General features: G+C 44.8%; 1 protein-coding gene and 2 long non-coding RNA genes across 8 annotated transcripts; 1 reads left to right on the top strand and 2 right to left on the bottom strand.

Annotated features, from left to right (window-relative positions):
- The first annotated feature begins 59,936 nt into the window (after positions 1–59,936).
- LOC110353712 (uncharacterized) lies at positions 59,937–62,554 on the top strand. Its single transcript, XR_002404522.4, has 2 exons — positions 59,937–61,238; positions 61,666–62,554. It is a non-coding gene; the product is annotated as an uncharacterized lncRNA (long non-coding RNA).
- On the bottom strand, positions 62,378–133,805 carry FBXW11 (F-box and WD repeat domain containing 11). 6 transcript variants are annotated; one of them, XM_038186356.2, is made up of 15 exons: positions 133,651–133,803; positions 125,940–126,019; positions 117,737–117,838; positions 99,976–100,038; positions 98,644–98,869; positions 87,272–87,458; positions 86,654–86,744; positions 75,318–75,455; positions 74,558–74,676; positions 73,307–73,556; positions 72,018–72,136; positions 71,258–71,368; positions 70,105–70,183; positions 68,373–68,561; positions 62,378–64,877 (listed from the first exon to the last, which is right to left on the bottom strand). In XM_038186356.2, the coding sequence occupies exons 3-14, from the start codon at positions 117,785–117,787 to the stop codon at positions 68,400–68,402; spliced, it is 1,596 nt and encodes a 531-aa protein (XP_038042284.1). In that variant the 5' UTR covers positions 117,788–117,838; positions 125,940–126,019; positions 133,651–133,803; the 3' UTR covers positions 62,378–64,877; positions 68,373–68,399. The 6 variants fall into 6 exon arrangements, with proteins under 6 accessions (XP_038042284.1, XP_038042287.1, XP_038042286.1 ...); XM_038186359.2 differs by lacking the exon at positions 117,737–117,838 and adding an exon at positions 127,896–128,083 and having other exon boundaries at positions 133,651–133,769; XM_038186358.2 differs by lacking the exon at positions 117,737–117,838.
- Positions 133,806–136,430: 2,625 nt separating this feature from the next.
- Positions 136,431–141,714, bottom strand: LOC140003652 (uncharacterized). Its single transcript, XR_011812656.1, has 2 exons — positions 141,342–141,714; positions 136,431–137,608 (listed from the first exon to the last, which is right to left on the bottom strand). It is a non-coding gene; the product is annotated as an uncharacterized lncRNA (long non-coding RNA).
- Between the last annotated feature and the right edge of the window lie 2,465 nt (positions 141,715–144,179).

Genomic DNA, 144,179 nt, shown 5'->3' with positions numbered 1-144,179 from the left:
AATGCCTCAGGTATGTACAATCCCAAACAAAAGTCTCTGGGGAATTTCAGCCTCAGGAAACATATTCTCCTGAGCAAAATGTGGTTTCCTGGAGTCAGTAGTTCTATTGCAGAATACTGGATGTTAACTTTGTTAATAAGAAAACATTTTTCAAATGAAAAATGACTTGTTAAACCACTTTTATGTCACTTTTTCAGTAACACATTAAAGTAAACAAACCTAAGATGTTAAATAAAATAAAAAACCCACTACACCTGCAGAGTTTTACCAGCTCACATTACAAAGTCCCCTCTGAAGTGGTTGGTGAGCTATTTCCATTACAAACAGCAAGTGTTCTTGAAAGTAATTCAAAGAGTCAAATTAGGCAGATTACATCAGAGTTTATTTCCCTGCAGCATAAGGACTTTTGAAACACCTGCCTGACATATTTCAACCACTGCAGAGAAACACAGCACTGACTGGTTTCAGGAACTGCCAGAGCTTTGAAAGAAAGATTATTTTGTGTTTATTTTCTAACAAAACAATTTTGTTTGCTATTTGCGCTTTTGTTTTTAAACACAAAACACCACCACTACAGAGTGCCAAAAGCTGAACTAATTAAAATTGTAATGAAGTATTGTACACGTCCTATTAAACGTTTCATGCCTGCTTTTAGTCCCAGCATTTTCCTGCAGATTCTGTCGTCTGGAACATGCTTTTGCTAATTGGCTACACTGCCAACAAAACTCCAGCCACAAGCACAAGAAATTATAAACAGCGGAGTAGGACAGCCCAGCAGAACAGAGATAAAATTTCCTGTTAGCATTGGGGAAAAGAAGTGCATGTGGACAAATAGCTCCAGTGTTACCAAACCATTGCTGCAGATGCATTTAAATCTCATATACTCTGAGAAAATCTGAAAGTTTCAGAGATTGCAGCAATCGCCTTCTCACTTCAGTTCTTGGAAAAACACTGGAACAAATCATTACACAAACACTAAGCAAGAGACAGATGACTAACAGCCAACATGGGTTTCTCAAGAGCAAATCATGTCAAAGCAATCTACCTCCGAGAGCAGACTGACAAATTTTGTAGACTGGGGAAAAGCGGTAGATGCAGTCCAGGCCCTAAATTAACAAAAATGGCAGACAGGGCAACGAGACCAGGAGGAGGAGGAGTAACTTGATTTAGCAACGTTTTGATGCTGTCTTTCTGAGCATTTCTTAGTCTAGATGTATGTGCAAAGCTGGGTGGAAAGCTGTGCTAACCGAGTTGGTATCACTGATCCTGCACTGCTCGGCTTCAGTCTGCCCTTGCTACGGTTTATTTAGTATTTTCCTGAATAACTCAAATGATGAAATAGGTTTCTTAAGCACGCAGCCAACACCAAGCCAGCCAGGGCTACAAACGGAGAGTGGATCAGAAACCAAAGCACGAAAACAAACTGTACAAGTGGTTTGGGAAAAATGGGATTCAGTGGAAAACGCAAGATTTAATCTTACTGAAGAATAATCAAATTACACAAATCAGAGGCTTGGAATATCTCACATCTGATACCAAATATACAGAAAATGATGGAATTACCATCATGGGCTCTGGGCATCAGATAGCAACTTTGTGGTGCAGAAAAATATGTATATATAAACAAAAGAATAGCCTGTGAGACACAAACTGCTTGTAGCATCAGAGGGATCTCAGCTCAGAAGCTATAACCTGTTTTCAAAGCTTCTCTGAAAACACAAAATCACCCTAACTACACAAGTGAGCAACTGAACTGAGGCCTCTGACAAAATATCCAAAAAAGCCTGGAAATTTTGAAGTTGTTTAGAACAGAAAAGATTAAAAGATGCTGTATTAATCTTCTAGTAGATATGCGATGGAAAAAAAAAAAAAGTAACCTACTTTCTGTTTTCACTGAGTATTTAAGTAGCATGCAGAACACAGAAATATAGCAGAATCACCTCAATAAAGGCAGAAATTTGGCTGATACTTGTGAAAACCAGCTTCATTAAGACAAATTGCTGACTCACAAAAAGTGTTGCAGTTACATTTTGGATTCTCAAAATGATAGCATAAAGCTACTAAGAATCATAAGGAAGATGTAAAAATTAGGAAAAACTTTCCAACTGCAGAGACAATTATGCACAGAATTAGATTGACTTCAGTTCTAGCATTGCCAGACAGTTTTTATGATTAAACGAATCAGCCATCGTGACTGCATTCTTCCTAATGAAGCACCTAGAGAACTGTTATTTATAATCTCTGTAGATCCTCCATTACCTGAGCATACAGAAGTGAACAGCAGCAAAACGTGCTGCACAGATCACTAGGTGACTTTCCAAAGCAGGGAGCTGGAGAAGTTAACTGTTGATTTCTCAGCTCAAACAAGGCTAATCTCTAAGTCTCAGAACATAAACCATGATTTCTGCAATATATTTACAGACCCTACATATTGTGGGTGTATATATACTGTATATTGTCCCAGAAATTGTGATCATCGCTCAGAAACATGACTCAGTCTCCTAAGGAGATCTGTTGTGTTTATTTGCGGCTTTGTCACTACTGTGCTGCCCAAGAACAGAATAAAATATATATATATATATATATATAGTAAGTCCCTGTTCCCTTCTTAGTTCCCCTCTTTTTTGCAGAACCAGGGACTTGAAAAAAATGTTCATCCTGCTCCTGTAGGCTGAGAAACTCACACAATGCCATGGCCTATGAGCACAAGCTTTTCGGTTTTAAGTCTTAATTCTGAATGGTGACATGCAATGATGCCAAAAGCTGAGTTCTGTCTGTATGGCATTCCGTTGGATGGGATTTCAGTCAAGGAAAGCCAAAACTTTACACAGGTGCAAAACACCCATTTGCTCTGGCAGTCTGCACTGCTCCATCCAGCCTCGTTGCTAAACGTTTCAGCAACGTTTATGGCAGGCTGCAGAAGAGGAGATGGGCATAGTGCAGGGCCTCATCCTTTGTCTCTGCCTTTGAGAAGGGTAAGATGAATTATTGGGGTTGAAAACATCCCACTGAGTAAGCTTTTGCTAGGACTTTGACAGGACCCACAATTGCAACTGTCTAGAGAGCACCTATATACAGCAAACATGAACGCAAGGACCTTTTGCATCATTTCACATTAAAGATCTGCTTTAAGTGAACAACATGGCATCTGAAATTGAGCCAAAAAATATTTCCTAGCAGATTTCTCACTCTTACTTGACTCTCTGATATTTGGAAAGATAAATCCCGACTGAAACTCAGCATTGGGTTTTGAAGTTTTAACTTCTTTCTTTATTATGGACAGAATCTCCTTCTATCAGCAGTAAGTTAACATAATGTATTTCCAGCATTCTTTTAAAAAATCTCTGATTAAAAAACATTGAGCCCATTTGTCCCATTAGTAACCCCAGAAGTCTCTAAAGATGACTGCACCTTCAAGAAGCACGCATCAATCTCAGCTACTCTTTCTGCCTTTTTAGAAGCAGTGTTTCATCCCCCCCCCTGCAACACAATATTCTCTGAGGAACACAGCTGCCCAGTTGCACCCATGTGGCACAAGAGTAATTAGTTAATATTAACAGCACTGCTGAAGCTTTCTAAGGAAAGATGGATGCAAAGTTTGTAAGAGATAAGCGTCTTTTATGAAACCTGATACAGCATTATTGAGCACCGCATACCCAGATTGCTTTTGAAATTGTTGAGCTAGAAATTAGTTTAACACTTCAAAAAGAGAGGTTTTCCACCTCTTATTTCTGCCACCAGCAGGTGTGCAGCACTGCAAATTCTCTGCACTAGCATTTTTGATGAGCAGCTTTTAGCTGAAGATCAGAGGCTGACCATCAGCTCGCAGCTACAACCTCGAACTCGTTTCTTCTGTAAGAAAAAGGTATGAGGTGAAGAAATGCCTGTGACTACATAAGAAAAAGTGATGCACCGGTTCTCTTTACACCAGAAGAAGCAACAAATAATTACAAGACAGAAGCAGCAGGTTAAATTTCTAGTAATACCCAGAAGCCAAGAGGCATGGTAGCATCCTTTGGAGCACACGCACACAAGGAAAAGCAGCGCTGGGCTGCAGTGTGCTGCTGCCATTTCACACCTGTTGAATTTTACAGAGCCCTCATGGGAGGAGGAGGAGAAGGCCAGTTTGATCTGTTCTTACCTTTTTATCTCCTAAATCTTAAGAGCTGAGTAAGAGACTGCTGTCAGCAAAGTTGAAAGTTTTTCTTATTATGTAATGGATCCCAGCAATGCCTAAATGTTTGCTTTAATTCTTCCACAGGTACGAGCTGAGGATCGTTACTTTGAAAAGGAGCCTTGCAGTTGTACTGTGTAGGCATGGCAGCTCATGCATAATGAGGATGTCACGGTAAAAATGTCATTTTTTATGTTGCACAAGCTTTAAAACTGTAAAACCAGCACCCTGTAAGTCAAACCCTAGTTTTATGGAGCTAAGAAAAATAGTTTATAAATCCAATAAAGCAGCTCTTGGGAGTTAAGTAAATTGGTGTGTCAGAGCAGGACTGTGTAATGCTCTCTGAACGGGGACCCAAGAAACTGCAATTGTGCAAGAGAAGCAGCTTGACAGAGGGAAGATGCTGCATTTTTCAGTCTAATTACAGATCTTGTGCCCTTGGCACAATCAACACATTTTCCCTCCATACAAACTGGAGTAGTAGGCAGTTGCAGGAACACCAAGTCCAAGCCTGAGGAAAAACTGAATCAGTATGGTCAAGTAGGAGTTATGGCCACAACAATCTGATCTCACTTTTCCTCCCACAACAAATTAACTGTTGTGAAGTATTGGAAGAATAGGCTATTCTTCAAGCAGCGTATTTACTTTACACTCAAAACGTTACTTCTCTCTTGCAAGAGAAATCAAGGATGAAAAATACTTTCTGACACTTGCGGACTTGCTACTACACAGAATTGCTACTCAGCGAGCAGGCAGGTGGGCTTCTGCTCAGCTACTGAGTGATGGCATGGTAGGTGGTGTTTTACACAATTTTCATCACCTGCATGACAAAAGCACAGGACTTGTACAGACAATCGCTTTCTCAAGGATCTAATAAGTTGCAACTGCAATGACTGTAGCCAAGAAATTACTGGCATAAGAATATGTGCCTAGTAGAAGCTGAACCACACAATCGGGCCCCAGTGTTTGTGACAAAGTTTAGGAAGCTTTCAGTCAAGCAAAGAGCCCTCCGAAAGAAAGGAAAGCAATGTTGTCCTGAAAACTACTGCTCACCAATTTTGCTCTTTTTTCGAGGAGAACTGAAGATAGAAATAAGATTGAAAAGACAACTTTACATACTACAAAAGAAACGGTGAAAAATCAAATAGCATTTCATACTTAAGAAAAAAAGATTACAAATTCAAGACCACAGAAAGCTTCCAAAGAGATTTCCATTGCCGGACACATACACAGTTTGCATTCATCTTGATGGGATACCTCCATTTTTAAAGCAGTCCAGAATTAGAGTGATAAGTTTCAGAACAGCACTGCCATCCCACAAGTTGACATTCCTATATATTTAGAAAGCTTGTTTCATTTGAGCATCTGCTGTATACCAGTATATCCCGAAGCCTTATGAACCCACCCTGATCAGCACATCCAGCAAGATGATCTCTGAAGGCTTCTGACTTTGAGCTGCTCAGGACACTAGTTGGTAGAGTCCCTTGGGAGGCGGTTCTGAAGGGCAGAGGGGTCCAGGAAGGCTGGGCGCTCTTCAAGAGTGAAATCTTAATGGCGCAGGAACGGTCTGTCCCCACGTGCCCAAAGACGAGCTGGCAGGGAAGAAGACCAGCCTGGCTCAACAGAGAATTGTGGCTTGAGCTTAGGAGAAAAAAAGAGGGTTTATAATCTTTGGAAAAGTGGGCAGGCCACTAGGGAGGACTATAAGGATGTTGTGAGGCTGTGCAGGGACAAAATTAGGAAGGCCAAAGCTCATCTGGAGCCCAATCTGGCTACTGCCGTTAAAGATAACAAAAAACGTTTTTATAAATACATCAACACAAAAAGGAGGACTAAGGAGAATCTCCATCCTTTACTGGATGCGGGGGGAAACTTAGTTACAAGAGATGAGGAAAAGGCGGAAGTGCTCAATGCCTTCTTCGCCTCAGTCTTTAGTGTCAATACCGGTTGTTCTCTGGATACCCAGTACCCTGAGCTGGTGGAAGGGGATGGGGAGCAGGATGTGGCCCTCACTATCCACGAAGAACTGGTTGGTGACCTGGTACGGCACTTGGATGTGCACAAATCAATGGGGCCGGACGGGATCCACCCAAGGGTACTGAGAGAACTGGCAGAGGAGCTGGCCAAGCCCCTATCCATCATTTATCAGCAGTCCTGGCTATCGGGGGAGGTCCCAGTTGACTGGCGGCTAGCAAACGTGACACCCATCTACAAGAAGGGCCAGAGGGCAGACCCAGGAAACTACAGGCCTGTCAGTTTGACCTCAGTACCAGGGAAGCTCATGGAGCAGATCCTCTTGAGAGTCATCATGCGGCACTTGAAGGGCAAGCAGGCGATCAGGCCCAGTCAGCATGGGTTTATGGAAGGCAGATCCTGCTTGACGAACCTGATCTCCTTCTATGACAAAGTGACGCGCTGGGTGGACGAGGGAAAGGCTGTGGATGTGGTCTACCTTGACTTCAGCAAGGCTTTTGACACCGTCTCCCACAGCATTCTCCTCATGAAACTGGCTGCCCTAGGCTTGGACGGGCGCATGCTTTGTTGGGTTGGAAACTGGCTGGATAGCTGGGCCCAAAGAGTTGTGGTAAATGGAGTCAAGTCCAGTTGGAGGCCAGTCACTAGTAGCGTTCCACAGGGCTCTGTGCTGGGGCTGGTCCTCTTTAATATCTTCATCAATGATCTGGACGAGGGCATTGAGTGCACCCTCAGTAAGTTTGCAGATGACACCAAGCTATGCGCGTGTGTTGATCTGCTCGAGGGCAGGAAGGCTCTGCAGGAGGATCTGGATAGGCTGCACCGATGGGCTGAGGTCAACTGTATGAAGTTCAACAAGGCCAAGTGCCGGGTCCTGCACCTGGGGTGCAACAACCCCAAGCAGCGCTACAGGCTGGGAGAGGAGTGGTTGGAGAGCTGCCAGGCAGAGAAGGACCTGGGAGTGATGGTGGACAGTCGGCTGAATATGAGCCAGCAGTGTGCTCAGGTGGCCAAGAAGGCCAACGGCATCCTGGCTTGTATCAGAAACAGTGTGACCAGCAGGGCTAGGGAGGTGATCGTCCCTCTGTACTCGGCTCTGGTGAGGCCGCACCTCGAGTACTGTGTTCAGTTTTGGGCCCCTCGCTACAAGAAGGACATCGAGGTGCTTGAGCAGGTCCAGAGAAGGGCGACAAAGCTGGTGAGGGGCCTGGAGAACAAGTCCTACGAGGAGCGGCTGAGGGAGCTGGGCTTGTTCAGCCTGGAGAAGAGGAGGCTCAGGGTGACCTTATTGCTCTCTACAGATACCTTAAAGGAGGCTGTAGCGAGGTGGGGGTTGGTCTGTTCTCCCACGTGCCTGGTGACAGGACGAGGGGGAATGGGCTAAAGTTGCGCCAGGGGGGTTTTAGGTTGGATATTAGGAAGAACTTTTTTACCGAAAGGGTTGTTAGACACTGGAACAGGCTGCCCAGGGAAGTGTTTGAGTCACCATCCCTGGAAGTCTTAAAAAGACGTTTAGATGTAGAGCTTAGGGATATGGTGCAGTGGGGATTGTTAGCGTTAGGTTAGAGGTTGGACTCGATGATCTTGAGGTCTCTTCCAACCTAGAAATTCTGTGATTTTGTGATTCACACCAAGCATCATTCAGCTGTGAATGCACACAAAGACTATTTCTGCCCACAGCTACAGCACATGTGGCTGGATGTTTCAACAGATAAATACATATACACAGGCATTTTGCTGTTCTCATCATTGACTCAAGTCTCATCCCTTTCCTGCTTCTTGCAGTGATGACTTCTACCTCTGGTGCCGTGAGACTAGAGCCACCATCAGTATCCTTACACACTGCAATAATTATGCTTACATAAGAACTTCCATTCATTCACAAGGCTCTTAAGTTGCTGCACAAGGTCCATAAGGCACAGATATTATTTCCACATAGCTAACAGTGCACAGTAGCCTCACCCGGATGGTCCAGAATCCACTTGAAACTGCACACACTGGAGGCTGAACACTTGTATTAACGATAGCTTCTAGATGTGTAACTTCAGCCAGGACTGTCACACTTGGCATTACATACACACATGGTGATAGAAATTATGTTCTGAAGGTCTTTGCAGTCTCTAATGCACATAGAGAAGAAGTGAGACATGAAGAGTTTAAGCAATTTAACCAAGGTTGTGTGAAAAATGCAGTTAATTCTGCAGGTTCCAAGCATGAGCTCAATACCTTAATTATAAGGGTAGCCAATGCATTAAAAAAGAAAGTAGACCCGAAATTGGTGTCATTTAACAGCTGTTCAACTTTACTGAAAAAATAAATCCCCTACCTAGAGAGAAGCTCTGTATGGACATCACCATTTTTACAGACATTTTGTCCCAAGCCCATCACTGACACGTCCCCATGGGGCTGGAATTGCATCAGCACCGAAGACGTGTCCGTGTGCATGCCCCTTGGTGCACAGCACGAGTGCAGCCAGCTAGCTGTAATGCTGCAGAGCTCCTTTGGTCCCCACTGAGTACATCATTAACATCCTGAAGTACTTCACAGATGTTATTAAATGTTGTCAGCCACTTTACAGATAATATAAATATTGTCAAGTGTTTGGCCTACATTACAGCATCGGTCAATGCTCGGCAAACATTGTCAGCCTCACGAGAAATATGGCAATGTGCGTTAGCAGCTTCATGGAGCTGAGTGCGGCTGCCTCAAAGTCATTATTCAGAGAGTGTAACTAGGCTGCTTCTTATGCTAAAGAAGTAGTATTGTCTCATTTCTTGTTTCAGACTTTTTTTCAGATCCCAACACTCAAATACTCTAATTCAGGTTTATCCCCCCCTTCTGGGAGCATAATCCAAAACAATTTAACAAATTATAAGCTGAATGAAGATACTAAAATCCTCAGCAATTATGTCACAATGGAAACGTGAATGCTGAAATTGCTTCTCCACACTCTGAAGGAGTCCCCTTGGGAAATCAGTGTATAATGTCCAACCTGAACTCATCTTCGACTTCCGCAGTGCCTTTTTGCTAGCATAATTTTTAGCATTACGTTCTTGAGAGAGGACAACTGCACTTAAATGCACTAAAACTCAAAATGTGGCCCTGCTTTAAACTGTAATAAAGGAACACTACTTACGGTTAAGTAATTGCCTTAAAAGAATATTGCAAAGTCCTCTACCAATAAAACTTACAGAAGCCAGTTTCCCAAAAGGAAGGTGAGCAACTGATACTCCTAGAAAGATTCAAGTGCAGAAGCAGGACTTCATTTGGAAGCCCATCACAAGAGTACAGATATTATTTACATTTCTATGGTATTCCAGACCAAACATACTTAGATGACTGTAGAAATAAGAGTGAAAGATCATTCCTGTGCTTAAGAGCCTACAAACTAAAGAAAAGCCCACTGACCAGCTGGGAAAGGCAACCAAGGGCTACAACATACAGGGACCACTGCTCCACACAGTTACTCTGAAGTTGACCCTCCTGCCATACTCTTTCCAGGAAGTATTCTTGAAGAAAGCCTCGTTTTTTAAGCCTCTTACCCAGTACATCAGATTTTCGGTTATATATTTGAACCTCAGTCAGGAAAGGTATAGAATTGCCTCAATATTCTGTTGAATTGAGAACAAAAGCTGTACTACGAGGTCTGATGGCTGTAATAGATACGTGTTGGAAGCGCAATTCCACATACACAACCAAGTACCTCTCCAGGTCGTTTGCCACACAGACACAGCATTCCTCTGGAACCTTGGTCTCGAGCGATCCCAACAGCTTAACACAAGCTGTCTGCTCGCAGGAGCTACTTGAGCCACGCTGCGAGGGCACCTATCTCTGGAGCAGAACAACGCAGCTGGTTAGTAGCACGTCAACACCCGTTCAGGGGAGGAAGTCAGGGAAAATACCACATCCATTGAAATTTTATTTGAAAGAATGCACACGTGGTTTAGGAACAGAGCGAGACAGAGACAACATTTCAAGAGAAATGCTATGCAAACAACTTCCCCTTCGGTATATACCACCACTCCCATTTTTGAGGGACTGAGTTCAGAGACGTAACGGGGCCAAGCTTGTTAGCTGCTGGATGGAGCCCTTCAACAGGAGAGCATTCAAGACAGAAGTCTAATCCAAGTTAGCTCAAAAGCCTTTGAAGTGGGAATGGAGTTCATAGTCCTCTGGTAATTCCTTCCTTGATAGGATGGAGCAAAGGGTTAGGGTTTTTTTGTATGTCTTTTTTTAATGGAAAATGACCAACATTGGAAGAGGGAGAATTGCACCACCTCTGAGTGCAGTTGTTACTAGCCTGAAGAGGGAGTGAAGGTCACTCACAGAAATGCACGCTCTTTTGATCAAACTGCATTCATCTAGAATTAATTCTACTTAGAGTTAAGTACACACAAAGCTGTGAAAAGCAAAAAGTCTTGCCTTGGGCCTGCATCACAGAGACAGAAAGTGATTTCATTATTGTCACAGCTCTTGCCAGTAACACAGAAAAATGTATCAAGCTGGCACCAGCTTTTTCAAAAGAATTTCCTGGGCAGTGCAACTAAAATCCCCTGGCAATAATAACGTTAAGACAACAAATGATATAACTAACACACCTGTCTGATTCCCCAGCAACTCTCCATCTTATTACTTCACAAATGCTTTAATCAGAAACTTACTCTTTGAGAAAAAATTAAAAAAAAATTCAATCCAGTAATTAACATCAAATATGCAGCAAAAACAAGAGCTCACCTTTACCTCTAAAATAACCACTCCCACACATATAAGATCATCTGATATGTCAGGGGCCCAAAGACACAAGTTACATTTTCATTATTGGAGCAGTTTCCAGCACAGAGGAGCCTGAGCATCTGTGTTCTGCAGCATGACACCATACACACCTGCACCTGCTTCCTCCAACTATTTTTGTTTTCCCCCATTGTTAGTGAAACCGGCTGTGATTTCACTCAAATTTACTCAGTAAGTTGAACAACAAATCACCCAGCACTGTCCAACAGCCAGCTTCAGCCTCCTTACTCCACACCAAATGCAGGGGAGCAGGGAGGGCCCCATTCCTGCTATGACCAGGTAAGGAGCACTGAACTGGGTGTTTCACTTCTGTGCTTCACCACCTTCACCCTTTGTCTCTTTTTCCAATTCAACTGTAGGAATTTCAAAGACTCTTCTCCTCCGGTCCAGGCTAATGGAAAGAGTCCCAGAAGCTTGATGTGGTTTTTAGGAGCCACCATACAAAATACTCCTGTGATTGTTTTTTTTTTTTTCACTTCCAGACTGTAACCCGGCAAAGCTCAATTGAAAATATGAAGGAATCCAACCAAGTCTCAATAAAAAACTCTGCTTCAGTACAGGATACTCTTCTCTGAAATACTTTGGATAGGTGAACAATGACAGATAAACAATAAATACACATCTGTGGTAAAAGTCAGGATATGTGAAGATAGCCTGAAGTTCCCATCACCAGTACCTATATAACTGGATATCCTGGACATGAGATGAGAGTTTTTGAGGACTCTTTTGAAGTATCACATGGCAATTTCTGAAGCGTGGGTCTGCTTTTGATACAGGCAGTGTTTGCAGGCAGCACCCCTCTTTCACAAGTTATCAATGTAATTTCTCTCAGGTGGCATATACCAGCTTGGACTTCTCCCTGGGATTGACCTGCATTTAAAGAAGAGTTGTAATTGCTTCCTTCACCTTACGGTCTGCCAGAAAGGAAATACGAGGCACGAACAGAAAGCATCAGCATGTTTCACTGCAGGACTACGCCAGCTCTCAGTTACAGTCAGGAGTAACCAACAGGGATGAAGATAAAAGAAAACAAAGCTAGGATGCAAAAAGAGCAAAAATAAATCTGTGACTGGGCCTCAAAGGCTCCAGCAAGGTTTCCAGCTGTCCCGTGTAGCACTCAGTTTTGGTATGGGCACACGGTGCTCACAGGTCCATGGAGACTGCTCACTGAACCCACAGGGGAAGGTGAATAGAAAGAGGACCAAAGTAGCATCCATCATCCCCCTGAATATGTGATGTCTTAATGGAAAGAGAATATAGTCCTGTGCCCCCACCTAGTACATTCTCTTCTCATCCCACTCGTGTCAGCTCATGAACATAAACACCAACATGATTTTAGCCCCCAAGTATTTTCTCCAGCATCTAGAATCCTCCTCTGACATTTAACAGCTGTTCAGGGAGCAACACGGCATCCAGCCACGATGCACTGGCTGTGTATCACTTCACGGGGGGCAGCACAAGCAAAACAGCTCCAGCCAGCACGGTAAGCAGAAACAACAGCTGAGCTGCCTTCCAGGCAGGAGAGTTCAGCCTTGCTCAAGGTGTTTGGAGCCAGCAGAACAAAACTGCATATAAATGCACCTCCTGAACCACCTTGTACATGCAAGCTTGGTGGCTGATACCTCTCCATTTGATGTGCTTCTAAAAAAAATAATCTTTCTCCTAGATGTTCTCAGTACCTGGAGACACGTGGACTAGTGCATTTGTACCAAAACCTTGCCACAGAACCCAACGCAAGATGCCCCACTTGAGCCAGCTAACGATTACGCCTGCCACTTCAATAGATTTGGGTGACATTGGAGTGCATTCCAACAACTCAACTCAGAATGCCCCGTAAACTTTAACTCAGCCTGACAGAAAACCGTGCAAAAAGAACATTCCTTAGCTGTATTCCACATGCAAATAACGAAAGGAAAAAGATTGAGAGGCCAGTTTTAAGGCTTCCCCACAGTCTGGTCCCTTCTGAGATAAGGGCTTGCTGAAATCAGGTCTCAATCGATTTGCCCAAAGACAAACAGTAAATCAATATCATTTGATTGTTTCTAATGTAAGTTAATTACTCAGAGTTTTCACATCAAATTAAACATTCTTTGGTTATCCAAATATATGCATGGAGGCATTATTTTATGAACTTTCCTTTTCTAAAGGAAATGTAAATATATATATATACACACACAAAAACATCAAGGCTACGGACCCAAGCACTCAAAACTCAGGAAATGCCAGAATTAAGTTTGCATGGGCAAAAGAAAATATTTTTCTCTTAATTTCATTCCCAGAAATGGTGAAACCATTTTTTGTTGAAGCTTTCCAAACAATTCATCTGAGGCAGACATTCAGCATGGAAAGTTTCAGCCCAAACAGTTAAAATTTGGCAAAGTTATATGCCACTGAAAACAGGGTCTTATAATGGGAAATGTGAGGCAAGCTTAATTATAGGCAGCACTACCAGCTTCACTTATAATATATGTAGGACTAAAATTTCATCCTGGCTTTGCTAGGTCTGTTTTTCTAGGAATACTGTACAGAAGTATTTAAACCTTCTTGTATGTGACTAAATTTCAGACTGTCTTCATAGGTCTGGGGTCTTTGACAAACTTGGCCAGAAGAACACAGCTATTTACATCAGGCATCAGAAAGAGAAGTCATTACTCACAACAAAAATCCCAGCTGCGTGACACAAAGTGGAGGAAGCCACAAGTTTTCACAGGGTCTCAACATCCACAAAAGTTTCCATGTGTTTAAAAATGGACAAGTTTGTAGTTTGTGTATTTCAACCAAATCTACAGCTGGTCAGAAGGTGATGCGTTTTTTGTTCTGTGAGAAGTTAACTACAAAAAAATGAATTAAATTTCAGCATATTGGCTGAAATGAGCAGATTTGCTTGATGATTACTACCTAGAAATGAACTGAATTCAAGATGGACTGTTTGATATGCTGCTGTCTAGGGAGCTGGCTGGCATCATCATTACAGTGCTCTGCATTCTTGCTGTCCCAGCTTCCCCCACACACTTTTGTAGCATACATACTGCATTCGCCTCCTATCTTTGATGCAATAGATAAATTTCAACATTATTTTTCAACACTGGAGTAATTGCATTCTTTCCAGAAAACTTTTCACTCCCAATGAATTTTCATATTTTATTTGGTGCTTCTTCACTTTGCCCCTTTTGAGGTAAACCCCCCAAAACTACATTTTATATTCTGCTCAGCCAAACATACAGTGACTTTATTCACTTCAGTAATAAACAGAATATGGACAGAATGACATAAAGGAAACCAGCGAGGCGAGGCATCTATGGCAGAAAAAATAGAGGTGATCTGTAAAGTACTTAACCAACTTTCCTAAAGACTTCATGTTTTTAACTTATAAATCAAGGTTTGTTCCGTGTTGGCTTTGCCAATTATGCTGCATTGCAGTGAGCATCTTTAGGAACCCAAGGTGACACAATGGCTTCTTGATGGAGTGCATTTACACAGAATTTCCTACATCAATCTTGCAGCACAAATGGAGGTGATGTAATAAAGCTGGGAAACAACTACCAACTGTTAAAAAAAAAAAAAAAAAACACCTAAGGTTGCTTTCAAGAGCTAAGCATCACAGGTGGGTTTTTTGTTGTTTTTAAACCAGTGCAGAGGTTTTAAGCTGTGTATGCAACATCCTTATGAAAACAGCTGAGGAAAAACTTTATTTATGGCAGCCAATTTCACATTGTGCCTAAATATAGCTGTGCCCACTGGAGAGAGCCACTGTGATTAGTAGCATGTAAACATTTCCTGCAGTTTGCAATGCAACCATAAAAACTTGTTTCTGACTTGTACTTGACATTGACAGACTCAGCTTCAGCAGCATATGCTTAGGAGAAAAAAAGGGCGCGAATTTTCATAGTGAAGCAAATCCTCCACTTTATATGATAAATTACAGAACACTTTTGTGTTTCTCCAGGTTATTTGCATCACTGTGGGCCAATATGACAGAAACGCAAGCAATTTCTCAAAGAAAAGCCGAGCTTTCAGTGCCACTCTGATATATTGTTATACTGATAAGAGCTACATCCAATTTATCTCTCAGCTCAGAGTATTTCAACTCATATGTATGTATGTTAAATAAGTTGCTTTTACTACTTTTCTAGCTTGCATATTGATATACAAGGTCCATACATATGGATCTTCTCTCAGTTGACACACACATCCATTAGCATCTTTCCTGAAAATCTAGGCCATAAATCCAACTAATCTTGTTTTTATTAAAGAGCCCCAGCACATTTGTTGCTCAAGGCACTGCCCTGAAAAATTTAAATGGTGATCATTTCTCTCCAGCTATAGACCCCGGGGAAAATTTTGAAAGGAATGAGACTCAGCTCAGCTTTGACATGACTACATCTGGTGAAGCTGCAAACAAAGGAGAGAAGAAGCTGCAGAAATGAACTATGCACTCTTAACAGCATCACGGATTCCAACAGCTGCGGCACCAGCAACAGAACAGCCACCCTGAAAACGCAAGATATGAAAGAATAATCTATGGGCATGCTGATGCACAAAGTGCTGTCTTGTTGGAGGATGAGGCACCATGTTCTCCTTCAAAAGCCTGCAGTCAGTTGTGCATTCAAACCGTTCATTCAGACGCTACAGTAATAAAAACCAATTTCTCTTCTTGATGCTAGCCATATAATAGATAGCTGGCAGGTCTTCTCTATAGTAGCACACAATAACAAACCATCTGAAGACAAAACATTTAACTAGATTTTACAGCTGGGTGACAGAACCCCATTTCACTTCTGAAACCATCCTATTTTAGAGTACTCCCACTAACTGCCTTACAAATGAACTACCAGTAGCTTCACGTCCACTCTACACGAACCCAGCCTGATGAGAATGCCTCCACCCTCTAAACTACATTCATGAAGTTTTTACAGTACTAAGTCTAGCTCTCAGTTGTGTGACAACACCCAGATTTCCTCAGATATCTCTTGTATCAACCACATAGTGGGAGTACAAAGTCCTTATTCAAGTCAATAAAACAAATTTGCAGAGCAGAGATTTAACAAAAATGAGGTTTTCTTACAGTCACGTTTTCAAGTAAGGTGCAACATCACATGGCAGAAAAGGGTTTGTGGAACAGCAGAAGGGCACACTGTAAGTTACACAGTAATCCTGAACTACTAAACAGGCACTACTGTGGCATCTACAGTAAACCATGCTAAGGTCTAGAAGATAGAGTCATAGAAGAAACTGTCAAAAGGTGAGTTTTTTCCATTAGAAACAAACCGGGATGCCTACCAGCGTTGTGAGGCATTAGGGGTATTACAGCAATGGCCCCTCTAAGCAGAACTCTTGCCTCCATTGTCCATCCCCATTAGGGCAGAGCAGCTTTTGCCCTCCGGTCCCTGAACTGCACAGGCTTGTGCTGCAGCATGGCTTCAGGGGAGCTCTGGAAATGGCAAGCAATTTGGGAACGCTGACCCACAGCTCGCATCTGCCAGCAATTACATGTATACTCACTTGCTGAAACACAAAAGAATCCTGCTTATTTGTATTAAGCTGTAAATGCAACACAGCATTGGCTCTCAAATACAGAGCTAAGCCTGTAGCTCAACACTGGACATGATCACAAAAGATAGATGTCCCAGCAATAACCTTATTTCCAAATTCAGACCTGGCTGCATACAAGTCATTACTGTTTGCTATTTCTTAAGATTTATTAGTTCAGTAAGAGAGATCCACTCTCAAAACCTAGTAACACACCTTTTCATAACCATATTCTTATACTCATAACACCTGGGAATTCTTCCAAGCCTAACAAACATAGTCCCCAGAAAAAAGCAACCAACCACTAAAGCACAAAGGGAGAGTAGAGCGCTAATTAAGTAACAAAACAAATACTTCCTATAAGGTCCATCTGCCACTGCCATCAGCTTTAATAGGATGGTGTTTCAAGGAGGACTCTAAATACCTTGCAACTCTGGAAAAAGCTGAGGTAATTGCCAGGACCAGCAGACCACCAGGGCAAACAGAAGCACGGCACAGTACTGCAGTGGTATTTTCATCTGGGATCAGCTGCAGTTGCATCTACTTTAGCAGCAGACCACAACAGCCATGTATCCTCTAACTCCCTTGGAAGAAACTTCTGTCTTACCTTCCAAATGACCCTCTTGCTAAAACTGCTCTGTCAGCAAAACCGAGCCAGAGGGAGCAAAGCTCTTGAAGGTTAGCAAATACTAGAGAATTGATCAATGTAACAGGCAACTTTATGTTGGTAAACGGGCGAATAGATGAAACCAGCATGACAGAAAGAAAAAAAGGTTAACATGTACATACTCATTTATATTACAGTCTATAGAAATGCATACTACGAGTACTGTACATTATTAATATATTATTACTCATTAAGAATACAGCAAACAGCTATCTAGTATATATTCCATGTGCCTTGTGACCTTCATCACCAGGTCCTGCCCTCTTCCAAATTACCTTCCTCAATATCTAGCTCCTGGAGCCTGGTGTGACCTCACGGAAGCTGTTATTCAAGGCATTAACAGTCACACTGATTGAACTACAGTGCACATTTAGCCCTCGCTCTCCAAAGGTATTATGTAAAGCTCAGGAAGTCAACAGAGAGACTTCCACTGAGCCTGTATCATTCCCGAGGCTGTCGAGGACTTGGCAATCCTACTGCAAGAATGCAACAGCCTCACATCAGCCAGCTCAGCAGTGCTGCCCTGAAACACAGCCGGTATGCCACAGGCACAAGGCTGGTGGTTACAGAAACAGCATTTGAATGGTTTTAAGAAACATGGAAAACACCACACTTAGGGAGACCGTAGATTCCTTTGGTAAATATTTTTCAGATGTCCTCCCATACTGGGAGGCATTTGATTATAGGTTTGTTTTCTTAGGGAAACAAGGCTTATACAACCACAAAGGCTGCGTGCCCTACCCAGCAACCTTTGTCATTCATTACTACATCTCTATCAAATTTATCTGAAACTGGAAGTCCTGCAAAAGTCATGAGAACACATGGTGGGATAGACAAGAAAGATTACTTTCATGACTGAGAAGGATAAACTCAACACTGCTCGTAGGTCTCTCATATACCAAAGATCCCAACTATGGAAACAAATCCTCCAGAACACAGTTTTGCTAATCCCGCTCCACGTGGAACAAATTGAGTTGCAAACAAGGACGGCAGAGGCAGGCTCATCGTTTGCACTCTGCTTCCCTTTGGTGAAAGGCAGCTGCACAGCTGCAGCCACAGAGCGTGGCCAGCTGTTTGTGGCAGCCAACTGGTGCAAGCAGTAGGACAGGATATTGAAAGCAACTGCAGAAGTCAGCACTAAAGAAGTGCAGTCTCCAATGTTAGATGATGTATTTGCACCCAGACAAGCTACCATGAATGATCCCATTACTGACTCCTAACTGGAAGAGAGCTTTCCCCAGTAAAGGTCACCAGCAAAACAACATTTGTCATATGTCCCCCTTCAGTTCCCCAGGAAGCATCCCACACCAGTAACTGAGCGAGGATGGCTGGAGAACACCTCCCTGCTTCCCTCTCTGTGCAGCAGGCAAGGAACCATAAACACCATCCATGCGATGCGTGGAGCTGGTATGTGACAATGCGGTGAATTGGAAGCACATGTGCTAAGAGAGAAGTGTAATGTAATTGGCATGCTCGAGGCGTGATTAAAGCAAGACATTGACTGGGAGATTAAATTACAAGGGTGTCTAATTCAGACAAGGGACGAAGGCAGCAAAGCAGGCATAGCTGGCAACATGGGGAAGAGAAACATTACATCAGAAAAGATGAAAGAAAATTGCTGGTTTCATTGACACCCTAGAACCCACTTGGATTAAATAAAATTGGGAAAAAAAATGAAGAGGTGGTATTTGACAGTGGCTGAAACACCTGAAGTCCAGACAGTGCATTGCTTTATATGTCAAGTATGTCAGCAAAGCAAAGAAGCTGAAGAAAAGGGAAAAGAAAAAAAAAAAAAAGGCCTTAAATCTGCTAATTCCTTAAGCAGAAGTCTGGAGAGCATTCCAGGCATCCTTCTCGAACAGGAAGTGAAACACAGCCAGCAATAAAGGCATTTGTGAACATGCAAGCACCAGGAGGCAGGGTGAACACGTAGGATTGCTCTATGGCCAATACTGCATTAACATCAGCACAAGGAAACAGCACCTGCTATAAAGTCAAAATGGGAAAGCACTTCTCTGAGAGAAACAGAAACAAGAAGGTAAGGTATATCCCTTCTATAACCAGCATACTGCCTGAACATCTACTCCTATGCTTCCCACCCAATCTTTCTGCACTTTGTTTCTGAACCACTTCTGAGTTAGTAAATAGCCCCATCTTCACTTCTCCGGACACTGGTTTGTGTATTACTCTTTGACTGAACATGGATTTCATGTACATCCTTCCTCCTGTTTTGGCACCTTGTGTTTCAACTGCATGTTCTTCAGAGTTGGCAAAACAGGATTCTTATTCTCTGCATAGCACATTTATTGAAACTGAAAAACTACAATTTCTTTAGAGGATTAAAAAAAAAAAAAAGGTAAAATGAAAACACTCTGGGATGAAATCATCAGATTCAAGACCTGAAGAAGTCAAAAAAATAAAATACCAAGTCAGAAAGTTTCAAAATCATATTCCAAAATCTATGTTCTCGTCATCTCCCTAGGAGATGAAAATGTGGTAAGAGAAGCAAATTCTTCGATTACTAACTTCCAGCTGAACATACTTAGTTACATAGCAAAGTAAGAAGCATCAGTTGTCAAAAGAGCATCAAGGGACTGAGCCCAAGACCTTGAAGGGGCATCCTAAAGGCAGCAATTCCACTAGCACTCTGAATGCTCCCCCAAAACAGTTATTTAAAAACTAATAGATTCTTGCTGCATTAGGGAAGTTACCTAGCTGATCATGAACTCAGCTGAGGTGTTGCCTGTGATGAACATGACTTGAGACCATAGTCACAGTGTAACTTCAAGACTGATCTTAAGGACCAGCAGAATCGCTCAATAAAGATAACAAAACCCCTGCAGTAAACGAGAAGTGTTAGATACTCTACACAGAATATCTATACCAACACAGAGGATAACCCACTCACACACACAGTTAGCCACTAAATATTTAGTGCCCATCAAGTTTTTGTAAATTTTAAGATTAGTAAATTAGCTGCATGTAAACTGTACTGCCAGAAAGATAAGTTTTAAAACTTTTTAATAAGTATTGAGACACCAAGACACCATTAAATTAAAAAATAATAATAATAATAGTAAACCTTGGTTTCCAATAAGAAAAGAGAAAGCTATTTTACAAAGCAAATTAACTCACATATAAAAATCAACTGTGTCACTTACTCTTCTTCAAAACTTAATGGTCTACTCAACTCTGTGTTTACATACATTAGTTGTGTTATAACCAATACTAGATGTAGAATTCACCAAATCTAGAAGTCATGTTCTATGAACCTGAACTGACAAAAAGCAATGAAATCCCCAAACTGACCCATGCTTTAACAAAAGCTATTAGTAGAAAAAGAAAAATTAGGAAAAAAAAATAATTATTCAACACATTGCATGGTCCAAAAAACTACTCTGTTATAATGAGTACTGCTCTTACCTAGCATAGCAGCTTGCTACAGGAGGCTAATGACAAGCAAAAGCCATGAATGAGCATTTATTCACGTTAGCTTTTAATTCAGTCACTGGGCAAGTGTAACAGCCCTTGGTTAAAGAAAGCATATAAAATTTTACCTGGAGCAAGGACTAAAGCTGAGTTCTGCACCTCAAGGTTTCTCCAAATCTTAACCCCACACGTAGCTCACTCAAAACCTTGTTTCTGATCCACCTGCAGTGTGATTTGAACTACGCACAGTCCTCTCAGACCCTGCAACCTCAGGCCAAAGAAGAAAAGCAAACCAGCCACATGGGAACATTAAAGATTATAGACACTGACTGTATAATGTCATGAAGACAGAAACACTTCTCAGAACCTCGCCAGACACCCTCACAGCAAATAACGATGCTACAGCCAAAAAATTTAAACAGAATTCACTATGTAAGTATTTAATCAAAACAGAATCTACATCAACTTTAGACAGATGTTATGACTCATGAACTGAGTCATGACACTATTTGTTGCAATACTAGTTTGCAATCAATAGGCACCAACAGATCACGTGGATTTACAACCTTCAGTACGTATGGAGAGCTCTCATTTCTGATGTTATACAAGGTTAAAGCAGATGTAATCAAAAAGAATTTCCAGGCTAAGATCCAGTCTAGAAAATAAAAACGTACATCCCAAATCTCTTAGGTCTACACAGAACACATGATTTTTTAAATTTTTTATTATTATTATTATTATTTATTTATTTAGCTGAGAGGGACAAAAGACTTCTATGCTTACCAAGACCGGTGCTGCAAGTTTTGTGCTACAGTCAGACAGAGAAAAAGAACATGTTCCTAAATGTGTACAATCACATCACATCCCTTTTACTGTATGTAATCTCTCCCAGTTACCTGCCTTGAATTATTTGGTCTCTAAAAGTAGACCATCTTATGTATTTTCAATGAAAAACCCAAAGCATCAGAATCTCTGAACTTTAAGACACACTTGTAAACAAACAAAGCACTTTGGTTACATTGAAGTTTATTTATTTAGATCACATTTATCCTCCAGCAAGAGCTATATTAATAAGTAAAGCTTTTAACTTCATATCCTTATTTAATGCCCAACAAAACTGTTTATTACTCCATATAGTTTTCTGCTATGACAATTATATCTTTACTGCTACCATGAACTACAGACAATCTCTGTGGTTCTTGCTGCCAGAAAACACTATTCTGACATAGCCTTAGACCAGCCATACATAATAACACCACAAATCAATGATTCTTCTACACCACTGCATGTCAGGCTCTTACTGTTTACTAATGTCCTGTTCTAACACTATCATAAGATCACTTCATTGTTAAATTACTTCCCCAAGCACTTTATGTGTCTTCAGCCAGAAATACCACAGTTGAAATCTGTTCTGCCATGAATGTTGGTTTCTTTGATCAGACCGGTGAGACAGATCTCTTTACCATTATGCTTCAGTGGCACCAGCTCCCAGTCCAACAGTTCTTCACCACCCTAAGCCATTGTTTCAAAAGCACAAGGAGATGAATAAACTTGCTTTCAGAAATTCAGATCTAGGCAAGAATCCCTCAAGAATAAATACAGTGGTGACACTGCAAGGGCTATAAGAGGGAAACACGAGTAAGTAAGAATATACAAACTCTTTGTTAACACTTGACTTCTGCATATTATCAAATAAAAATTAGAGCCCACTACCACCTGAACAGTTTTCTCAAAAAAAAAAAAAAAAAAAGAAATAGAACTGGGGAGTACAAGGTGTTTGGAAAACACAAACGGCAAGTAAATGAAAAGGGGATAAACCTCAAAAGTCTTGTTACGTTTTCATGTCATTTTACTCTATAAACAAATGTAGACAAGCACTTTTTCTCCCCACCACACACAATTTATTATTATAATTTTTTTTAATAAAATAAGAAGTATTTTAGGTAGCTGTCTTCCAACCTGTTCAACTTTCTATCTGGGAACTTCAAATCTTGGCAACAGCCAAGGAAACAGTTCTCTCATCACTCCCTTCAGCACCCTACCTCACAAAGAGAAACTTTTGGGACCTTGAAATGTCAGTCCCTTCACAAGACTGGTCTTTGGAAGCATCTGTGTTTCCCATAAATAAGGCCCCAGGGGCTAACTTTTCAACCAAGGATCTGAAAAAAAATGTTACACCAGAAGCCACAGAAAATACTCCTATAGCACGGGACTTGAGCAGACCATCATCAGCATCATCAAATCATCATCAGTATGCCAGCTTTTTAGAGCATTCTATTCCCTCTTTGACAGTTGATAATATAAACATCCAAAACTTGTCACCCCACAATGTTCCCAGTGTTATTGGAGCATGTGTAAGGTGATGCACGTGTCACGTGTAAGACATGCACATAGCAATCATGCACAAAGCCATTCTCTGCTGCTTATAAATGACAACTTACCATTCCAATGCTCAAATGTGTCACTCAGAGTAACTTCAGCAATTCTCCTGCAACTTATGTTGTCTAAAAAGAAAAAGAAAAAAAACACATGCAGGGTTAGGAAGAATCAAAAGTTGCTTGCCATAAGTAAAAACAGAAATTATTACCCATATCCCCCAAAGCCTAGCAAGGTTCTCTATAAATCTCCCATAGGAAATAACTAAGTAAAGCTTAACCCTGTAGAAAATGAGCACAACAATTTGATACCACAAAGCCCATGGCACCACTTACAAGCCACTTCCTCCATGCAGCTGTGCTGCCTTGGGCAAGTTTCCCTCACCCTGAGGCAGACAGGCTGGACGTGAGGATGGTTAAATGAACAGCATTCAGGTGCAAGGCCAAGTTCTGTAACACGCTGCGCATACATATTGAGCTTGATGCTTAAGTCTTAAAATATCCCATCTTTCACAAACAACTCCAAGCCAATACAAAAATTGAATTAAGTTTTTTGTTTTGTGTGTGGTTGTTCATTTTTAAAACATCACAGAATCATTAAAGTTGGAAAAGACCTTCAAGATCATCTGGTCTAACCATCTGCCTACCACCATTATCATCCACTAAACCATGTCCCTAAGTATCATGTCCAACTTTTCTGTCCAGGTTACTCAATCCTCCACTCAGAGCATCCTTCAAATGACTTCAGTCTCTGAAGCAGCACAGCAGATGCTGTCAGACTAACAGCCCATTACTGAACATGGCAATGAACCTCATCATCTCAGCACAGCTCTCAGTCTGCAGTCTCTGGATAGTTTCAGGATGCACATTGGGAAACCTGCTTGCCTTTTCTGTCACTCTGGGACTGTGGTAAGTGAATTTGTCCACTCTTGGGAAGAGCAAGCAAAATCTGACAAAGTCACTGAGGACTTGTTCATAGTATAAATGATGAATTGTTATTGATACTGCTTACTCTAATCAGCTATTCTTAAAGATTGCTCTGCATGCATAGAAGTCTGTCACACTGCTGCTCCAAAAAGCACCTGAGCTCTTAACATACGCATTTTTACAGATCCCAGAAGAAAGTCTTGTGAGTTCTTCTACTTTGTGCATGCCAACCTTTAAAGACTGAATCTCTAATGAAGACAAGGGGGAGGGGAAAAATAAATAAATATATATACACATATAGCCACAAAATAAGCCATACAAAAACCAATGCTTAATGCTTAAAAACACCTAAATAGCCTAATTAACCTACTTTAAAAATCCTTAGCTAGTCACACAACTCCAGACAAACCCTGGCTGCAACCAACCTAGCATGCTGCTTCTTCCCTCCCACAGCGAACACTTTATTACACCCAAACAGCAATATCCTCAGTTGGCAATTAACATATACACTCTGAAATTATACTTGCTTACACTGATGACATGACCTAATTAGCACAGAAGCCACAGGCTAACATACTGTTGTCAACTGAGTTTGAACAGTTTAAGAAATTTATAGCTTCAGGCTTTCTGTAACCACACTTTCAGGGGTGGTCATGCTGACCAATTATTATTCCACTGAAAAAGCACCAGTCTTCAAAAGTAAATGCAAAGCCTGTATTAATAATCCCTGTCAGCTAGGACTTAACTCCTTATTTCCTCCCATCTCCTAAAAAAATGCTCACATATTTTGGGATAACTGTTGACAGCCCCTCCCCATCATTGCTGATAAGTCAGCAAAACAACGATCCAGTGTCAAGGTTTTTGGATGCTGAGAACATTCTCCCCTGTACTCTTGCACTACTACGAGAAGCAAGTGCAGGTCACCCACAGCTACCCCAGCCTCCTGGCCATATGCTGAAGGTGTTTGGTGTTTCTTTTTGTTTTAGGACTAACCAAACAAGTAAGGGAACAATACACTTCAGATGGAGTTGATTATGACAGGCCTAGCATTTCAGACCAAACATCTACCTAGGCTCGTATCCTGACCAAGACAGCAACCAGCAATAGTTGCTCAGACAATGAAAATAACAAAGAGGAAAGGGAAAGCTTCTTCTAATACACCCTCACATCTTTTGTTAATCTCTAGAGGGAATTCAAAGAAAAGGAAACAAAAGAAAACAAATAAAAGGGAATTCTAAGGAAATCAAAGAAAAAAGCTACCTAGGGCTGTTGGGAGCTCTCGCAGTGAATGCTTTCTAATATGTTCCTGTTGCCTGGAAAAGTCATATAATGGGGTATCTTCTTTACCAGATTAGAGAAATACAGGGAAAACAAGAGTTTTACCACAACTGCAGCAGGATAACTTTCCAGAATCGGGGTGAGTCAGCATCTGAGATAAAACCCCCTTTCACCAGCCCAAGCCTGGGACAACAGGCCACACAAGGTGCTTATTTTGGACAACCACACAGGAAGCCATATGGAGTCAAAGACTTCCATTTTCTTTCATAAATTGATCCATATAGGACATAAGGCTAAACAAAAATTTCTATGCTAAGATCAGGCTCACCAGAGCCCACAGTCAACTTTTGGGACAGCCCCACGGACTCCACAGTGCAGAAGAGTAAGAATTCATCCTTACACTGTCTTCCTCTCTGGTTAAATTTATAGCCTATTAATATTGACTGGCAGACATCTGAATTTTCCTTCCAAAGGCCAATAGATCGGACTTTCCTGGCCACATTAATTTTCTTGACCAATGCTAGACACTTTTGTCACACCTGAAGGGACCACACACACCCTCAGCTCGCTGGCAGGGTACATGCGGCAGGAGCGGCTGTGCTGCCACTCCAAAGGACCTGAGGAACAGGCAGATGTAACTCTGACCTAGTTCAACAAAGGGAAACATCAGGCAGGCAACATGGCCACAACCTGAAATATGAAGACTTACATTTGAGGGAAATGTTTTTTCCCCATGAGCTGGATCTCACACCTGACCCAGCTGCCCTGCAGCACCCTGGCCTCAAGATGGAGACAACTCTGGGGACAACCCTAGCCACCTGCTCCAGCTGGCCCTGCCCGTGCCACCTCCCGACATCCCATCTCACCTCAACAGCTCCGTGACTGCCCATCCTGTGAAGGAGGGAGCTGTGGGATCCGTGTGAAGCTGGCAGGATTAAGCAGGTCGGCCATTTAGTGACCTGCCTCACCACGCCCGGTGGCCCTTCCCCTCTGTCCTGTTGCCACACAATGGCTCGCCCCGGGCGCTGGAAGCTCACTCAGCACTGAGGTACTGTGAGGGGAGCTCAGCAGCACAGGTCACCTGAGCAGCTCTCACCTGGCTAATTTTCAGTCCAAATTGATAATTAGGCAAACCTGGCTGGGAGCAAACAATTAAGTGACTGCAGAGGAAGGTTCCCCTCAGGAGAGGGCGGGCTTCCCTCAAAATCAGGTGTCTCCCAAAGGTAAAGGGAGGTAAAGTAATAAAAATAATACAATGCCCTCACACAAGCCATGCAGTTGCACATCAGAGTGACAAAAATGGCCTGAAATCCTCCCTGTTAGGGCTGCTTACTTCCCAGCCAGTGGAACCTGATGTGTGAAGCAATTGTGCTACACCTGCTTCGCTGACAGGAGGGTCTCTGCAGCAGCACAGAACCCAAAGCCAGTCCAGTGCAGCCTCCTGGTGATGGCTTCTACCATCAGGCAGTTTAAAAATAGCTGTTATCCCACCTGTTGACATTTAAACTTCTCTCCTAGCTTCCTCCTTAGTTTGACAGACAACCTCACCAGCACTCCCAGACTCACCGAAACTCTCACTAGAACAAAGTAAAGGTTGTGGTTTGGCACTAGATGCTCTCTGATGATACACAACTCTTAGCTGTCCCCAAAACTCATGGTTGCATAACTGATCTTCCCTCTTGCCTACACACTTCTGTTTTCCTCAAGCCACTGTCCCTCTACAGCTGCAGATTGTTTTCTCTCTCACCCTCCCTCCTGGCTTTGCAGCTGACAGAAACATTCTCCCTCTGTTGTTCAGAGAAGGGCAAAGATATTTTGTGACCCGTAAGACTAGTTTCTTCCTTTTGCCCCCTTCTTCTATCTCGCAGTTCCTCTCAGTTCCTCATGGAATGGACTGAGCATTGCCTGCTCTCCCCAGCACCCATATTTTGCTGGAAGAAATGCAGGAAAGGTATCCAACCCAAATAGTCTTTTCCCCTCAGGCAGGCAAGAACAGAGCGTGATGACTGATGTGTTTCATCTTAACGCAAATCCAGCCCCAGCAGATTTATGATGAAACTGTAAAAGCTGGCAATGCTGGAAGGAATTACTATCATAGAAGATCTTGCAGTCAGAGGAGTTTTGGACTTGGAGAGATAAGGACTAAGAACCTCATGGGAAGACAAATTCATCCCAGTCGCACTTTTGCTTTTGCTGCTGTGAACCAAGAGTAATTTTCAGTGCAGTACCTGAAACATGAAGTACATCTGGTTTACCATCATGTAACATGAGACCGAACTTTGAATTTTTATGAACACAGAGAAACAGCTGCAGAAGTTAAAATTCACATTAATCCCCTCAGTAAAGTATTTGGCCCAAAAAGGAGTATATAAACTCACAAGCTTTGTGCATCGTTTCTCATATATGCTATTCAGGTCTGTTGCTTCTCAAGACACACAGCGCAATAGCCCATTCAGCCACGTATGTAACATTAGACTTAACAAAAGGATACAATTTGCAAGTTACTTCAGACATTTACATCAATCACACCTGAAATAGCAGGTGGCCCTTCAAGGCACCTGCAGTTTATTTGTCATCAAGATAGCCTAGGAGGTCCAAAATGACAAATCAGGGTAGCATTGAATCACATTGGAAAGAAAAATAGGCCTTATCTGTGAAAGAGTCCTGCATTTTCAGTTGTAACTTTCATGGTCATACTTTTCAGGCTGTCAGGGAGCCCTGAAAACAGGCTGCAAGCTGTCAGAGGCCCGAAGACAGCCTTCAGAGCAAGAGCTGCTAGGATAACCTTCGCTGAAGCTATGGATGGGCTGAGGGGATGATGCAAACTGCTGAAAGTACCCTCCTTAGTGTTAAGACACTAAACACTGCCAGAAAAGCAGTTGCTGCTTGGCTCAACAAAAAAGTATTTTGTAAATGGGAGACTGGGCCCAGAAGTACAGAAACACGTCTGATTTCACTTTGAAAGAAGAGGGTGCAGAGAATTTGATTTGTAGCCTGCATCAGGCTTTAAGTTACTACATGATAAAGGCTGTTACTATATTTTCAGGGTCCAGTGGCAGCAATCTTTAACTACACTGTGCAACACTTCATTATTTAAATAAGACCATGGGGTTCAGCAGGTCTGTTTGTGTGAAGTACTATTCAGATACAGAGCTGCAGTTTGGCTTCAGTGCTAATTGCTTCTCCTATTTCTTCATATAACGAGAGCTCCTAAATGGTTTTCCAAAGAAGCCAGCGAGAACATTGTGTGTCTGTTCCTTTTTCATCTATGAGAAAGATGAAAGATTTCATCACTGCCCTTTATGATCATTATCAAAGTCAGTACTTTAGCCCTGACACTGGCATAGTCAGATTTACTGTTTAATGTATTTTGGGCTACTTTCAGCTTTGTCTGAGTTGATAATTTGCATAGCTGCTTTGTTCTGGCCTCTCCTTCCCAGATAAATACTGTGAGAACTGGTCACTGAGTGTTTTACTGAATACTTGGTTCAAAGAATTGGATGTTTTAGTGTTGGAAAAAAATCAAAATAGCAGCTCCAGAGGGCAAATTTACTAGGTCAGAGCTTTGAGAAGTGTTAGGTAGACCTCATGACACAAATATAGTTTTAGGCAATTGTGAACAAGCTTAATCTGGGCAATTGAGTTTGACATGAATGTGAATGAACATGACTGAAAATCACTTAGAGGCCTTAGAACAAGAAGATGAGTCAAATCTGCCTCTTGAAATAGTTTTTTCATATATTTTATTGGCAATACTATAAACTTCTAGTTAATGGAGTACCAGCTGCAAAATGTCCAGATCATAGCTACAATTTGGTGAAACACACAGAAGTTTAAGTTGTTACCCAAACAACCTGTGACTCTGATATGTTTGCCAACATATTCAGGCCCACAGGCATTCCTGTAAAGCACGCAGTACTGTCACTTCTGGAGCTGGTTACCAACGCAAGGCTGGCTGTGCTACATGATTCTTCAGGGTTTGAAATGAGACCAATGAGACTAGCACAGCACGTTTCAGCAAGAGTGAATCAAGATCCATGTAAAGGGACATTTTTCAAGGCACACGAAAGGAGGTGGGTACCACACTCCTATTGAAAGGCCAAGAGTGTTTAAGTAATGAACTCCTCCTTTGCACTTTGGAGGAGTAGAAAAGAACACTAAACTCCCCTAGTAATGCATTACCTGAAAATAATAAAGTTACTTTAAATGAATACCAGTGTACTTTCAACGTCGTTGATAAGAGCTTTCCATCCTGGACATTCATTTGAAAATATTCACAGCTGCATACAAAAGCCTTTTAAGTCTCATCTTTACAGTCAGAGAGAAAAAGCGCACGCCGCTAGCTCTACTCAAAGGGCATTCCTGATGGACAGTTATCCGAACACGTTCCAGCTCTTTGTGAAGTTGTCTCCTGCAAAACTTGCTAAAATGTTTCTGCAGTCATGAGACCAGGCTGCAGGAAGCTAATCCTTGTCATCACCTTTGTGACTCACCTTGCAGTTTCAATTGGACGAGTTACTCCTCACATCTCCTCTTCAGAAAAATAAACCGCTGTGTTGAGTTGTTAGCGCGGAATGGCTGCCACGTTCCAGTCTGGGCAGATGTATTACAGCGGTGAGTCATCAAATTGAATGTACAGGCATGATGGCTAACGTTTGCAAAGAAGCCTACGCCTTACTTAGTTTGCTGGAGTTAAATATCTAAACCATTAACATTCTGCTAAAAGCCCTCAGCAATGCACCTACTACCTGTGATGAGCTTCAGGAAATATCTGTAACTATGTTATGTGCTGCAGAAACTTCAGTTACTGAGCAATAATGCTAACTGCCACACAATTTGCAATGCAAATGTGTTTAGGAACAGGGGAAGAATCATCGTCGATATAAAATTTTGGATTGATTTCATACCAAACAATGACAATGTTCAGACTAAATGTGAAGAAATAGAAGTTTTATTCTTCTCATGTTACGGTCCTTAAAAACTGCTTTCTCGAGTACTCTGATCCATAAAACCATCTGGAACAGAACTGACAACTTCTGTTAGTAGTGGCTTTGTTTGTTTGGTTGTTTTCTTACAAACCAAAAACTCCAGGGAAAAAAGTTATTACTTTGAACCATATCCACACAAGCTGTCTCATTGATTTCCAGGCAGATATTTATACAATACGTGTATAACCAAAGTATGTAACCTAAGCAGTGGTAGAGCTGAGATGCAAATTGTCTTCCAATTGCAGACCAAATTATCCAAATGAAAACCAAATTATCTCCTATTGTATTTTCCATATTTTGTCTTCACTCTTCAGCATTCTTATCAATTATTTCTCAGTCATGGTCCCTAAATAACCTAATGAGCAAGAAGACGAACATATTACATCAAAAGATACTGATGTAATGACCAAACGAGATAAACATATAAAAAAAAAAAAAAGAGAGCAGGTGACAAAATAAAAAAAAAATGAACTCTCTCAGTGTAAAATTATTTTGGTGTCAGAATTGAAAATCACATCAGAGGCAAAGAGAAATCCTTATAATAGAGGTCAATTTTCAGTTAAATTACTTACTTGTTCAGCAACCGCAGTTAGATGGCTTCATATTTGCTGTGTCTGTTCAGATTTCTGAAAATGTAATTCATCTTGTCCGGCCCCTCCTGTATCCCTTTAAGAACATATTTCTCCAGTGATTTCAGATCTGCAAAGCTATTTCAAATATTTCCTGCAAATAAATAAATATTTCCTGTAAGTAAACAGTTAACCTATTGCACCCAAAGTCAGACATCATGAATTTTCTTCACATTTCCCAGTACATAGGGCTCTATCTGTAACACGCTTCACATCAAGAGCATCACATGCTCATAGTGCTTGTTTGTTGAAAAAGGTGTTTTCTGAGAGGTACTCTGAAGTACAGACTTTAGCCCTTCATGTTAGGCATCAAGCATTCATAAGCTACTGCTCCATCGGACATACCAAATGGCATCTTACTACCAAATACACCTTTTGTCCATGTAAAACATGAAAAATATCAAGTAAATATAAAATAATTTAGCATTGGTAAATATGAGCAACATATGCCTTGCTCTGCTACAACCCTGATGACTAGGTAAGGTAACATAAATGCAAGTCAGAATTTTTGTTTGTTTTTAACCCTGGAGAGTAAGATCCCAAACCCACAGAGACTACTTTTAATTGGTGAGAAGGGGGTGGTTGTTATTACCGCCACATTTGAGATTATAACACACTTTGACTTTAAAACTGAATAATATTTCAGTTTATCTAATCCCAAAAGACTCTCTGTGGAAGATGCCAAGTCTTTTCTTTCTTTTTTTTTTTTCTATTTATTTTTGGCAGGGAAACTAAGAATTTAATTATATTTCATCAGAGTAAGATCTATCCTTATACTCTGAAGTTGCATGATTTCATTAAGTCACAGATTTCCTAAATCCATGTAACCCACAAACAGCTCCATCAGCTCTCTAGTTACAAATTATCTTCACTGACACCAAAATCTATCCCGAACTGGATGAAGACTGTTTCCTGGAACTGTTTTGCTATTTTCTGTGCCATCTTTTCAAGTAGCAATGATATCCACGCTTCAGCTCTCCCAGACCCCTGAGTGAAACAAAATGTTTGAATTACTGTCTCTAGCCCCTGCTCACTGTTTTACTAGCAGAACAGCCAACTGCTTTGGTGACTTTGGAAAAGACTGTACCATAGGATCCCTGCAGCTGTGCTGCCTCACCAGGAGAACAGAAGTAGAAAAAAGGGCACAGTCAGCTTCACTGCTGATCTCACCATACACAAACCTGGATATGCACCTTGGAGTACACGTTTTGTGAGAAAGATCACAAAATAATAAAAGCATTAGGGTTGAAAAAAAAACTCTAAGATCATCTGGTCCAACTATCCCCCTACCACCAATATCACCCACTAAACCGTGTCCCTAACATGAAGTGACATTGTATCTACTGCTGCATAGATCAAGATGGACAGGAAGATTTATGAAAGAACAAATGACAGATCACTTGGCTACGAAGGTTTCCATTACCCTGCAGGCCAGAAAAGCAGTCTTCAAGATCCTTCACATAATGGATGGACATACAATCGACATACAGAAGATAAAAATAATTGGCCTATTTTGTCATTATGGTGCCAAGAGCTTTTTACTTGTTTGTTGCTATATGAATAATTAACTGGTTTCATTTACTTTGCATTCTAGGAAAGGAAATATAATTTCCTTAAATGTAAAAGAGGGTGAGATAGAGAACTGAAAGTCACCAAGTGCCTTCTGGTGGAAGTGAACTTTGGCAGAAGGACACACTAAGGATTCAGAGGAAGAAGCGGAACCCATCCTGTAATGCTTTGTCAGTGGTGTCAGTTCCCTCTACCCCATAAAGCAAAGCTACCCACTGTAGTGGAAGATGGCAGAGAGCATTTGCAGCAGCAACTGGCAGGAAGCATGGTAGCCTTGTGAGCAGATAAGCAGCTGATTACACCATTAACCTCCTCCCAGACCTTCTTTGTATCCAAGTCAGGAACCACAAACAAGGTACAATCCCATGCTGCTTATTGAATACTAAAGAGTTTTGATTTCCTGTGTTACAGTTATACCTGCCCAAACATAGGTTTCCAGATTTAAAAATTTGAAACAGGGTTTGGGGGCAGCAAATTAACACCAAGATGGGATAAGAAGCAAATTCAGAACAACCAAAAGACCAAGCTAGATGCTAATTTAAATGGACAAGATTCTGGGCTAAGTTTATATGACTTGTTTCTGTTTCCAGTTGACCATATCTCTCTTAGGCAGTCTTTCCAAATTTGTATCTGGAAGGGGAGTCTTGAAGAGAATATGAACAAAAGTAGAAAAAAATGTAAAAAAAAAAAAAAAATGACTAATACCAAAATCTGGATGAAATTCTCAAACAGTTGACTGAGGTAGGAAGGAGAACAAAGGAATAAGGATGTTGTAAGAACACCAAGAAAAAGGTGGGTTGTGAGGGCATGAAGGAGGTTTATGGGGAAACGGGATGGATTGGCTGTTTTTAGAGTGGGACTGGGAAGGAGCAGGCACAATGGGCTATATTTTCAGCCTGTTTAAATCGGCACTGATGCTGTGACTCAACAAAGCAGTACAATTTACATCAGCTGACAATCCATCCTGATAGATACAAATTTTGGGACAGAGCATATTCACTTCAAGGTCATAAACCTTCCCCACCCTGAGAAAACAAGCAGCGTAATCAGGTTCCTGATCCTGCTGTAGCCAAGAGGAGAAGGTGCCAAACACCTGAATATCCCATATGTGAAGCACTTTATTTGGGGAGGGGGGGATAACAACAAAAACAATTTTACTGCCAAATAAAAGTGTCCCTGATGCTTTCCTATAGAGAAACAATGACATCCAGTGGTGAGTTACATTAATCACAGGGGGCTTCATATTAGCCCAGTCTCAGGAAGGCACATCTCATACCTGTTACAGGAAAAGGATCCGTTGCTGTACCCCTCTTACCCATGAGCAGTGCTATTCCAGACATTGGAGGCTTTTTAAAACTTTTATTAGTGCTTTCTTTTCAGATAAGTAAAGCACCTCTGCATTTTTCTGCCAGTTGCAGTTCTGAAGCCCTGCTCTAGGTCCTCAAAGTATAAAGTGTGTAAACAGTTCGTAAGAGAAACCTCTCCAGGCATTGGCAATATTATTTTCATGACCAACTGAAGGCTCACAGCAGCTTAGGCAAAACAGATGTTTGCAGTGGCAGCAGAGCTGACTACTGCCTGGCACCATCCTTCCCGTGCCCGAGGTGAGTACCCACGTCCTGCCTCACCTAGATTACAGGCTGCCAAGCAGCTCCAGCCTGGGAAGGCAGAGGGGGAAAAGTACTTAAGGATACAACTTCTCTGTCCTGGTTTTGGCTGGGCAAAAATTTAAGTGCATCATGAGCTTTCTGAAGAGAACAAGAAGAGGGACTTAGGTAAAGTAAAAGAAGACAAACTTAGCAGCAAGATATTTTACCCAGAAATGTTCTTGGAATAAACTGTCACGCTGCTGCTGGTCTGAAAGGTCTGGATAAAGAGCCACTCTCCAGAACTGAGAGCATTTCTTTCCTAAGTTTGTCCAGAATCCAATCCTTCTAAGCTTTATTTCTTTTTTTACTATCTAGGCATCTCAAGGGCTGACATATCTGCTGCCACAAAGCATCATTAAGAGGAGGAGGCACCAATAAACCTGTTGTATTACTCAGAGGCACAGTGAAAGACCACCAGAACTTTTTGTGCATAAGGTCTCGGGATGGAAATAATTAATCTGGCAGAAGTTTCAAAAGGAGCTGGAGACTGGATTCCTAACAGGATTTTGTCAAGTAGGTACTTTCAAAAATCCCATCGGACACCCAATTTCATCGTTAAGTGCCTGAACGCAGTCCAAAGTCTGCCCCTCCTGTTTCTAGGAAAGCTGTACAAAAACCTGTGGTAGATCAGGTACCAACGAAAAGCTTAACATGCACCACCAGGACTGAAGCCTTGTTGAGTGAACAGCTTTACAAGCATATGATTAGGACTGATTCTCCACTCTAATTTACTTATAACCTTCATAAGCAAGTCACACAGAGGAGACAAGGAGGCATACAGAGGAAATAAAACTTCACAAGTCTCAAAATCAGCCCTATTTCTGATAAACTGTGCAGTTTGTATCCATTGCTTGCCTACAGCCTTTAGAGATCAGGACTAAGTTAAATGGTTCACAGTGAAATATTTTCCCTGTTTCATTTTCACTAACTAACCCCTTGCTCTCATATTAGGGAGCAATGTTAATTTGAGGAGTGGATTAGTTTTCACGGTATCTTTCTTAAACACCTCACTCACATACTCTCTAGCCCTTTCTCCTTCCAAGCTAAACAATTCTCACTTTTGCACTCTATCCTCAGACGTAAACCCCACCCAGCCTTCTAACCATCTCATGACATGCTTTTGGTGGACTTCCAAACCAAAGAGGTTTCCAAACTGAACCTCCAAAATGTTTGAGGTTTCCCCATCTCTGTATAGTACTTTCCAAGAGCACACTCCCATTGATTCTGGAGGCAGCCTTGAATCAAAACTAACCATAATGCAGTCAGGAACAAGTCTGGCTACTTTTTAATGAGGAAATGTGCTCTTGGGAAGTATCGTGCAGTGATGGGCAAACCTCAAACACATTGGAGGTTCTGCTCATAAACCTCTTTGATCTAGAAGTCTCACCCAATGGCAAAAAAATGATGATCATGCATGCACAGAAGCATGCCAGCCATGACACGAGAGAGCTATTATCATGGTGGGCAGGCAGCGTAGCGTAGTCCCCACTACACACCCAGGCTGCTGACTGGAGAGCAGTCCTAAGTTTTAGCAAGAAAAAGAATTTCATTACCGACAATAAAAGAAAAAATAACCCAGAAGTATGCAATTCAAGTTAACAATCGCCCCTCCCCATCCTATAAACTCCCACTGCAGTCATATCTAATAGAGCCAGTTCTAATGTTGCTCTCAAGTCTGCAGCTGCAGAGAACCCTGGCCAAGCCAGGTTCAGATAATAACGTAGCCTTAATTGCTCATTGTTCCACAGTGACAGACAAATCAAGCTCTGCTGCGATGCACCACCCTTTTTTCATTAATCTAAACTAAAAGAATTGAACTCTGGAAGAGCAAAGTTTGCTTTTTGTGCATGTCATAGTTCTCCCGTTGGGACAAGCTCATCTACAACACAGTCATTAAAGTCTCAGCTTCAAGGCCAGCTTTTTAGTTCAAGCTGCAGATCCTCATGCCTTCTACATCAAAGATCTGTGGTATTAGATATGTAACCAATGCTGGAGAAACAAAGACCTGAAACTAAGAGATAGAAAACAAAACAAAGAAACAAGTGCTCTATGGGTATGTCCTGTCCTTCTGTCTGCCCCTTCCCAAAGTCCTGCATGTTAGTACAAATGATTTTCACTCATGAAGAATGCCTTTTATCATGCTACTAACAGAACAGAGAGTCTTTCTGTTCTACAAATGTGAAACTTTAGGATATTACCCATCTCTAAGTCATTTGTTTGTTATACCAGACAACCGCATAGTACACCAAGCTCTGCTGACCTGTTTTCCCCTGTCTGCTTGTCCCCTTTCTTTACATCCCTGTCCCCAGACAAATGTAAGTGAAACAGATGCATCTACCTGACAGTTTCAAAGCACTGTCAAAACAGGCTTTTAACAGGCAATTAAAAATTGACCCTTGTTTCTTAAGAAGTTCAAGGAAACAAAGCATCACTGTTTCATTGTTGCGGACTCCGCACTACCATATTAGAAGAGAATGGTGAGAGTTCAAGATAGGGTCAAGTCCTGCACCCTCTGGAAAGGAGGGGATGGAGTCAGCCCTAAACCTGTTAGAACAATCGTGAGTAAGTGTGAGCAACCGCTGCTATTGTGATATCCAACTGAGTAATATCTTATTTCTAATTTTAACATTCAAGAGGAACTTTTTGTTTGGCCTGGCTTGGCCGGAGAGCCATTGGCAGTAGCCTGCGGCTCGAACGCTAACACGTCAGGAATTCAGGCTGGCATCCCGCACCTCGGCGCACCGGCGCGGATGTGTTGTTTCTCAGTGAACTCTCACTTCCCGTCTGCCTCCGTGTCGGCCCGTACGAAGTCCACTGACCGGGAGACTTGCAGGTCATGTGGCTCAGTTCCTGTGCTATGGAGGCTCCTGAAAACGTTTGGTTGTATTTCTCCGTGGCTCCTACTCAGGTGAAACAGAGGTCACAAGCAAGCAGAACACTTCTCAAGCATTAGCATTTTTGTCTGATACCCTGCGTAACAAGGAAAGCTGTGCAAATAGGCTGGAGAAAATAAGAAGTGAACCAAAATGAACCTTTCACTGTAAGGTCTGAAAAGATCCCATTAACACTTTACTATCAATAATACGTAACTTCACATTTTTTCATCTCTGATATTGAGCCAGAGTGGGCACAGTGACAAAACAGAAGGAAGCTTGTGCTTACTTTTGTCACTGTACGTTACAGATTTATCTTGGTTAACTAAAAAGGGTAGCCTTAACTCAGCATCCACAGTAGCCCTGAGGGTATAGCTCTTAGTTGTTTAAGACTGAAAGGGCTGATGACAAGAGGAAGTTCTATCCTCTGTTTCAAACCTTTGAGTAACTAGGAAGCTTTCCAAAGGCAGCAACCCCTTATCTGCCCCAGTTTAAAGTTCACAGCAGTTCTATGAGAGAACTCAGATAAACTTCTCTAAACTTGACCCAACCTTTCAATCCACTGACGTTCAGACAAGATAACCCCAAGCACATTAGTGAGATGAGCCTGAATCAGCCCTGAAATTAGAGATGTATAAGACTGACCTAATTTCTCCATTCTTATCCCTTCTCCCTGCCTCCTGCCCAACTGTTAATCAAGTTGTTTAGTCTAATGTTTCCCAGCACTTTAATGTGTTTGGTTTAAATAAAATGCAGGGTTTTTTCTTTTTTTTTTTTTTCTTTTTTCTTTCTTTTTTTTTTTTTTTTAAAGTCTTGAGATGTTCCAGTCCTCTTTTTCTAGTTGACCCAAAATTATCTTTTCTCTCACTTTCAGATTCCATCTCATGTTGCATTGTACGGTTCCTCTTCCCTTTTAAGCTTTTTGTATATTTGAGCTCCTTCACGCTTCCTTGTGCCATCACTTAGCCAAATTCTCAATACTTGCTTTCTTATTAATTATTCCCTCTCCCCCACCTTTTTTTTTTTTTTTTTAATCTTCCTCATCTGATTATTTTTAAGGCTATTTAATCTTCACTGACTCATTCACATCTTCCACCCAACTGGAATACACGCAACTGAATATGATACCTCAAATCTCACAACGGCAGTGCCATCTCAGCATAAAGCATAATTATCTATTTAATATTTGATTTTCTGTCTGCCCATTAATCACAGGTCATGTCCAATAATACTGCTTCCCAAATTTCTCTCTGTCTGATTAAGTACTTGCATTTTCCTTTAGACATATTAGCTACATTTTTCTAAACTGAATCATGTTTGTTTTCTTCTTATTATGGTACTAATCTCTTGAGGCTTCTTTTGTACAAGTGGATGGAAAGAGCTTTTTTTTTTTCCTTTATTATTGCACAAGAGAGTTTTATGTCTTTGGATGTGTCATAATAAAATGGTTTTGGTAGCAGCAAACCTAATTCCTGTTGTTATTAAACCATAACACACTTCAGGACAACTTAGTCATTGTGGAATAACACTGTCTTGTGAACACCACATATACCTAGCAGGAAGTGCTGAAGTAAGATGAAGTGGGCTAGAGATAGACAGAGGGGAAAGATTTACAGTCTGAGTAAGAAATTAAATTCAGCCACACTTAATGAGTTAGTTTTTAAAAAATCACTAACAGCTAAATTTTTATGTTACCCAAAAATGTTTGTAGTCCCCTCCATTCATATAACTGAAGGACAGCAAAAGCATTGTAGGAAAATCTTGCTTCTTAATTGTCTATGTATTTTTTCTCAACAGGAAATCAGCAGATGTCCTAAAAAAAAAACCTATTAGGGTACTTTATAAAGACTCTTTACTCACTGCTTGGTTTATATGTAATCAGTATACTTTCTGTATAAAGATTGGTTTTGAAGGATTCACAGCCAGTCATGGACCATTTTGGAAAAGCATTTTCTTCACATTCAAAGCTGTCCTGTCTTCCCAGCCACTCTGTCCTTGTGCCATTTAAAATAACTGCTTTCCACATCAGAGCTGGTAGGAATGGGAATGGTACATTTCTCTCTGGGACAGTAGGACAGCTCTCATGCACATAGCCAGTCTTGGGTATTTCCAGTCTCCCCAGTTGTCTGGGAGTTAAAATTTTGTCCATTTGAATATACATACATATATATATACACACATATGCATATGAACATCAAGTTAGCTTTGACTACCTTCTTGAAATACTTCTAGGTCTCTGTAATGGCTGGTCTACTGTACATTCCCAACCAGACTTGCCAAAAAACCTTCTCTGACCTAGACAGTTTGAATTTCATGTGTGATTAGAGTGTAAACTGGTCAGCAAGGAGCCTAAATTGGCAGGCTCACAGCACAGAAGAGAGAGCTCCCTACAGCTTATTCACAGGACTGAAAGGTTATACTGCTCAAGTCTGTTGCAAGTCCTGTATCATCTGACAAAGCTGAAAGATAAGACATGGCTGAATGACAATTCACATGTGAAAAAGCATTGTGGTGGTGAGTTAGCCCAGAAACATTCTCTCTCTTTCATTCAAGAGCCCTGGACAGATGCTTGACTCACATAAAAACAGCACAATTCAGCTCAGAAGCTGACAACATATCACTTTATACCTCTTAGCATGTTAATACCCATGAATTTACATGATCTTGAGGGAGCCGCATGTATTTATGCGCCAACTAGACGTAGCTATACACAGAACATGCTTTAAAGAGCCTTATTTTGGGAGGTACCCTTCAGAAAAATGCTGAACTTTGGGAATGCTCTGCTGTTCTTCCTGCTTTGGGCAAAGAATAACTCGGGAGATAGTCGGAGAAGAAACGAGCTGTCACAGTGAGAGTGGGGAGCTCAGTGCCACCAGGGTCTGCCTGGCAAAATCTGGGCAAATCCTCCCAACACAGACAGCTGAGAGGTATGGTAGTAGCAGGGGAGAGAAGCAAGTAGCAGTAGGAGTGGGAAGAATTAACTTGTCCCAGAGAAGTGAAGTCGATCAGGAGCAAACACATAAGTCAACAAATGGAGGGAGGGAACAAAGAAGAGACAAAAATACTTGCTTAACAGTTTATAGCAACAAGTCCTAGGAGAACTCTGAGTTTGCATCCCTTAGAAACAAAGCCATCAATAATGCAATCCTGGAAAAGCATCCCCACTCCAAGTCTTAAACAGTATGGATCCAGGAAATATTAAATCCATCTGCTGTGGAGAAAATGTTTTATCAACAACAAAAAACACAGTTGATTTATTCTCTAGACGCTGGGCCCAGACTCAGTCACTAAGCTGTGCTATCTAATGTGGTTAGACAACTTCTAGGGAACTAACCTCTTGTTGCCATTACTCACAGTATTTGCTTTTCCCCTATTGCCTTACTCATCTGATTCCTCCCTTCTTATTATGACTCTGGTTGAGTTGATAGGTCATAATTTATACTACAGGCTGAGGCTTTCATGCTTTTGTTGGTAACTTGAGCCTGGGAAGTGAGTTATTCTTGCCTTTGCCTTGTTTCTGTCTCATTCCTTCTCCATCTGGGAGTTTACCTAGACCTAGAACATACAAACTCTATAGTACTAGTCATGAGGAGAAAGGCCGATTGGCATTCCCTCCAGTTTTACTTACATTGTACATCTTTGGGTGTCTTTGGATGATTCTTTGTCTGAATACCAGGTATTTAATAGAAGTGATACAGCACCTACAGCCCCATAGTGCTTTCCAAACTATAGATTTATCCTCTTAAGTCATTCTAACTAATATTAAAACAGCATCATTATAGAAGAACACACAGTAGGCAATAACACATAGAATAACACTGGTTACTGAACTGCATGAAGATGTTCATGTCACTTACTTGTAGACAAAAGGTGGTAGTTTCACATGGTGGGGGGAATTCTTCCCCACCACCCCCACCCCATCTCATTTCAATAAGCCTCACATTCTTCGTGTTCAAAAAAAAAGTTTCCACAGAGAGAGACACCAGGGAAGCCCTACCTCAGCTGAGGATTTTCTTACTATTTCAGTTTTCCCGCACAGGCATAATTTAGTACATTCTCTGCATCTTCCACCATTGGGATTTCAGTGTGTTCATTACCTGTGGCAGTGTCAGAGCTGGTGGTTTCTTGCCTAGGTAACATCAAAAGAAAAGTATAAGGATTCAGTAAGGTAACAGTATGGGCTAATCAGATGGTCACTTGAGGCCCATTAAATTTCTTCTCAGGAACAGTTAAAATGTTTGGCTCACCTGCCAACTTTTCAATAACCAAAGTCTTCAAACAAACAAACAAACAAACAAAAGAAAAAAAGAAAAATAAAACCACCCTCTCCCTCCAGAGGAGGGAAACACATGAGAGAACGTGACATAGCCCCAGCAATATGGACAAATACAAAGCTCACCCATTAAAATACACTTTACCTGTTTCAAAAATGCCCTCGTGATCTTTCGAATTGTAGCAGTAATTCTTAATGTGCTGTTTGACAGCTGCCATGGCCTTGCCAAGGGTGGTTCCATGTCGGTGGTGAGTGAAGTGATTATTGTATCTGCAGTCAGCTAGACACTGCAGTGTGGAAATCTGGGAGATGAAAGGCACCATATAAATATACAATATTATTACTGCTGTTACTATTATTTCACTGGCCTTTTGCCTCACTTTCTGGTTGAGCAAGAGAATATGAGTATTCCTGAATGTCCCCAACCCTACATTTAGTCAAGCCTCGTCTTTAGCACTGTAGACCTGCAGATATAATTTTTTCCCATCATTTCAGTTCTCAGAGCCACAGACCATGTTTCTTTACTTGGTATTAACTTCAAAGTATTTTTCCTTTTAAAATACAAGTCAATGTTATTTGTTAAATGACTGTTTTGAACTTGAATCCAATATTTTTAGTTTAAAAAAAAAAAAAAAGTTTTGTTTTGTTTTTTAACTGGAAGGAATCCAAACTATCCACGGCTTTTATAACCCAACTTCCTTATGAGTCAGGACATTTATTGCCAGAAAAATATTATTTTAACTTTATTAGTGCTATATAGTAGTGACATCTAGTGGCTTTCATTAGTGTCATGATGAGCAAGGGAGAGACGACTAGCAAGACTTCGGGAACAGATTCAGTGCAGGTTATTATGCCATTGTTGAGAGTCAAAGGGATTTGGATGAGCTCTTCTAAGATATCAACAGAGTTTGCTAAATTAGAAAAATCTAATCATGTAATGAAATTAAACTCTAAGATCCAAGCTGAAATATTGCATTGTTTGCACCAGAGCTGCTTCCTTCACCATGAACTAAAGAAACAATGTTCTCTAAATTCTAAACCTAAGATCGGTACAAAGCAATTTACTGGCCATGGAACCTAAATATCATGGGCAAAGCCCAGTTCCTTCTGAAAGAAGCAGGAGCTGTACCACAATTTTCCATAAAGCAAGATCATGTCTTAAACATTATTTTTTCACAGCTGAAACTCCTTCTCAGGCCTTCAGCCAGGACACACTTGCATGCAGACTTAATTTTATGCTCAGAAATACCAAAATATACCAAAAGAGGTTAAGATTTGGCCTTTTAGTCACAGAATTGAGTCAGTGCAGTGGCAGAGGCACAGTAACATTGGCATGAGAGTTTGGTAGAAATGTAACACTTCCATTGCTGGCATGGAAGTTTATCATTAGCTTGATAGCTTCAGATTATGTTTTGTTAATTGTGGAATATCATTAATATTACAACCAGCTTCTTTCTTCCTCAGAGGAAGCTTGCCCACAAAATTCAGTTGGGCACAAAATTTGCTAGATTTTCTTTGAAGAGAAAACGTATTATACTTGTAAAGTTTGAAGAACAATGTTCAACTGGTTTTATGGCCTTAGGTTATTAAACTTTACTCTGATTTCAAACTCTACCATGGATCTTCTATTTCTTCCTGTCCCTTCAGCTCAGAAAGTTTTTATCATTTAGTCAAACTTTCCATGTAGAAGGCCCATTCAATAACAACAACAAAAAAACTATAACCAAGGAAAAGCTATTAATAATTGCTTTGTTTAGTTGTGGACTTTATCTATGTACAGGAAAGCAGATGAAATATTGAAAACCTTATTTTTTATAAGCATAATACCCTGTGCTGGCTGCAGCTTAGATAAACCACAGGATCATCATTCCATAAGGGACAGAACTCTTGTGCTAGCTTTGCTGAGAAAGCCTGTGTTATGCAACGGTTGCGTTAAGGCTCTGCAGGTGTGTGCCTGGGCGTGTATGTGTATGCATGTGTTTTATTATGAAAGGATTTACTTTTCCATGTGCAGCAGAGACAGCACCCCAGAGGAAGTCATAGCTGGGAAGTATCTAATATAATATTTGCATTGAGTCTGCAGTTTGCATCAGTGCCAGCGTTGTTGCTCTGCTCTCCCTCCTCAGGATTATTAGGGGGGTTGTAACATTAAATATAATGACCGCCTTTGAAGCGTAGACTTAAGAACTGAGACGGTTTTTCCATGTTGGCAGTTAAGTTGCAGCCTTCTTCCATGGATGCCAGGCCAAGGAAACAAACGGTCAGCTCCACATCTGCCTGAAGCACCTCCATGGAAACCCTCTGCTTCCACCGTGGATGAAGCCTCCATCCCAGATTTCACTTGTTGATTGGCCACACATCCATCGTGCTCGTAGAGTCAAGGTCAGACTGAGGGGTGTCCTACGGTGCTCCTCAGCAACCCCCCATCAGGACAACCCCAGGGCCACGGCTGCAGGAACCGGAGTGCCGCTGCCCACAAGGCAGCATTCCCCACATGCTGGAAAGTGGTGAGTCAGAGCAGCGGCTTGAGGGAGACTTCAAATACTTCATCAGGTCTGGCAGAAATATTTATACACCTGCATTTTCAAATATGCTCTACTTTCTCACTTTATAAATACAGGGGATCCAGTTGAACACTTGGCCTAACAGAGCCAACATGCCCTTTTTATTTGATGAGCCAGCTGTTTTTCTGGCCTGTTCGTATAAACATATTTGTGTGTTGATTTTGCAGTTCATTGGGAAAAAGAAACAGATGACAGGTCATATGTGCGTTTTTGTTATGTATATAACTACCACCTAGAAAATTCCCTTCAGTCCATTTACTTGTTTACTCTGCATGAAGGGAAGCAGCACATAAAACACTTCAGAGAAGGCATGGAAGGTGGAACATTAATGCTTTTTCTATGAACAGCCAAAGTCAGTCAGTTCACACAGGTGAGATGTTGGAGGAGGTCCATTTACAGATCAGCATGGGCTGCAATATCATGGGATACCAGTCCACACCTAGGACAACTGCTCTAGCCTGGACAGTAAGCTCATGCTCACAGATTCATTCCTTTGGTTTTGGCTTCCACATCTGCATTTCCATGTGTGGACTGGTGCTGGCATTGAAGGTTCACATTGGGATTTTCAAGGATCTGAGATAGTCCCTTGTGGCAGGAGGACACAACAGCTGGCTGCTTTCTAGGTTGCTTCAACTGTCTCCTTCTACGTGGGTAAATGAGACAAAAACCTACCCACCTATCTCTGGCATTGCACATAGGTGGACAAAATACACAGGCTTGTGTGCCTCCCTGCATGGAGGCTCATCGGGAGCTAATGCAATATGACAATCTCAACCAGCTCATGAAATTATAACAGGATGTCAAGGAATTTATTGCCAAGTCTGAAAAAGAAAAAACATTTCAATATCCTATTATGGTCTCTCCCCAGTCCTACAACCTGCTGAGAACTAGGCTTTAAAATGCTGTACTAGTCAATCCCTGTGAACTTTGACTTCTATTTGGAGGCATTGTTGCTTTTTATTATTTTTATTTTTATTCAGCTATAAATAAGTTGAATTATGGGCCTTTTTGAGGGGGATGTGCATCTGGAACATTACATGGAAAACCTCAGGTTAATGCTCTGACAGTTTGTCTAGGCAGTAAAAGGTAATTGCATGTAACACCACAAAAGTTGTGCAATCCCCCACATAAGGAACTTCGCTTCACACAAATCATTGGAATTAGACAAGGGATAGGATATGCTCCCTGGAAGTGCCAGATTTCATCTTGCCAGTTTTATTCTCTAACCTTACCTTAAGAATGCATTTATAATTTAATGTTTTGCTCTATTTCTGCATGTCTTTGGAGCCAAACTGGAGAAGCTAAAGCACTATAAAATGGTTTGTCCAGGTAAACATTCACATTTCACCAGCCGCTTAAAATAGTCACAATATATTTTCACAGCTATCTTCCCCAACCATTTCACCAGGAACTCCATGCTTTGTGCAGCAGATTAAATTTTAAAGATCTTATTTTCTGTGCATGATTTTATTATCTGATTTCACAGCCAAGCCAAAAGGGAGAAGACAAGTTAACAAAGAAAGCCCATTTCCCCAAAAGAAAGGCTTCTATTCTTGATAACATCAGATGTAACAACAGCAATGGATGTGTATAAACAAACATGATAAAGCACTGGAGAAGACCAGCCAAAACAATATTGGTAAGTTATCGTATTTCATTTTAAGTAAAAATAATGCTTTCTGCTTCCTTTGGAATTTTACAAAACATTTTGTTTCCACGCAAGATTTTGAAATAAACATTTCAAAGCTCCCAATGGGACATGCTGCAAGGACAGGACACCTATCTAACATACCTAAATTTTACCTAAATAAATCATTACAAGTAAGTAAAGGGTTTCTCACTAGGGATGAGGGACACATGACCTGTCTACATAAATGCTAGGAATTCCTTACAAGCATGATAAGCAAATAGGGACTCTTTCGTTCTCTTTGTCAGAAAGACAACCCCAGTTGGACTGGCACCAAAAATACGCGAGGAGAACAACCTACTTAATCAACAGTTGAGCCAGGTGGCTGAATATATGTGAGAGAAATGATTTCCAAATTGTGTGCCAAGCTCATGTTCTCTGCCGTGGGGCCCCATTTTATGCTGGGAAAGAGTTAGGACTCTGAACCGCAGTGTCATGGGATGCTTTGGGCAGAGAATCGACTGCTGTTGGCTGGAGGTGCTGAGAGACAGTGCTGATCTTGCTGTAGCTCTGAAAATAGATCTGCACCTGTTATTAGCGTCAGCATTGCCATCAAAATCCCATCCAAGGGTGTAAATAACTTACAAATAAGAGAGATTTTGAAAATAGACTCCACTCTTCTTCCCTATCAAGGAAACAACCCAGACAAGCAGTCCAAATCTTTCTGACTACTTAAAAGTCAAGACAGAGCCTTACAAGCGCTAGAAAGAAGGAAGCCTAAAACAAACCCCCGCACAATTAAGAACTGTGCAATGAAAGTGTGCAACAAAATACCCCAGATTTGATTTGAAATGTGATCAAAGGTCAAAGTATTGACTTGAACATACCTGAAGAAATACCAGGCCAACTAAATGAACTTGCATGTGCCGGCTTCTCTGCTCCTCTATTTCCTTGCTCTACCTTGCACGTTGGTTCCAGGCTTGCCAAAGCAAAGTGTCTCTTACTGTCTTCCTATTGTACCTGCTGCCGAGGATCGCTGTTGCAGTTGCATGGGACTTTTATTCTGTGAATGACAACGTAAGATGGTAATAGAAAATATCATAACTAAAAGTTTCAACACCAGCTAATCATTTTTAAGATATTTATTCCGGGGTATGACTTGTATGCTTGAAACTTGGTAGCTGGATTGCAAAGTGGTTCTGCAACACCTCCAAATTCATCTTCACGCAGTTTCAAAACCTCATACCACGTTTTTCCAAAATCTTTTCCTATTAGTTTAAAATGGGGACAAAAAAAAGTCTACTACGGGAGGCAGAGGATCTTTACCCTCAGAGAAAGTTGGAGGATATACATTTGGAAGAGGTTCTTTTTGGAGGTGCTCACAAACTAGTTATAAGCAATAGATTCAGTGATGCCGCTTAGACAGCTGTGTAATAAACAGGTATGCAAATAAGTAATAAAAATTGATTATAAAGGGAATATAAACCCAAAGAGAGCAATAGCAACTTCAGTTGTAAATGTCTTTCCTAGTTTTACTTAGCCATAGGCTTGAGGTCACTGCACCACATGCTTTAAATCGTTTTTTGTATTGTATGTACAAGAACCACTTCAGTTCACACTAATCTCCACCTTGTACCCAAATTTTCCTGTTTGACAAGCCAGTTTGCTTTCTCCAAGATCATCCAAAGTAGAGCATGCACCAGCCTGCAAGTGACCTGGACAAGCAGAGGGTCTCAGCTGAGAAGAGTTCTCATGCTGTCACCCCAGGTAACAACACACATTTCCTAATGGTAGGAGTTTATTATTGGGAATCTGGCTGAATTTGTGCTGACCTCTCCTCAAATTGGAAAGTTAAGGCTGCTGATTTGGCACAGGTGACAGTGACGGAGATTACCTCAGAATAAGCTAAAATAAGCCTGAGGGCCGTGTCCCCAGTTACCTTCAAGTGATGGCCCTGCTGGTCATATGAATGCTGACGCTCTTCTCACACCACACCGCAGCGCTGGCTGAGCAAAAAGGACACACGTCCAGTCCACTAAGTTCTTCCACACACAAAAAAATTGATTTTCCTTAAAAAGGAATATCATCTGGAAGACTGCTCTATCACTGCAGTAACTGAGAAGGAGCATGGCCCAGCATATTTGGATTGTGTCACATGGGACAAGTTAAAAACTCAGCAATGGGCTCTGGAATTGCCAAAATGTCATAGAGGTAGTGGAAGAAGTAAAAGTCTTGCCAGCTCTTGCATGAATGTGTGTTGGCTCTAACATTCATGCTGGACGTCTTTATGTGGCAACTTGAATTTCCTTATTTCATTGCTCTTGTTTCAGTTATCCGGTCATGGAGTGAAAAAGTAAAACAAAACAAAAGCACCCAATGCACATGATTAATCACTCACTCTGCATAACTCACAGTAAATAGCCAAAGGCTAGTCACGGCAAATAATTCACCAGCACTCTGCAAGCTGAAATACATTTGTATGGAGCGTTCAGCCAGTTCCGACTAGCAGCCTCTTAGAAATGGGCGCTTGCAGGAAACTCACCAACAGAAAAAAATATATATATTATTTATTACTGGCATCTTTGTCTGTTCTCCTATTTGCCTAATATGGCAGAAGGTGGTGAGGGTGAAGCAGAATGTACAAATAAATCACAATATGCTCACCAGAAAACCGATTGGGTACAAGGGACACATTCAACCTGCAAAGATGCTCAAGTTTATTGACTTGTGGGATTCAGACCTCTGAGCAACTACAAGTGGGGCACAATTTTCAAAAGCTTTCCTTAAAGCCAGCCCTTGTACACTGCTCGGATTTTGAAAAGCATGTGAGAGCAAACACAGAACTGTTTTGAAAATCCAGCTATCCAACTTGGTCCCTAAATGAGGGCTGAACTGTTGGAAATCACCATTCAAAGCTAAAATCCTGGCTTCGGCCTTGCTATTGTCTCACAGTGGTCATCAGATGCAGGAGAAAAATGAAACCTTGAGGGCGAAAGATCTTATCCAAGATCATCAGTAGAAAGGTCCTGTTTTCTAAATGGGCTTCCCTCCCAGTATACCCCAAGTGGCACATGGCCTGAAACACAGATGGATCAGCACCAGCACATATACAGCTGTAAATAGATCATATATAATGGTGTTTCATTTTGTATTCCCAGCTTGCCAACAGATATTAGGCCATGTGTCTGGTCGTGAGAGAGAGAACTTAAGCCCTGCAATAATAGCTACAAAATTTTCCTTTGTATACACGGCTGTGGAAGAAGGGCCCCTAAGCAAGATCAAGGACCTGTTGTGGCTGAATGAAATGATTCATGTAAAGCCATGAACAAGCAGATGAGTATCTGAGCTGAACCAGAACCAACATCTCCAAGAGAGGGGAGGCTACCCACAGCCCATACTCACTCTTGCTGCTCAGAAACTCTGCCCCTGCTCCAGCTCTTCCTCATGATTGACAAGCTTACCTCACCCTCCGATTGCCATCTGAATTTCTGTTATGACAGAGTTTACATCTAACAAAGCCAGGCTTTCTCTTGTGAAAAGTTACCAGAGAACACACAGAACCCCAAAACACTATTGCTGACACAAGTCAGATTTCAGGTTAACAGCAGAGAATAAACAAAAAAGACGCAGAAAAGATAAAAGGATAAGGACACTGCTCCAAGTCTGCTCTGCTGCCTCAAGCACTCTTCAAGAAAATGAGCTGCTTTAAGGTTTATTACCAAATACAACCTCTGCATTTTCTTTGCCTCTTGCATCCATGCAAAGAAACTACGCACCCCAAAAGAACCACAACAAACAAGCAAACCAAACAGTTCAGGCAAGTTTTTGTTGTACTTGCTCGATGGTGTTTGCCATGGTGACAAAATGTCACTGAGCAGCCCAGGGCACTTCGTTCACACATTTACATCCTGAGGTTGTGTTGAACGGGACCCCATCACATCTAAAGTACAACATCTCTAGTGCAAAATGCTTGGAGTCTTTCTATTTTTCCCAGGAATTACACGAAGTATGAATAAGCAGGAGAAGCAGTATAGAAGAGGCAAGCCCAGTACAAGAAAGAAGTTCATATTTAAGGACTCAAAACTGCAAATAGCCATATTTTGGGACTGCATCCATCCTAGCAAATACACTGAGAGCAACATTCAAATGGGCATCTAGTCTATTTTTTTGCCCAGTAATGGGACCCAGAGATTTTCTGCTACAGAAATAATTCCCCTGCTCCCTCTGTCCTGGAACACCTGTCCGCTCACCAACATCTTCCAAAGTAAGCTCATGCAAAAACATGGAAAAACTGATCGAGCACATTATGAGGAGGGAATGTGAGCAAGCACATGCTTGCACATAACATAACATTAGCTCAGGCACCTGGTAACCCCGTGCCTGTGACAGTCCATTGCAGCAAACCAGACCCTGTAAATATGGCTTTGAAGGAAAGGTGAATTCATTCTCCAGCACCGCTATTTGCCTTGCTGGTCATGCAGGGCTAATTTTGGTATTCTTTCATTGCTGCTCTTGCCCTGAATATATGATTTTTTTCTCAACTCTGTTCCAATTTTCTTTCCTAACCCTGTCAAGACAACCAGCGCAGGCATTTATGGCCTTTCCGTTCTCTGAAATGTGATCTTTAGCAAAGCAAAGTTTGACCTCTCTTGCCTTTCAGGCCAGTATAGCTCTCTCTTAAGACATCACTAGCAGTGGGCACACAGTAGCTTTTTCACAGAGCAGTGAGGATGCTGCTGAATGAAAAGAAAACATTTTTGCAAGGCGAACAATGCAGCCCTCACCCCCCAAACCTGAGCCTTTACCGCATTTCCAGATGGATTGCTCGGTGTGACCCAAAATGAGAGCTGGGAGGAAGTGAGGACCAGCACATCTCCAGCAAGCAAGGGACTCAAACTGCAGCTCAGGGTCTCTCACACAGCCTTTTTTTTTTTTTCTCCTCCCCCAAAAGAAATAAACACACAGGTACCTCAGTACCAGCATTTGCCCTGGCACTCTGCTTAACCACATGCTTGCCTAGAAAATCCCACAGGAACACAACTACTTCCATACTGATCCTTTTCCAAGCCCTGCTCATAATTGAGCTCTCTAGCATAAGATCATCATCTCCTAAGGTCCTTTCCCAGTCTCTCCTACTCCAGCAACAATCCCCACAGCTTTGGTAAATATGAAATAGCACAGCTAAACTAGCTACTTGGCAGCTGCCTGCTGCTGTCCCTTGCTCCTTGAGCTGGTTCGTATTTCCACCAAGTCTTTCCCATACTCAGGAAGATGCTGAGCAGCACACTGCCCTGTCTTCTCCAGTTCTCTCCCAGACCCAGACAATTTGTTCTTCCTCAGCTTTACTAGAAAATTTAAAAGATTTTGTTGTGTGTTGAGGATGGGATCAGGAAGCACATGTGTGTCAGCATCTCCTTCCTCACAGTGCCTGCCTAGACTCTCCTGACCACTTCTCATTTGTGCTTGGGCATTTTATTGGTGAATTTGTGAAGTTTTGTTGGTTTTTGACACCAGCAGTATGAAGAAACAAACCTAAATGAATACAACATGGGGGTACACATAGAGTGCATCAGCTTTGTTGTAAATGCAGAACTGAAATAGCCAAGAACTCCAATAACTCTAAGATGGCCGTGTCCAAAGGAAAGCCTTGCTGTACACAAGGCTCACATAGAGGTAAAAGCAGTACACTGATCTGGCCACGGACTTCCCACAAGATGTAAACTGCCTTTTCTCCTCTGTGCTACAGCTCCTTAGCAATGGACAGGGACAGTACCTCCTCTCTTGCATCCTTTTTTTGGCCTCACCTGTTTAGAAAAACGTGGTCTTTCAGGTGAGCTTATACAGCATTTGTTCCATTTTTCTAGATACCACAAACCAATTCTTCCTCGGGTAAAAGATTTGAGTCCACAGCTTTGCTCAGACAGATCAGAAAACTCAAGCTAAAAGTCTGGAATGAACTCACCGACTGAAGCTATGTAAACCAGCATGTCAAGACAGCAGGAAGTCTTGGGAGGGTGGTAAAATTATTTTTTCCCCAAGCAAAACATTTTTATTAATTTGATAACCACCAGCATTTCAATTTGACATCAACTAGGATTCCAATCTAGATAATGGGAAATGGCAGCTTTCTGTTAAAAGCTGAGGGACCTTTTTTTATTATTATTTTTTACATATAACAACGTTCAAATAGTTTGGAAGTATTTGCTCCATCTCTGATGGAGAGTTTCACCTATAAGCAGCATACACTGGTATGTGTTTTTAAAAATATTTCCATATGCTAAAGGAATGCAAATGGTTGCCAAAGAAAGTGGCTGTTACAGCAGCAGGCTAGAGCTGTTTTTAAAGGAAAAACTGCTGCAGAAACGAGGTATCCACAGAGGTGCACTAAAGCAACACTAACTGCAGTGACCTTGAGATGACCTAGACCTCCTCATATTACAAAAATGAAAAGGGAGTTAGAAAATCTGAGGCCAATTAGACGCTTTTTTTTCCTGGAGACATGATGAAATTTCCTGAAACAAAAACTTTAGCAAATTCTATAAAATACTTCTAGCTTTGGTGGAAAAATAAATTATTGCCTTTTTATCTCCTCATTCCTGAGGCACAGAACTGGCCCACTTCTGTTTGTGCAGATGGATTGGAGGGAAAACACCCAGAGAAGGGCCAAGTGGTGAGATTCTTGGCACGAGCAACTAAGTGTGAAGTTATTCTCAGGGCTGCCTATTTGTTATTGCAGCAGGAATCATTAAGATTATATGGAAAGATATTGTCTGGGAAAAAGTGTGAAGTAAGGATTATGTGTCCTGAAACGCAATTAGCGAGCAAAGCATTGTCTGTCCTGGACAGGACCTCTCTGGAGCAGCAACGGGGAGGCAGCAGCACGCAGGTGGCTCCCAGGACACGCAGATTTACTCCTCAAGCACATCCACGGAGCAGGCCTAGAAGCAGGAGCCATCGCTGCTCTGAAGAAGGTTGTCTCTTCACTGCCCTCCAGTGCTTTGTATTCGTTTGTACCCATATCAGTGGATGCTCACTGATAAAATGCAGTTTCCAGGGAGTTCAAGGCCCAGTGTTTTGTGGGAAGAAACTACTGTTAGATGTTCTCGGGGAAAGGCACAACTCTGCCTGCCCTGCGCAGGCTGCTGCCTGCAGTGCCTGGACACCAAGGCAATGGCCACATGGCTGGGAAGAGACCTCCCTTCGAGCAGAGGCATGCTTTGGGCTCACAGCTGAAGTCAGTTCAACTGCTCAGAGGGCATCTCCTCCCCAGGGAGGCGGATTGGCAGGGCCAGGAGTGCTGGTTCAACTCCACGCAGCCCAGAGCACAAACTCTGCATCAGCAGAGTTCAAGGACAACACTGTCAGATCTGTCACCACTCCCCAGCACCAGCATCCCTGCTAACACCACCAAGGCTGGAGCAGCCTTCTCCACCCTTTTCCCTTGGTACGCACAACAGCTCATTCTCTGAGGAAAAAGTAGCCCTCAACAGCACGGTGTGGGTCTTGCACCTTGCTGACCAGAGGGGCCGCAAAAAGGGACAGGAACACTCCTTGCATGGGTTTCATGACAACAAGCACCAGTTTGGGAATTAGGGAGTACAAATGGGCCTTGGCAGATCTCACCTAGACCACACAGCAAGGCCATGCCCATCTACACCTGCACCAGTCTGCACAGCTGAGGGTCCACATGCAAAAACAGTCATTTTGTGCCCCACCCAAATGGGAAGTAGAGGTTTGGGGTAACAGCACCCTGGCCACTTCCCGACATCTCTCTTCCTCAGTCAGTGCGATCTCGTTCAAGAGGGAAACATTTGTGTTTCAGTCCAAATGCTGGTGGTTTGGACTTTTCCTCTCACAGCTTGAGTCTCGTGGCATTTGCTGTAAACTGTGACAGGGGCTTGCATGCTAGCCAGGAGCATGTGTGGAAATAAACGGATACCTACAAGCACTGGGACGGGACCAGCAGAATGTCTTTGCGTATCACTTGCCAAACCAGTTTGGGGGATTTGGAGTCAATGGTGCGTAGGGCTAATACTCCAAATGTCTTTTCTCAATCAATTCCCCCATGCCACCTCTAAGGAGCCACTGAACCACAAGCATACTGCAGAGGGAACAGTGCAGACATGCAAAACTAATTAGACACATCATGTTTGGACCTGCAAGATCATTGGGTTCATCTGCTGGTGAGAAGCTTCATCGTGCTGATACCAGAAACCCCACAAACAGGAACCTGCATTCCTCTGACAGGAGAGGACTTCCTTGCCAGAAGGGCTGCTTCAGGTTCAGAGCAGCAACTATTGGTAGGAAAAATGATGCAGGTATAGAGGGTGGTCAAACTCCAAACCTTTCCAGATGCAGCTGCAACTGAATACTATTCCCACAGTGCTGGAGGTGCTCAGATGATGCAGTATTAGCTAATTATTAAAGACGACAAAAAGCAGCCCTTTTTAACGCCTAATCAGGTCCATCCAAACACGTTGTGCAGAGATGCATAAAATCCATTGAAAGTTCTGTGGGATCACTCTTTGGCTCAATTGTAATTTTGACTTGTTAAATTACTATTTAGAATTTTATTTTTTTTTAATGGAAATGTTCTAAGGACTAAGTAGCAGTAGGACTTCCATAGCAGTGCTCTTTCCTGGTTTGTATGCCATTAACAACTAACTTGCATCCAGTTTCAGTAACAAAGAGCATAGCACAAACAGTTGTAAAGGATCCAGAGAAAAGCTGGAGCTTGGAAAAATCAATGAATGCTCCAAGGCCACCCCACTGCAAAGCAGTGGCTGCAGGAACACGAGGTCCAACGCTACCCAGGGCCGCAATAAAACCTGCCACTGACACAAAGCACAGCAGTTCCTTCAGCAGGCAGGGCCTGGATCACAAGAAAACCCCATCAGGCTGCGACAGAGTAACCAAAATGCACCTTTAGCCTTCCCAAGGGATGAGTCAGTGGGGTTTTAAACTTCACTGATGATTTCAGCCTGTTTTAACAGCGCTCGGAGCCACACAGCTTGTGTCTGGCACGTGGAGGGCTGCGCTGCTGCAGGCTGGGCCTAGCCCAGCCCTTTTCGAGGAAGCACTGTTGGAGGTGGGGAGAAGAGGATCTTCACCAGGCTTATTCTTTGTGTTACACCTGCAGTAGTGACCGCAACACCCCCCTGCTCCTGGTGCTGGGCATCCCGCTGCTCTCGGGGCAGTGCCTGGGAGACCCGCGGCCTGCACGGCCATGCCCTACCCACCCCGCCACCAGTGAGGCCGTGTGGCTTCACTCAGGCTGGAAGCTTTCGGCTGTCAGAAACCCATAGTCCAGACCGCTACAGACCTTAAAAATAAGGACGAGCGCCTTGATCTTGATCCAATGGGATGTTGTGGTTGGTGCTGTAAAAATACAGATGCTGAGGGCATGAATCTGGACTCACTCTCCTGGAGAAGTGCTGAGAACTCAGTCCCGTAACGTGCTTTCTGCATCAACCAGAGCTCCCAGCCTCTCTCAGGACTAGGCTGGAAGGTGCACGAAGGCACTGGCTCCACTGATTCCAGGATTTCCTTCCAGATGAAGGATTTAAATTCCGAAATCTCTTTTCAGCTTTTTTTTTTTTAAATACACGATGATTTCACCAACTGTATTAGAGAAACATTTCCCAGAAGTGCCTGCAAATCCTTAGCAACTGATTAATTACAAAGATATTAAAAAACAATTAGAGGAAAAAAAATAAAAATAAAAAATAAAAAAATAAGACTATTTTGAATTCTTATTATTTTGTGACCTTTTTCCTCCTATTACTCTTCACCTGCAGGAAACAAGTGAGCATGGCTGGTGGCACAGGAAGGCCCAGGCAGCAACCACTGGAGCATCTTCCAGTGGATGCAGGTAAAACGGGACCCAGACCAACATCATGTGGCACACACGAAGCCTTACCTAGAGAAGGCAAAAAAAAAACATCCCAGCAAATCCCAGGGGCAGCTTGATAGGGAGTAACTGCTGCAAGGGTTCACTCTGCTAAGAGCTAGAGACAGAGAACAAGCCGTGTGGCTGCTTGCCACAGCACTCCCCAAAGAAATTGCGTAACAACACTAACAGCCATGTGGGACTTCTAAAACAGTCTGTTCTGTCATTTAAAAAAGCACAAGTGTTCACAGCAGCTTCTTTCCCACTTCTTTTGAGCATCAGCTTGCTTATTTGAAAGACAAACAAGTACACATGCCCGTGAAACCCTAAGGAGACTCAATTACTCTAGCCCTTTTTTTTTTTTTAAATCATGAACACATCCTTCAAAAACATTCCCATTTGCAATTTTTAATAAACCAGCACAAAGGACTGTTCAGATTCCCAAACTGCAGCAGCCACATCTTCTTACCACTGCAAGCCCAGGGAAGGCAGCTGCCAGTCACAGCTGGGACCTGCAAATCTCCTGCTACTGTTCAAAACAGAGCTGCTCAGAGCCCACCAAAACCTTGAGACCGAGGAGTCCCCACTGGAGACCTCGCCTGGGACTGACTACCACATTACAACCACAGCTGAGAAAAATCCAGGGCACTGGCTGAGAGCATTTTTATAGCAGCACCTCAAGTGCCACAGCTAAGTGCTTGCTTTCCTAGAGAAGTTTATCAAATTCAAACAAAGAATCCAAGGCAAAAGAGCACAAATAACAGAAAGAAGGTAAATCTCATGTCAGGAGGAGAGAGAACCCTGAAAAACAAGTGACATAGAATAGCAGAGTGGTAAACAAACCAATGCAGCCCTGCAAAGACAAAGACAATACTTCATGGGCCTGAACTTCTTCCAGTCTCTCTCCTCCAAAACACTCGTGTTACTGCCCCCAGCACAGGTTAAAGCACCAAGAGCCAACAAGTCTGTTCCTGCTGACAGCTCCCACAAGGACACTGCCCACCACACCGTGTGCTCGGGGCAGCCCCAGCAGCCGGCCTGGCTGCCCAGGGCTTTGTCCGTGGCAGATCAGCAGCACACAGCACGGGGCTGGGGCACGCTGCAGCCAGGCACAACGCTCCTCCTCCTTGTACGGCAAATTTGGTTCTAAGCAAGACTTCGGCGTTACCCCCAGCTCAGGGATAATCCTGTATCCCCAGCACTGAATTCCCACCCTGCTGCACCCCCAGCTCTGCAAAGCAGAGGCATGGGATAACCCTGCTGCTGCTCAGCCACTCCTGCTGGGACGTGCCACTGGCTCTGGCAGAGGCTCTGCATCAGGTCAGAGGCTTTGCTGGAGGGATGCATCAGCTCCCGAGCAGCCTTTGCTACCAGCACGGCTCTGTGGGCACCCTGTCATCTCCTCCAACCAAAACTGCAAACACCACCTCTTCACCCATCGCCCTCCCAGCCCATCTGGCAAAGATGAAGCCCCAGGTCTCCAGCCCGGCTGCTCCCCAACGTGGAAGTCTGTCTGAGTGGAAGACATACAGAAAAAAAGTGAACTTCTTTTCTGAGTATGTGTTTGGAAATTAAAAAATAAAACCTTCAAAAGATTGCTTCAAAGGAAAAAAGGAGGAAAAGAAAATAGAAGATTTTAGACTGTGGAAAAAAAGTAGTCAAGAGATACAAACGCATCTCACTTTATTTGCACTGGGCCGTGCCAAGCAAAAGATGAAAATGCAATTCTTTAAATTGTTCAGACGAGGAAAGCTGTTTCTACTTCAGACTGAGACCTGTCTGCAGATTAAAAATAAAAAATAAAAAAAGGGCCACCCAGTCGGGGCTGACTTACCACACTCTAGCAGGAGGCTTGGGTGCAGCTTTTGGCGCTTGGCAGCGGGGCGGCCTCGTGTGTGCTCCCAGAGGAAGGGGAGCCGCTCACTTCAGTCATCCCTGCACCGACACGTTTTGCACGAGCGTGCTGGAGCTGAGCAGCGTCCGCCTGTGCGGCGGATCCATAAACACATGGTGGGAACATTTCGCAGCTTGTTCTCCGCGTCCAGAGGTGAAACATCTCCCAGGAGCAGGAGCTCGCTCCCGTCCATCTTCTTCCTCCTGCTGGCACGCGCACTCACTGCTATTTGTGGAGCCTTTCCAGCAAGTACCTAGAATAAACCTCCAAAAATATACATCCCTCGCGCTTCTCCAGAAGGGAAGATTGCTGTTTCCTATCCTCCTGGAGGCTTTTGCCTTGTGGAAGTAGCTGCTGGCATTGCAGCTGCCTCCTGTGGGCAGGGTAAAGGCAGAGCCACCAGCACCCACCTCTTCTGCCCAGGTGAGGTGGTGGGTGCCAAGCACGGGGATCCGCCACTCTGTGCCATGGCCACTATAGTGGCAGAGCCACACTGCTGTCCTCAGCAGGCCATGGAAGAGTTTGGCCAGGTAATTTTGCTGTTTGAAGAGGTGAGAGGGATGTGGGAAGGAGGTAGCACTTGGCTGGTAGCAAAGGCATGGCGTAGGCACAGGCAGCAACAAAAGGGACAGGCACTTGGAAAAGAGGCAGGAAACATCCCACTTGCTGTGCAGACAGGAAAAAGGGCAGGGTAAGAGGCTCCTGGATGCAATTAACAGCCCCATGCAGCTGCTGGAAGCACCCACATTTGGGAACCAGCTAAAATCATCACCAAACGTGGGTCTGGACTGCAGGTCCCAGCTCCCTGTAGCCTCCCAAGCCCTCAGTGCACATCATTTGTGCCAGTGCTCAGCTCCAGCCTTCCCCTTGCCACCCCAAAGCCGCTTCAGCTCCACCTTAGTGGCCACATCCACGTCCTGCCTGTCGTGAAGGGGTTGGGGTGAAGCAAAGCCTCATCCCCAGCAGCTCTGGGGTGGCCGTGGGCTGCCCCCTCCCTCCCCAGCACCACCCCTTGCCATAGCACCTCAGCAATGGTTCCCGTCTGATGCCCAAAACAATTCTGAAAGCTTCCCTTAAATTACACAACAGGAACAGCTCTAAGATTCCCCTCTAGGAGCTGGGCCATGTTGAACCGCAGTTTTTGGAGGTCAAACAACCAGCCCTCGCTGCGCTCCCTGCTGGGATTTCAGCACCGCAGCCTCCTGCTCTTCGCAAGGTTTGGTGTTACTCATTTTTAATCTCTCATCTGCCGCTTGCTGAAGAATGGCACATCCAACGCTTCTCACGGGGGTGTAAGCTCATTTCCGAGCCTGCAGCCAGGGGAAGAGCCTCCTGCATGAACCCAGCAGCTCCCCAGGAGGGAGTTTCCCAGCCCCTTCCCTCAGACAAACTCACCTGTGTCCCTCCCGGGCCCTGAGCTGCCGGTGGATATTTGCACAGGAGACCAAGAGGTGCTGTGAAACCCGAAAAGCCTTCAGGTCAGCCTCCAGCTTGAAACATGTCTCACCTGAGCAGCAAGGAGGATGCGAGCACCCAACACTCAGCTCCTGCTCTCCCTTCCCTAAACCCAGGGCCAGTCGGGGTGACCCCCTGCATCCCCCTGCCACCTCTCCCGGGCTCTGCCTGGACACACACAAACCCCTGGGCTCTGAAAACTGCAGCTCCTCAACCCAGAGGGCTTAAAGCAGCGAAACTCTGAATGTGAGAACTCAAAAATAGGAATAAGTGAGAAAAGTTCCCCTCTGCACACTAAAGGAAATCTGCTCTAAGCTGACCCAAATCATTTTGCTCTTACTTCCAGCCTGGGGAGCAAGCAGGCTCATCCCTGCTCCCCCAAACTGCAGAGGGATAAGATCTGGTGATTCTTTTGACCTAGGAAGGTTTTGTAATGCTTCCCGCACACGTCTGCACGCTTAGCTGTACAACTTTGGGAAGAAATGCCAAAAAAAAACAAAAAAACAAAAAAAACCATTCCAGGTGCTTCCTTAATTCAGTCCATGAGATGCTAGATCCTTCCAAAAGGGTTATTTGTAAGAGGGCAAGCACTTCCAGGGTCACCTCGCTGCTGATAATTGGCACTGAGACAATGTGAAATATCTTGAGAAGGGAGAAGAGAGACCCCCCAGAGATGGTGGGCCACGCTGAACACCGCCAGGCTGTGAGCAGGGCTCCAGGCAGTTTGTGGGACAGCAAGGTGCAGAGCTTGGCGGTTAACCTGGAGGCAATCCTTAGCTTTGGTTAGCAAAACTTCCTTACAATAGCCGAGGACAAGGTCATACCTGTGGTAAGCAGGCAGCGTAAGGAGCTGTTCATCCACGCATATCCCAAAGGATCCGTTCCGGAGGCACGTGCTGTTTACCCTCCAGCTTACACGCCAGGAACTGGAGAGGCTTCAGGACAGGCCTGTTACAGCCACCCCAACCCCTTTTCCTTCCCTGAGCCTGGCCAAAAGCTCCCAGCTCCAGGCTAGCAGAGGTTTGGTGCCTGCCCAGCGTTTGCTGCAGGACGGCGCTGGGCAGCCTCCACCCCTGAGCCAGCAAACAGTGAGCACCTGAAACTCGTTAGCTGTAATTGCTGCCATCCCACATAGGGGATGACCCACAGCAGGAGAGCTGGCACAATCAGGCTGTGCAGAAATACGACCACAGTCATGCAGGACAGGAAAGCAAGGTGTTCCTCTGCATCCAAGTGCTCTCCGCACACGCTGTTCCCTTCCAGTTATTCTATCCGTGCAAGTTTTCCCCCTGGGTAACCACCACCCTCCTTCCCCAAGTCCAGGCGGCGCTGCTCACGCTCCCCACTTGGATCTTCTGCATCTCACAGCTGCTCAGAAAAAAAAAAAAAAAAAAAAAAAAAAGCTTCTGGAAATGGTGAGAAGCAGAGGTAAATGAAGAGCAGACATCTGTGAAGGGAAAAAAAAAAAAAAAACACACTGCAGCAGAGAGTCAGCAAAGTCAAGCAGAAAACTCAGGCCTGGAGTGCTCAGCTCTGTACCTGCCAAGGAGAAAGCTCTGGGCTGGCCAGTTTATAGTATCAGGCCCAAACATCTCCTGCTCAGCCCCAAAACACATCTCGCTGCTCGCTCTCCCACCACGTTCTTGAAGCAGGCTTTCCACTGATTAATTTGACTGAAGTGCATTTGTACCCAATGGAGCACATCAACGTGGCTCTGACCTTGAAAGCCAGCCCAGGCTGAGCTGGATCTCAAACAGGAACCTTTTCTGCAGGCAGTGAGGTTGTCGTGGAGCTGCTATCTCACAGAGACAGCAAAGGAAAAGCCCAGGGCGACCTTCCTGCAGGCACCGACCGCAACAGCAGCCACAAGCGGCCACCTCATGGCAGCGGGGGGTTACCAGAACAGGGGATCTGCTGACAGCTCTTGCCATAAAGCCACAACAGCACAGCCCGCTGAAGCCTTTCTTCAGATGGGACTTTTAAAAGACTCAGACAAGTTATTTGTTGTTACCTGTCAGGCACTCGCCTCTCCAATCCTCTTCACAAAAGCTCACCGTTTGCTGAACCAAGCAAACCCACTGCTGCTCAGGAGAAACTAAGCACAAATTAGGACACAGCTGGCTCACTTACAGGGTAAGCACACAGCTGCCCCCACAAACACAGGGCACTGAAGGACGTTACATACCCCCATTACCTCACTTCTAAGCACAAACCTCTCCATCACCTGGTTGCAGCCAGCAGCAGCCCGGGGTCCCTCATCCCCTGGGAGCATCGGGTCACAGCAGCGAAAGCATCTGCTGGTGTAACGCGATCAGACGAGCAGGGTAAAACCCAATTCTCCTGCATATTTAACAGCCACGGCTCCCTCAGACCTTGAAATCTGAGAGCACTCAACAGCCTCTTCTTAACCGTGCCCAGATGGCCCCCGGTTTGCCCCACTCACCTGGTGCTCGCGGGCTGGTTGGCAGCAGCACAGCTGCATCACGCCCAGCAGCGCACCCCACCCAGCCTTGGGCAAGAGGGAAAAGTCAAAAGGGGGCCCCAAAAACTCTGGGAGGATGTGTGAGCACCCAGCAGAGGAGCCTCAACTTCTCTACAAAGGTCTCCAGTGGGAATTAATGGAGACTGTTAAGAATATTAAGAATACAACTTGAAGGAAAAATAAAAATCTGAAGCCCACCCAGGTGAGACGGATTTTAAGTTTGATCTCAGAATTTCTACTCCAGATTTTCACATGGCTCTTATGGATAACGATATTCAGAAAGACAGTCACAAGGGCTTTAAATAGTTCAATGAGGCTTCACTTTTTACAATGCCCTTCTAGCAGAAAAATACATGAAGATTTCTCTTGCTTTCCTCTCAATGAAGTGCAGCTACTCTGAACAAAAATGAAATTTCTTTGAAATTATCCAGTGTCAGATTAGGCCTAGAAGAATAAAAGTAATCTACAGAGAGGAATTTTGAGTATATTTTTGAATATTTAATATTTTGAGAATTTGCTAATGCTTAGCCAGAACTTGCTTCATATTCTTAGCAGTGTTTATAGCAACCTTTAAAAACATTTCAGGTGAACACATCCAACCTAGACCTTAACAAAACCACTTCCCACAGCAGATCACTGGTGAGCCCCACGGGAGGCACACGAAGTCAACCCAGTTGCCAAGGATGCCCAAAGCAAGATCCCAGGCAGAGCCCTCATGCTAAGAGGACGAGGCAGCACCACAAGATCTGCACGATAAATCATTCTGGTCGGCCTGCTCGGAACTGAACTGTCAGAACTCATTAACCAAGCAGCAGCAGTGATGATTTCTCAAATTCTTTAAAACCAAGGCTTGCTCACAAATAAAACTGACAGAACACCAGGGGACAGAAGTAATACCAAAAATGTGTCGCCTTTTTGTTACTGATGTGATGCCACAGAACACACCCAACCATTTTTGTATTGTGGTTGTCTAACAGAAGACCTTTGAAGGACTTACGCACCCTCACTGTACAGTAGCAAAAGAAAACCCAAGAAAAGCAGTTTTTCTTAAGGCACAGCTAGCATCAGAAGACCCTTTATGTGCACAGGGCTCAGGGCACAAATTGCTTTAGCAGCCCAGGAAATGGGTAATACTTTAAAAAGTCTATCTGCATCCTTGATAAAATAATTCTTGCGGTGTTTCTGCTGATGCACGGACCAGAAGTGCTGCAGAGCACAGCAGAGAAGTTTCTCCGAGATGGGTGAACTAGCTCAGTGCAGTTTTCACCATGTCCATACGTTAACTAATGCATGATACCAACATTTAGTTAGATGACGTTACTGATCCATTTATTTGACAAATTAAGTTCAAACTTTTTTTTATTAAGCACATTCCACGGTACAAAGCTTTAGATCATGAACGATATCTGTACAATTTAACAGTTTCAATAAGCTGTTCATACACCAACTTTCCAAACAGATAATTGGCAAACATAATTACAAGTTAGAATTAGACTATCCCAGTGCTTTGAAACATTAATATAGCAGTAATGTACAGTTGCTCATTTATGTTAGCAAAACAAAGTCCAGAGTGCAGCCAGGATCACTACCATTAATCCCAGGAGTCAAGTTCCTTGGGTGCCAATCACAAAAGTCCACTGCTATGTTACACAAAGCACAAAGAAGTTTAGACCGCATGTTCAAATACCATTATCTCCCAAGGAAAAACAGGAATTTAAGTCTTACACATGCATTTAAAAAAGGACTCCATTTTTCAGAAACAAATACCTTTTTCTTCAGGGCTGCGACAGATTTTCTTTTTAAACAGTTTAATATTAAAGCTATTAGATGAGAAGGGTAAAGTAAGACACTTTCACAAACTACTGTCAAGCTTACCAAAAAGTGATCTTATGGACGCTTAGGAGCGCGTTTTTAACCTTCTGTACTTCATCACATTCGGTCATCTTGATGAAATAAATATCGTTGTAGTAACACGTAAATGGGAGTTAAGTTTAACTTAAACACTGATCCCAACACCTCTCTCAATGTGAAGGGTGAAGAGGAAAAAACCTTGAGTTGCACTTCTGTAACGTTTCAGTAATGTCTTGATGGATGCTTTCTCTGAACTTGTCTGACACAGAAATGCTGCACCTAACCATAGCTGTTCTGCTGGTAAGCTCAGGATCGATCCCTCGGCAATCTGACATCCCTCAGCCTTTCTGATTGTAAAAGGGAAAAATTCAAACCCAAGAAAGTGCTGCCAGAGGACAAAAATACACGACATACAATGATCAAAGGAATGACAATACATTTCTGTGCCAACACACATCTTCCCCAGGAAAACAGGTGTATTTCACGCTGAGTTTGACTGAAGCATTAAAGAAAAGCCACCAACAGGCGTAGTCACACATGGCTAATGGAGATAAAATATTCAAATGCGCATTTGTCCATGTCTTACTCTGACATAAGAAAAATGCAGTAGCGTTTATACGACCACATAAATTAGAGGGGAGACTATGACAATGTGAGAAACTACCGAGGTTTCCAAATCAAAGCATGCTAACAAAGAGAAACCATGACCAGGACATTGCAATATGGTTACAGCTGATAGCCACAGGTAAGAGAACTAGCATGGTAATCAGAACATTGACCTGAAGGGACCTCCACTCCACCGTAAGGAAGTGTCACAAATCAAACATAAATAAATTTAACTTTGGCCCATGGCACCTTCTCCATTGAGCAGACCAACTAATGCTAAAGAAGGACATCAGCAGGCCGTCGTGAGACCCTACTGGTGTTAAAAGAAAGACATCCGTAAATACTGCGGCACAAAATTAAGATACAGAACATAAATTAAACATTTTTTAATTTTTAAAAAGTTTAGAAATTACATTTTAAAATATGTAGTTCCCATTAAAAAAAAAAAAATCCTAATGAATACTGAAAACCTCCTTTTGCAGAGAAAATTTCTAGGTAACTCATATTAACCCCTACAGTGCCAGTAGTTAGAACATCCTGCTGCCAAGTGCTACCACATTTTGTATTAGTGTGTAGTGTCAGGAAATCCTGACTCCTAGCACCTGGAGGTTACACGGTTATGTACATTATATCTACATGCTTATACAGTATTTGAAATGAGGCAAGCACACATGGAAAGGTTTTACTATACCAAACATTAGGAAGCATAGGACGGCTGTAGTACAGAGCACAGTTAAAAGGAAACGACAGTGCTATACAACTAGTTTAGATAACCTAGCCTGAATTACAGGTAATTTTTAATTTAAAAGAAATTATTGGTGCAGAAACAAGTAAACTGTAATCCAAAAATATTACTGAGCAATTCAGAAATATTTCTAAGAGTCCAACGTACACTCCTATCAAACAAAACAGGCTCTGAATCTGTCATGAGATTAAAGTCTAAAGGACAATGGTGACTTTGAAAGCAAAGCTCTGTACATTCTGGGTATGTGTTTGGCACCCAAATTTCATTGGAGAATGTTTTTTTTCTTTAAAGTCAGACAAAAGTGCAAAGCAATATAAATTAGGCCAAGTCCTTTCTTGACTTCTGATTTATTTCTGAAAAACAAGCCATCTGAGTTCAGGTTCTACGGACAATTTACACGTGAAGCTTTGGATTTCTCATTGCAGGGAAGGATAGGCTTCTGAAATTCATCTACTCCAAGTCAGTGAATTTGTAGTAAATTCAAAGACGACCACTGAGCAGGAAAGATTAAGAAATTTAGATATAGATTTGTGCTGCTTTGCATCTACACAGCATCTAGAACCAATTCTGACTTTAGATGTCGATCAACATCTTCAGGCATGTAGTAGCCAAAATCCAGTAGTTCAAGACTGTGAAACCCTGAAAAAGACAAAAGACAAGCTGAACTGGCAGAACACAAGCGTCCAAAAGCAACATTTGGAGACATCTGGAGAAGGTTAGGCACATACCACCACTCGTACACCAGGCTGAAACTGCAGGAACAAAACACCTGCAGGGAGCACACCACTTACCGTGACGCGTTCAGGGGGCCTTTACATAGCTCATTGTGCTACAAATACATCCCTCAACAACAGACACCTCCTGGGACACTGCCCTCCTAACTGAATTCAGAGCACATTCTGCAAAGAGCAGGATTCTCAACAGCCCACGTCCTTGAGCAGGAGGTCCCTTCAGGTTGGCACTGTTCCTACAGGTGGGCCAGCCGCTAACCGTGCTCAGTGCCCCCTCCTCACTGAAACAGCGGCCTCCAGCAGCTGGGCTGCCTTCTCCATGCTGCAGGGGAGCACGGTTTGCACCGATACAGAGTTCAGCTCTTCCCATACACGGGATTTTAAGACAACAAAGTCAAGTAGTTTTACGTTTTGCTTACGTTGTCGAGTCACGTGATTCTTACAAGCCTGGAGACCGAATTCGTAGCTAATTAAATCCGAACTTAATTCTACTTGCTACTTTCCCAAAATCACTTTTGTGGACTACGGCAAGTAACCCTGCTCTGGTACAGAAATTCCCATGAAAAGTTAAAACATCTTTAGGCACTTCCCCCTTGACTTCCCTTCCCCCTAGCCCACGGCCTAGTGCTTAATATAAGAATATTAGACTATCATATGGTAACAATTTTTATCATGTTACAATAAACAACAGGAATTCAACAGAAAGCAATAAAACTCTTGCAGCCAACTGCCAGGACTGTCAAAAATGATCCGCTTTGAAGAGGCATAACATTGCAAGCCTTGTTAAAAAAAAAAAAAAAGCAAGGGCACAGGGCTGTTTCAAAATTCAGAAGACTATAATGTTTGAAAGTATATAAAACTGTTTCATTAAATGTCATAATGAAATATTAGCTGTTTGACCATAATTGTATGTAGATTTATGTTTTGTGGATTCTGAATTCAGACAAACCTGTCATAAAGTGACATCACAGCATCTCTCCTGTATAGGAAACAATTATTAAGGGACCATCGTTACCAACACCGACAGTTCCCAGAATATGGAGGCCTGCCTGTTTCCAGTTCTGCATCCTGGGACAAGTCAGACATAAGCTGTTCAAAACTGTCAAGTGTGCAGAATTTGAAGGGAAGAGCACACTGCCAAGGGTTCTTCATATTTCATCGACAAATCTCCATGACAGTGGATCTTATGGGCCACATATGGCAAGAAAGAAAGAAAACCAGCATATTGCTGTTCAAACAAATTGAAATACGTTTTATTCAACTCCTCATTTCTTTTGAGCTTAAGACACACCATGTATAGCTTTTCCATGAATCAAAGCTAATAAGAGAAACCTGCCAAATGCACTGTGCTTCCTGTACAAAAGAATTCGCCAATCTCCACCTTACAAGCAAACAGAAGAAGGTACTAGGGAATGAACTGGAAGATGGATCAAGTTTGTGCCCAAAACTATTGTCACCTTCTCACACGGACTATTCTATATGCATGAGAATGTGTGCAAAAATATTCTGAAAGAAAAGCCTTTCCACAGAGAGGGAAAAACAACTTCAACAAGCCCTGGAGTTTGCACACAGAAGTTCATCTAGGTAGTGACCCAGGTGGCGCAGAAGGCAATGGCAGCATCCCTGTCTTAGATTAAGACAAAGTCCCTCTGGACATGACCATCAGTGACAGCATCAAGCTTTCCACAAGTGTGCCACCCTGGACTGAACACAGTTCTGAAGTGGAAGTGACAGATACGCAGCGCTGGAGGACCTGCCTGTTTGGGTGGTTTCAGGATTTATCTCCCAGGAAAATGCATCTTTTAGCCACTTCCCCATCTGACACAAACAGTAAGTTTAGCACAGTACCTTCTGCAGATTTCTGTTGGCCTTCCACTGCACACAGAATAAAGAAATTTTTATTCTTTTTATAAAGAATAGTGAGTTTTTATTAGATTACCCTTGCAGCAGTGCTCTTGATGTCAAAATTTCTTTGGAGCTCTTAAATGAACTGTTCAGTATGTTTTATTCAATACTGTAATAACTTCTGACACTAAAAACTATGCTCAGATTTTGAGTGTTTCACTTAGAAAGGGAGCATACGGACATACACATGAAATACTGTAGGGAATACAACTGATTCCCTAACACTTGAGCAGGGCAGAATTCAAGTTTGTATGGGAAACGAGAGCTGATTTAACTGTTCTTCACTCAAGATATAAGAGAGATGGATATTCACATTTCCTTTGGTTTTAAGGGGAATGAAGCAGCCAACACTTTCATGAGGAATCCTTACAGGTGAAAGGAAAGTAACTTTTAAGAACCTGCATCCCAAAGAAGCCTGAAGTCTTCACAAGGCAAGGTACTTCCTAGCCCAAAGATCCTACAGAAGGAATGGAAAAATCTGAGGAACTCATTGCCACAGCAGGAATAAACACAGATAGATAATGAAAATCCATGCTAACACGAAGAAAGGGAAAGCTTTTCCCACAATGTTTAAGCCAACTACTAATTACGTACTTTAAATAAAATAAATCCTTCCTGTTGAGGCAACATTACTCCTAATTCCTTTCGCTGTGGTGTATCCACTTCCTTGGAAGCATCCAGGATCAGCACAGGCAAAGACAGGGCACTGGAGAAAGGGGCAACTGCTCTGCTTTAGTAAGGCAATTTGTGTGCTTCCAAGCCCCAGCATTCACAGCTATTTATAGCACAAAGTGCAGTTGTTGGCAGCAATGTAGATGACATAAGGAAAAGAATCCACTGTTCTAACAAACAGATCTACAGCAGAGCTTTTACCCACCGTGCTTGGAGAACTAAAGCATGCTGAATTGCAGAAAAACGGAAACAAAATAGGCTAAGTCCATGGGCATCGTTTTTGACAGCTTTGAGTTGCCACGTTGCCTAGCGCGTCCTTTTTAGTTCTGAAAGCTTTCCCTGTCACGTGTGGATATCACAGAACTGCTCATTTCTGATAAGCACTTGTCCAAAGATCATACACATTTCAATTTGCTAGAGACACATCACAATGCTTGTTACAAAGATTTCACCAGGGAAGAGGATGCTTCAAAAACACTAAATGACCCTGATTTCACTGGGTACTCGGAATGCCTGTGCAGTATACCAAGTTTCCCTCTATCTCCAAGAACACTGTGAATGCATAACAGCTTTCCATATTTTACCTTATGCGCACAGCTATCAACAGGAGAGATTATAGAAGGCATGGGGCTAAGATACCGTGACGTGACAAGTTCTATAAGCTGAAGCACAGCCACAGGCTAGATAACACAAGTGGCATAAGGGCATAATAAAGGCATAATTTATTTTCTTAAGGAAAACAGCAGCTTGTTGTTTTGAGTAGGCCAACATACAGATGGCGTGATAATTTTACGAATGTGTTGTATGTGAAAAGACAAAGACTTACCTTCTGAGGGTAGTAAAGTGCAGACTGTTATCTGGAGATGTAAGTGTATGTTCTAGATGGAGAGCGAGTCTCATTCTGGGCACTGGGTGGCACGTTTAAGAAATCCCAAATCAGAATCGTATCGTCATGAGAACTACTAATGATCTGAAATTCATCAAACTGGAGTCTAAAGACACGTCCTGAATGTTCCTGTGAGTAACATGAAATCAGTTAGCAGCCAAGAAGAGGATAACATTTCATTACACTTGTACTCGCACATGTATCTGGACACAAAATGGGGTATTAAAATTCTTGTGCACTGGTTAAGAAGCCCTTAAGTTATAATTGCACTTGAGTTTAGGAAAAGCAGATTTCATACTTAAGCTTTTTTTCAGCAAAACACACAGCTTTCAAATCAAATGCTTGTAAAAACCCTGCATCTCCCCTGGAGGGGCCAACTGTAGATGCTGAGGTTATTAAAGACAAAAGCAGCCTATCAATCAAGAAGCAGCAATTCACAAGGTTGGCTGGCACTGACACTCTACCAGGGCTCCTTCTCTTCCATCACACCTTGCATTCAACACTGCTGCTAACCCAATTTCTGCATAGCCCTACCACACCACATCACAGCTTCATCTAGGACACGTTGCTGAAAGGATCATTATGGCTCACTTACTAGTAAAGACAGACCGTGTCCAACTGCTGCCGTATAAAAATGAGGTGGAGGAGTACATGCTCCATCAGCTCTTTCAAAAAAGCTCAAAATGACACTAAGAGGCCCAGAAAAGGTTCTCCTCTTTGACCTGCGTACCCATTTTTAAATCAATTTAAAAGGATTACACGACCTTTAGTAGAGAACTAAGCGGAGCTGTCAAATTCATCTCCAAACTATAATCTGAGCTGCAGCATGCTCACTGAAGGGAAAGAACCAACTTGTTACTGAAAAACTAAACATACTGCATTCACAGGGAATACAAGAATGGTTAAATCTCCTCTCCATGCAAAGACTACTGAAATGAAGAAAAATTAGAAGCATTTCTAGCAACGTAAGCTCTTCTGCAGGTGTTGGAAAGGCCAAGCACAAGCTAAATATGCCAGTCACTGTCACGTCTAGACAATAACTTTGGGTCATTACTAGCCTGGACAAATGTCAAACTGACTCCTGAAGTAAAATTTCCTGCACATTTCAGTGAAAAGAACAATGAAGTCACTACCCCAATACCTATATTTAAGTCTATCATAAATCAAAACCTTTATTAAAAGGAAACACAGTTTAAGCAACAGCCTTAACTCTGGTAGTCCCCTGATGTGATTACAGTTCCTGTGGCAAGCCTTTCAACTCATCCCCCTTTCTCTTAACACATCTCTTCCTTCCAAACTGTTTCGGAAAGGCTCACAGAATTCCTCCCCCCACCCTCTCCCTTAATAAGGGGAAATTCAAAGCCAGCATTACAATGACATTAGGGAACCACACCAATAACTAGAATGATCTGACACACTGTCAGGATGATTTATTTTTGGAGTATTTGAGAAAGGAAAACTAGAAAACCTTAACTTTTTCATTTAAGCTTTGATCCAAGTAATTCAGAATATCGTGATAAATATATTTTTCTTTATTCTTAGCATAAGAAACAGACTAGGCTTTACAGAGAACATCCTGAGTTTCTCACCTATCCCACTACAAGGGAATAACACACCTCTCACTCTCAAATAAGAGATTTCAGATAACTCCAAATGAATTAATTTTACATACCACTAATGTACGCAAGCATAATGTACTTGCTGGGGCACGAGGGTCAAGAGCAGCTTGCAAGTCCCAAACTTTAATTTTGCTATAAAGTAAAATAAGAAGGTTATAATCGTGTTTTCAAGTATAAACATAGAAAAAAACATCTAAAAGCATCTTAATATAAGAACTCTTAATATAAGAACTAACATCTTAATATAAGAACTGCAGATTTTCCCTTCAGATAATTTATCAACATCAAGCAAGATGTTCTCATTTATGAAATATTACTGCTGAATCTCACAAAACACAAGTAGGTTTGTACTTTTTAGCAGCAAATACAACGATGCCTTTGTGATGGACCAAGTGGGTTGTTTACATTAAAGACAAATTAACTATTTTTATATACACAACCCATTGTGGAACTGCAGAGCAAGTCAAAAGCCCACAGCACTACTGATGAATTGCAAAGATCCAACAGGAATTAGGCTGAGACTGCCAATCCCAGTGGTACAACAAACACAAATAAAAGGCTAGAGACAAACAGTTCAAGAATTGTTTTTAACAGCTGTACTGTTCACTTGAAGTACAAATCGGACAGAGAAAGAACTGGAGAATTTGGACACAGATGTAAGTTGGCCTGAATCTAATCAGCAGTGAAAACACTTCTGTCTTGCAAGAAGTGTTCATGGTGGGGACTCCTACCTTCAACTTACCAGAAAGAGCAACTGAAGAGTTCTGAGAGCCCTACAAGGTATGTTTACTCCTTCAATAAAGATTTTGTCTTAAAATAAACTAACAGAAAGAAGAAAAAAAAGAACACCTAAAGTACTCTGAGTGCATGGACCTGGCAAGGAGCAATTCCTGAGAGAAGAGACAAAAGAATGCATACTTTTTTAGACTGGTGGTCACTTCGGCCAAATAAAAGTTTGTTTTCTGTGAAAAGTCAAACTTGAGTGATAAAACAATTTTGGTGTGCACTGAAGAGTGCCAGAAAAGCAGTTTGTCTACTTAAAACTGCAGCCTGCTGTGCTGAAATGCTTGAGGTGAAGCCACTCAGTTAAATATTGATCCATCACTCAAGTCAGAAGAGAACCCTTATTTTGCACACAAGACCCGGAGGCTTTCAGAAGATGCTTTGTTAAAGCAAAACCTTTTGAAATTGCTTTCAAAAACGTACCCATCATAGGCTCCACTAACAATTCTCTTGTTGTCGAACCTGATGCATCGAACCAGTTCTTCGTGGCCTTCTAACACTCTTAAACAGGCACCACATTCAATGTCCCATAGCCTTAAGAAAACAGAAGAAAAAGTGAGTGCTTCAGGTTCAGTATCGCTCCTTAGGACTTACATGCAGCAATTTAAGCATGCTATCAAATGGTTTTCTGGGGAAAATATCACAATTTGCTAAAAAAAAAAAAAAAAAAAAAAAAAAAGCTGGTAGAACTAACCTATTCATTCAAAATGGGGAAGGGGACAACGTGACAGTTGGACCAGATGACCTTGGAGGTCTTCTCCAACCTTAATGGTTCTATTATTATAAGTGTTGCATACTTGCTAAATAATTTTAGGAAATCATAACACTTTTTTCTATTCTGCATAAATCAGTGGTTACTAGAGGTTCCGAAAGTAACTAAGAGAACCAGTGACCAATATCTTGCTTATCTCTCCAATCAGGAAACAAGGTGATGAACTACAAGAATAGACAGTTTTGCTTACCTTTGTCTGAACCTCACAGTCCCACTATTTCGTGAGGATGTGATACGTTTACTCTCTCACTGAATTAAGTATCAGTTACACATCATCTGCCCTAATGGCCAGCCCTACCACAGATGCTTTTGCACGGGCAGGGTGGCAGCAAAGGTGGTGGTGGTGAGGAATCCTGTTATCACGTACAAATATGCTCTGTTACACATGGAGAACAGCTTGTTGGCACCTACCTAATGGTATTGTCAGAAGATCCACTGACAACTAGTCGATCCCTGTACTGCAGGCATGCAATGCCACGCTTGTGCCCATTTAGAGTACGAACAAACTCACACGTACTTGTGCTCCAGACCTGTGAAATGTGAGACAAACATTCCTCTGAGAATTATGCTCAAAGAAAGGCTTTTTGCTTTCAACAGAAGCCGTTACGAACTCAGAAGTTTGAGGCTGACCTTTGATGGACAGCAGAATGAAAACTTGCTTATGGGGTGTTAAAGGAAGACTGGCACTATGGGGCCTAGAAACAACAAGAGCCAGCAGCACTGCTGTCCTACTGCACATCGAGTCAATGAGAAAGATTGGGGGGTGTTAGGGGAAACAGAGGGAGGGTGATAAACAAAACATTCTGAAATGGTAGATATTGCTCCAACAATTTCAAGAACTTGATGACACTTGAATCACTTGGTGAGTTAGCAATCATTTCTACAAGTGGAAGTTACCCCATCCATACACAAAAATAACCCCTATTTTTTACCTAAGAAATATCTAGCAATCTACATCTAAGAGAAGACCAAGGCTGTAGCCTGTAGAAGTTTGGTGGTTGCTTCTTCTTTAAGATTAAATTATTTGACCAACTTTGCCCGTTGCTGGTGAAATGTAATTGAAGTTCTAATCTAAAGTATCCATGTAAATAAAGTGGCTCATTTTCCAAGAGAGTGCAGCAGGATCTTTGGCAGATATTTGGGCATGAAACTGCCAAGAGCTTTTTGGCACAATCTAGGGTAGCTCTGGTTCTAGAGAGGGAATGGGGAAACGCCTTGATTATATTAATATACTTCGGGTAACTCAAATCTTCTGGTATGTAAGAGTCTTCAAATACAGCACTTTAATTCTTCAAACATGGCAAAGTCTGGTTTAGCTGCTGGGAAGGTGTGGTGTGGAAAGGCAACTGCTGATAAATTTCAAGTCTGCAACAGGACTGCCAATTGAAATAAAAAATACTGTTTGGAAAAAGGCACAAAATGTGCCACATTTAACAAACAAACCGATCTAAAGACTGGAGTTCAAACAGTGAGCAGGCTTTACTTTCTTGCAATTGTACAACAGAAGCCACAAAAATGTTACGAGCCTAGTTATGTGCATACAGACATTAGCAGCTAGTACAAGGAAGCAGCTAGCTGAACAGTAAAGAAAAAGGCACAGAACTTTATGAAAACCTCAGCTATTCGGGTTTAGATTGCAACACTCAAGCTTTTCTGGCTTGGTAGACATTCAGACCTAGATGAGAGCTCTGCCAACTTACTTTAATGGTCCTGTCACCTGACGCTGACACAATGTACTTGTCGTCGAAGTCTACCACGTTAACAGCAGCACGATGGCCAACTAAGACACGGCGCAGGGTGATGTCAGTAGGCGATGCCATATCCCAGACAGCAATGGATCTGTCCTTCGAGCACGTCACCATTAAGCCGTTACTGAACCTCAAATGAAGCACTGCTTCATTGTGATGAATCAGCGTGTTCAGAACTTCACCTGTATTTACATCCCAAACTCTGCAAAAGAAAAGAATTTTATCCCAAATGGAGGAAGGTGATTGCGTGCAGTATGTAGTGCAAACACACAAAGCTCTGCAACCATCTCTAACATGGAGCTCTCTGGCTCTTTGGAAGGGCAGGAAGACAGGAACTGGGGAAGTATCTGAGTTCACTTCTTAAGAGTCACAAGCGATAATTAACAGCACTGAGCAGTTAAGCCAGAAAAAGCCTAAGCTGGGACCACTGGTAAGAGGAAGGGCTGCATAACAATGAACACAACTCTACAACTCCTTCTCGGATGATTAGAACCTATACAATGTATAAATTGATTAAAGAACAGAACAAATACTACCCAATGTGTTTTTTTTTTCAGTTTTACTCCATTCATTCAGTTAGCACATACCAGTAGCAACTGGAAGGTAGCACCCTCCAGGACTACCTACTAGCTTACATCAAGCAAAAATCACTACTAATTTTACAGTAACTGAAGGCTGCTACCATCAGTTCTTAAGTTTTATAGATCGCCACTGGTAACACTGATACAAGACACCAAGAAAGACACAATGTTCTTCCAATGAAATATACCTGAGCATATGTATATTGGACATCATCTGACCAGTGAGTTCATTGCAAGAATTTAAACCCATCAAAATCACTGTCAGATGAGCACTCCATATACACCAAGTCTCCTTCCATGAAGTCATAACTAAGCTATGTCAGGTGACATGAGAAACCCTAAAGGAGGAATCACCACATAGTTGGCCCATCAGCCATTCCACTTCACATTGAGTCCTACAGGTCACAGTCTTTCAAAATGCATAACACTAAAAAGCATGAGACAAATTTGGAAAAAAAGTGCTGAACGTGATGCTTTGCAAAGTGCAGATTACTTATTTTGGGGATAATTGTATCACATTTGTATTAGGGATTCTTACATTTGGAGATTATTTCAACTGTTTCCAGTCCTAATACTCAATTTTTATTTATTTATATTTTTTTTCCAAAAACTTAACACTCACCTGACTGTAGAATCTGAAGATCCAGTTACAATGACTCTTTCATCATACTGCAGACAAAGAACTGAGCCAGTATGTCCTGTTAATACTTTCAAACATTCCAAGCTTGTTTTGTCCCAAATCTGTTAAAGATAAGTATAAATGACTTATCAAGATCAAGAACATGGATTCAGGAAATTTAAGCACTACTGCTGCTGAAAAGGGAGGAACAAAACCAGAGAGTGCCTGTCCAAACAGAGGGTCTGTCCTGTCCTCCCTTTTAACTTGAAGTCTCTTTGATGCAAGTTTTTGACAGAACAGTGAGATAAACAATGATAATGAAAAGATAAAAGCCTGTTTTGCAAAAAGAAATGCCATGGCACTCAGGGAATATTAGCATGAAAGCAGCCTATTTGCATGAAAGCTAAGTATTAGCAAGGAAGAAAGACATGGCTAAGGACAGTAAGTAGTACACCGCCTTCATTTGAGTACGTGAACTCTGATTTCACATCCTGAACAAGCGTTTCTCTGCATGCGCTGACTCTGAACAAGCATTTCTTTGTAGCCAGCAGCGTTGATTTCCTGAGTGGCAGTCTGCAAAGTTCCTAGAGCAAAACGCAGGTGAAGACTTTGCAGGGCTACAGAGGACATCCCATCTCATAAACCCTGCACAGGTAAACACTGCCCGAAGAAGATAAAGAGAAATCAAGGAAATGCCAACAGCTGTCCCTCCAAAGCAGATTTACCCATCGATATCTATGGTAAAGACTGGAAAAGTGTTTACCTTAATGGAGTTATCTCGTAGGCCACTGATTATCTTTTCATCATCGTACTGTAAACAGTAGACACCTTTGCTGTTTTCGGAGCGGCACTGAATCCTTTGCAGATTATGTCGCCCACATCGCCAGTTCGATTCTATAGTCTGACAAGATGGAAGACAAGCAGGAGTTAGGCACGAGGCTGTGTGCTTCAGCACGATCACTCCAAAATGCCCAGCAATCCTTCCCACTGTTATGAAGTCCACCCTTACATTTTAAGCCTAAAAACTTAAATGTTTCCTTCCCCCCACCCATAAAAATACACAAAACGATGAGTTAGGACTTTATTTTCTCATGACAAGAGCTGCTTGGAATTCAGTTTCCCCCTGTATTGACACCACCATCTGACAGCAGCACCAAAGACCAAACTGGGAACTTGTATGACACCATGCTCAGCATCACCTGAGGAACACAGAGCCCCATATGAACATTGTCAGCAGAGTTCTTGTACTGTCCCATCCCTTCCCCTACCCAGCCATTTCACCTGGTAGCTGTTTTTATGCATCCTAGGGATTTTAAGACATGAAAGCTCCCACTAAGCGACTTAAAGCCTGAAAAAAAATAAAACTAACAAGGGCTATAAAAATTAAACCATCTGAAGAATAACTAAAGTTTTTGTTTGTTTTTTAAATCCCCCCAACTTGAAATCTAAGTGTACTTCTCAACATTTTCATTCTGAAATACATTTTTAAGGTAAGAGACCTGACACCTTCAGAGGAGGCAAACTATTTCATAGCAGAACCAGAATATTTCCACCTTTTCTTCTGCTGTACTACTTGTGTGAAGACCAATGTTGGTTTCAAACAAATGTGGGATTTTAAGAAATATGGGATTTTGGTTAGAAAGTCTGAAACAAGCACTGTAAGAGAACCAACGCACAGAACTCTGGGACAACACCTGCAGTACGCAGCGTGGCTGGGATGCCTCCCACCTTCCAGTACAGGCACCAGAACACACCACGGATTTGACTGTTTCCCTGGTGCCACCCCAGTACTGCACAGAAACCCAGGGTGAAGCTGCTCAACTGTCAGTTTGTTTGGAAAAGCATGTTTACAATCAAATCCTAACTAGAAAAGCAATACCGGGCACCTCTGCTGTTCCATGCAGTTCTTTCTCTCCTCTCCAAGATTGGAAAACAACTAAAAAGATAATTAAAGGCAAAAGCACAGTGCAAGTGTGACCTCCCAGTTCTAGGAAAACATGCCTGTTTGAGGGGAAAACAGCTTATCACTGTTTTCCATGTGTTTGCTCCTTCAATTATCTCCCTTTGTGCAACTTGGAGACAATTATACACAATCATAACACAAACCTGATGTGCCAAGGGAATTTGCCTACATTATAAGAACTAAGAGACTTCTGGAAGAGCACGCTGACAAGTTATTCATCCCTTCTCATTCTTCTCCAATTTGATGGGGAAACTAATTAAGATAGAAAGTCATTTCTCTGTTTGGGATCAGCTTTTAGTGGCCAGCTGGTCATCAGACCGAACTGGGCTTAAGCTCCTCAGACCTGGCACTGCACTGGCTCAGCCCCAGACTTCTGCTCTGAAGGCAGCAGACTGCCGGTTGCGCTGCTCGCTCGGCGTGGGATGAAGGGTCCAAGGAGGAAGGCCTTGAGTTTTATCTGCAGATTTGTCATCTGTGCTCGGAGGGCAGAGCTGCAGCTCATTAATTCCTTTGCTGTTACAGAGCTGACAGCCTACCCTTGGAAACAGCAGCGAATTTAAGACAGCAACAGCACAAACCAATATAATTAGAGACCTGAAGGCGAGGTATTTACAAATGCAATGCTAACACCGAAGACACTGGAGACAGAGCATCACAGATGCAAGTCAGCCAATTTAAACAGCTTCAGAAACCATCTATGTTCCGACACTCAGTTCTGAGAAGTCGTCTAAGGGAGAGTTTCCCTAAAGCCCCGTTCTTGGAAGGGCTGCAATTCGCACTTTTACATACCAGGCGCTGGATTACTCCAGCTGCCGAGCGCCCAAACACCATCCGAGCGCCTTCACGCCTCAGGGTCCTGTGACAGCGATTACCCATAGCTACAGAATACATTAAGAACGCCACAAATCAGTATTCTTTTTTTTTTTATTTAGAGGTTTTTAAAGAGAACAGCAGTCGGTAGAAGTATGCTGACCAAACATTTCAGGACACTAGCTGGCTTAGCTCTTAGGAGCGCACTATAGGAAGCTCCATAATCAGCTTACCCTAAGAAAATGCTGGCCTCGAATAAAAGAAACTGAGGGATTATTTACATGTATGTGAAGGTACTGTAAAGCAGTAAGTCATATGCAGGTGCACATTTTAATTCTGCGAGTAGATGTCATTTCATTTGGACATTATATAGTGTGGCTACTGTGGGAAAATACTTGATGTTTTTTGAGAACTTGTAAAATCCCCTTACACTGCGTAAATTTTCAATGTGCTGGGAAAGTAGCCACAATACACAGAGAATATACAGCAGCATTTAAATTGGCAATAGAGTGAAAACAGATGTGTACGTATAGAGAAATAACATTATTTTAGATGACTAAATACGGCTGAGTGGGTGGGCAACCTGGAGGACCCTCTAAAAAGGAACATGTTTAATACAATACTGGCAACCACATAAAAGCTGCTTGCTATAGGAAATTTCTGGTTGTTACTGAATAGCACAGTTAGTAAAAGTTTTCATCTGCAACCTCCTTCCAGGAGATATCTTAATACGCTCTGCACACAGCGAGTAGGTACGCGTGCGTGGACGAGGGAGAGGAGGAACGCGCTGCTTTTATGGGCTGCTATAAGCGGCGCGGAGTCGATGTAAGAGGCAGTTTATTTGCGCACTTCGGGTACCAAACTGAGCACTAACAGAAGCTGCATTTCCTACAGATCCTAAAAGCCTCCAAGTTCACAGCCTCTAGCTGTGGGTTTCCCAGCTAGAAGGAGGATGGGGCAGAGCACAGCCCCAGAAGCTGCTCTCGCTTCAGACACTCAGCAGAGTAGCCGACAGGCGCTGTACACCCACACCAAAATGTGGACATACAAGGGATAAAGAACAAACACGAAGCCAAAGCATCTGCCCCAGCAGGGGAGCTGTTTGGCAGCTGGATAAAAAAAAGGCATTTAGAGAAAACCACACAGAGTAGCCCAAGATGCGGAGGCATCGCCAACCCCGGGCTATGCCAAGGTAAATTCGCTGGTACGAGGATGCACAGTAAGAGATGCAATCCATCTGAACTAACAGTTAGAATATTTCCTGTACCATGGGTGTTAAGAATAATCTACTAAGAGCAGGGTTTTTTTCCCATTTTACAGCGTACACTGTGTTCAGTTCCTTGGGTTTTTATCCTTGTGAATGTTACTGCAGAGTGGGCTCATCCTTATCCCAAAACACAAGGAGGCTGTTCCCTCAGAACACAGCTTTCAAGATACAAGGGACAGAAAAAGGAACCCACACATTTGTACTATAAACAGATTCTCCTCAGGCATGAGGCATTTACAAGTGCAGTTAGTCCCAAACTCTTGTTTTTCACAGCATTTAAGGGATGATCTCGTATCACCAGGGCGAAGAGGCCTTACTATTTCATTCCTTATGAAGTTAAGGGGGTTTGGCAGGCAAAGAAAAGGAAGGATTGGCCGTGGCACCAGGCTCCTTGCATCTTTGAGGTGTTTCTCCTTCTGGATCCTCTGAAGATGCTACAGCCATTAGGAAAGAAAAAGCACAAAACTTCTGAAGAAGAGTACTGATTCCCCAAGATCCCAGGGAGAATCTAGCCTTCACTGTTGGGTTTCCAAGCTGCTGTGAGACAGGGAAGGCCAAAGAACTTCTCTGCCTCTGTAACAGCCATAAGAAGAGGGACTACGTGATGCAGACTCCCAAGAAGGCTTAAGCTGGTCTTCCAGAGCAGTCTGCAGGGCAGTGGCTGTCCTGTCCTTACCCCAACAGCCTAAGCATGAGGTTTCTGACCGCAGCGGGATGACTGCCTCACAGTAACAAAGCGTGTCAATAGCAAAGCCTCCTTCCACAACAGTTTGTGGAGGGATAAAAACCCTGCGAGTAAACACCATCACCATCTTCCTTGTATGTGTAATCGCTTCCAAAAAACCCTGGTAAGGAGCAAAGCGCCAGTGGTGGGCACGGAGCTGCAGAGACAGATAAAAAAAAAACCTCAAGCAGGCCAGGAGCTGGATCAGCACCATGTACTGCACATGGGCACCAATGACATCCCCCTGTCAAAGCAACAAGGCAGCCAAAGTGCTCGCCCCGTACCCATCCCCTTCACAGAGCTCCTCCTGAGATGCACAGAGCCGAGGCGATGAACCAGGTGATGTGGTCAGAGAGCTCCATGGAGCTGCCACCTCAGCAGAGGAGCTGAAGAGCCTGGCTGCAGGCACAGCACAGTTAATTACACAGACACGAAGACATCAATGCCCACTGGCACCTGAGCCAGTAAAACTTTCTTTGGAAGCGAGCAGCAGGGCATAAAATGTATGTACTAACATCTTGAACATGAACTGGCACGGCTGTTAGAAGAGACAAGGCCAAGAGCTGCAAACCCTTCCCTGCTGCATCCTGTGACTTGCTGCCCTACTTCACCATTATGTTTATTGTTGCCCTATTCTTTCTCTTACCCTTGTCAGTAAGAAAGCTGAAATAACGTGACTCACGATGCACTACGAGACTGAGAAGAACAGCACCAGAAGTGACTAATTTGCATTTCATTCTCGTAATGCTTTGAAGTGTTGAAGGCAGCAGCCATAAAACTGGGAGCGGCACGACACTCGGTCTCTCCGATGAGAACCGTTTAGTGCCTAAGTTGAAAATTTATATACTACTGATGCTAAAAATGCAGACACTACTGCTCACTCAAAGAATTTCCTCTATGACCACCAACTCTTCATATTTTAGAGATTATCCCCAATCAAAGCTAAATGTAAGTCTGAAAGAATGCAGAGAATTGCATGGAAGGAACTGTTGCCGTGCTACATGGGAAGATGCAATAAACAGTGACAGAATAAACAAAGCAAGAAAGCAAACCTGAACAAAGACTCTTTAGGAAACAATGGTAGCCAGGTTTGGGTATTTACCTGAAAAGCCAAGAACGAGCCATCTTCATGAAGAATCGCAGAAGCAAGACTAACAATTAGAGAAGCAGGGCTTGATTAACGCATACCGTACTCAAGTATTTGTATTATTGTTAATTAAAGTTCGGGGTACATGTGTTTAGTACAAGCAAAACCCATTTTCACCAAAAAAAAAAAAAAAAAAAAAAAAGAAAAAAAAAGGAAAAACTTCCAGTAACTGAAAAGTGGGTTTCTGGCTTGATTTATAGAAATCACAGGATACTCAGGCTATATTGTTACACTGCGAAGAACAGTCTGAAATTAAAGCAATCCAAAAAGCTAGGAGTGTACTACCGACAGCCAGTCCAAGTCCAATATTACACAGGCTTTCAAATCAGTTTGGGGTAAAACATCACTTTTAGTATGAACTCCAAGACCAGAAGAAGAGCCATAAACAGTGTCGTCCAAAAATCTAAATAACTCTAGAGAAAAAAGGAATGGGAAGCTTTTCCTAGCAAGTCTTACAATTAAAGCATGATTTTCTGGCAGAATTAAAGATCCAAAAATTAAGTTCCCATCGTTTACAGCTGCTCAGATTAAGATCCAAATGTGAACAATACAAATTGATGAAGTGCTGCCTCTCTCTGCGTGCGACTGATCCAACGTGTATAAAGCTGCCTGTAGGTCCACCAAGTAAAACTACTCCTGAGCCTACTGCAGCTTTGCAGAACCCTTTTTAAAGCCCCATTCAAAAAAGACCAGATGAAATTTATGATCCTGAGTGAGAGAAATCTGAACAGTGGAATATGCTCATTTCCTACAGAGGAAGACCTGCAGAAACTGCATAAAGGCCACTCACACAGAAGGGCCATAGGAAATCACCCCGGGAAAAAGCTGACAGCATAATTTAGAGTGTGCTCTGAGAGGCAAAATGGTGCTACACACCAGACAGCTGAGACAGATCAGGTGGAAAAAAAACAGGCAAACTGATGTTTCAGGCTTAAAGAAGAGTTCAGCATTGGGACTGTCTTAATGCCCAGGCTGGCACCAGTACTGATTTGGTGGGAGCAGCAGGAGGGGCTGCAGAGGCAGGGAACAAGAAGCTGAAGACGTGCAGTTGTGTCCCCTCCCGGTGCCCTGCCCCACGCATCCATTACCGGAGGCTGTCGAGAGATGGGATGCAGCATGACAGCACCTCTGATCTGATCAGTACAGATGTTTTGTTCCTCAGGGAGCGAATAAACACCTGACCCTTGCATTTGGAAACATCTTAAGATGTGACTTTGGAAGTAGCTGTGGAGCAGACTTCAGGGGCTGGCTGAAAAATGTCCAGGTGTATATTGCTGACCAGATTCCCCCCACAATCACGTTAAGATTTCTCCAGAACTGTAATTAACGTAATACTTAACAAACCTCTTTCCTCAGGAGTACACCAGAGCACTGACAGAGACCTCTCGGCGTTAGCATCGAGGTGACAGCTTCGTTCCCTTTCCAATTTTTCCTCAAGATTTTAAAATTTCAGTTCTAGTTCTCAAACCTCAACTTTCTCAAAATGCAGAAGAACACACGCTGTTTATTTCACTGCCTGAAACCAAGCGTCCCTGAAGCCTTCAGCAAAACCCCATTTTAACCTTCTCTGCATTAGGTGGACCCAAGCCCCCATGGAAGCGAGGCGAGGCACTTGCCATGCACTTGAAGATAAGGGCAACATTTATGAAATAGTCTCTGCTCATCCCAAGAAATAGATACTTGTGCTCATTCTGCAGGGAAAACTGAGTAGTTGGCCATACTTCACAAATAATATGGAAAAAATCCAGGGACTTGGGGTTCTGGAAGCAGCAGTATTGAGCTTCCCATGCTGGCACACTGCCGATTAACACAATCCACTTCAAGCTGCTGACCTTCGCCGCCGCGCTTCGGGACTGCCCCCAGCCGCAGGACACCCCGCAGCAAAAAATTCTCTCTATAAACAAGTCTCACAAACAGATTTTTTTTTTTTTTTTTTTTTTATATAAGCCCCAAATCAGGCTTTCCATTAAGAAAAAGAAAGACTCCCAAAGGAGGCTGGCAATTCAACATCTAACTTGGAGACATTTAAAATTACTGGACCACCTCTCGTGAAATGAAACCTAATTAAATATTTGGCTTCGCAGTGGAGGTGGAGAGTAGCTACTTCTTTCCAAGAACTCGTTTTCAGATCTCCAAGTGTCCTCTTATTTTCAAATCCAATGATTTCAGAAGTGACATTATGTTCCTAAACGCGCTTGGCACAAAATAAACAGCTACTGGCACTAACACACGTTCAGAGAGGCCGGGGAACCTCCCTGTGCCAAATCAGAGCCTGGGCTACCTTGCAGTTCACACCACTTTGTGGTTGCATGGACTTTTGACCCAAAATGCAAATAGAACCCCAGGGAAAGAAATAAATAGCAAATTTGATCATTCCTCAATTTTCCTTCCAATTGTTAATTCGGTTTTTGGATTACTTCGCAAATTCTGTCAATCAATGAAAGAATAGAAGACGTTCCCCTTCGAGCTCACCTCTACCCACACAACCCCATTCAGCACCAGCTGCTGAAAAGGAGGAACTCAGCGTGAGAAGCAGTCCAGCAGCACTTGATTAATCTTTGCCCTCCACGGGACACATCCTGAATGACAAGATTTTCAGGTACATCAAATAGGCTTTACTGTATTGAGAAAATAAAATCAACTCCTTCAGATACAAGATGAGTTTCTTATAGAAACACTAACATAATCATATAAAATGCTAAGATGGTAGCCTTGGTAGAGGGATAGAGTGTCTGCATCCTTGGCTCATCACTAGCTCCCTAAACTCTGACCCTCGGACAGAAACAGGAAGATCCTACTCCAGATCCAGGCAAATATTTGAAGAAAAAACATTTTGCTATTCAGAGATAGAAAATTCTTCATCACTGCTAAGATGAAAGTTTCATTTAAGAGCTTCTGCACACTGCTTTGAAAGACGAAGGAAGGGGGAAAGGGATGAAACTGGGGGAAACTATAATTTCAGGCTTAAAAAAGCAGAGGAAAAGTTAGGAAGTGCTCCAACTCCTACAGTTCAGTTTTGTTGCTATTGTTACCCACCATCTACTTTCTTAAACAATGTTAAAAGCTTCTTTTTGACAGTCCTTTAGGGAAGCAATTTGTGAAAAGCGCTTTAAAGGGTGATTTATAAGAAAAATTCTAATATTCTTTTGGAAGCAGATGAATTATTGGACCCTTGGCTATTAGCAAAAACACCAACCTCACTCCGGGTTGGAAACCTGTGTAACAGCAGTATTTCACAAAGACTGAAAGCAGCATTTAAGCAGGGAAAACGTTGACATGGCACAACATCCTCGTCCTCCTGCCTTCCCCCTCCAGCTGAGCCATTCTGAAGAACCAGGAGTGGGAAATAGGCTGCCTGCATGAACTGAACAGTGATGATCCTGGAAGAAGCCATTGGTTTTCAAGGAGAGGCTTCACCCCTCTACAAGACCGGACAAAGCTGCATTTGTTTCAGAGGTAAGAGCAGACAGCTCCAGGCTCCTTTCAGCCTTACTTTTCTACAGAAGTATCCACGGGTCACCTACAGCCTTGAGGCTAGTTGACAAAGCCTGGAATTCTACCCAAAAGGACTGGCAAGCAGCAAAGACCAAAGGTTGTTCTTGGATTTACAGGCACAAGCATGGGATGGGAGGTTCAGAACAACAGGAGGCTTCCCTCACACAGCTCTTGTTTTGCTTCTCTCTACTTGCCTCACTCAGCTGGAGATGCAAGAGTTGTCCATGTGTCCCGCTGCCCCTTAACCACGTTATGGGTAAAAGCATCAGCTAGAACCTGCAGAAGCCATTTGGAAAGCAGCTGGATGGGATGGTGGCTTGGAATGGGCGCAAATGATGGCAGGAGCCTGGAGTTTCCTCTTCGTACACGGCAGGAAGGAAAGGACAGCTGTTCCCACGCTCATTACTCACGTTTCTATTTTTAAGTACTCGTGGCTTGCCATCCTTTACGTACACCACGCTACAGCTCCAACTCCCTTTCAAAGCCTGACATGAGAGAACCCCTTACTCAGCATGTCCTATGTTTGCCGCATCATCCACGTGAGCGTTATATAATGGAAAATAAAAACGTAGGAGTTGAAACCCAAAGCTAGGGTTCAGAGAGTAGCGTAAGTTTGCGTTTCCTGATTTCCAAACACTGATGCGTTCTCTGCCTGTTTTGAATACATCAACACTCTTCAGGCAGTGCAGTGAAAAGTCCTCTTAATTTGAGGGTCTATTTTAACAAAATTCATTTTTTTCAAGAAACACATCCACTAGTACAGTAGATATTTAGTGGTAAACCCTTTCTCCACTCCCAGATTTTGACATATTTTACTCTTAATATCAGTACTAGTAATGGCAATGAGTGATGCACGAGGATTTGTGTGTTGTTTTTTTTTCCTCCCCTGTTTATTTCTTACTGGCAAGAACTGTCCATTTCAGGAGTATCGTTTCTGTACACCTTTTGTGGGTCTGCAGCCACTAAAGAATCAAAGTATTAAACAGACGACTGAAGGTCACAAGTCCTCGTAACATAACATCTCTAAGTTACACTCCATCTCCAATAACAGGAAGATTTCCTGTACATATGTTCCACTTGTATCTAAACAAATGAGTTTCAGAACAATAATTTTAAAAATCTGGGATAGAATAACGTTGAACTCCTCCAACGATTTGTGATCTCAAAGCTCATCTTTTCACGCTGTGTTTCTTTACCAAACAATGCCAAAATTTTGCAGAACACAAGAGAATATCATGTTAAGAGTTACCCTTAATCCCATGGTCTTATCACCACCACAATATAATTGTCATTCCTTATACAAAAAAGACACCTCCCCTCAAATAACAAAATGTGTATCATTCAGCTTGCAAGCAAATGCCAAGTTTTGTCTTACTATGCCTAGGTTACTTAATACTTAAATACTTCTGTATCACTAGATGTTTATAAATTGCGTAGCAATATTCAAAAATTGGATTGCATTTTGCAGCAGCTACACAGTACAGATAGGTGAAGATTAATTTTGCTTATGGAGTCCCAAGCAACACAAATTCATATTTGCCATAGAAGAAGCATGGAATTGCTCAGGAAAGGGCCTTAAATATCACCCGGTTCCAACCCCTCACCATGGGCACGGATGCCACCCCCTAGATCAGGTTGCCCATAGCCTCATCCAGCCTGGCCTTGAGCACCTCCTGTGATGGGGCATCCAGCTTTGGGCAGCCTGTGCCAGAGCCTCACTGCCCTCTGAGTGAGAAATCTCCTCCTAACATCTCATCTAAATCTCCCCTCTGAATTTAAAACTGTTTCCCCTTGTCCTGTTGCGAGCAAAAAGTTGCTCCCCAAAAGCAGAATGATTCCATTAGTTCACATCTGCCTTAACCATCAAAACATGTGTTTCCCCACTAATGAGTCTCAGATCAAAATTTTGTGTCTGTCACATGGTTGAAAGAAATACATTGCAGTCTGTGGTACAACCTAAGAGTTCTGCAGTGTGTACACAGCACCCTGAGCAAGATTTCAATTTTCTGCTGGTAGGCAGGATACCAAGATGATCCTGATCTATCAGGACGTTTTAGAAGAGCGAGCCCAACTTTGTTACCCTTCAGTGAGATAAACAACTTTTTGTTTTTAAATCAAAAGATCAGTCACTTCTACAATCTCCCTACCACTGGAACCCCTACTGAGTTTATTATTGTAGGGCTCGTTTTTCTCATCGTATCACTAGAGCCAGGAAAAAAGACTCCCATAAACTGCAGAAAAATGTATTTGTCTCAGTGACAGCTTTAGAAATAACACGTTACTAGACCAGCTACAGTTTAAGCAACTGGTGTTTACAGTGTTAACAGTGATCACTTATTGAGAACAACCACTATATTAAAACATTCAGAAATATATGGAATTGTCTTGGAGTAGTAAAGTTTCCTAAAACTGGCATTTTATTAAAATCCAAAGCCCCAAAGGAATTCCAAACTATTTAGATCCCAAAAGGTCAGTGTTAATACTGAAAGCTTTGAAGTGACACATTAATGTCTGTACTGCAGTGATGAGATGATGAGGGAATTTTTCACATTTTCTGAAGAGCCAGAGCTCACACAGCGGTAGCGATATGAATGCACATGATTTGCTTCATTACTCTAACATGCAACATCTTTGAGACATTAACTGTATGAAACATTATTTCTGCTGCAGATATTACATATCAGAAAACATACCTCTATATCCTGTATTATCTTTGGGTATAAGGACCTGTAAAATGAATTTGGGGGGCCATCTGTTGGTCTGTTTTTAAACAGGTACTGATCCCTAGAAAGAACCAGAAACATTTTTCAATTTACCACAAAGAAGCCAAACTGTAAAGGAATTCAAAATCCACACGTAACAAAAACTTATGACACATTCTCACAGAATATTTGTAATCATTTTTAGTATTGAAATTACAGCCCCTGTGACTTCACAGTCTGACAGCTGTATGTGAAAAGAAACAGGTGTTTTCCTCAGGGTTTCCCGAATTAGGGTTCTCTGCTTTGTAAGGCTTTTAAGCCAGTAGGGTGTCCTCCTCTTGCACAGCTCCTTACTCCATGCCTTGCATTTTCTTAGGCACACCACTAGAGAGCACAGAAAAACAGGTTTCTAAAGCAAAACACCTCCTATCTTCAGAAACTTGTAAAGGGTAAGGACTGCATATAAACTTGTGAACTAACTCGTAAAGGATAAGGACTGCAGAGATCCTCAATTACTATACACTTACTTTTTGGCGGAGCTCATGATTAGGTAAATTCATCAAGGAGAACACTGTAAAAGGTGAATTCAGTTATTGTCCAGGTACTTACCAACCCCTTCGTTCTGACAGTCCCTTCCATAGCGGATCTGTGCGTACCATTCTTTCAATCAATTTTTTCCATAGCATTCCCTCAGAGATGACTCTCTGCCATTCCTTACATACCAGCTCTGCTGCACAGAGTGATCTGGCATCAAGATAGGAAAGGATGTTTTCTGCTATGTGATCTAAGCCTTGCTCTACAAAGAAATAAAGGCAATCAAAACGTCAATCACTTCACAGTAAACTACTACACACGTTTTGCAGTACATTCAGAGAAAGCTAACACAGCTTTATTTCAGGCACTGGAGCAACACAGTTATTCAATTACCAGACACAGAAGCACCAGTTATGAATCAACCCCAAAAGGTACACCAAAATACCCAGCTCTTCAGTCCTTTCCTGGTACAGTCTGCCTACTGGATTGGTCCCATCTTCACTGAACAAGAACGAGCACAAACCACAGTTCAGCACAGCACAGCAGCAGCAAGCATTCGCCCGCCTGGAGCACAGAACTGTGGATGTTTTGAGCATGTAACGTGTTGGGCTTCGTGATCCAAGCGGCAGATACTCCTCAAGATCCTTTAACTCGGTGCTGCTACATGGTAAACTGTTGACTCTTTCCACTCCCTTACACATAACACCAGATAATTCAGCTCAGCAGAAGATGGGACTCTACAGGACCAAATGCAGACATCTCCAGGAGAAGCATTAGCAGACTAAGAAAAAGACATTTTCTTGCACTTTTAAATACAACAGGGTCCTTGTGTTTGAATTCTTTTATAATCTACACGACAAGTGCACTCCTCAATTTTGTTCAGATCTTGGTATGCCACAGACACCATGCCCTGTACCCTGGTTAAGGAGAAGTCAATGACAACGAATTAGACAGTAATTCCTTCACTGTACATGGTTATACTGATTCTTGGCTTACTGTCACTGGACTCCATGCTTAGAGAAATTATTACTGAATGACTTAGAACATTAGCTGACTTATGCTCCTCTATAGCTAGAGAAAAATCCAAGGATAATTGTTTGTGAAACAACTTGGAGTAAGTCACACGGTAACATTCAATGCAGCATTTATTTTTCATCCAGTCACTGTGATTGCTTCCAGTGTAAGAATCCACTAAGAAACCTTAGGCTCATCACCAGGAGTCAAGGAACTCTGAAATAATGACGGGTGATGGCTCCACTTCTGTATAGTCCAAAATAAACTCAGTGTACCTTCAAAGATTTCCAGTGTGTATAAAATAGCCAGATATTATCTTAGCTTTAAATCTTCACCTGCTGCTCTCCCAGCCTCGGGGCACACCACATTTTTGGGCAAAGGAGCGAGGCACAAGCTTGCTTGCTTCAGATTTCACCATGCAGGCTGCACTGGGTCAAAGGAGGAGTTTGGCCACATGCACAACTGAACTCCAAAGTGAAACACGGCCGCTCCAACGCACGCCCTCCGGCCATACGTGGGTGGCACAGAACCATAACCTACCTGTGGGTTTCTCCTGCCCTAATGGCACAGGCAGCACAATGCAGGGCCATGGGCAGGTAGCGATAGTTGCCCCAGCAGCCCCCAGCAAGCTGGGCAAACGCTGGCATGAAGGCTGAAGATCCCAACTACCAGAAGCAGCTTCTTAACCCCAAGGACCCTTTTACACCATAGTGGGGATAGACTGCCATACAAAATGTGCTCTGCTCCCCAGCAGTAGTAGAGCTGCACCAGAACTGGGTCCTGCCCATCCATTCAGGTCCACGTAAGGCAACAGGCTGAAGTGTACCATGTCATGAATGTTACCTGGTATTTGCTAAAAAGCTGTAGGGACTTACGCTGGTGGAAGGAAAAGCACCTTAATAAAGATGATGAATCCATAAGCTGCCACCTCAGATCTGTCAAGGCCCAGAACAAGTGGCACGCTGCATGCAGCTGCTTGTGGTCTCTGCTAGTCCTTACCCACCCCATTGAGTGTGTTAGATTTAAAAAGTCTAATTGTAGTTGAATAAAACACATAAATAGAAATCACTTACATAAAGTATTCACGCCAATTATAAACTAGCAAACTTTTCTTGTCCATATCCCAGCTACGGCCTCACTGGCCCCCAAAAAACCACCAGCAGGTCTGTAACATTGCCCAGAAACCTGCAGTTTTGCTTTCCTCAGAACTCCAACCAGAAATCTATCAGAATAACTTCATTTTCACAAACAACTTATGCCAGTTGGCCAACCTTAAAAAAAAAACAACAGGTATTTGAAGCAGGAGATGACCTTTTTAATTTTCCACTCTACCTCATGATGCCCTACTTTAGACTTCAAATACTCATAAAAAAATCAAAGAAACTACTGTTGGCTTTTGTAAAGAATTAACACAGCCTGTTCATACAGTCCTCTACTACTCTGGATGTAAGCACAGCCTTTGTAAACCTGCGCAGCAACAGAAAGAGACCAGCACATGTGGCTTTAGAGCACTTGGTCGGGTCTTCTAGATAACTCAGCTACAAAAAGGCTTTAAGAATGACACAGGCTCCTACGAAATGAACTGGGTTTGTACAAGTTTTTCAATGACAGTCCTAATAACAGATTCAGCTAGATAACATATAGCAACGTCCAAGCAACCAGCACGTTTCAAACCCAGTGAAGCAGCAAACCCACTCCTACCAGTCAGACAGCTCGCAGCAGCTGGGAGCTCCACCACCTCCTCCTGCAGGTTGAGGAAACCACCAGAGCACTCACATACATTGTACGTGTGCTCTTCGGTCTGCCCCAGCCCAGGCTTGCCAGTAAACATCAACGTGAAGACTCGAAACACCCTTTTCTTGGAATATATTTCAGTTACTGTGATGGGACTACACTGTGAAGGTTTTTCAGGGCAATAAAATCACTTCATCTCGAGGCCGTTTTCCAGGGTTAAAAACATGGATCACTGGCTGTTGTGCAGATGAGCCACCTCACTGTGCGAAGTGGCTGGATAAAAATCAAGCAAGCCTGCTTAGTAAGCAGCTCCCCGAGGCTGAAGGTTACGGGTATGAGTGATGAGCAGGGCACACGCGTGCTTTAACAGAAGCCTATCCAGCGGTTACTTTACACAAATACACAGTTGTCACGTTCAGGAGCACAGGATCAGCCTGTGCAGAGGCAACAACTGCCTGGTACGGCTCTAATCCCACAACAGTTAGCTACTTACTCTCCCCAGACCCAGCGCAGGACACTCTGAAAAGGAAGAAGCCAGTTTTCTACGTGAAGCATCGTAGGTCCCAAAGCTAACAGTGCAGAGGACACAGCAATTAAGCACCGTAACAGCAAAATCCATCAGTAGAGCAGGACGCTGAGGTTTGTGTGCAAATTAAGAGTTTAGGGCTCCCATTTCACCGCACTTTTACTTTCAGTAGCCCTTGTAAAACACCCATGTGTACAGCTCCCTCCTCAGGCTACCAGCTGGTGCTTCCACTGCCCCCGCAGCAGGGTGCAGGGCTAAAGGTGTCAGTGATTTGCTCACACAAGGATCTGCCGGCAGTCATCAGCTACTGAGACACCGAGAAATGCTAAGAAATTATAGAAATTAGCCAGTTCAGTTTATCCAGTTTCAGACTACCACGTTTCAAGCTTAGTAAGTAAATTTGAAGGTGAGTGATCGCTAGGTTCAGAAGATGTTACAAGTACAGAAGTTGGCTACAGCCACATCAGCAGATCCAGTTATTTTAACACTGACATCAACACTTTCTGTAAAGCACAGGAGAAAGATGAGAGCGCTGGCTTTCAGCTCCCAGATGCCCCAGATACAGGGATGCTGGCCTCTCTCTTCCACGCCAAAGGCATTTCTAAGCAGCTGCAGCACGGCAGAGCAGAGCCATGCAAGGTTAGCCTTTTCAGATGACCTTAATTCTCTTTGTTAGAAGGAAAAAAAAAAAATCACTCCAGCTATGCCTGGAGTCCCAACAAGCCATTAGCACATGACACACTGATGACAGGCAACGGTCCATCATCTGCACCTTTAAGGCATGAAATTCTTTACTCAGGCACCTGAAAGACTGCAGGTGGATGAACCAAAACCACGCAAAGTCGACCAAATAAACTAGCCGGACAGCCAAGGGACAGGCTGGCCCTAGCATGTGCACTTTGCTCAAACCAGGGCTATTTATCTCTGGGCATCACAAAGGTGGGAGAGCAGGATCCGTGCCGAACACACCCCTAGCTACTGGATGCTTTTCCAATCCTGAAGTAATCCAAAGTGTAATTTCACCTGACTGGCATAACTTAATAAAAAAAAAACTACATGTGCATATGAATATTCTTTGGGGAATTTAATGGTAATTTGCTAAAAACATCTAAGCAAACCATACCTCCAGACTTCTTCCAATCATATACTTAAGAAGAAAGTTATAGGACAAAGCATCCAGCTAGCAATCTCTGAAGTGAAAAGATCACAAAGACGCCAGATGCAAAGACACAATTCCCAAGGGAGACAATGACAGATCAATGTGAGATGTTCAGGGGATGCCCACACGCAGTAACGGTACCATAAAGGTTTATCAGTTACTGCCACCTCCTGGCAACAAGCTAAATAATTACCCCTCCAAACCAGGAAGAGCTCCGAGGAGCTGTAAAGGTACCTACCAGTCACCAACCCAGTAACAAAGCTGGACTGCAAAGCATCCTCTGAGCTCCACAGATGCATGCTTTCCCTGGCTCCTACTCTAACACACCTTGGTCACCTTTCAGAAAACAACGACCAGGTCTAGATCTGCTCGGGAGTGGAAGTGAGATGCCCATCAGTTAGCAAGGCAGTTTCACTTGTTTCTCAACAGCAGGCAAGTGTTCTAGAATCAAGCATAAATACTGCAGGAGTTGCACCTGCAGCATACAGCACGTTCCCGTGTTAGAAATCCACATTTCCCATTTGCAATCCCTTTGTGTGAGAATTCATGTCATTTAGGCAGTTTCAGAAGAGTTTGATTTAGATTGTTATTCTGAAATGACAAGAGGATCTGGATCACAGACAGGACAGCAGACAGCACACACCATGGCTTGCTTTCCACCCTAACACCTTTTAGTGCAAGGCAAATACAAGCTTGCAGCCCATGACTTTGTGATTCCCTGTTTAGAAATAAATGCGATGCTTGAGTAATACAGAGTGTGTGTATTCATCAGCTTATCGAGTCCAGTTGCTTTCAGTTTTCTTCTCCTTGTGAAATGTCGTTTTCTCAAAAAGATGGTTCTCCAGATTAAAGGCAGTTGTGCAGAGCTGATTACAAAAAGTGACAGATGACAAAGCAGAAGTCTTGTACAATCGTTCAGTCTTCAAACAGCTGCGTTTGGAAGGGCAGTAATGGTCCTTCACAAAACAGTTGCAAAAACTTAGATCCAAACCCACCCAAGTTGCAAGTCCAAAAATGCAATCAAACGAAGCAGACAGGAGCATCCTCATCGAGTAGTGAAAAACGATTTTTACCACGCTACTTTCAGTCGCGGAGCTCTCTAGCAGTCAGTAAAATCAGGCACTATGACGGCAAGCTGGAGAAGCTGCCCAGCAGGGCAAATGACCAACAGTTTCTCCAAAACCCGAGTCTTTCTTAGAGGGACCAAACGCTGTCGTTTATTTGCTGTCCACAGACATCACGAAGCACAGGAGAAGAGCTGGTGAACCTGTGAGGAGGTGCAGGCAGCGAGGCACAGGAGGTGCCAGCAGGCAGGCACGCCCAGGCCCCTCTTCCAACATCATGGAGCGCTGCAGCAGCGGGCACTCGGCTGTCCTGGGTGAATTTACGCAATGCACAACCCATAAGAACGAGGCCAAGACCTTCTCAAAATTCAATTTAATAAAGAATGTTTCACTGCAACAAACAAGCATTTAGAGACAGGGCTGGAACGTGGTTTCTGAGGAGAGTAAGTTGCCAAATAAACCTAAAATACATGGGAAGTCTTCTTTCCTGAGACGACTTTTGTTTTCTACAGGTTAGGAACGCTGTCGAGACGATTCAGGCCTGGCTGCCCCTCAGCAAACAGATGCTGTATGGAACGGAACAGAGAGGCCTTGAGTCTGGAGAGCCTAAAAGCGAGGGCCACGTGCTTGGCCCGTTTGGGCTCACTTTACAAACCCAAAACTTTGCACTGTTGCGTGTGGTGCAAGCCTAGTACCGGGTACTCATTTTCCATTGAGCTAAACTGAGGTTTTTATTAGAAGCTAGCAGCTGCCACAGCTTCTAACAGTGATAATGTATCTACAGACCCGTACCGACCCGTGGCTGTGCACTCTGCGCACACACACACACACACACACACACAGACATAACCTGCATTATGAAGCCCATATTTCACCGAGTTTTAAGGATCAACAGCAAATTACTGGGTAGAAACCCTCTGTTAACAGATTCATAATTTTTACAATTGTGTATGACACTGCTAAGAGTTAAAATAGGTTCGAAATGTCAGAAACAGGCACTTTCTGCTGTTAAAATACAGCAGTGTTCTCCTCCATGGATACGCAGAGCCTTGAAAGCTGCACACTGAGCACAAACACACCAGTGCTGCACCACCAAGCCCACCCTTACAAGTTTTAGTACTTGGAAAGACGGACAGATGTACATTGCTCACATCAAAACCACATCAACTGAAATACTTATCCCGAGGAACTGCAGGAACTGGTTCAATGCGCTGCTGCTTCGATGGGCCTATTGTGATTACTTCAGACAAGATTCAGGCTTCAGTTTAAGACACATTACAGTCTGAAGTGGCTACAATAACTATTTTACATTAAAACCAAGTATTCACCGACTTTTAAAAAAACATTTCTGAAACAGGTACCAAAACCTATAAATTTTCATTAACAAAATGCACCCAGCATTTATTGGTACCCTTATCAAACAAAGGCAAACATTCCTCCCAACTCTTCTGCCTCTTCCAGAGCTTTTGCAGTTTTATAGAAAATGGTGAAAAATTACAGCTGTTGCTGATTATAGGTACCAGATGAAGGTTTGGTTGAATTTCAATAATAAATTAAAACAATTAAAATCCACGGGGATTTCAAAGCTCAATGTGTAAATATCACTTTGTATGAAAATGAAACCCAAATGTGGGATGTCAACTCTATAAAACTGACTAACATCAGATCCTAAGCAGTCACTTAGATCATACAACTGCACAGATTTTTATTATTTTAGAGACATTTCAGAAGAGCCCTGGCAGGGTTTGCCTTGCCTGATACAACGTGCGGTTCTCCTAGAGCTGTAACACACACAGCGTGTGAGAGGGGCTCGTTCCTAATCGTGGGTGACAAGGTTGTGCTCGAGGGTCAACTTGTTTAAGGAAAGGGCACAATTTGGATGAGTCCATGCAAGGAATATTAACATCTTAAATATAATTAAAAGACTCGGGAGCACGGTGGTTATTCTTGCAATTACACTGCCCGTTACGCCCCGCTGCGGGGAGCGGTGGTGGCAGACCCAGAGGATCAACAAATGCAGACTTCTGAGTGACCTGGAGCCCATAAAGGCAGATCAACAGTATCTGCAGGGGCTGATGCTTGTGATTAGCAGCAAAGGAAGGAGCCCAACCACAGCCCAGCTTGTAAGGAGCGAGCCTGCAGACTAAACATTGTGCCACAGCTTGCAGCAAAGCGTACCCAAATTATCACTTTTTCCACTGAAGCAAAGGGAAGCCAGATACCACAGACATTTTCCATTTATCTTGTGTTCTCACAGGTGTAAAAGTCAGCGGGGACAGTAGCATGCAAGAACTCTTTCAGTTTAAAACAGGAATTTGATTTCTTTAAGACAAGTGGAGCTACCTTTTAAAAGGTAGTACCTCATTTATGTTTGATGTGATGCTAGCCTAACACGGGACTGCCTTCATTTCAACCACACCAGATTAAGTTCTTGGGTAACTTTATACAGAGGCACCACGTGTTCAAACCCAGTTTTCCTCGTGCCTGATGTTAAGCAAAGAATTATCTGTCTCCCTGCTTCTGCTTTCGCCAAAACTCACACGCCCTGCTGCACCTCAAGAAGTAATGAATGGAGACCAGCAATGCAGAGCTTGCATTTAGATACCAAGGACAAAAGTGCATAGTTATTCTCTGCAAACACATTTCAGGCATGAAAATCTGGTGCCTGCACACACAGCAGCTCCCTGCTCAGCAATTGGAGCACAGAAGTTATGAAACCTTTGCTCCTGTCAGGCATTCGGGGCAAGTGGATTTTCTACCACGTGTAACTTTGAGAAACAGCAGCCATCAAGTGTCGCGAGGAAATCCCGGGGGCTTTGTGATCTCCTGGGTGCAGTTCAGTAAGTTTAAAAAGTTATTTTTCCGGAGTGTCATAGGTAGTGCTAAGCATAAGCAAAATGAAACATGGAACATTTGATGGGGGAAAGCTTTGAAAAAATAAAGTTGTCTCCATGGGATAACAAAAAACCCAACCATCTCCCTCCAGAACTGCTGAAAGAGCTGTCCCCAGAAAAAGGAGAGGTTCAAAGATCAAAAATATTCCTTTGCTTGTAAGAAAGCAGGAATCTGTAGTCAAGAACTGAGTTTAGAATCACAACAATCAAAGTCACTTTAAGCCCAATAGGAGATTTATCGTTGAAAAAATTAAGTCACTTGCTTCTCCAAAAGTACCCACCCAACGTATACCCAGACATGGCTGAAAGGTGAAAAAGCATACAAATTGAGCAGGAAAACAGGTTAAGAAGTTTTTTGTTTTGTTTTGTTTTTGCCAGTTATTCATCGTTAGGTCATCTTCAATCGAGAGAGCATTGCTGCTGGACACCAGGTCTACCCTTGAGTACACGTGTCCCAGCTGTGGAGGACACCATAAAAGCCACTTGGGGCACACACACATACAGTAGAATCCAACACACCTTATACAAATCTGTACAGTTCTATTGTATACGTGTTTTCGTATATTTTTTCACTTTCCTAAAGCAGAACCTCTTCAACGTTACGCGAAGCACAACCTGCAAAATTGACTCGTAATTATTGCTCAGCTGCAGCAGGTGTCCAGCTGAGTTCAGACAGGTTTTTGCAACGAGCTGCTGTGTGCACTGAATATGCTGCTGAATATTATGGAAAATATTCATTGTCTTAATCCAGAAATGGATGCAACTACATTTCAGCTGGCTAAAGGGCAATTAATGAAGTTCTATAATCAACGTTTTCAGAAAAAGGCGTCTGTTTAAGCAGGAAAGGTGGCTTCTGTAATCCATGTCGTAACCAAGCAACTTAAAATTTTTATGTTTTGATACTCGGGTAAGAGACATTTGAACCTGTTACAAGATTTCCCTCCAAATTTCCATATCATTTCTTTCCATGTACAGACCGGTATTTAATACGTAAGTCAACCAACTACCAAAATAGCTCGTTGCTTAAAACAAAAGTGACTGGGTGGTTGTAACATCACCCAAAGAAGGGCACAGCAGGCCATCCCCACAGCCAGGAAAACCTTCCAGTAACCAGGAAGAGTAGCAGCTTTAAAACATTACCCTTAAAAAAAGGTTGATTATAGGAAATGAGAACAGTTCCCAGTATTTACATCTTCAAAATAATTAAAGTTGTAAACAAATATGTAGTTGTTATATATATAAATGCAGTAAAAATAACTGTCACCTTATGAAGCTCCCAAAGATTTCTTAGGAATACAAATCTAATACAAAAGAAGTGAGCAACTCCACGATACCTACTCTGCGGTGTAAAATAAAGGCAAACAAAACAACATTACAGCTGAAGCTCATACTTGCACATGGTGACCATGATGGTACATTTCACTTTATTTTAAGTTACATCTCAGATATTCCCCTAAAGAAATCAACATTCAATATGAAGAGAGAAGCAAGCTGGAAGAAGCATCCATGCTACCTATATCTACATCTCTCCCTTCAAAATGAGGAACACGGTTTTATGTGTGTGGCTGGATAAGCTAAATCTTCTATGAAATAACTTCTGTGAGATAGAGATGTGGGGGATAAGGCTGCTTCCTTCCTTTCGTAGCCTCTATTCCTACAGTAAAGCTTTTTTTTTTTTTAAAATAAAACAGTGACATGGAATCTCACATGTGCTCTGTGTCCTAACCTCTATTCCTCGTTCCCCTACTTCACCCCTCCAACTCCTACTTCACCCCTCCAACTCCTGTGAATTTCATTTCAATCATACTTGACAGATAAGCCAAAATCCCATCACCACCTACAAAAGCTGAACTCCTCAATTTTCTGTTTTATATAGCAGCACTACAGAGGACAGAAGCCCACAGCATCCAAGCTAAGACAACCGCAATATTAAAAACCAACACTGCAGCATTCTGTCACCAGACACCAGAAAAGACCACACACAAGACTACCAAAGCACACCAGTGGCTAGAAAAAAGCTTCAAAGTTCGCATGGGACCAGCCTCTGAAAGGACCTTGCCTGTCCCTGTGCTCAAATTACCACCTTCCAGTCCTTTTCCATTTCTATCACCACCTCATCCACTCTGCTCACTGCTGTGGCCCAGCATTCCTGGGATAACACCCACAGACCACTGACTGCAGGAGTGAATCTGTGCTATTCTACTGCATGTGGCAAACAGAACATTTTGTCCACTTATTTGATGCTTACTTCCCACTCTGAGAACAACGTCAACACGTTTACCTTCCAAAGAGTGATTTTGAGTTATTTTCCCTATCAGAAGAAATCCAAGGATGCAGCAATCAATTCCTTTTAGAAGATAATGGAAAATACACACCTTTCCAGGAGATTAAAAGCTGAAGATGCTACATGTCTAGTTATTACTGCTCCATATTTCTTCAAGAACTGAACGTTTTAAGCATAAGAACATATTTCATATTCAAATTATTGATAAAGGTTTACACTGATCTGTGGCAGAAGAGGTTCTAAGCAACTGAAGAAAGGAAAGGACTACACATTAAAAGTCCACAATTGTTTTTGCTCGAGTTGTTAGCAAGATCAGACACACTAGATTCATTTATCTGAGCAGGCAGGTTTTCATTCCAGATTTGGGAAACTCAGGACAAAACTGCAATGATATAAAGACTTCTCAAATGAAAACCACTTCTGTAGTATTTCGCACACCTAGGTGGGTCACATGAAAGCAAGCTAGACCAGAGCTTCCATGCATGCACACTCTACAACAGTTCAGATCCAATTTAAACACAAATGGTTCTTCAGGATATGCAACTCAAACTCCTTTTACATGGAACAACACTGGCATCCAGTGGCCAATTCAATTAATCACAGAAGTGAATGACTTCAGCTGCCCTCCTGCACTTCTTTTGACTAGGAGTCATCACATTCTTTAGAGGAGACAGTCTAAGTCTGGAGAACATTCAGAGAAGTTTGCAAACGCCCCAAGTATTAGAGAAGTGTATATACAAATGCACTCCTTGTGAAACGAATGTTAATTTACCTGGTAACGCAGTGATGAAGTCCCGTTGTAACATGGGCTTCAAGTAAGAGTTAATATGTCCATGCTGATAGTGACACATTCGTGAAATAAGGTGTTCCACAAATTCAACTTGATCTGATTCAGACCACTGGTCAAAATATTTAATACACAAGTCTTTTTCCTTTTCGTAATTTCCTTCTGATGGTCTTTTTCTCGAGACAATCACAGATGAAGTTCCATTACTTATCTGTTTTTAGAAGAGAAATACAAATACGTGAATATGAGTAAGAATAGGAACAGCTTTATAAGAACTCTCTCCAGGAAGAAAATGGGAGAGGACACAAAGAGATACTCAACAAAACTGAGCTTTAAAACATCGTTAAAGATAAGAGCTATGCCTTATACATCTCATCTTTCAGACATAAAGCTGAGCAAAATGCCCTTGCCCATAATTAGAAGTTATTCACTATGCTGAAAGACTTGAGTTCTCTTACCTCTTACCATTTTAACAGCAAGGAACGTAATTTGTTTTAGAACAACCTTTTCCAGACTAAACCAGTGGTTTCTACTGCACATGGCAGTTGGCTTCAGCTGCACATTGCAGTTTGCCTCCAGAGATGATTTACACAGGCAGTTACAGCACCACACATTCAGATACACACGAAAGCTGGCTATCACTTCTCTAATACGAAAAAAATCAGGACCCCCATACTGGTGTTGCACTGTTTGCCCACAAACAAAGCCCAAGAATTACATGATGTCAAGCAGCAATGCTTGTTTCGTTTTTGAAAAACAGCTCATGTCAATGTTTGGGACAACCACATAAAATATAATTAAAATCCTGGGAGCTTGAGCTACAAATAAGGATGTTACAGAAGAACACCCCAGGATTTGCTACTTTATCAGCAAAAAGAATCAAACATTCAAGCCAAGCTCTTCTAACCCCTTCATGAGACCAAAGGGGCTCCTGGTGAAGGATCACCAGCTCTCCTAAATATTGCAAAGCAAATTGGTTTTTTCCTCCTTGCTATGTGAAGGTGTTGAACTCTTCCTTTCAATGACGGTCTCCTGCTCAGAAAGACTGAGCCACGTTCACAAGTCTCCTTTGAAGCAGGATCACGTGTTTGATTTTCAAGGTCAGCACAAACCACAAAATCTAAGAAGATCTAGTCATTTCCCAAGTATTATTCATTGGTGTCATCCTTCGCTTGAATACTGAGCTAATTTTAGGATGATAGAGTCAACTACATATAAGGATGATTATGCATCTGCAGCCAAGCATTTGGAAATTTCTCAAAAGCAGGAACATGGAAAAACATGCCAACTCTCCTCCTATGCACGAGCCAGACGTACCTGCCATAGGGTATTTTTCTTTGGAGACTCATCTTCATTCTGATCCTCCATTACTGACGTGTTCTAGAAAAAATGGAATTACTATTTTAATTTTCTGTTTTCTATACTACAGCAATTCCTCGCTGTACAAGCACTATAAAAAAGCAAAGCAATCGGACAGGTAAAATTCATTTTCCCAGTGAATGGAATTATCAAAGATTCCTGGGCACAAAACCTGCGCATTGTAAAAAAAAATTCCCCATTTAACTGACACATTTATCAAATTCATTTACTGTCAAGATAATTCCCCAACCCCTCTCGAATTTCCTCTGACAGGTTTTCATGCAGCCTTTCAACACTTTTCTCAGTGGGAAATAAATTCACTTGCATCCTACTCAGGCCAAAGTAATTAAACATGTCAAAGCAATCGACTAGCATTTTCTGCCAAAGCAAAAAATTGCATACATCTAGCTGAAAATAATAATAAAAAAAATCGCTATATGCTGCTTACATGCAACAGAGCATGAATTCTCTCCAGACCTAGCTCAGTGCACGGGGAAGATGGCTCACAGAGCGTATCTGCAGCCTGGGAGCAGTTTGTGCCCTGGGAGCCCAGCAGCCACCACCCTCCTTCACCCCACTCCCCAACATCCCCACTGCTCCTCCTCACCCTCCTCATCTTCCCTTCTGCTCCAGAGGAATGGAGGTGACCATTTCCAGAAACACTCATACACAAGTGTTTCTTTTAGGCATCTCTTCACCTTTGCAAGACCTTGTCTTTTACTCTTACCACCTGCTCACTCACACAGCCCCCCAGCACCCCCCACCTGGGCGATTGCTCTCGTCCAGCACCCACCAGTCACCGCTCCCAGACACCAGCTAACTGGCAGGGGGCTATCATGAAAACCCCAGTGTCATAAAGCATCGCCTGTATTTTTTTTCAGTCCTCCTTCCCCCTCTATCAGCTGTCCCAGCAGAAAGAGGAACACCACACACTAGTAAAACACGCAATGAAATAAATCCCACATCTCCTTCTCTGATAGTGACAAGAGATTCTCTCTTCATCACCAATAATGGGTCGGCTCCTTAACAACTGCATTCCCAATTCACAACACTGTGTCACATCAAAAAAATGTTTGTCACCTCATCTCCTCCTCTTTCTCTTACTAGGAACACACCAAAATCAGCAAACTTGAGAAGAATTAACAGCGTTATTCCTTGGACAAGCTTCGCTCCACCGCTTGACTGCGGTTTCTGAGGTTTGCCTTGAGCCCTTCTCTGCCTTGCAGTGAGGTACGAGAAGCACGCGTCATGCAGATGAGACCTCATTAGGAGAACTACGTCCCCTGGGTGATGGGAAAGCTGTGGCCCACCTGGCTCTGACACACAGCAGGGCCAAATACACGGCTGGGGATGGCTGGTGGGGAACCCAACGCTGGTTGTTGATACTCTCATTGAGAGTATCAACCCCTAACACTTCCCATTAACACGCATGGCCTGGGGCTGTGCATCCAGCAGAAATCCCACAGGACACCAACCTATCCTTCCTTTGGTAGGTCACGGTGAGGTGCTGCTCTTGTGTTCTGCTGCTTCTCCATGGGGAAACATCTCAGAGCTCACTTAGCTTTTTGTGGGATGGAGCCTAAGAAGAGCGTCCTCAACGCGATGCCTTTCCTTCTGGGAGCACGCAACAAAGCTGGAGCAGAGCTTATAGTGAGAATAAAAGATGGCCAGGTGGATGCTGTCCTGTTGCCTGGAAGAAGCAATCAGACAACTCTAATCTGCCTTGTCCATCCCCAGCACTCGTCAGAAGAAGAATTTCAAAATCCCTAACAGCTGGTGTCACGGGTCCTCGCTTGGCAAGGCCTCCAGCTCTGAGGCAAGAGGGCGGCAGGCATGGACAAGCCCAGCTCTCGTTACCCTGCTCCCTGCTCCCTACCCCTCGACACACAGCCACCATGCCGGCCGCCTCCTCAGCCTTCCTGAGCAGCTGTAAGGTGGCTTTGATGCTGACTGCACCCCATTTCCCTCCCTGCTGCCCCACAGCAGTGCAAACAGCGAGCTCCCAGCCCAGGGCTGCCCTGCGCTCGCGGGCTCGGACAAACGGGCAGGTCCCCACGGCCATAAGAGCCTCTCCCAGTGGAAGCTCAGCTTCTAAATGCTGTCAATTAAGCCTGCTTGTAAGTTCATTTTTCTTCCCCAGAAATTCTTGTTAAGTTACTCATAGCTCTTGCAAAAGTAGAATGATATTTCAAGCCAGCTGTCATTCCTTAATTAGTCAGCCTGGAATAAGCACTCTCCATCCATCCCCTACCAGGAGAGGCGGCAGCAGCAATGTGCTATCAGCGGGTCTCGGCACAGAAATGTTGCCCCATGGTTGTACTCAGTGAATGAAGGTACACCAAGAGCAGCCCGTTTCCATATTCACCAACAGCAACGCCAGCAATGGGAGGCAGGTTCAGGAATTACTCCGCAAGCTGCAGCATTTTAACAGCCCGTTTCCTGAAGACGTGCTGCCTGTGGGCTTCCTCCAGCTCTGCTCAGCCTTCCTTGAGCCTTCCTGCTCCACAAACACCTCATGTCCTTGGGATTTCCACCCTTCTGTGAGATGCAGGTGGACGTGGCCAGCAGGTTCACAAGTTACGTGGGGAGAAAGAGGGACGGAGGAGCAGCAGGTACACCAAGCTCATTTCCTCAGGAGGACTGATTCCGCCAAGCTTCCGAAGTAAGAACAATCACATATTACAAAACTTCCTAAATCAGTGTCAACTGAGATCCTGAGATACCTGTCAGCCGCTCAAACCCTGCTGCCTTTCCAGGTTGCCAGCTCCGCAGATGTATGGCTGCACGGCGCTAGGTGCACAAGCACCGAAGTTGTGCCATAGGCGAACAGCACCCAGCCTGCAAGGAGCTCTCACTCATGAAATACAGGAAAAAAGCCGCACCTTGTGTGTTCTCCTGCAGAAATTTAACCGGCCTGCACTGCCTGCCCAGATTTCTGCCAGATTTGGGTTAGCTACAGGCAACTGGAGCTTGGGTTGGCACCGCGCTCCTGGAGATGGGAGTGCCTTCAGACACCTAATTGACTCCGGAGAGCAGCAGCACGGCGCAGCTTTGTTCTTTAACCCAGTTTTAGTTCTGGTATCGACAGAGCAATTACTGAAGTGATGGCAGTAATCCTGGGAACTGGGACAAGACACAATTAGCTGGAGTAGTACCCAGCAAGGCAGATAACACTGCTAAGACTCTTCAGCAAGAAAACCTTGCTACCAAAGGATGGACTCGCAGCTTTGGAGAAACAAGACAGGAGCTGGGCTACACTGAAAAAGGAAAAGCTGCCTTCAAGTGTTATGTTTTCAGCCACGAGGAAATGGAAAGTGATAGAGAGACTAGAAGAAGTTTCATTCCCCACCCCCAGGTTACACCAGTATTTATAATCTGAGCTCAAGTCTAAACTAAATCTTTAAAGATCTCATTTTTTTTTTTTTTTTTTTACCAAGTTACCCCTCACTGGAAAAGATAATCAGGAACCAGCAGTTAAAATCACAAGATGACCAAAGCTGATCAAAACAGCTCCAGCTAACCAGGCTCTGATTTCCTTTAGCAAATCGTGCCTACAGCTGACTTTACAGAAGCTGAAGAAACGTAAGAGGTACATACTTGGGTATCTGAAGCACGGGAGGTCCAGCTGGCGGCTGCAGGCTCAGGCTGCCTGCTGAAACCAGCTCTGCCAGCAGCAGGGCTGCGCTGCCGAAGGTACTAATTACACAGCTCCCAGAGGAGGAGAGGAATCCACCGTCCGCTCTGACAACTGGACCACGCCGGGGAGGGGATTAGGCAGAAAAGCAGGGAACCAGCTTTACCATCTGAACACGAGGAGTATGTGCCTCTCGTGGCTTCTTGCTTTTAATATAGCCAGAGACCCTAAAGTGCTTTAAAGGCACGCAAGTCCCTCCTTGGGAAGTCATGGTCACTATTTCCTAACCCAGGAACCTGTTAAACAGCGGTTGTTAACAATGTCTTGGTCCTTGGTCAGGGATAGGAACATTTTTTCTTCTTTTAACTACTGAGAGGCTCTCGGTAAAACATCCTGTAGCACAAACACTAAGCGGAGCTGAGGAACCGCTAATCTAAACCACACAAAATGCGAACCAGTATCAAGGACAAAATCTCTTTCTTATCACATCCCTGCAAATCTGCAGATACTCTGCAGAGAAATGCACAAATGCTGTGGTGGCTCCAAATTGCAGGTCAGAAATAGGTGGCCATGGAAAAAACGAGCTTATCCGAACAACTGCAAGGACTCGTAACCTCAAAAAATTCCCTGCAAACATAGCCATGGGCTATATAGGGAGAAAGGATGAAAAAAGATTCCTGTATTCATGAAGTTAGCATAAAATATTAGGGGCAGTTACTCAAATCGGGGCAACAAAGATGCTAGGTTCAAGGAGGAGAGGGCACCAGCACCAACGTACCCCAGCTACAGGTCTAACCTCGATGAGTGCTTCCACACCACATTTCTCTGCTAAGTCTATAACGGGATAGAAATATAAATTTATTACTTTTAATTTAGTGAGATACTCAAGCCATACCTTTATGAAAATAGCCCCTTAAGAAAAAAAAGTAGAAAATGCAGCTCTTGTCCAAATAATTTCCCAAATCAAGCTTCTGATGGTAGAGAAAACTCTCAATCCGCTGGCCACCACCACCATAAAGCACTTCAAAGACAAGCCTCTAAGGTTCGTGGAGTTCAACTTGAAGGGTTTTGACTGAATTGAAAGTTAATTCTGCTGATTATGGTCATATCTATATTCGGCATCTGCATTAACAATTGCTTGTTTCAGCTTAAATTAAAGTGTTTACATAAGCATTGGGTATCTGCAGAAATCGAGCTCAGCACCCTCCAGCTCTTACCTAGCTAGCTGCTCTCCCAGTTGCCAGGTTTATTTTAGCATAGTTATTGCTAGAAGTCCAACCAAAAATATACTGGAAATACTAAGAGAGTCTACCAAGACCTAACAGCTGAAGGCAAAATTAGCAGAAAACCCTCGGACTGCAAATAAAGCGCCGGTTTTACTTAGCCTCTGACTAACCACCAGAACGCGTGCAGGAAGATTCGGTACCAGAGATCAAACACAAACTGGATAACCATCTAAAAACAAACACTAGCTTGACCACGGCTTGCAGGAATGACATTTTTAACAGATACGTGATGCTTTTACATAGCCACGTTCACACCTCACGGGGGCCTCAGTTTTTGGAAGTGCTGCCCTGGTCTGGAAGAGCCCCCAGTAATCACCAGCTCCTGTCTCTGCCCAGAAAATCTCAAGCTGTTATTCGTTTAAATGCTCTAGAACAGTTATTCTGCAGGCTTGAAAGGAGAGAAACAGGTATTAAATAATACATGTGTCAAGCAGGTTATCCCGTTTGATCATGAATGCTCTTTTGACTGGCAATCGGCACCGGTTCTAAAGCATCAGCCTTTTTGCCTTCCCTCTGCAAAGTTAATCTGCTCATCGTCAGAAAATACAGAACTCTTAACATTTAGCACCTCTGGCCTAACATGATGTTAATCTCAAAAGTCAACGTGGGCTGTGTTCACCAAGGACTAAGCTACATCATTTGTTTCTAAAACTAAATTCCATTGAGACAATAGTTCAGGATAACTATTCGGATCCAACCCCACAAAACACTACACAAGGGCTCTGGGGCGATCCCCAAACTCTACAATTAGACAGGGAGGATGCTTTTGATCTGGCAGACAATTTAAGTTGTCCAACCCCAGCTTTTTTATTTAAATATGAAATAGGTTTGTACTTCTTAGGGAGGGCTTACCTCAGCAGAGACCGCAGGGCCATGTCTGAACCACTCCTTGCGCAACCACTCCCAACGCACCCTGTGCTCCTCGATTGCTGGGTGTCAGGACTCAGTGACCAAAACCTGCCCGTACCCATCCCGCCCCAATGTGCTGGACTTACGGGGACAAGGAGCAGGGACCTGAGTGATTTAGCGATGGGATCAGGCAGCCCTCACCACGCTGAGTGCCCAGCCACAAGGCCGCAAAAGCCATATGGGGCACGAGCCCTTCTCTGTGGGCAAAGGTGCTGAGCCCTCAGCAAGTGTAAGTGTCCATCGAGCAGTTTCAAACGGAATCAGTGTACTAAAAAAATAGAAAATGGTAATAGAAATGGAAATCCTCACCTGCTGGATTAAGCTATGCAGCTCTAGACCATGAATACTCCAAAAGAAATCCCTCCCAACTACGCAAACTCATTTTAACGGTGAAACGTTCACTTCAGAGCTATTAGAAATAGGGCTGTGACTAACTAGCTGTACAAAGGTACACATGCTAGGGGCAAGACACTGATTTCTTTTCTCCTTTTCCCTCCTCTTTTTTCTTTTTGAAGTCATCTCCAGCTCTCAGCTAGAACACAATGACTGGTTTTGCCCTAACAATATTGCTCACGGCTCATCCAATTCATTCTTCCCCCCAGACCACCACCAAGCTCTAGAACTGGAGCCCACTGCACTTCGAATCCTACTGCAGCACCAAGCCAGTTTTCCTTCCACACGATTAGGACTCAAGGGAAACTTTGCCTCGTGTCATCTCTAAAGGAACTTGCTCGAACTCCTGAAGAAATGCAACACATTTTCTGCAGCACGGGCACTAGTCCCACACCACGCGTTTATTCAGACCACTTGCATCTACACAACTGACCCAAAACAACTGTGGTTTGTCAGGCATTTAGGAGGATTAGATAAGCCAAACTTACTCTTTTTGTATAATCAAGCAGTAAGTAGCATTTACTGTCTGAGAAACCATCTCAATACTTGCGGAAGAGCCCCCTAGCTTTTATGCCCTAAGTAAAGCTGTTATTTCCTATTAAAAACAACAAAACCATCACAAATGGAAACTCGACAAGAAAACGCTGGCTTCAGCCCATCCTGCCTTTTCTCCCTTCCAGAGCAGAAGCGAAGAACGCCCCAAGATCCCCTCATCTGTACCCATGGCCCAAGCTGTAGAAGGTGAACACAGCATTTAGGAGCCTGCTCAAATGAGCCCACCAGAGCCTGGGAAGGGCTGTGCTGGGCACTCTGTCCCCGCAGCACCACAAGCTAAGTACGGAGCTCAGGGCCAGCCCCCAGCCCCTACAAACCAGGTCTGAGAGAGCATCAGCACCACATGGACATCCCGGGGCAGGGGAAGCCAAGCCCCAGCTGCCCTGCTCCACACTGCACCCGTGGGCGAACACAGCAGAGCACACACAACACCATCCCCTAACACAACTGCCCCTATTCAAAGCTTTTTCAGATTAATGGTAGGATGAGGAGCATCTCGGAGCACATTTCAGATGAAGCTGGCAATCAGGGCATCATTAGCTGGCTTCAGATTCATCGAAAATAAACTAGCCTCTGTTAAGATTAAATATATTTGTAACTTGGCTGCCCGGTGCAAAGTTAAAATACTTCTGGGGTTATTCCTAGATTCCCAGAGGGAATTTAGGCTCGGATTTCTGCTGCTGGTTCCATGTGAAAGCAGCTCTGTCCAAATTTAGTTACCTCACCGCGCCAGGCAGCAGATGAAGACGACTCCTGGCACGAAGGTGCCTGAGCTGCGGGACCAAGAACTGGACGTTAAGGGGCATCAGGAAGATCCTATCTGGTTACAAAGATGCAGATCAATAAAGATAAAAAAAAAATCATTCTTAAAGACCCGAGCCATTCTTCTCCCATGCCCAGCACCACCGAATACAGGCACCGGTTGGTGCTCATAGCCTTTTCTTTCCCTAAGATCTGGAGAAGCTCTCTGCAAGTTGTCAGCCCTCAATGAAACCGAGCTGGAAGGAGGCAGACGAGCCGTGGATGCCCGCTGCCAGCTCACAGACAGCGGTGGGTGACACACGGAGCTGAAGAGTAATTTAAAAACAGGCAACTCCAAACCACTGCAAGTCCCCAGCATCAAGTTCACTCTCATTGGAAGAACCTCAACCACATTTTGAAGTGGTTTCAATATTATTTTTTTTTTTTTTATAAGTTTACTGAAAAACACTGAGGAGCCTGAACCAGTAACATGACAGAACACACAGCCTCAGCACCCTCAGCTGTCTTTTGCAAATCGAAGGGTGGCAGGAAACAAATTTGCACACAGAACAACTATAGAAAAAGAAGCCACCAGAACTAAATATTCAATAAGAAGTCCGTTTTTTCCTCCAAAGATGTATGGCAGTGAATCTCAGATCTGGCAACTAATGAAGCAATACTCAATCCATGAAATCCTAATCACTAAGTGTTTGAAACACCATTTTTTTTGCTTATTCCCCATTTCAGTGTGTTTCTGTAATCACACATAATACAAGCAACCAAAAGCCTTGAAAAAACCTTCTATTAAGAACAGGCCGCAGACTAACTCCAGCTAAAGAAAGAAGCCTTCAAGTAATAAAGGAGATTAAAAAAAGAATACTCAAATTATTTTTTTTTGCAAGTATCCACTCAGCCTTGCCTGGGGTTAGCCAGACACCCTACATTCAAGTGATGATTTTATCTGGGTATTAAAAGGAATGTGCAATTGCCTAATTTAGGTTTCACATGATTTACATAATGGATGCGTAATGCTCCTGACCTCTGCAGGCCAGCGCCACTTCTCCCTGCAACTGCAAGGCACAGTTCATTAAGAGAAAAGGCCTATCACTGAGCCAGAAAAGGGTTTGAGAGCGGCGAGGAGAGTTGCCTAACGTTTCAGGTTCCCCTTTTGGGAGGATTATTTTTAATCCATCACATCAGTGATTCACTTCACGTTACAGCACACCCTGCGAGGTGAGCTGTTGCAACGGGCAGCAGCCCCAAGCGGCAGCGCCGCCGCCGAAACCAGCACGTTGTGCAACGAAGCCTGGGAGGCACCGCTGTGACCGCTGGGCCAGCACGCATCTCCTTACTTGCTGAGGACATTCGGGTTCGATGGCACCTCTGTAGGAAAACTGCTTGGTGCCTCTTTTACTTCTGAGCAAAAAGAGAGCACCATCCAACGTGCCAGCTATGGATTTCACCTCCTGGTTTGGAACCCAAAAGGGCTTTTGCTTCCAGCTCGCTGCACTGAAGGATAACTTTGGGGTTAACATGGCTTATGGAGAATTTAATATTGTATACACTTGTATAAATACTTGTATACATACTCAAGACTTTCAGACCACATTTGCTCTATCAAACTGAGCCTAAGTGTCCAGAACTGTACCTGGATGACTATAAGATTATAGTGAGTATTTTTTGGTGTTATGTCTTGAATAAATCCTCTAGCTCAAATATCTTCAAAAGCTTAACAGACAGTACTGTGATTTTCCAAAGCAAGTCCCTGCGTGCATTCAAGTTCTGCAGTCACGCGCACTACTCTAAAGATACCTTCACTAAACCCTTGTTCAAGTGATTTGTCAAACTGGACATTTAACTACGAGCTACAGAATATCATATAAGGAGAAGATTTTAAAGCCCACTGTCATTTGTTAGTTGTTTTTAAATACTTAGATCTTTTACCATATGTTATATTTACCTCCTCACTGAATGCTGCCCCTAGCACACTTGGTGCCGTGACAGCCACCATTTATCAGTTACAACAGGCAGGTTTCTTGACAGGAATTTTTCAATTGCAAGTCTCTAGTAGAGCAGCTCAAGTGTCCACAGACACAAAGGATGTTTGCATCCATATACTTGAAGTCTATTAAAAAAAAAAAAAAAAAAAAGAAAAGAGTGGAAGAGATGCCAAAAAAAAAAAAAGGCTTATTCAATAAGTGTAGTTCACACCATTCCTGTTGAAATTATTAAGGCAGGTTTTGGCTTAATAATTGTATCAAAGTATGGGTCGACTTGAAGAACGTTAAAAGCATTAAAGAATTCAAAAGGAAAGTGTTCAGCTTCAACACATAAAAATCCCTAATTGCCAGCCCAATGCCATCGAACAGAGTTTGGTACTTACAAAGCTAGTGAAAAAGTGGGATTAAAACCACCAGTATTTCTCTAGGGCAAGAGTCGACAAAAACTTTTGAAGTTTTTGTTAAAACCACCCTGTCCAAAGCAGCATGAGACCATTCTGGGCCACAAAGTTGTGCCTTCTCAGAGTGGAGGCTTGCAACCAAGACTATTCTGCCACAGAAATATTATGCAAAGCAGTACAAGGTTTTGGTTTTAGTTCCTTCTTTCTCTGCTACACCACATCTTCCGTACCTGCCAGCTGCGTATTTGTGAGATTTGCTCCGTCCTGTTATGGGGTTTGTAGACAGCCATCAAATCCTTGACTTTGACAGCTCCTTTGATTTATTTAGATGCTATTGCCAATTTAAAGAATCATAAAACCCACACCACACACGTGAAAACTCTCCTGTGCCAAGCCTTGAAGACCTCCAGACCAGATGGTGAGACAAAAATGAAGGAGACCCAGAGAATCCTGATGTCCTGCCTGCTAACACAGAAAGAATGAATGAATGTCCTTACAATGACCAGTCTCACCAAGACCAGTACTACTTCGACCTGTAAAATCATTGCTAACACTGTGTCAAGCGTGCGGCTCAGTTCTCCACGAGCAAGGGATCTGATCCTCCTGCCCGTGACGCCTCCGACAAGAAGTCTGCCAGTGTTGCGTGAAGTTCCTGCATGAATTTAATTGCCACCTTAGCAAGAAATATTTGCATGTTTTGCCCCGTTTCCTTGAAAATTCTTTGAAGTGCGACAGAGCAAATATCTCCCAGGAAGAGGACTGCATCAAAGGTACCTGGAACTGTCTGCCTCGAGTTTCCTCTTCCCCCTCTCACGAAAGATTTCGCTCTCTCCCAGCGTAAGCACGGCATTATTAGAAGGCGGGTTGAAGAGCAAGGCAGTTTACTTAGCAAATTTCTTTGCACCATAACAGGGGCAGACAGCAAAAACACCCACGTCCTTTCCAAAGGAGGCTGAGAAAGCCTGCACACGGAGGTGGGTTAACTCCAGCCCTCCGCTCCACGATGCGGTCCTTCTGCAGATGCAACGTAAGAGGTAGCAGGAATAACAGCTCTGGCCCACTCCTTGTGAAGTGTATCAGGCTTACTGTGACTGTGTTAGCTTTTCTGAGGAGCATAGATTTATGCTAGAAATGATGCTTATCTGTCGCAGAGATAAGCTGTGGCTCAGGATCTGCTGAAGCAAGGTCTAGCATCTCGTGTTGATGCATGAATCCATGGCTGAGAAACGTCTTGCCTCTTTAGGGACACATCCTGCCCAGGCTGAGAAGATCGGGATCTCCAAACAGTACAACAGAGAAACACCAGCAAAAGGTAGGTTAGGAAGTGAATAAGGGCTGGATCTAAGCTCACACGATTTTCCCTACATTTACAGGTCTCTTGTGCAGCAGACTGCAGCTTACTGAGCGCAAAAGGGAATCAAAGAATTCCCACTTGCTTCTGATCTCCATCAGTTTTCTATCATAAAAATTATGGATTAAGATGACCAATTTTGGAACACTGACAGCTCCTGTAAAGAAACCAAAGATGAGAGAAGTGCCCACCAATTAAAGAGCCATAGGTAAAGTAACTCCAAAAGCTGTTTAGAAAGCAACCCGGGCTCCTGAAGGACTCGCTCTGCCGTCCAAGCAAGCCTGAGGCTCACAGATCCTTAGCACGCTCTAAAAAGGGCTGAAAAGAATAAAAATGCCCTCTTCTGTATTCAGAAGAAAGCAAACAAGGCAGGGGAGATGCGGGACCCCAGCTGCCAGATCCCCGGTCCGTACGCCAGCCCTGTGACACCAGGAGACGCTGTGCCTCCCTCAGGGACACCGCAGAGGACAAGTTCTGGTTCGTAGCCCCACACCAGGTCACCGGCTAACACTTAGGGTGATCTGGCAAGTACCCACTCTTCTGCTTGAAAATACACACCAAGAGGTGACCCAATAAAGAGAAGGTCTCTCTGAGTCCCCGTGGAAACGTAGGCTTCCTCAGCAAGTAGTCATCAAACTGGAGCACTCAGATGCACAAGGAATGACTGAGAAGTGCTCATCCCAACGCTTCCCTTCAGAGAGTAAACCTCTCCTCAAACCCCCCATCTCTGCCTTTTACACAGACTTATCCCGTTGGGAAGACCACGCCTGGAGCCCCAGGCCCACTTTTGGGGAACCTGTACCGGAGCAGCCGGGCCGGGCACCGCAGTGGGCACAAGGAAAGGCCGCCCTCTGCAAAACCCCTGCAGGGGCAGCGCACAGCTACCACCAAACCACCAAACCGAGCCCAGCCCTCAGGGCCTGAAACAGATACCAAGAACTGGAGAAAAAAAGAAAAAAAAAACAATGTGAGAAACTGCTGAAGACAACCCAGACTGATACCAGTATTTAGAGGTAGAGTATCGGGGAGAAAAACGCATGGTTTTACACCAGACTTGGCAACTCAGGCCACCTCACGGCACAGAAAGGCACCGAGCTGCTGTCTGCAGCCGCTTCTACACACACAGCACTTGGTGTTACGGCTTTCTGTCTCAGAGAGGTCTGTTCAGCACAGAGGGGCAGGCACGAGTATTCCAGATAGGGGAGGGAACTCTCTGTTCCTTAAAAAAAAAATCTCTTGTTTAATGGACCTGTTGGCCTGCTTCCAAAAGGGAATGGTAACAGTCCCACTGTTTTGAGGCAAAATACCAGAAAACCTGTCAAAGAAGTATTTGTAATTGATTTCGAACCTAGCAGACGAAGGAAAGCAGTTGTCTGGCTGTTCCAGCTCCCTGTAACAGCCGCATGGAATAACAACGTTTTCAGAAGGATGCAGGCTCCGCACTGCCTGGCTGGTCAACACTGCCCAATTTGGGATTTCATTTGGAAAAGGTTTGAGTAGAACGCACCTACTGCACTCAGCGGGATTTTAGGAACTAGGTACTATGAAAAAAACAGCACGGCTCTAAAAAAGATGCTGAAGTTCTCACAACAATAAATGAGAACTTAGTTTTCAAATACAATTTCTTCCAGTTACACTCTCCATTTTTGTACTTCTGCTTTATCTGAATAGAAACGTCAACCAACAGAAATTCAGAATTAGTAAAGAATAACAAACAGAAGCTTCAGCAAGCTAATGCTGAATTGCATCCGATCAATAAATTAAACCCCCTTTGTGCCCTAGCTCAGCTGTGATGGCACGGAGATGCCTTACTGCTAAAAAATAATTTCCTTTGCAGGGAATACTATTGTGAAATAAATGTTAAAACCTAATGCTCCACAGCTCCACTTGCAAATTCTAAACAGTAATAAATTATGAATTGGCCACTTCAAAAGCCTTTTAAGACCATGTTTTTGTGAAGCCAGCTTCCAGTTATGGCGAGTAAATCAATACACTCCTGTCTTCATCTATAAGCAGGGACAACGCTGGCAAGAACTCAGCCAATGTCACTTTCCTACTGCTCGTCCACTGTCAGGACACACGATGGGAGAAGGAAAATGCAGAGAAGGGGAATATCGCAGCTGGGCATGGCGCTGTGCACAGGGCCAGGAGGAGCAGGCACAGCTCAGAAGGATCTCACAGGCCCTGGTGAGCGCTGGAAGTCCATCACTCCTGTAGCACACTCCTGTGTGCTCTCTTAATGCTTCCACCTACGTACACCTCGCGGGGACATCCCTGGAGGTCTTTAAAAGACGTTTAGATGTAGAGCTTAGGGATATGGTTTAGTGGAGGACTTGGTAGTGGTAGGTCAGAGGTTGGACTAGGGGATCTTGGAGATCTCTTCCAACCTAGATGATTTTGTGGTTCTGTAACAAAAAGGGAAGAGCAGGACACTGCATCCTGAAGGCTGAACGACTTACGAACAATAAATGAAAAGGTGTAGAAAAAAAACATTGGGGGTTGTGAGTAAATAAGAGAAGCAGGAGGAGTCAGAGCCCAATTTTAGAAGAGTAATACTACGGTCACTTCAAAAAGCAAGAAAAGAGGCGTCACCAGATAGAAGGAGAAAGCAGTTTGTTGAGCAGCATTTGGTTACTAGATAAATTTTGTTCCATCTATCTACTAATTTATTCCCCAAGCCCGATTTCATCACATCCTACATTATGCAACAATTCAAAGAGAGCCATTTGAGTACTTATCTCCTCTCGCCTTATGATCAGCCTTCAGTTCAGGCTGGGGATGTTTACTTACAGAGCTCGGAGCACCGGGCGCCTCTCTGCGTGACAGCGCTGCCGGGGCTGCCTCCCGCATTAGCATGGCAAAGCGTTCTCAAGGCCGCTCAAAGCTTCACCAGGATGAAGCTCCAGGAGGCGATGGATGCCCAGGGTTGCATTACACAACTGGTAACAGAACCAGTTCCTCTAAATAGGAGTTACCAACACCTAAATGAGAGAGCGGGATGCTTTAATCGCACGCTCAATTCCATATCAAAGGAAGGATGAGAACAGCAGCTGTGTGAATCCGAGCGTGTTCATAATGCTAAGCTCCTGCTACAAAAACAATATTAAAGATAATTAAGTAGTTAAAAACAAGCCCTCGGAATCTACAGTAATTTCAACCATTATTAACTGGCGTTTAATAGATGCTTTTTAATACAACAATAACAAGTGACAGTAAGTGTCAAGGACTATTTCCAAACAATATTCATTATGCTGAAAGTGAGGATGAGAGCAAACTTCAATACCACAATAGGTATTCTTTTTTATTTAATGTTGTCTCCCTCTCCATTCACTAACAGCAAGCAGAGGGGAAAAACATGTCCAGAAAACTGTAGAAACAAAGCAGGTATTTCACTGCGTGAGAGAAGCAGAGAAGACAAAATACGACTGTATCCTGGGGGCTCTTTCTCTGGGGGCCCCAGCACAAGGATGTGGGGCAGCCTGAGTGGGTCCAGAGGAGACCACGAAGGTGATCAGAGGCTGGAGCAGCTCTGCTGTGAAGGAAGGAGGAGAGAGCTGGGGCTGTTCAGCCTGGAGAAGGCTTCAGGGAGACCTCACTGTGGCTTTTCTAAACTTAAAGGGGGCTTCTAAAAAAGATGGAGATCGACCTTTTGCTCTGTCAGGTATTGACAGGACACAGAGGAATGGTTTTAAACTAAGAGCGGGGAGATTTAGATGAGAGGTTAGGAGGCAATTATTCACACAGAGGGTGGTGAAGGACTGCAACAGGCTGCCCAGAGACGAATGCCCCATCCCTGGAGGTGCTCAAGGCCAGGTTGGACAAGGCCCTGAGCAACCTGATCTGGGGGGTGGCATCCCTGCCCACGGCAAGGGGTTAGCACTGGGGGATCTTTGAGGTCCCTCGCAGCCCAAGCCATTCTATTCTGTGAAGCTAATTGTAAGGAATTGTAATGCTGCCACCCAACCCACTGGCATCAGGGGATTTCTGCTCAAATGTCACAGCAGAATTTCAGAAGAGCCCAGTTGGGTTTCATGACTGCTAACAGCACTGTGAAAAGGCCGGGGTAAACCTAAGTTCTGCTGCCTTCTGCCACACCAAGCGCTCTCGGAGGCTCCACGGGCAAGGGCTGAGACTGGGCACAGCACCCCGGAGACGTTCTGCAGGGGCTCCTTCCTGCTCTGGTCAGCACTAACTGCTCTGCACACACAACACATACAGACAGCTGATACAACACCCAAATAACTTCTTCCTCTCGCTGAAGGGCTTCTCTATTTCCCTCCTTCAGCTTGCGATCAGCATCACTCGATCTGAATGACCGCACGCCTCCTGCTCCACGTGCCCTACCTGCTTCCAAACGGGGGCTCACAGCTTAAGAAACAACAAAGCGCAAGTCACGGTGCCCAAATAAAAAATGGGGAAAGACAGCTGGTGCCACTTTCACTTCCAAGTTCCCCTTGGGACATCACTGAGTCACACATCCGAAAGGAGAACTTTTTTCTTAAAATATCTCTCACAGATGCTTCTAAGAGATTCAAGAACTCTTGCTCCTGGTTGCAGTTCTACACGCAAAATAAAAATCAAACTTCTCCACACGCACCCAAGACCTTTATTTCGGAACACAATTCAAACCCAAATCCTGCCTTCCCTCTCCGTCTCTCGGCACAGGGCCCGGCCAGCAGGAACGCACGAGGGGAACGGGCCGGGCACACAACACAGCCGCTCTCCACGCACCCAGCCAGCCTCAAAGCAATCCCACCAGCCTCAACAACGCCCTTACACTTGCTGGGATGCAATTTAGTACCAGAATTTGTCCGCACACGGAGCAGGAGGCCTGCACAAACTGTCTGTGTCCGATGACTGGCAGCACAGCCCACAGGTCCGCAACAACTCCCGCACACAACACGCGTTTGATGTTTGCCAAGTGACACGTCCTGACCTGACGGCTTCATTAGCCACGGTTTCTAATGATGCCACTGCTCCAACACAGCTAGGAGGAAACGACAAACTGGGAATGGCTGGAAAGGCTTCGGGGCCCCCCCAGCACCACCTCAGCTCCGAGCGCCCGCTGCACAGCTCTGAGATGCTCTTCGGCCATGGGCAAGTCAGGTACCACGAGAAAAGAGAAATTCCCATTGCTGAAAGTTTTTCTTTACTTTTCCAACAAGAGGGTGAGTGTTGAGGAGCAGGGAAAGAGAACAGAAAGGTCTCACACTAGAGCTAGCTTGCAAATATTCCCAAACCTCCGTGACTCACAGGGTCGTGCCTTGTGATACCCATGATTTGCCCGTGATGCAGCACTGATTTCTGTAAGGTTCTATTACCCGCCCAAACATTTATCTTGGACATTTTTTTCCCTGCAAAATAGTATTTCCAAATTGAAAATAAAGCAGTCAAACAGAAAACGGTTGTATTTTAACAGAAAATCTGAAACTTCAATTTGAAATGTAAATTTGCCAGAACATTTTGCATGCAAGGAGAGGTTTTTAAACACACAGTTAATCTCTAAGGCAAGACATTCGTGTTATCCAGTCTCTGAACTTAAATGTGCTGGCTGCAAACAGAACTCAATTTGCTTACAAGAAATTGCTTTGTGAATGAAAACTTAACCATTCGTTTTGTACACAAGAGACTGAACCACTGAGTAATGCTATTGTGTTCTAGAAGATACTAATATTTAATAATAATTATGTTCTGCTAAAAACTTTACATTCAGCAACACTCCAGGAAGTGCCACGGAGTAACCACACCACTGGTATCCAAATCTCCTTTTCATTACTTATCTTTTTCAATCCCTCCCCCACCTGTAAAGAAACACAAGCAAATCCCCCATCTATACACTATGCAGGCCCAGCTCTAACAGTTTACTAGAAGCAGAACAGAGCTTGATTTAGTGACTCCCACCCCTTGCTCTTCCCTTCTGAGCAGTTAAGGGGCTGAGTTAGTTACTGTTAACCAACAGGCTCCCCCCGACTCCGCGCTAACTACTCCGCAGTCAGGCATGCGCAATGACTAACCGTAAGGCTGTAACCAGCATCAGACTTGGTGGAAAGTAAAAAGCTTACCCTTTCTAAATCAAATCACACAAATATCACAGGCTATGCAGTTCATTGCAGTTTAAGAGAAATGGCAAAGCTCATTGCATTATTTTTTTTTTTAAATTAAACAAGAAAGCAAAACATAGCAGGCAACATGCACAACTATGCTACTTATATCACAACTTGAGTAAACAGGCAATAAAACACAAAAGCTCTCCCCCTCCCGCAGAGATCCTACTGTACAGAAAGCCCGCTTAAGGTGCACTCCTACAATGCAGTTAAGTAGAAGGTTTCAGCAAAGGATGCACAAAAAACATTTAGCAGACTTAACAATTTGATTAAACAGAGTCCTGAGAGTTTAACAATGTTCAACAGCATACGCATAACATTTACAACAAGAAAGAAGAAAGGCACCTGGAGACATCTGACACTGGGCATGCTCTGCAGGCATCTCAGTGCGCACATGCTCTCTACCAGGTTGGAGCAGCCTAGCCACAAAGACCTTGGCACAGAACACTGCAGGGTGACAAAAAGGAAGGAAGAGAAGAAGCAGTTAGATGCCACAACAAATCACTCAAGGCAGGCAACTCATTAGTACGTTAACGTGGGTACTTATCTACGGCATTTCTACATTCAGCGCGGGGTTAGTGGCCAAGGGTAAAATAACGACTGAAGATCCTTTGCAGAAAGCGAGCCGTCCCTCTGTCCTACCAAGGATAACGAGCTCATTTCCCTCGACCCTCTGTCCTACCAAGGATAACGAGCTCATTTCCCTCATTTGCAGCCTGCAGGCTTCAGTGCAGGGTGGCAGTGACAACCCCATAGCAGGATGGGAGGTGCAGCAGCACGGGGCCAGAAGCCCAACGATGTGGGTTAAGGGCAGGGGCAAGTCCCCAGAGCATGGTCCTGGGGATTTGGGGGAATTAAGGCTCAGCACCCCACCCCGTCTCATCTTTCCCAAACAATTTGTGCTCATTTGTTCTGACGGCAGAGCCTATGTTAACTCCTGAGGTCACGGTCCATGTATCAGGGCACTGACCCAACCTAAGCGTGTGCTTTAGAAGAGGAAGGCCACCTGGCTACCTTTGGGCTGCAAGACCAAGTTCTGCTTCCTTAAGACATAGCGTCCTGCTGCTTTAGTGGGTTATGGGGGTGTTACCAGTTACACGTATCCTGTAAGCCAAATTATGCCCTGCCAACGTTAATCACTCATACCGCCACCCGAGCCCGAAGGAACCAGGCTTCACGACCCGACTCCACGCTGCTGACACTACAAGCGAGGAAAAGTTTGGAAGTGTTTCACTGCTTAAGCTGGAGAAGTTCACTGCAGACAGACTCTGCAGCCCTTTACAGCTCAGTGATGTTATTCCACAGTTCCTTTTAAGGGTACAATAGTAACTGCACAACCACCAGAGAAAGCTAGAGAAAAGGATTCAATTACCATCACAAACCCAGCTCCAAAATTTGGCTCTCAGCATTTTTCACATGGGCTTCCAATTTAGTTGTAAGAAAGCCCAAATCATCACAAGCCGATCCCACAGGTCACAGCTGAAGCAGAATACCCCAGGTGAAGACCTGGGGAGACCCTTGTTGTGCCAGCAGGGAGGGGCAGGAGGGAACCCAGAGCAACTGAGGAGATAAAACCTTTATTTCAATTTTTGTTTCATATCTAACGACTAAAACACAAGGAAGTGTAAGACTTTCGTCCCTGTGCTTAAGAGAAATTAAAGCAAAAACAAGACAAGAATGATCCCAGCAGGTAAAAATAAAATTATTAATGCTATATTGCATGGTCTTTTCCTTCAATATCAAAATAGGCGAGTTTGAGATTAAGCTTTAAAGAATCTTTTAATAAAGAAACATGAGTTTTCTGTTAGCTACCAATTAACCCAGTAGGTCAAAATCTTAATCTCAATTTCAAGAAGATGGTCAAAAAAAGATTGTGTTTAAAGACAGGGGTTGTACTGTTCAAATCTATTATGATATTGAAGATGTCGGACCTTATTCAGACCTTACAGTTCTACCTGAGAAGTGCACACAGGCACAGAAAGCTTCCTTTCTGCCCCGTCTCATCATTTGATCCTATTTGGCACAGTTTCTCGATGGTGTTTCAGCAACACTGAGCCATCAACGCTCAGTGCATTTATTAAAGCCTAAAGAAGTTCTTGAGTTTTCAAATACAGAGGCCCAGTAAAAACGGTAATTCTGCTCACGTCACTTCGTTAGAAGTCCCTGATCACGACTCACAGCAATGTTCTCCCCTAACACCTCCAAGTCCAATGCACAGAACCACGTGTGATCAACCCACACGTGCAGACTTGCCAGGTCCCAGCAGCCCTCCAGTGGACTTCAGGAGCCCACAAATCACAAGCTAAAAATTGCTGGTTTAGGCCATCAGCCTGTGCTTGCCTTTAGCAATTACTTTCGCTAAGCAAGCTGAATATTAAGAACTTAAGAGAAATGTGGGTAACTCGAGAATAACTTCTTAATTTAGTTCATAACACATTAGACAAGGAGGCCACTTCCATGCCAAGCGTAAGCCACACAAAAACCTCTCCACGGCATTACGAAACCCTGAATAAAAGGATTTCTAAAAACCACTGGACACTTAACTGCAGCAATGCTATTGCACAATCCTACAAATTAAATATTGCATTCTACTTCACACTAAAACAGGAATGTGCAAATATTTGTGTGCCTCACTGACATGTTATTTCTTGACCCTGTCTGCGTATGAGCTGCTGGTTATAAATAAAACCACAGCAGCGTATTAAGGCTTCTAATTTGTGAATAACAAGGACCTGAACTTATACCCTCGCTTTCCACTCGCCTTTCATCAGGATCCCAGGGAGCTGCAGCACAGTTCAATAAAAACTGGGAAAGGGAACAGGAGAAGTGCATAAAACTCACTGCAGAGAGTACTGGTCCTAGAGATGGTGGTGCCAGTCCCCAGTGCACTGCAGAAAAAAATGGAGCGGAAAGACAGCTAGGTCATCCAGGACAAAAAACAAAATGGCAAAAAAAAAAAGACCAAACTTTAGGAAGTCAGCTCCTGCTCCACAGATCTCTGTGGCTGAGGCCAGAAGTATGGAATATCTTACTGAAAGGGCTTTTTGTTTGTTTGTTTTTTAAAAAAAAAAAAAAAAAAAAACGTTGAGATACTGAATGAATTTCATGTCAGTGCATAAAGCACTTGGGTGTTTTCCCTGGCTGGTGGGCCTCACATTCAGTGCACATTTACACCAGCGCCAGTCGCACCGGCAGACAAAACCATGGAAGTTAAGATAAGGCCAAACCTCAAGTTTTAAAGCTAATTCTCACTGCAGAGTTTTAGGTGACATATCAAGGCTGCTGTGCTCCTCTGAAGGCAATACTCAGAGGGGAGCAACAAATGGATGCAAGAGGGGCTCTCCAGAGTCACAGCAAGGAGCAAATGATGCTGAAACAACAAATACAGAGAGAAACCATTGTTCTGACCTTCTGGATACCATATGTTCAAAAAAATTAATACCTTAACGCTTTGGTAGGTCAGCCTCAGGAACAACATTTCAAGATTCAGGTTTCAATCTTAAGTCACAAATTGAAAAAAAAAAAGTATGCAAAGGTTTGAATTTGCATTCCACACAAAATTTTAAGTCTGTAACAGTTAAAAAAAGGAATATGCTTTTAAGTCTTTCAGGTTAGATGCTAAGAACTTGTTATACGAATAGTAAAGCATGCAGCAACGTTCTTCTGATAAATCAAATTTGGAGGTAATAACTTCTTAGGATAAAGGTTAAAGAATTGAGCAGCCCCTGGACAATGTAAAGTTTCTGTTCACTTGGGACTTCGCACAGGTGCAGAGCAGCGTTGTGTTAAAGCCCTGTAAAGTGTCCAGAAACCTTTGGTTTCAGTGCATTTAAAATTAGAACTCACATCCAAACAGAAACATTCACAATTTTGTACCAAGTTGGCTCAAGAAATGCGTATGGACTAGAGCCTGTGTTCCTGGTGGAGCTAACACACGCTTTATGACCAGTGACGGAAACGCTGCGGTGTCACAGTTCAGAAAGCATCAGCACCACGAGGCCTTCCCAGCAGAACTTTCATAAAGTATCAGAATTCTGACTTCAAGCATTTCCACCAAAACTACATCCATTTCCTTTATATAAGATAATTTAAGGATTCAAAATGGATCGTCGGACATTTACAGATTTTGAGATTCTGTTCTTAAGGTTAAAATATCCTTGCGTTTGAAAAGGTTTCTAGACAGTTGAAAAGAGAATAGGGAAGGGAGGTACTTTTGAATTTTGAAGAGAAATACAAAAAAACAAATGAATTGTCTAATAAACTTAATTTTTCAAGAAGCATTGCTAACCATATGCATTCACTCCCCCTGCCACTGCTTTCTTTCTCACACAGTTTATTACACGATCAAAATTGAGCACAAGTACCTAACAAATCATTCAAGTTCCCAAATTCCAAAGTGCTTTTCCCAACTTCCTTGTGAAAACAAAGCAGCTCCTCAGGAAGTTTAGCTCGTGTTCTGCATTTCTTGGAGGTCCTTTCCAACCTTAACAGTTCTACTCTATGATTTCCGTAGAGCTATGAATAGATTCACACTGGCAGAGTGTACAACCAAAAACCTTCAGCCTTCGCTCTGAACTCCTCACGCTTTTAGTTGTCAGAAACTCATGGGCAACTCTACGTTTGTAAAGGGCGTGTGGTTTACTTTGATGTAGGCCTGGACCAACAGAACTGATGCTTTTTTATTTCCATTAGCCCTCTCGATTGATAAATTCACAGGGTAACCGCTGCTACTTAACATGTTCTGTGCCTGCAAGTGATGCAGCCACTGCTAGCTCAGATGCAGTGCTGCACAGAGGGGCAGGCCCACAAGCAGTGCTCGACTTGCAGACAGTCAGGACGTTTTATGAAAGCTTTAGGCTCCCGGGTCAAATTTAGTATCAAGCCCAGATTTCTCAAAAACCTGCATTAGGCATGTTAAGAAAAAATATAAAGCAGTAACGCTGTTCAAAGGCCTTCAGCATTATTTTACACTCAGCAAGGAACAGTTGCCAACTACTCAGCAAGCCCCGGCCCCTTGTGCTAGCTGGGACACCCTCTAGCTCTTACCTGGTGTCGGTACCTTACGCAATTCATTCAAACCATCTGTGAGCAACAACTAGGTATCGGAACAAGTGCTCTGAGTATTGCAAGACATAGAAAATGAAGAGTGTCAAAGTATACTTGTCATTGTGAATATCTGATCGGAAACGAAGTGTGGGGGCATGCACGTAACACGAATAAGCATGTTCCACAAGCGACAGCCTGGCTTGGCACGGTACCACATTCACTGCGCTGCACATTTTGGCACGCTTGGTACCTTTGCTGAGGTACTCTGAAACGAAACAACTGGGATGAGACCAATAGCAGTACTTCGTACTCTTTTTCATTTCAAAACCAAGATGTCCCTTGAGAGATGGGTGTGCTCACATGCTCCATACAAGCTGGAAGTGGTGGCATCGCGTCACTACCTTTTCCACAGACAAAATGCAATCTCACGTCCAGACTTGAGTGTCTGATTTGGAAGGCTGTCCAAGTACCATTCTTACAATGCATTTCCAAAATGCAAGGAGTTTCTCTCACATGTTCTGCTTTAAGAACAGCTGCATTCTCAGGTCAAGAAAGTTGTCCTTGTACAAAAGATTTAGCTTGTTCTTGGGTTTCTTTCTGTGCTTTGGAGAACTAGGGAAGTTAAAAATGAGTTTCTTGAAAATAAGTATCAGAGCAGTAAGCTCATCTTCTCTTGTAAAATGCTTTTGATTTTTCCTTTATTGTTAGTAGATCATTCAAAAAATAGGAAACCAATAGCTGAGTCATTCTTGCATTAGAAAAATCTATTCAGAAAAACGATTGCCATTCACATTGCTCAGTGGTACAACCTCCCAATTGTCATTCAAGTTCTGCACGTAAGCTTCTTGCATTTGGAGGAAAACACTAAGTGAGAAATTAGGAAATATAAAGCAAGGCAAATGAGGAGAAATTTATCTGATAAATTATTTTCCATTACCACGCAGTTCTTCTAATAGGGCAATGAATTCACAGAAGCGTGATCAATAATGCAGTCCCGCTCTGCTCCTGAAGATCAAAGTATGCGTTTGCTACAACAAAATGAATGCTACAAAAGGAACACGGATTCAGTGGAGAAGAGATTAAGTGCTTTCTTTGCATATAACAACAACCTTACTCTGTTATAATTTATTCATCAGAATAAGACTCGTGAGATGCAGTACCTTGTTTTCAGGAGGACACAGAAGACTACAGAGAAAACCCTAATACATTTACGTCGTAGTCACTCTTCATTGTTAACTGAAAGCAGTCTAAATTTTCCAAAACACACAGTTTTTAAGTTAAGCTTTGCTTCCTTCATACAGTGACACCCCAATTCCAACAATTGCAAAACTTCTGACTCACAATATTCCTTGCTGCACTAGCACATCCTACATTATATAAAAAAGCCATTTTGAAAGAAAACTGGCTTTCTTACTCTCTTATGCAGGAGGAACAGAGGTGCTACAGACATCTACAGACAGCACTACACCTGCTAATAGTAAATCATAACTGGAAAGAAAAGAGACCTAGCACTGCCAACTGAAATAGTAGAAACTTTAAAGTAAGTTGAATACTCACGAAACTGTAGATGAAGCTTGCCTAAAACTGTAAGAGCTGGCTCAGACTCTTCCTGAATTCAGTTTTCAAGGATAGGGACTAACACAATCTAACAAAAACATTAACCTGATCTAAAAACACAGCCTGGACAAGGCATCGTGCACTTTAACTTGCCTAGTTTAAATAAGTATGAATTCCAGACTTAGTACATAGTAAAATGGTAGATTTGCATTTGGTGTCTGTATTTTAAATGTTGCAGAGGGGCATTTAAACAGCCTTTGAAAGCCGGGTTACATTTTACTTTTAAAAAAACAAGATCCAGAACCCAGACAAGAACTGAGCCTCCAACCTGCACAAACTTCCAGGCAGGTTCAGCTGAGCCTTTGGCAGAACCGTTCCAGGTTTCCAACAGCTAAGCACTTCATACAACATTAAATATCCTAACGCTGGGGATCTTAATCAGCAGGAGCACGCAATTACACTTCCCCTTTCCCCCACCCCCAGTGTATTTAAATTATTTCCTTGTTTCAGTTTTCATCATTAAAGATGTCGAGATCACTTCTGTCTCCCCGTTCCCTCAGTTCAGAGGAGGGCACGCCCCGAGGGGAAATGCTCCATGGGAAGATTTTATTTCACCGGGTGAAACTGGTCAGCACATGGGACAAGCTCAGCTTGATATTAGAACAGACTGCAGGAAATGTGTCAGACTAAGGTTAACAAGCGTTTTCCTTTGATTTTCCCTCAGACTTTTTTTTTTTTTTTTTAAGAATTGTACTAGAAAAGCATGCCCAAGACTTGTCCACCCTAACTAAATAAAATTCAAGTACTCAGAAAACCAGGCCAGGAAACAACAGTATCCTGTGCACAAATAATTTGTTATAGATGTATTCATCAATTAAATGCAAGGCTAATTTCTGCACAAAATACCACACCAGCAAAACAAACGCGCAGCTAACGCAATCCGTGGTATCAACAGCACCTACAAGAGTTTCTTCTACAGTATGTTAAATACCGAGGCCTTCACGTTTGTTTTAATGGCTGTCTACAAGAGAGCACTCAAGCAGCTTAGCGTTATTGCTATTAACATCAGAAGGAATCGAGGCGTACCTGCTTCCTACTAACTTTAGCAGTAAGTGGCCGGGTGCATGGAAGCGCTACCTTGGAGTACAGCTGGGCGTTAGGAGGGGTGAATCGCGCTCACACCAGGTGTTTAAGGCACTTCACTTTTTGCTCTCTCAGCCAGGGATCTGGGAGCCAAACGCCTCCCAGACTCATCCTTACGATATCATCTAGTAGCCTTTTAGTCACATCAAAGTCTCGGTAAGGGGACTCCAAATACGAGCACGCTCCCCTGCTCTGAAACAAACCTGCTGCAGCTCTGAGGCACCTCCCTGAAACCCTGCCTTAGGGCTGGCTCGGCGCTGCTCTCAAACACCACCACCAGGACTTGCAGTTGAGACCTCGTTAAGGATTTACCAGGCTGACTCCAAGCGCTGCCCACAACACCATCTCAAGCGGCATGTCCACGGGGTAAAGCTACTGGGATTCGTAACACAAACAGCTGGAGCGTGTTCCCTAAAGCTCTCATGAGAAAACAGGGCCAGAAATCAGAGCAGATAGCTACTACTCTCTGAACTCGACTGAGAAGTTCAACAAAGCCATTGATAAGGCTGCTTTCTCCCTTCAGAAGTGAGATTTGTCAGCTGTTTGCTCAGTGTCCCTTTATCTGCAGATACTGCTCCCTAGCTCTGCAGGTCCTAGGGCCGTCCTGCAGGGCAGACCTGCACTTCCCTACTGAGGAGTGTGTTCACTGGCTGGGCCTTCTCTTACTCTAAACTCGCCTCAGCAGCTACCTGGGTGAGCTCTAGTATGTAAGGGACATGAAGCAGTTAAAGCAGGGTACTGAATTTGCGGACAAACTCATCTAAGCAGAAGCAGCAAGAGATAGTACAGGGTGACTTCTTACCTGAAACTTTGTTTCTGGGCTTCAGATCCACCAATCCAGAATGAAAGGGGATTCGAATGGGTTTTCCTTCTCAGACTTGTCTGTTAAAAGAGAGCAGCCAATCATCTTCAGCTTGGTGCACCTACTGCTTTCGTGAACGAAATCCCCATCACGTACTGCTAGCGCTGTTAGACGAGCAGCCTACACACCCTGCCGGTCCGTAACGACTGCGTTAGTGGGGTCATCGGATTGGTGGATCTAAGACAGAGAAACGGGCTCACGGACCAGAAATCACTCTGTCCCGCACCCTGTGTCAACCCATCCTAAAACAAGGGTGTTGGGGCAGCAGCTCGCTTGGCCAAGATTAAGGAAGACGAGAAGAAACTACAGGGCAAACAGCGGAGCAAACGCTAAAGCTTCGTCCTCTGCTCCAAGGACCGCTAGAGGGGCAGCACACAGCTTTGCGAAGCACCTCCACTTCTCCTCACTGCCATCCTCGTGCTCTAAAGCACGTCATTGCCCTGATTCTCTGCCTTTTTCCAGACCCAGAGTGATCTGACTTCCCTTACGTACCAGCTGCACAAAGATGGAGCCTTCAAGATACAACCTGAAGGTGAGCACTGACTTCAGGAGCTCCTCAGCATTGCTGCGGCTCTGCAGCAGGTCCTGCACCCAGGAGCAAGGTGAGGCATGCTCTCCCTGAGCAAGGTAAGGGAAAGCTGCCCCGCACTAAGCGAGATGGAGAAGGGGCTTCAGCCAGCACTTTAGCAGCATGCTCAGAGTCAAGAACGACGGATGTGAAGTGGCTTTGGCTGCAACACCTACGAGAAGGAAGCCAGCAGAAGCGCACACTGCATCCATGACAGAACTAAGAGCAAAAGCCTATCCAAAAGTGAGGAGGCTGCGAGCCTCCCAGCCACATCTCCTAACGGCCTGGGCCAGCCTACAGAAGGACCTCCCCTATCAGGGGCAGAGCTTCCCAGAACACTGCTGCAATATCCAGAGAAGGACAGGCCAACACTGCCTCTCCCACCTTCCCTCTCCTCTCCAGTCCCTCCGGACAACTGAACCAAGCGTTCCTCAGCCTCCACAACACTGCCCTGTTCCTCGAGACGGGAGCTGCAAGAAGGATGGAGAAGAGTTATGGGCATGGCTGTCCAGAGCTCCCTGAAGAAAGGAGCATCTTCACCGAGGGTGACCGGTAAGGTAACAGCTACAGGGCAACGTTTCAAGGGCAGAGCAGGGCTGTAAGTCTGACACCGTGCCCAATCTATGAATTTTAAGGCTGCCAAGTAAAGCGCTAAGATGTCAAGGCATATGACTCAGAATTTAAGAGCACAATATAGCTCAGTAACAAGACAGCTATCAAAATTATATAAATGTGCTGATTTGCTAAGTCAACGGAGCCAGCAGGATGGTAGAAGGAGAGGCAGGGAGTGTGACAGCACTGGTCTGATTTTTCTCTTGGAAGCAGCGGAGCGATGGAGACAGCCCCACTATCACGTTTCCCTGGCTAGTCCTTCGCTGCCCAGATAGAATTGCTTCAAAGATTCTCTCTCAAACACAAGCTGTAATTGTAACTGCAGTTTTGCAAACAGATTCCGAGCGTAGATTTCCACAAAGCTGCGTGTATTTTTGTCCGAGACCCTGCAATTGGCATGACTTGACAGAAGATTTGAACAGAGCGGCATTGTGCAAGCCGCTCTGACGTAGCCACACGTCCCAGAAGGGCACAAGATGCGAGTCGTCACCATTTGGGGGCCAAAATTCCCTACACAACGACTCGCAGCAACCGGAAACTTACAGCACGGCCACGCAGCTCCTAAGGCTGAACACACAGCTGCCTGTCTGCCCCGAGCCTACGAAGGAAACAACTCTTCTCAGTGCTGCACAGCTAAAAGTTGACCCCAAAAGGTTTTTACTGGTTCACACTGAAGGCACGTCGGTCCCTGTTCCTGGCAGGGGGCAGGTACCTACCTATATCTTAGAGATTTCTGTCTGCATGTGTAGGAAAGCGGGCCTGGGAAGCAGAATTGTTCTTCAGTTCCCTACAGAAATTTCAGTTTTGCAGGGTACAAGCAGAGGGATGCAACTCCTGGGGGATGTGGATAAACCAAGCAATGAAGAAACACCACGCCTCCAAACGCTCCCGTTGTTAATTCCGCCTGTATGAGAAGCAAAGTAAGTTTCCAAAAAGTCAGCACTTTTTTTGTTATTAAAGCACAAAAGGCACTGCATTATTTTTGCATTATCTGGTCTCAGTCACGCACCGCTCATAGTGGGAAATGTGTGAAAGTAATAGAGGAAAATGGAGTAGGCTGTCAGATGTCACACCACGGAGCTCAGAAATACGCCAAGAAACTGGGGAAGGAAGGGATTTTCCAGAAAAAGTGGATTTTCTGTGAACACCGAAGCATTATCAATACCATGGAAATCAAACTGCGAAATCAGATTATGTAATGAACAGCGGCATTAGTGCGAAGAAATCATCCCGAGAAGACAGCTGGAATGTAAGTATTGTTATTAATCAGCATTAGTTTAACCAACCCGGCACAGATTCTCCTTTCCCTTCAATTTATTTTCTGCCTTGCAACGACAACAAGAACGCGACTTGTCACCGAGCAGCCCTCTCGCAGCCACGGTCTCTTATTTTCTCCCACACATCGTTTGTCTCCCCTTGGCACGTTTGCCACAAGCCCCATTTCGTTCCACGCCGCTGCACGAGCACCCCGAGCAGCGCAGGAAGCTGAAACCGAAAACGCAAAAGCCAAACGGTGACCTCTAAACTCCACGGCAATAAAACGTAACGCATCAAAAACACACAACGTGCTGATTTAACAAGTGGCGGGGGCGGTTCAGAAAACACACACGAAACCAAAGCGTCCGGCCAGCCTCCGGCAGACACCGCCAGGCCTCCCTACGGCACAGCCTGCAAGAAGCCGGCCCGGTTTGGTGTGCCGGGGTGCTGGTGCAATGCTCACCACTCACCCACATTTTTAGCAACATGAACGCCTCGAAGGGATGCAGTCAGTGCGGTCTGGGAGGCACAAACAGCGCGGGTGCATTTTTATGGCTTTTTGCAGGAGCGCCCCAAGAGCCCGTCTGTCAGAGGGCCACTGCAGCGCACCACGAGGTGCCACCCCCTCCCCGGTGGCAGCCAGGCACCGCGTTTCTGAGCCTAATTCTGGGCCCGCAGGCAGCACGGCACCTTCCCAGTACCCGAGGTGCCCAGAGGCACTGGAGTTACCCGCGCTTTTTGGGCAACGAGGTCACTTCACCTGCCGCTCCGCGTTTGCTCGCTGCTGTTGCAAAGACTGGCAGATTTAGTAACGCTGGATAATTTAACTGAATCAGGGGAAAAAACTCCTTCTCAAATGAGATTTAGCGAGCCCTCGGTGAAACACAAGCATTTGGTTTCCCAAAGAACCTGCAGGTTTCCCTTGCTAAGGGCTAGAAGAGATTTCAGATCAGAGCTTTCCCTACAAGCAGAACACGTGCAGTTCTCCTTCATCTGGGCAAACCGACGGCTGCCGCCGTACAAATCCCTGCTTCAGATGAGTTTATTTTTAATTTGCAACCTCTGTTCCGCATCCCTGTGTTCGCCACATCCCCTCTTCCCTTCACCAGCCCGCTGCCCCTCTCAGCCCATTGTTTTATCTAACCCTTCCCCAAAGATACAGCTTTCCACACTTCTTTGTCTACTTCCCTCATTTCATCATCACTCTGCTGGCTCTGAATTCAGTTGCCTAGCTCTAATTCATTTTCTTAAGCTCTTCCTTCCCATTTTCTGCACCGCTGCCAAAGTCACAGCAATCTACTTGCTTTATATATTCCTCCTTCCTCTTACAGGCACTCTGAAGCGCGGCTGTCACTCTGATGGCCTCTGCAGCAGCACAGCCCTTAAATCCGCTGCCCCGAAGGCTCCTCTGTGCCCTCCACGCAGCCTCCTCACCAGCCACCACCTCCCGAGACACCCGCTCGAGCCATTTCCCTTTCCCCCCCCCAGTATGAAACAGTTTGATGCACTTTTGACTGCACGCTTTAAGGCCTGGCGTGCAGCTCACAACGCTGCTCGTTTAGCTAATGAAGATTAAAAAAAGCCAGCTGCAAGGCACGCTCTGCTAGCCCAGAGGAGAAAGCGCAGCCAGCAGCTCGTGCGACGTTTGTGAACCTGCGCAGGAGCTGCCCGTCTGCCCCCAGCCTGACGAAGAACTGAGCGGTGACATTTGAGCCACAACAGTACTGCCTTTGTTCCGGATGCAAATCCCATCACTGCCCAGTCCATCTGGATCTCTATCGCCACTGAAGTCAACTCTTTGAAGGATTCCTCTGAGAAGAGTCAGAAAAACTTAACCAAGTGCAACTGTCTGCTTGGCTTGTGCCAATTGAGACGGGGGGGCACTCTCCTACCGAGACTCGTGCAGCAGGCGTGTTTCAGCCTCCAAGCAGAACAGTGCCATTTGTTTTGCCCTGAACAACTGCACAGAGTTTGGGGCACAGCCTCGGCCAGCTGCAGTAACCCTTGGAGCTTCAGGTACCAGGGGCAGGGCCCGGGCCAAGTGGCTGCTGGCACAGAGCTCCTGGGCACAGCGCTTCGCTCCGGGACATCACCTGCGGAACGTGAGGGCCGGCAGCTCTGCCAGGAGAAACCAAAAGGCTTTTGGCGAGATACTCAATTGTAGTTCTTCATTTATTATTTACCGAGGCACTTCAATGCCGCTGGACACTTCAGAGGCACTCTAGCCAACAAAGGCAAAACCCTTTCCGCACGCATAGCGTTAAGGCAGGGCTGGCAGACGCTGCTCACGAGCCTGGCAGGGCGCTTCCCAGGCAGGGCCTTCCCACAGCGCCGGGCTGAATTCAATCTGCCAACGCTGCAGCAGAGGGATCTGCGCTCGGGGAGCATCAAGGACACGGCAGGCAGGCAGCTGCTAACAGGCTCGGTGAGCGGGCGGATTCACACCTGCTGCCCCCCCGAGGTGCCAGTGGGCACAGGAGGCTGGGAGCTGGGCTGTCACGCTCGGGATGCGCACGGTTCCACCCCATGCCTGTGTAACTTTTTAACCTGTATGAAAAAATGTATTTTTCATACCTCTGAACTCTTCTACAACCACATCAAGGCGAACTAAGAGGCTCATTATCCCCTGCTTTGAAAGCCTGCTGGTAAAACAAAGGCACGGTTAGGTGAAGCTCTCTGAGAACACGGGGACACGAGGCTCTTACCGAGCGCTCGAGACAAACGCATACAGAGGGGGGTTTGAACTGCACAGATTTCCTAAACTGCTCTGAACTTGTAGGTAAAAAAGGTGTTCCACAAACCGGCATTGGTACCTCACCTTCAGCAAGGAAAAAGGTTGATGCTTCAGAAGAGCAAAAAGGTCAGCGTTACCTAATTCCACAGAGAAAAATCACAACCAGCAGAAGAAAGAGCCCCTTCCAGCAGCGTGGCTAGCCCCCATCTGGTCTGGATTACCTCCTCCCTCCTTTCCTAACGGTTTGCCCACTCGCACAGAGCAGTAAGCCCAGACAGCACAGTGCTCAGGTGCCTCAGCTGAGCACCTGCCCGCCTGACCCCGGCCCTACCGCAGTCACAAGTCAGCCCCGGCGGCCCCGAGCCTCCCGAACTCGCGGGCACAGGCAGCGGGGACCTCCCTGGGGAGGCCGATACCATCTACAAATGAAATGCCCTAACTAAATCAAGGGCTCACCACCACTGGGAGGGCTGGACGGCGTGATTTACAGAGCCAGAACCACGTATCGCCAGCCTTAAGCTGCCCTAGGAGGAGAGCGACTGCGGCACGCCAGCGAGAACCTCGCACGGCAAATGGAAGTTGTCACTCTAAAACCTTAAAATATTTCTCTTAGATTCCAGCTTTAAAAATAGACCGGCATTATTTCCATGAGTGATTTTTCTTTAAATAAATGCAAATGATCCATCCAGCACTGGAACACCCTGTTCTGAAACTTTTGGGCCATTCACATGTTGACTCGCTCCCTCCTGTTTCTCAGCCACTCAGAGCTGCACTGTACTCATCCCTCCGAGCCTCTGCACCACACATCTGCACCTCTGCGACTCGGGGCTCATCCCTGGCCTTGGAGGGCACCAAAACACAACCTCCTGTGGCAGAGAGGCACGAAACGCCTTGCCTGTAGTGAGCAGCACCCGCATCTTCTTCCTGGCGATGCCATCCTCTAACAGGAGCGCATCCCATTAGGTCTTACCCGTTAGGATCATCCTTGCCTTTGGGATAGTCCCTGCTGCCCTTCACAGCTGACAGAGGAGCCTGCACCAAACACTGAGATCCCTGTGAGCTGTCACTATCGCCTCTCCTCCTGCCTTGGTGCCCTACAGACACGGCGCAGAGCATCTCATCTGCTGCAGCACGCGGGCACCCAGCCTTCGGGCCACATCTCCGATTCCAAACAGCTTCCAGGGACTCGAGGGAAGCCGGTGCACTCAAACACAAGTGGTTCTAGGCAAGCCCTCACTAAGGCTGAAATGAAATTCAACCATCATCTATATTTTACAAATATTGTCTGCTGTGGGGAACTACAGAATTAACTTCTCATCCTACTAAAATTTGACAATTAATGCGTTTTGAAAAAGAGAAAAATGCGTTTCTTCACGTTTCTTCTACATAATAAAGATCTTAATACCCCAGTGAGCATTTGCCTTTACATCAGCGCATCTCCTAGATGTGGCTGTAAATGGGGGACGCCACCACCAGCAGTGTTCAGAAGTTGTGTTTGCTTCTGCCAGCTTGGCCAAACCCAGACAAGGCCGGTAAAAAGGCTCACAACAGAGACGAGCAGGAAAGCTGAGGGAGGGAAACAAATCTCCCGGCCCTGAACGCCACCTGAGCACCTCCTGCTGCCAGTGGGGCAGGCAGGAGAAAAACTGCTGGAAAACTCAGTGCTCACGGTGGAAATTCAGAGGGGAAATTCAGCCTTGTCCTGCGGCACCACCTGCCCCGCTGTGAGGGGACCGCTGCGGGTGTCACCAGGGCTTCGTCGGACAGGGCTGGGGCAGCACCTCACCGAGCACAGCTTTCGCTGCTGGCTGCGGGCTTGGGATTCGTGTCCCCGCAGCACAGGTGACACCGGAGAAAGTCCCCACATCGCGGGCCAGGCGCCTGAGCAGGAGCTCGGCTGGCTGAAAGCCACACATCGGGCGTCTCCACCGAGCCCAGCGCACCGGGGAGCGCCTCAGCTCCGGCTCCTGCCCCTCGGCCCCCGCTGCGGCACCGGCCGGGACTGCGGGCTGAGGGCGAGCGGCGCCCGGCGGCACAACGGGGCCGGCCCCGAGAGCCCCGGCCCAGCCCCGAGAGCCCCGGCCCGGCTCCCCCAGCCCCGTCCCGGCCCCGTTCCCCCCCGCGGCCCCGTTCCGGTGCCGGCCGCTTTCGCTTCCCGCCGCGCTCCGCCCGCAGCGCCCCCCCCCAGCGCCGCTTCTTGGCCTTCTCCCCCTGCCCGTGCCCTTTTTTATTATTATTTTATTTTTTCGGTTAGTTCTGGCTTTCATTTTTTTTTAATCTCTTTTTTTTTTTTTTTTTGCCCCTCTCCCATCCCCGCGCACACCCCGGAGCCCCCCCCCCACCCCTCCTCCTCCCGGGGAGCCCCCTCAGGGCCCAGCCGGGGGCAGCGCGGGAGGGACCCGGGGGGGGATGAGGGGAGGTGAAGGGGAGGGGGGGGGAGCGGCGGGCCCGGTGCCGGCCGCGCGGCGGGGGGCACTCACCATCAGCTCGATGGTCTTGTCCTCGATCACCGAGTCGGGCTCCATGGCGGCGGGCGGGCAGCGCGGCCCGGCCCAGCCCCGCTCCGCTCCGCGCCCCCGGCCCCGCCCGCCCCGGCCCCGGCCCCGGCCCCGGCCCCGGCCCCGCGCCCGCCGCCAGGCCCCGGCCAGGCCCCGCCGCCGCCGCCGCCCCCCCCTCCGCGCGCACGCACGCACACGCAGGCGCAGACGCGCACACGCACGCAACGTCACCGCGTCACCGCCACCGGCCGCTCCGCCCCCTCTGGTGGCCGCCTACGGGCTCGGCTCCCCGCGGACCACAAGTCCCGGCGGCCCCCGCGGCGCCGCGCTCTCATTGGCTGCGGGCGGCGGGCTCGCGGCGCAGGGAGGGGGGGGGCGGGGGAGGCGCCTCAGGGGCTGTGAGGGGCGGCGGGAGCCGGCACCGACCCCAACCCCAACCCCAACCCCAACCCCAACCCCAACCCCAACCCCAGTCCCAGTCCCAGTCCCAGTCCCAATCCCAGTCTCAACCTCAAGGAAAGGGGGCCACGGTGCCACTCTAGAGGGGTTTGAGGTTGCAGCACAGCGCTCCCTTGGTTTAAATACAGCTTTTTTATTATTATTTTTATTTGAACTACCCTTTTCCCTCCACACACTGAGTACACTAGCGTGGTGTTCCGTAGAAGTAACAAAATATTAAACAGCACAGGTTTATTTCCAGCATTAATAAAACAGCCCCCATGAAAAACACTTCAGACAAGCCCCTCTAATAGGGCACTTCAGCGTGCAGAGTGTGGTGCTAGCGTCACGGCACCACTTAATTAATAAAGCTTTATTTAAAACTTTAAATAAATACCATTAAATAAATAAAGTTTCATGTCAGGTATGCAGTCCTGCCCAGCCACCTGCCCCAGACCCATCTCACCACCATGTCCCATTTTTGCTGGGCTTGCCACCAGCCCGCTGCCTGCAATGCACTGAGTGGCCCCACCATGGGGATGCCTACACGGCATTACTTGCCTCGCTGACTGGCAGCGGGCACAGCATCTGCAAATTTAGCAGATGGCCCTTGTCAGAAGAACCTTTCAGTCTAGGTTAGATGAAGATGAAAACGCAAACAAAGCTTGGGAAGAAGACACAGCACTTGCAGGGGAAGACGGGTATGCTCGGATAACACAGCGGTGTTTCCATCTAGCCAGTGCAGCCCTTAGCACTGAGCAGCTTTTTCAGCAGCCAGACCTTTAGGGTTTGTGTCCCGAGCTTCGGCTGGGGCTCGCTGACACCATGCAGTCCCCCCAGGGCAGCCCCACTGACCCGCAGTGCATGCAGGATCCGCAGGAACAAAGCTCTTTGGGCTACCAAGGTCACACAGGCTGCGAGCTGATGACACAGCAGGGACCGAATGCATTCGTCGGCACTGAAAATTGGAAGGAAAATTGTCATAAACAGCAATGTGCTATAACAGCACAACACTTGCAGTTCCATGCCTGTGATGGAAATGCACTCAGTAGCTTTCATCCAAAGCCCCTTTTTTTTGTTGTTACCTGTTTAAATCTCAGCCAAATGATTAAAAAAGGGAGCAGGAACAAATGGAATGACACAAAGTCCTTTGTTATGGATAACACAGCTGCTTTATGGTATATCAGCAGAAATGTACTTTCACAGAATCACAGAATTTCTAGGTTGGAAGAGACCTCAAGATCATCAAGTCCAACCTCTAACCTAACACTAACAGTCCCCACTAAACCATATCCCTAAGCTCTACATCTAAATGTCTTTTGAAGACTTCCAGGGATGGTGACTCCACCACCTCCCTGGGCAGCCTGTTCCAGTGCCTCACAACCCTTTCAGTAAAGAAGTTCTTCCTAACATCCAACCTAAAACTCCCCTGGCGCAACTTTAGCCCATTCCCCCTCGTCCTGTCACCAGGCACGTGGGAGAACAGGCCAACCCCCACCTCGCTACAGCCTCCTTTAAGGTATCTGTAGAGAGCGATAAGGTCACCCTGAGCCTCCTCTTCTCCAGGCTGAACAAGCCCAGCTCCTTCAGCCGCTCCTCGTAGGACTTGTTCTCCAGGCCCCTCACCAGCTTCGTCGCCCTTACTTTTCATTCATAACAAAAGTTAGACTGAATACTTGTCATGTAGCCCAAGCCCCTTTCATAGAATTTGAATGCCTAAACCAAGCCCAGCAGGCCTCCCTCCCCACCAGCCTGCTGCCATTCACTGTCATAGGGACACAAGCGAGACTTTGATGTGCCCCTAGAGCTACCACATTTACAGACAGAGCCAACGCCAAACACACAGCCACGGCTGCATGCTGTCCCCCACATCCCTCTCACAAGCAGCAAGGCCCAGCCTCGTGCACTGCTGCTCACACCAGCTCGGGCTGTGCATGTACACACCGACCCTGAAAACCATCCCTGGGCTCCTCCTGTCCGACCTGCACACTCAGGCCAACAGCTGGGCTGAATTCTTTCCACCTTTGCATCACGGCCTATAACTAAGGACTCCCAAGTCAAATCACACCCTAGCGTTCGCGCTGCGTGACAAAACCCACCTCGGTTTTGCTGGCTCTAATAACACCTTTGCTCTGGAGATCAAACAAGCCAGCAGATATTTGTCTGTGACAAAGCAAAAAATCAGCATGTCTAATTCTAAATATACGCAGGGAAGAGTTTTGCTGACCGGGACAACACCACGTCACAGGGCCGCTGCTGCACGCTCGGCATAGTTTGCTGGAAGTACAAAGTACTGCCCAAGATACATGAAACGAAACAGGCAAAAAAGGCAAAAAATCCTCCATTTATTTGAAGAGAAGGTAAATCCCAGCCTGACAATCTGAATGTCAACACGGTTAACGTGCGATTAATGCACCTCACAACAACAGGCACTACAGAAGTACGCAGGGGACTCTGGAGGTGCGGCACGAGCTGTCGTGTGGGGCTCAAGCAAAGCACCGTGACTGGCTCCTAATCACTGACAAAGAATAACTGCCGTGACACGGAAGAAGAGTGTTGAAAATAATTAAGCAAAGCATTATAAAAATCAGATTTCTGGCTTCAGTGCTGAACACCTGGAAAGGCAAGGCCAGCTGACATACAGGCTCCTGTCTGTAAATTAAAATTGTTTCCGAGCCACTTGTGACTCCTGAGGGGAGCTCGTCAAAACGGAGGGACGCATCTAAGGCAAAGTCTAATTAGGCGGATGAAGAACAAGGGTTTTACTAATTTAATCTGAGATACAAAAATATTCTGCCGAAACACTTGATTTTGGTTAAGTCAAGCACCTTGTTCCAGTTGCTACGGTGCTTTGAGGCGCACATCTCCGGGCATGAATTCTGGTTAATCTGACCCCGTACCAAAAACCCCTGGGTGCAGGGACACGTCGCTGCTTGCTGACAGACCCGTGCCACACACCTGCACGTCAGCAAAGCAGATCTCTGCCTCTGTGACCTTACAGAGGCCACGCAGGGGCAGTCCCAGCCGAGCAGAACGTGCCCTGCCAGCCTTCCCATGCGGATGAGGGGAAGTGGGAAAGCCCCAGAGCCCAGGAACTGGAGGCTGCTCCGTGCAGCGCGGCAGGACGAGGAGCTTTGGCTAGGGCAGGGAGCCCACAGAGCCTGGTTTGGGGTTTGGCAGGTCCTGGTCAGCCGTGGCGTCAGCTAAGGTGAGAGGAAGGTGGTTTGGAGGGGAAGAAAGGGAAACCTCAGCAAGTTAAACAAGAGACTCAGAGCGGCAGAGCTACGTGATGGGATTTTCCGCGGATCCCCCAGGAGCGAGGTGTTCAAGCCTTCTGCAGCTCAGCGGGTCTTGGTTTCCTGACACCAGGCACCTCCTGCCATCCCCAGCCAACACACTCTGCTCACCGAAACCTCGACCTTGTGATCCCACGACGGGCTGTTTGGCTGCTGGACAGGGAGCAGTGGCTACTCCATGGTACACAGTTCAGGCACAACTGCTCCTGGAAGAATAATCACTTAGCTCAGAGCTGGTATGAGCATGACATAAATAAACATCCTCGTTAGGGCAGGGACAAATGCACTTGAAGTAGGAAAATGTTTATTCTTCCTCCAAATAAACATTTTCTATCCAAAATGGGATGACACCAGATTTGATGATTTATTTTTTTCTAAACATCTGGAACGAAACGAGCGGATTCATAACAACTCTGCCATCTGCCCGATCACTGAAGCAGTAAATGTGGTCAGCACAGGGCTCCAGGATGCAGGATGCCTGCAGCAGGACCCCTGGGACGTGAGTAGCAGAGGCTGCGTGCCGCAGGGCTGCTCGTCACAAGGCCGAGGGCACGAGGCTGCGGTCACGGGTGGCAGCGCTGCCTTGTGGCACGGGGACTCCCCGGGCGCCCGCCCGCTCGGGACGCACGCTCAGCACCCCGCCTTCTCTTTCCTGTGGCTTTGTTCATTCAATAAAGATGTGGAGATTACGAACTGGGAAAGGAAAAGGAGAAGCAGGTGTGGGAAGTGAGACAGCGTCCAGCTGCGGTGCCCGGATTTTGTGACTCACGCCCGAGGTTCGCCTCCTCCAGCTCCTCTCGAGCAGCCCGGGGGTTGTGCTGGCGCCGCACGGCAGCTCCCAGCCCTGCCCGTACAGCAGGATGTGGCTGTGTCACCCACAGCTGAGGGAGCCACGAGAGCCCGTCCCAACGCCTGGTTCAGTGCCTGAACTCACGCAAACCAGAGGGCCGCCCCTATTTTAACCCCTGCCCTGAGTCGGGTGGGGAAGGGGGCTGTGACCCCAGCTTTTCCCAGCCCAGCTGCTCCCGACCCTGCAGCGCTCACGGATGTCCTGGGGTGACGGAAATGTTGCCCGCAGCTCGGGTGGTCCATTACAGGACAAAAGCAAGCACTCCTCACTGCTTCCTGACTTGGATGCCTGCAATCTATTTGTTTTTCTATCCTCTGCAGATACGCTGTCAAGTAATTCCAGCCATGTCTTCATTTTCTGGTGATGCCTTAGGCATGTTCTGAATGTTTCAGACATTAAAACGTCCTCCCACCTTGTTCTGGGCAGAGAGAACAAACCCCTAAAGAGTGCCACTCGGACACGAGACAGCCGCTGCTCTGCCATTTCCCGATGTCTCGCCTGTGCTTCCAGGTGGGGCAAAAGGGTTTCTCCTCTCCCTGCCTGGCACGGCACCCTCTGGTTTGGGTCACTTCGTGATTAGAAAGCAGAACCAGACCTCGCTTGCTGAAGAGCAGCCCAATGGCACCGACACCGAGCAGGCTGCAGTGCAGCCCTGCAGCAGGGTAAGGACGGCATCGCCATCACCAGCAGCTGACCACAGCTCCGCGCACACCAGCCTAAGGACTTGTCTGGGCCTTGGCTTGCTTGAGCTTGGTTTGAACTCTGACATCTCGCCCAGTGCTCAGCCAAATCCCCCTCGCTGCTAGCAGAGCTCTGCAGCCACCAGGCAAGGAAGGGCACCCAGCTCCAGCCTGGGGTTGTGCCATTACGCAGCCGCTGCTCTCAAGAGTAAGGACATGCCAGGGGAAGGGCTTGGGGCTGGATGACCCGTGAGGTCCCCTCCAAGCCGAGCTGTTCTGTGAAGGTGCAGCACCGGTAAGTGCTCAGCATCCAGCTCAATTTACAAACCATCAGCAAGAAAGAAGCGTCAGGAAGCGTCGCTGAAGTCTCAGTGTAAGAGCCGGGCAGCAGCTCCCACTACAAAGCGCGAAGCGTTCGCTCTCCGTCCTGCGCAGGAGGGGACGTGTGGGAGCTGGTGCCCTGCCAGCCACACGACAACCCTGGTAATGGACTGGGAAAAGACACGGACGTGCTTCATGCTGCAGCAGCATTCCTCAGCCCCAGCAGCCCAGTTCTGTCCCACAGCCAACCGGGGCTGCCTTTGGGAAACCCACCGAGCAGAAGGAATGCAAAGCAGTGAAGACCCCACGTCTCTCTGCGTCCAGAAACCAAAAGAGTAGCAGCTCTTTGCACAGAGGCTGAGGAACAGCAGTCCTCTCTGAGTCCTGGGTGTGACTTTACCGACAGCTCCCTGATTTCCTTTCCAGCCTGTGCTGGAAGTGTTTGCACCCTCCAGTGGGCTCAGGAGAGCTGCACAGACCTTCCTCACCCCTGGGGAGCACCGAGGACACAGGAGGAAAGCGTTTAAGATTCATTCAGCCTCAGGTACACACAAAATCAATCCCGGCATAATCAAAACGGAAGCTTAAGAGGAGATGAGACATGGTCATGGCGAAACAGGGAGGGGAAAAGCATCGAGGAAAAGTCACCGCACGTTACTATGACCAAGCAGCAGTGACGACAAAGCCCAGGTGCAAATCCCAGCACAGGAGGGTGGTGCACGGGGCTGGCGGCCCGCTGCAACCTGCGGTGCAGGTCTGAAACCTCCTCCTGTCCCGTCCCACCCTGCGCAGGTATGCTCCTGGCTCCCAAACGACACCTGGGCAACGGCAGACTGAGCACAGCTTACGGCAAGCCTTGCTACGCCTCTTGACACCCTCATTTCACACGGAAAGTCCCCGCGTGTTATCAGGTCTGCAGAGCGCTGGAAGCATCCTCTCAGCTGGCCGCCTGCCCCGGTCCTGGCGCAGTGAGTCAACGCCAGCTTCCTCAGGCCGGGGTGGAAGTGGAGATCTTTGCTAATGACAGCAGCCACGCTCAGCTGCCTGCCTGTCCCCATGGCAGGGTGCTGCAGCCACCCCCAGACACTGCCGGGTGAGCTGAGCGCTCAGCAAGCCTCGCGGATGTCAGATAAGAAAAGCATGTAAATAAAAAAGTCTGTAAACAGAGAGCATCTCTAAGCAAACTTCTCTCTTCTTGCTTTCTCCAGGTCAGACATTACACAAAGAAGAAAATGAGATCAGCACCATCAGCGCCAATGGGGATACGGGCACGGGGTGAGCACCAGGGCATCGCAGGGACAGCCCTGGAGCGGCGCTGGGCCACGCAGCTGAGCCTTGGTGCTGCGAGCCCGGTGAGCCAAACCCTCGGGGTGTGTTTCTCCTGAAGGATGGCATCCCTGCCTTGACTCTTTGCCACTTTGTTCCTCTCTATTTTCTATTCTCCTCACTAGAAGGATTTTTTTTTCCACCCGTTTAGCACGTGGATGAGTTGCCTGCTTCCATCCCCGCCACAAAGAACACAAGCCCCTGCTCTCCTTCAGGTGAGCTCAGCCACGCGGGCACCAAACAGGTACAGGGCATCCAGGAACTTTTCTATTAAATTACAGCAACCTGGGCTGAAAGCAGCCCCCCAGCAGCCAGCTAGAGATGCAGAAAGAGCCTTTTTGAAGCTCCTCTGCCTCCCTGGGGGCTGTGCCCTTCAGTGCACGGGGCTCAGCTGAGCTCCAAGACCTGGGGATTTTCCCAGTGCCTGCGCAGGGCAATGGAAACCGCCAGCCCCATGCAGCAGTCGAGGCTTTGCGGGATGGGACATCTTCCCTCCCATGGCGTCACCTGGCAGCTTTCACATCCTTCCAGTGGCTGAACCTCACCAGCCCCAGCAGCTGCCGGCCCAGGAGGAGGAGAAGGAGGAGGAGGAGGACAGGGGCTGGCACTGGCAGTGCATCAAGTGCCCGTCTGCTCCCCAGCGTTGTGTCAGGGTGGCCCAGAGCTGGCTGCGAGCCTGCGGAGCTGCAGGGTCCCTGTGCACCCAAGGGTCCCTGTGGATGTCCACAGCACCAGGAGCTGCAGTACTTGGTGCTGACTTACCTCCACGGAGCTGCTGGAGCCCAGGCGGTGTCAGAGCAGCGCTCGGTGACTGGAGGCTACTGGGAGTCCGGGGGAAAGAGAGCAGCAAGGCTCAGCAGCGAGATCCCTGCGGCTCTCCGGGCACGTGGCAGGGATCACCGGGACAAGGAAACGTGGCTGCAAGGATCCCGTTTGCAGAAGGATATTTTTTTTTCTGTGCCAGTGTGGAAATTTGGTGGTCCAACAGGTGAAGCAGCTTCTTAGAGAAACCTCCTGCCCTGGCATTAAAAAGAAGCTGGGTTATTAACAGGTTGCATTTTGCAGCTGTAGCAGCGACCAGGGCAGAAAGGAACAACCCAACGCGCCCCAAAGAGGCTGATGTTCAGCTGCCCAGACTTACACACGGCATCCTTCAGGAGCTCCGCTCTGCTCTCCAGGTCCCAGCTCTCGGAGAGCCACCAGGGCTGGGGCGCTGACCTCGGCTGCTCCGCGGGGCTGACCTGCAGGCACCGCTGCGGGGCGGAGAGGGGGAGAAGGGAAGCGGCCTGGGAAGGGGCACGGGAAGAGGAGCGAGGAGCCACGAGGGAACTCAGCACAGCGCCAGGCATGGTTACAGCCCACGTGGAGCAGGACAGGCGCTGCTGCCGCCCTTCCCCTTCCGAGCAAGGCTGGGCAGAGCCGAGGTTTCCCCCGCAGAAGGCTCGTCCCCGCCAGCTTTCCACCCGCTCAGCCTCCGGTGCGTGAGGTCACCCCAGCGTCCCGCTGGTTAGCGGGAGGCCAGGATCTGCCCTTTGATTTATTTATGCACTGACAAAGGCTCAAAAGTGTTGGAAGTGCAATTTTTCACCACCGACTAAAAATAGCTGAGTGAAATTCCAGAGCTGCCTTTCAGCGCTGCCGGCTGCGCTCGGCTTACCAGGACAATGGCATTTGTAGGCTGCGAGCACCAACGGCGCAGGCTGGGCTCCAGCTCCCTAAATAACAAGCTATAAAGGGCAAAACCTGTCTTTGATTACAGCTGTGCAAAAAGCAGCGATGGAAAAGATCATTATCCAAATACCTGAACGTGCGGTGCCAGCCTAAAACCGAGCCCGGGGATGCTGTAGGAGCGGCAGGGACTTACTGTACATGAAGTAAAAATGCAGCCAGCGTTACCGAGGGCGGGAGGCGTGTGTGGTTAAGCATTCAGAAGGGCTGAGGCCCTCGGGCATGACAAAAATGCCTTTGGGCAGCAAGCAGGGGCTGACCTGCAGAGGGACCGGGTGGCACAAGCCCAGCGCTCCCAGCTCATTTGGAGGAGCAGCCACACGAGGAAGGCTCTGCCCCGGGGGCACCAGCAGCCTCCCAGCCTCCGGGTGCGCTTTCAACCACGCTGAGATGCAGGGAGCAGCTCCAGGTGGTGTAGGGGAACACCTGATTTACCCTGCTCCTGATTCCAAGTCTATCAAGAGCATGTTCCTTAAAGGAGAATAATTAACGGCCTGCAGTACACCAGGTACATTGGAAGCCCGGCTTTTAAGCACAAACTTGAATTCTCTGCTCGTTTCAGCCTGCAGGCACACAGGCTCAGCCCCAGGGACAGCCCATGGCAGTGCTGCCTGTCCCACACACCAAACGTGGCAGCGATCCCAGCCGCTGAAGGTGACAAACTCCCCCGGGCGAGAGCGCTGCGAGGCGATGCTCTTGTTCGCACGCCAGGCAGAACCCCGGTGCCAGGCGGCCGACCTGACACCACGGCACTCAGCAGTATTTGAGGTGAAAAAAGAGAACTGCAAGTCAATGCTTCTGAATGAGATGATCTCAGTGCTCACACTGACCTTCCAGCAGCGACAGAAGCAGGCCTGCGACAGAAACAGCTTGCTGAAGGGTCAGAAGGACCAGGGCCCCTGCGTCAGCAGTTACAGGGAAAGAAATAATTCCTCACTGGTCTCCGGTGGCCTCATCCTCCTGCTGTGACGTGCCCTGGGAGGCATTAAAGGTGCCTCTGGAGCTGGAAGGTGCCAGACACGCACCGAGGGGACCCCAGCATACCGCTCACGGGGCTGCTCCACAAACCAGACACGGCTCTGTTCTCCCACTGAAACGTGAAGGGGAAGAGAAGTGAGAACTGGCCCAGCAGATCAGTGCGGGAGCAAATCAGAGCTTGCAAGCACATCTGGCACAGAGCATTTGTGACACTGAACTAGACAGCGCTCGGGCATCCCTCCGTAGCAGCCAAGCTCTGCTGCTCCTCAGAATGAAAGCCTGAAAAGCAGAAGCTGGGACTCCTGGTCCTGCCAGCAGAGGGTTAAGCACAGCGTACACCCACAGCAGGTGGGCATTTCCTGCACCACAGGCTCCTCCCGTGATGTGCGCTGACTGCTGGGATGTTTCACTCCCTGCTGATCTCAGCTGGATGCTTTGATCTGCACCAGCACCAGGATCAGCGTTCTGCACCGCGGCTGCAGGGAGTGTGCACACAGCATTTTGTGCAGCGTTTGTAGTCCTGCCCCAGCAGAAACGCTGCGTCTCTGCAGCATCCCGCAGCAGAAGGACCATGGGCCATGCCCTGCTGCCTGCCATGGGGCAGATCAGCGTGAGACCAGGAGCTCAAAGCCTGAAGCCCACCTCCAGCTGCAGCCTGGTTGCCACAGGGCCCGTTGCTGCCTGTAATGCACAGCTTCAGGCAGAGGGTCAGTGCTAGGGGAGACCCATCCAACAGTGATTTAAAGCATCTGTTACAGCTCCTGATATTGATGACATCTTTTACAGATTGTTCTCTAACAAGGCATCCATACACCTATTTTGGATCAGGAAAAGCCAGAGCAGGCAGGCCCACGCAGCAAGTACAGCTCTGATCTGGATTTGTTCCGCACAACG

This window comes from Anas platyrhynchos, chromosome 14 (assembly GCF_047663525.1).
Source record: "Anas platyrhynchos isolate ZD024472 breed Pekin duck chromosome 14, IASCAAS_PekinDuck_T2T, whole genome shotgun sequence".
Taxonomy (NCBI): domain Eukaryota; kingdom Metazoa; phylum Chordata; class Aves; order Anseriformes; family Anatidae; genus Anas; species Anas platyrhynchos.
Note: the sequence above shows the minus strand (reverse complement) of the source record. Positions and strands in the feature narration are given on the sequence as shown.

Excerpts from the sequence above, each read along its gene's own strand:
- FBXW11 (XM_038186355.2), bottom strand. The coding sequence starts at position 133,695 with ATGGAGCCCGACTCGGTGATCGAGGACAAGACCATCGAGCTGATG. Across the intron at positions 87,459-98,643 it reads CTTCATCACTGCGTTACCAG|AGCAAGGCTTAGATCACATA; the intron begins GTAAATTAACAT and ends ATTTCTTTGTAG. Across the intron at positions 70,184-71,257 it reads GTTAGTGGAGCCTATGATGG|CAAAATTAAAGTTTGGGACT; the intron begins GTACGTTTTTGA and ends TTTACTTTATAG.